This window comes from Aulonocara sp. 'chitande type north' Nkhata Bay, linkage group LG7, assembly GCF_057382095.1.
Source record: "Aulonocara sp. 'chitande type north' Nkhata Bay isolate Kocher_YH1m ecotype deep benthic linkage group LG7, A_spYH_male_GT1.1, whole genome shotgun sequence".
Classification (NCBI taxonomy): Eukaryota; Metazoa; Chordata; class Actinopteri; order Cichliformes; family Cichlidae; genus Aulonocara; species Aulonocara sp. 'chitande type north' Nkhata Bay.
The window spans coordinates 67,929,580-68,049,194 of NC_141350.1; the positions used below are offsets into that span (position 1 = coordinate 67,929,580).

At 44.8% G+C, this 119,615-nt stretch overlaps 8 protein-coding genes and 3 long non-coding RNA genes across 14 annotated transcripts; 5 read left to right on the forward strand and 6 right to left on the reverse strand.

Annotated features, from left to right (window-relative positions):
• Positions 1-13,318: 13,318 nt before the first annotated feature.
• On the forward strand, positions 13,319-22,220 carry LOC147326806 (uncharacterized). Its single transcript, XR_015130511.1, has 3 exons — positions 13,319-13,573; positions 21,435-21,539; positions 21,719-22,220. It is a non-coding gene; the product is annotated as an uncharacterized LOC147326806 (long non-coding RNA).
• Positions 16,856-19,633, reverse strand: LOC147326807 (uncharacterized). The gene is made up of 4 exons (XM_086302691.1): positions 18,852-19,633; positions 18,459-18,710; positions 17,478-17,564; positions 16,856-17,306 (listed from the first exon to the last, which is right to left on the reverse strand). Exons 1-4 carry the CDS (start codon positions 18,979-18,981, stop codon positions 17,218-17,220), a joined length of 558 nt encoding a protein of 185 aa, XP_086158817.1. The 5' UTR covers positions 18,982-19,633; the 3' UTR covers positions 16,856-17,217.
• An 80-nt stretch (positions 22,221-22,300) lies between the features above and the next one.
• On the forward strand, positions 22,301-24,926 carry LOC147326808 (uncharacterized). Its single transcript, XR_015130510.1, has 2 exons — positions 22,301-22,888; positions 24,482-24,926. It is a non-coding gene; the product is annotated as an uncharacterized LOC147326808 (long non-coding RNA).
• Positions 24,701-29,076, reverse strand: LOC147326809 (zinc finger protein 277-like). The gene is made up of 9 exons (XM_086302160.1): positions 29,035-29,076; positions 28,301-28,514; positions 27,938-28,026; positions 27,742-27,824; positions 27,415-27,506; positions 26,962-27,058; positions 25,858-25,900; positions 25,598-25,772; positions 24,701-25,403 (listed from the first exon to the last, which is right to left on the reverse strand). Exons 1-9 carry the CDS (start codon positions 29,060-29,062, stop codon positions 25,214-25,216), a joined length of 1,011 nt encoding a protein of 336 aa, XP_086158286.1. The 5' UTR covers positions 29,063-29,076; the 3' UTR covers positions 24,701-25,213.
• A 10,412-nt stretch (positions 29,077-39,488) lies between these two features.
• Positions 39,489-42,863, reverse strand: LOC147326810 (transmembrane emp24 domain-containing protein 6-like). The gene is made up of 4 exons (XM_086302161.1): positions 42,438-42,863; positions 42,087-42,213; positions 40,123-40,295; positions 39,489-39,886 (listed from the first exon to the last, which is right to left on the reverse strand). The coding sequence occupies exons 1-4, from the start codon at positions 42,861-42,863 to the stop codon at positions 39,653-39,655; spliced, it is 960 nt and encodes a 319-aa protein (XP_086158287.1). The 3' UTR covers positions 39,489-39,652.
• Positions 42,864-55,605: 12,742 nt separating this feature from the next.
• Positions 55,606-59,952, forward strand: LOC147326811 (uncharacterized). The gene is made up of 4 exons (XM_086297804.1): positions 55,606-55,841; positions 55,932-56,348; positions 56,484-57,594; positions 59,894-59,952. The coding sequence occupies exons 1-4, from the start codon at positions 55,629-55,631 to the stop codon at positions 59,950-59,952; spliced, it is 1,800 nt and encodes a 599-aa protein (XP_086153930.1). The 5' UTR covers positions 55,606-55,628.
• A 1,572-nt stretch (positions 59,953-61,524) lies between these two features.
• Positions 61,525-64,063, forward strand: LOC147326812 (uncharacterized). 2 transcript variants are annotated; one of them, XR_015130630.1, is made up of 4 exons: positions 61,525-61,840; positions 62,821-62,935; positions 63,018-63,281; positions 63,626-64,063. It is a non-coding gene; the product is annotated as an uncharacterized LOC147326812 (long non-coding RNA). The 2 variants fall into 2 exon arrangements; XR_015130629.1 differs by having other exon boundaries at positions 63,018-64,063.
• A 1,815-nt stretch (positions 64,064-65,878) lies between these two features.
• LOC147326813 (mixed lineage kinase domain-like protein) lies at positions 65,879-73,898 on the reverse strand. The gene is made up of 11 exons (XM_086302172.1): positions 73,857-73,898; positions 72,113-72,545; positions 71,865-71,942; positions 71,547-71,724; positions 71,281-71,381; positions 68,918-69,053; positions 67,975-68,059; positions 67,753-67,895; positions 67,448-67,497; positions 67,211-67,351; positions 65,879-67,127 (listed from the first exon to the last, which is right to left on the reverse strand). The coding sequence occupies exons 2-11, from the start codon at positions 72,537-72,539 to the stop codon at positions 67,072-67,074; spliced, it is 1,395 nt and encodes a 464-aa protein (XP_086158298.1). The 5' UTR covers positions 72,540-72,545; positions 73,857-73,898; the 3' UTR covers positions 65,879-67,071.
• Positions 73,223-90,591, forward strand: LOC147326814 (mixed lineage kinase domain-like protein). Of its 2 annotated transcripts, none has more exons than XM_086302171.1 (11): positions 73,223-73,358; positions 84,937-85,369; positions 85,540-85,617; positions 85,758-85,935; positions 86,101-86,201; positions 88,428-88,563; positions 89,422-89,506; positions 89,586-89,728; positions 89,984-90,033; positions 90,130-90,270; positions 90,354-90,591. In XM_086302171.1, the coding sequence occupies exons 2-11, from the start codon at positions 84,943-84,945 to the stop codon at positions 90,407-90,409; spliced, it is 1,395 nt and encodes a 464-aa protein (XP_086158297.1). In that variant the 5' UTR covers positions 73,223-73,358; positions 84,937-84,942; the 3' UTR covers positions 90,410-90,591. The 2 variants fall into 2 exon arrangements, with proteins under 2 accessions (XP_086158297.1, XP_086158296.1); XM_086302170.1 differs by lacking the exon at positions 73,223-73,358 and adding an exon at positions 78,534-78,641 and having other exon boundaries at positions 90,354-90,586.
• LOC147326815 (uncharacterized) lies at positions 83,655-84,335 on the reverse strand. The gene has a single exon (XM_086302162.1). The coding sequence runs from the start codon at positions 84,261-84,263 to the stop codon at positions 83,655-83,657; it is 609 nt and encodes a 202-aa protein (XP_086158288.1). The 5' UTR covers positions 84,264-84,335.
• A 713-nt stretch (positions 90,592-91,304) lies between the features above and the next one.
• Positions 91,305-118,593, reverse strand: ankrd27 (ankyrin repeat domain 27 (VPS9 domain)). Of its 2 annotated transcripts, none has more exons than XM_086302168.1 (28): positions 118,318-118,593; positions 113,602-113,724; positions 111,126-111,236; positions 110,677-110,985; positions 109,976-110,035; positions 108,616-108,669; positions 108,208-108,273; positions 107,796-107,872; positions 107,153-107,274; positions 105,663-105,741; positions 104,671-104,797; positions 104,482-104,574; positions 102,881-103,002; positions 102,051-102,133; positions 101,794-101,909; positions 101,206-101,298; positions 100,876-101,073; positions 100,320-100,430; positions 99,889-100,005; positions 97,232-97,276; positions 97,029-97,145; positions 96,764-96,958; positions 95,654-95,773; positions 95,401-95,574; positions 94,704-94,797; positions 94,505-94,583; positions 93,792-93,855; positions 91,305-93,696 (listed from the first exon to the last, which is right to left on the reverse strand). In XM_086302168.1, the coding sequence occupies exons 2-28, from the start codon at positions 113,701-113,703 to the stop codon at positions 93,166-93,168; spliced, it is 3,459 nt and encodes a 1,152-aa protein (XP_086158294.1). In that variant the 5' UTR covers positions 113,704-113,724; positions 118,318-118,593; the 3' UTR covers positions 91,305-93,165. The 2 variants fall into 2 exon arrangements, with proteins under 2 accessions (XP_086158294.1, XP_086158295.1); XM_086302169.1 differs by having other exon boundaries at positions 91,306-93,696; positions 100,371-100,430; positions 118,318-118,592.
• Positions 118,594-119,615: the final 1,022 nt, after the last annotated feature.

The window sequence follows — 119,615 nt, forward strand, 5'->3', positions numbered from 1 at the left end:
TTATGACCTGCAGTCTCTCTGGGTCAGATATGAACCAAGTTTAGGTGGAGTTTATTTTAGCTGTGCTGACTTTTTCGTACTGCGTGCTAGCTAGCATGACAGGGTTTCTATACAGCTGGGTGGTGCTATGTTACTGATGTTGAACCGTCCCGTAAAAAACAGAATCGTCTGGTATTCAGAGAAAATATTACGCGTTTCTTATTGAGGTGAAAAGGAACAGTTTGTCCCGTAATTCAGCTACAATGAAAAAGACAAAGCTGCAGTTATTCTGTGTCTTTGCTGCACAGCTGCCTCTTCTTCTTTCATTCTCCCCCCTCCCTCTCCTGTTTCTACTTCAATCATGAAACTGATCAATGATCAGCTGATCGGCTTTTCTCTGTTGTTTGTTTATCGCCCACTTTGTGCCAGAAAGAGGAAACCAGCGGATAAACAACAGCAGCACGTTCAAGCTTGATCAGCTGTTGTTAGAATTTATTTAATATTACTTTCTAGTATCAGCTGATGTTTGCTGGAGCCACAGCTGTAAAGCTGCTGGTCATGGTGTGGGTTTGGATATGTGGTGAGAGGGAAACATGAAGATGAAACCAGGAGATGTCCTTACTGAACCATCAGAGCTGAACAGGTGATGGAGAAACAGGTTTACCTTTTAGGTGACAGGAATGAGTTGAAGTTATGAACTGTTTCTGAGAGACAAATAACACCAGGATCCTTTTCTAAGTAGCTGACAGCTGGTAACTGTGCAGGGGCGGGTCTAGCAAAGTGTTGCCAGGGGGCCATGTAGGGCATTAACAGGGAGAGGGGGGCACAAAGAAATACTTTTCTTTCTTATTATCATTTAAAATGTCTCGCTTTTAAAAAAATAATTATCTGAGTCTTACAACAAACGATTGATAGATTGATGCATATATACCATCAGAACAGTGAACATCACTGTCACAACAGGGTTTATTTTCATTCAAAGGCTTTATGATTTTTCCTATAATGGTGGGCCGGTCTCTAGTCAAATTCCCCGGGCCGATTTTTTGTCCCAGTCCAGCCCTGTAAGCAGCTCATCTGCAGTCTGGTGTTACCTACATCTTCCTATTCAGAAGGCAGAATTTCCGAGTTCTGAGTACAATCGAAAGCACCACGACTGCAGTTTTTGTGTTGGATGTAAAAAGCAGGATAGGATAGAATCAGGCGTGGGATTTCTCTCGTGGAAATGTGCACATTATTTTTTTCCTTTCTATTGGTAGGTGGCACAGTGCACTGTGGGAAGTAAGCAAGCTAGAAGACTGACAGTCTGGCTGGGTATCCAGTTACGGAAGCAACACATTAACAAGAGAATTCTGAGTAAAACCAAAGTTACTTTCCCTAGTAACTAGTTACTCTGAAAGTAACGAGTAACTTGAAGTAACTGAGTTACTTTTGATAGAAGTAACTAGTAATGTAACTAAGTTACTAATTTAAAGTAACTTACCCAACACTGGAAGGTACAGCCAATAGAATGAGAGGTGATATTTTGTTTCTAAGAGATGCACTCAGGTCAGGTACATGGAGACCTTATTTGTCTGCAATGATGTTTTGATGAACAGGAATGTAGCACAAAGTAAAGGTGAAAGCAGCCAGCTGTTAGCTTTAATGTTAACAGTTTCATTTATATTTTTATTCTACAAGCTGCACTGAAGTTAGGAGAGAAGAACAATCAATTATAGTTTGCTGCAAATACCTGTATATGTCTCCATCACTAACTGACACAACAAAGGGGACTCTTACCTTGTAGCGTGAGTGTTGTTGGGAAGCACAGCAGTGACACCTTGTGGTGAATAAGTTAATCACCATCACATAGCTGGTTGCCCTCCATCTACAGCAGCACAGCAGCCAGTAGCTGGAGATTCTGAGGCTGACGGTGCACCGGAGCCCTAGCATCCATACGCTGTTCCAGGCAGTGAATGTTCTCATGTTACCTGATGAATCTGTCTGATTGGTTATTATGTGTTATTATTGTGTATCACGCGTGCATATAACAGGTATTACGGTAAATGATACCTGTTGTACCGTAAAGTAAAAGCTATGTTTTTAGGTGTGACGTTAACAATGACAAACATACATATATATACACATACATACACATATGTATATGTATACCATATATTAGAACATTAGACTGCTGATTTATTGTGAATGGATGATATTGTTTTATGATGCACTATACTGCTGAGTTAAGAAGAGAATATTGTGTGCAGAGAGTCAGGGCCTTGCTGTTCTGATAGCAGAGGAGACAGAGCACATTCCACAGGAGGTTCACCCCACCACCTTGTTGGGAGCAGGAAAAACAATGAGCCGAGGTCATAACTTGGGCGCCGTGTGAGAGAAAGAATGTGAATGTTTAGGCCTTTACGACTAGGTGTTGCCCATTAGAGGCTATAAGAGCTTGAGTAACCCTCCACCAGTTTGAGATTTGCTGTGTCACTCTGCATGCATGTCTCCCCATCCGGAGGGTTTGTGCTCTTAAAGTGTTGAATTGTATGGAATAAAGGATTGTTGATTGAGCATTTATACATCGATTATATACACACACAGATATATATATATATATATATATATATATATATATATATATATATATATATATATATATATATATATATATATATATATATATATATATATATATATATATATATATATATATATATGTGTATATATATATATGTATATGTATATATGTATATGTATATGTATATATATATATATATATATATATATATGTATATGTGTGTACATATATATATATATATGTGTATATATGTGTGTATATATATGTGTATATATATGTGTATATATATATATATGTGTATATATATATGTATATGTGTATATATGTGTATGTATATATATATATATATATATGTATATGTATATATGTATATGTGTGTATATATATATATATATATATATATATATATATATATGTCTGTGTGTGTATGTATGTATGTATGTATGTATTGTTAAATTCTCCCAATTCTTTTATTTATATATAAATAAAACACCCAGCACGCCCCTGCGGGCGGTTTATCCTTCAAGCTCGGGTCCTCTACCAGAGGCCTGGGAGCTTGAGGGTCCTGCGCAGTATCTTAGCTGTTCCCAGGACTGCGCTCTTCTGGACAGAGATCTCCGATGTTATTCCCGGGATCTGCTGGAGCCACTCGCCTAGCTTGGGAGTCACCGCACCTAGTGCTCCGATTACCATGGGGACCACCGTTACCTTCACCCTCCACATCCTCTCGAGCTCTTCTCTGAGCCCTTGGTATTTCTCCAGCTTCTCGTGTTCCTTCTTCCTGATATTGCTGTCATTCGGAACCGCTACATCGATCACTACGGCCGTCTGCTTCTGTTTGTCTACCACCACTATGTCCGGTTGGTTAGCCACCACCATTTTATCTGTATCTGGAAGTCCCACAGGATCTTAGCTCGGTCATTCTCCACCACCCTTGGGGGCATCTCCCATTTTGACCTCGGGACTTCCAGGTTATACTCGGCACAGATGTTCCTGTACACTATGCCGGCCACTTGGTTATGGCGTTCCATGTATGCCTTGCCTGCTAGCATCTTGCACCCTGCTGTTATGTGCTGGATTGTCTCTGGGGCATCTTTACACAGCCTGCACCTGGGGTCTTGCCTGGTGTGATAGACCCCAGCCTCAATGGATCTTGTGCTCAGAGCTTGTTCTTGTGCTGCCATGATTAGTGCCTCTGTGCTGTCTTTCAGTCCAGCTTTGTCGAGCCACTGGTAGGATTTCTGGATATCAGCCACCTCCTCTATCTGCCGGTGGTACATACCGTGCAGGGGCCTGTCCTTCCATGATGGTTCCTCGTCTCCCTCCTCTTTCTTGGGTTTCTGCTGCCTGAGGTATTCACTGAGCACTCGGTCAGTTGGGGCCATCTTCCCAATGTATTCTTGGATGTTCGTTGTCTCATCCTGGACTGTGGTGCTGACACTCACCAGTCCCCGGCCCCCTTCCTTCCGCTCAGCGTACAGCCTCAGGGTGCTGGACTTGGGGTGAAACCCTCCATGCATGGTCAGGAGCTTTCTTGTCTTTATGTCAGTGGCTTCTATCTCCTCCTTTGGCCAGCCTATTACCCCAGCAGGGTACCTGATCACGGGCATATATATATATGTGTGTGTGTGTGTGTGTGTGTGTGTGTGTGTGTGTGTGTGTGTGTGTGTGTGTGTGTGAAGATCAGCGTGCTGTGTCCAGAAGAGGCAGCAGCTCAGGAGCAGTCGGGACAGGTGACAGAGTGTCTGAAGATCAAACTGGAAGACTGTAAGATGGTAAATGAGCTCGCTGCTGCCTTCACTGACCTCTCAGGGTGTAGTGAAACCCAGCTTTATAATTTAAAATGTTTTAGAGAACTACCTGAGGCTGCTCGGCTGGCATGTACAGTGGCTTGCAAAAGTATTTGGCCCCCTTGAACTTTCCCACATTTTGTCACATTACAGCCACAAACATGAATCAATGTTATTGGAATTCCAGGTGAAAGACCAACACAAAGTGGTGCACACGTGAGAAGTGGAACGAAAATCATACATGATTCCAAACATTTTTTACAAATAAATAACTGCAAAGTGGGGTGTGCGTAATTATTCAGCCCCTGAGTCGATACTTTGTAGAACCAGCTTTTGCTGCAGTTACAGCTGCCAGTCTTTTAGGGTCTGTCTCTACCAGCTTTGCACATCTACAGACTGAAATCTTTGCCCATTCTTCTTTGAAACAGCTCCAGCTCAGTCAGATTAGATGGGCAGCGTTTGTGAACAGCAGTTTTCAGATCTTGCCACAGATTCTGGATTGGATTTAGATCTGGACTTTGACTGGGCCAGTCTAACACATGGATGTGTTTTGTTTTAAACCATCCCATTGTTTCCTGGCTTTATGTTCAGGGTCGTTGTCCTGCTGGAAGCTGAACCTCCGCCCCAGTCTCAAGTCTTTTGCAGACTCCAAGAGGTTTTCTTCCAAGATTGCCCTGTATTTGGCTCCATCCATCTTCCCATCAACTCTGACCAGCTTCCCTGTCCCTGCTGAAGAGAAGCCCCCCCAGAGCATGATGCTGCCACCACCATATCTGACAGTGGGGATGGTGTGTTCAGAGTGATGTGCAGTGTTAGTTTTCCACACACAGCGTTTTGCATTTTGGTCTCATCTGACCAGAGCAGCTTCTTCCACATGTTTGCTGTGTCCCCACATGGCTTGGGGCAAACTGCAAACGGGACTTCTTCTGGTTTTCTGTTAACAATGGCTTTCTTCTTGCCACTCTTCCATAAAGGCCAACTTTGTGCAGTGCACGACTAATAGTTGTCCTATGGACAGATTCCCCCACCTGAGCTGTAGATCTCTGCAGCTCGTCCAGAGTCACCATGGGCCTCTTGGCTGCATTTCTGATCAGCGCTCTCCTTGTTCGGCCTGTGAGTTTAGGTGGACGGCCTTGTCTTGGTAGGTTTACAGTTGTGCCATACTCCTTCCATTTCTGAATGATGGCTTGAACAGTGCTCCGTGGGATGTTCAAGGCTTGGGAAATCTTTTTGTAGCCTAAGCCTGCTTTAAATTTCTCAATAATTTTATCCTTGACCTGTCTGGGGTGTTCTTTGGACTTCATGGTGTTGTTGCTCCCAATATTCTCCTCTGAGGCCATCACAGAGCAGTTGTGGAGCTGTTTTGCAAAGAAGAATGCGCAAGGATTTCAGTCTGTAGATGTGCAAAGCTGGTAGAGACATACTGTAAGTGTCACAGAAATGGCTTATGTATAAAGAAGTTTAATAGATGGTTCCAGCAGTTAAAATGTTCTTGATTGTACATTTCTGTGGTCAATATTGTAAAGGTGTGTTTATCTTGTATAGGAGACATGTTTATCTTGTCACAAAGAACAAGTTGTTACACCGCTATTATTGCGAGGTTTGGGCGTGATAATATAGGGTCGAGCCACGATCGCCCCATATATAAATATATATATAGTCGACCTTAATCTTGCAGAGAATCTGATGATTTCATGGATAATTAAAGTCAGTCATATATCCACAAACACAACAAGCTGAAAGTCAGTGATGCTGCTCGGTTTGCAGTCCTGAATATCACGGCACAAGCAGGATCCACTGCACTGTTAATGTGAGCTGTGTTATATTGCTGCCTCTGTTCGGTGGTGTCGAGCCAAACGGACTTTAACGTGTGTTTGAACGAGCTGACGGTTCACTCGTTAAGCTGAAAGAAAGATGCTTTAATCACAGCAGTCACACATGTGTCCACTGCACCATCTGGAACTCTTCTTGTTTACACTCGTAATAACACAAACACTAAATCCTGCTTCTCTGTGCTGTTGTGTAGCAGTGTGTACACCTGAGACTGTCACCTGTCTGTCTGTCCTGCACTCTCTCTCTGTTTCTTTCTCTCTGATTGTGGAATAAAAGTATGAACGTGTGTTTATAAGTTACACTTGTGTTTGAATCCTGCAGCTTATCACACATTTGATGTCCATGTGTGACGACTGCAAGTGTCCAGAGTGAGGACAGACTGAGGGACACACTGCTGCACATCATCTGTGAGGCTTTGCACCCCTGATGATCCACCAGGACAAACTCGGCAGTGTGTGAGGAAGAGGAGGAGGAAGAGCCAGCAGCAGCTGACAGATGGAGAGAATAGACAGACTGTTCCCTGTTTGTGAAGGACTGCTAGGAAAGTTTAACAGAACTGTCTGTGCTGAATCAGTCTTATTAGGTAATGTTCACATAATGTTATCATCCCAGTGTTTCCAGTGTGGGAGAAAGTACTCAGGGCCTTCAAGTTACACACCATGAAAGGCAGCAACAAGTTTAATGTTCAGAAACCTAAAGTCTGTATCAGCAGCAGAATGGAGCTAAAATAAATGTTGGTTTCAGTTCTATGAAGCTTTGAGGATTTTGGATCAGTAGCTGCTGTGTTTGTTGCATCATATTGCTGTAACTGTTTATATGCTTTATATATTCTGAACTAAGTTGATCTATAGTGTTACATCATATTCTATAAGGATGTTATGTGTTTGTTTACTTCCTGCCCAGTTTGACCCATTTAGCAGACGTCAGCCTGTTTAAGGCTCTGATGTCTATTCTGTGTGACTTACAGCAGTTATGACATGGTCTGATTTTCTCACCCAATAAAGGAATATTTCATATATCAGTCTACTCTTCATTCTATCAGACACAGTTATCACAGCTCGTACATTTGCTTTATACACATATGTAAGCATTGAGCCAAATGTAATAATGCCAACGTATTAAACGAACAATATTTGTCTCTTATATATAACACATCTGTATACACACTGTCACAGATACTCGTCTTTGAGTGAAGATTTAAGGTGATAGGACATATAAACAACTGTTCAAGCTCACTGCTGTAATATATCATAATAATCTGACTATAACTTTAATATTGGCCATATTATATTTACATTACCACAGTGAGATGACTTTAGTCTCATGACCAACATCAGCTAATTGTTATTTACTAGCTAATCTTAAATGACTGTTCAGCACAGGAATGAAGCCCAACAATCATGTTTTACGGTCCTTTGGTCTCAAATGAACAAAACATGTTCTCCTTCGTTTCTGTCACACAAAGCTGTATGACACGTTTCTCGCGGTTAGTATCATGGTTGCTAGGCAACCTGAGCAGCGCGACGAAGGCAAGACCGTCCTATTTCACAAGCCTCTCACTTCCGCACTTCTCATACTTATAGTACGCACCGTGCGTAGTGCGCGTACTTCAAGCGTGCAGACCCTGAATTGGGACACAGCCTAGTGGTGCCGAGCTGGCGCACCGAGTAGTTCCTGTTACCTGCTGTTTGTCTGTTTTTACAGGTAAGCTGGGTTCCAAATAATACATATGTGATAGACAACAGTAGCAATCGAAACGCTAGAGAGCCAGTTCACGAGTTTAAGGGTTGATAGCGACGAACCACCACCAGCTGTTGCTAAAAGCACCTTTGTTAGCTAGCAAAGTATTTACAAATAATTCTCCCGTTCATTGATCTGAGCATGCGCAGAATGATCCACAGCGCTCCTTTGATCTTCTCGAACGATCATCGTGACGTCACGGCGACATCACAATGATCCTTTGAGAAGATCAAAGGATCATTGTTTTGTCATAGCGACATCGCATTCTCTGCCACGCCCACCGAGTCTATAAATAGGAGCTCGTTCAACAGTTTACATCAGAAAGAGCCAGTTGTTTGAGACACAGCTACCCTTTGAGCTTTAACCCTTTACAAAAATGTCACAGGGAGATCGGTCAAACCCACTGCAGCGTACAAGAGAGGAACTCCGGCATCAAAACGCACGACTCATTGAACAACACTCACGACTCATCGAAGAACACGCACGAGTGACTGAAATGTGCATAGAATTCAGTCACGATGTCACACGACACATTCAAGAAAACACACAACTCGGTCAAGAAAACACACAACTCGGTCAAGAAAACGCACAACTCGAGCTAGAAAACGCACAACTCGAGCTAGAAAACGCACAACTCAGTGAAAACTACATAAAACTCAGTAAAGAACACAGTCTGTCAGGGTCCTGAGTTGGAGTGACCCAGGGTCCCCGAGCAGTTATGAACTATATTGTGTTATGTATTTGTTATTCTATGCTTCTGTTTGGTGTTCCACTTATTGTGTGTGTAGACAGGGTGTCTGTATGTGTGCGTATATGTGTGTGGATGTCAAGCACCTGCAGGCCTGATGGGTGTGGTCCCACTAGAGGATTGGCCACGCCTGAAGCCCCACACACACCTGCTGCTGATCAGGCTCGTCGGGGAGCTATTTAAGAATCCGATTGAGCTCCCACCAACGCAGGATCATTGTGTGGGACTTCCTGTCAGTTCTCGAGCTGGTCTGTTTGTGAGTGTGAGCTTACCAGTGTAATTGAGGTTGCTAACGAGTTGGGAACACACGGGAATGTATTGTTGTGTATCAATTTCGTCACTGTAAATAAACGCACTGTTTGCACACAAAGCTCCGCACCTGGGTCCTCATTCCCCTTCATCCCCACGGTCTGTGCTAAATACCGTATTTCTGCTAAATCATACTATTTCTGCTTAATTATAGTCTTTTTGTTAAATTATTCTATTTCTGTTACTTTATAGGATTTGTGATGAATACAGTATTTCTACAAAATCATAGTATTTTTGCTACTTTTAAATTTTTGTGCTAAGTACCGTATTTCTGCTAAAACATACTATTTCTGCTTAATTATAGTTGTTTTTGTTAAATTATTCTATTTCTGTTACTTTATAGGATTTGTGCTAAATATAGGATTTCTACTAAATTAAAGTATTTCTACCAAATCATAGTATTTCTGCTACTTTTTAATGCCTGTGTAAAATACTGTATTTCTGCTGAATAATAGTATTCCTGCTAAATCATAGCATTTCTGCTACTTTAAAATTTTTGTGCTAAATACCGTATTTCTGCTGAAACATACTATTTCTGCTTAATTATAGTGTTTTTGTTAAATTATTCTTATTCTGTTTCCTTAATAGGATTTGTGCTAAATATAGTATTTCTGCTAAATTAAAGTATTTCTACAAAATCATAGTATTCCTGCTAAATCATAGCATTTCTGCTACTTTAAAATTTTTGTGCTAAATACCGTATTTCTGCTGAAACATACTATTTCTGCTTAATTATAGTGTTTTTATTAAATTATTCTATTTCTGTTACACTTTATAGGATTTGTGCTAAATATAGTATTTCTACTTAATACAGTATTTCTGCTAAATCATGGAATTTCTGCTACTTTAAAATTTTTGTGCTAAATACCGTATTTCTGCTAAATCATACTATTTCTGCTTAATTATAGTCTTTTTGTTAAATTATTCTATTTCTGTTACTTTATAGGATTTGTGATGAATACAGTATTTCTACAAAATCATAGTATTTTTGCTACTTTTAAATTTTTGTGCTAAGTACCGTATTTCTGCTAAAACATACTATTTCTGCTTAATTATAGTTGTTTTTGTTAAATTATTCTATTTCTGTTACTTTATAGGATTTGTGCTAAATATAGGATTTCTACTAAATTAAAGTATTTCTACCAAATCATAGTATTTCTACTACTTTTTAATGCCTGTGTATAATACTGTATTTCTGCTGAATAATAGTATTCCTGCTAAATCATAGCATTTCTGCTACTTTAAAATTTTTGTGCTAAATACCGTATTTCTGCTGGAACATACTATTTCTGCTTAATTATAGTGTTTTTGTTAAATTATTCTTATTCTGTTTCCTTAATAGGATTTGTGCTAAATATAGTATTTCTGCTAAATTAAAGTATTTCTACAAAATCATAGTATTCCTGCTAAATCATAGCATTTCTGCTACTTTAAAATTTTTGTGCTAAATACCGTATTTCTGCTGAAACATACTATTTCTGCTTAATTATAGTGTTTTTATTAAATTATTCTATTTCTGTTACTTTGTAGGATTTGTGCTAAATATAGTATTTCTGCTTAATTATAGTGTTTCTGCTAAATCATAGTATTTCTGCTACTTTAAAGGATTTGTGCTAAATACCGTATTTCTGCTAAATCATAGTATTTCAACCAAATCATAGTATTTCTGCCAAATAATAGTATTTCTGCTAAGTTATTACGTTTGTCTTAAGTCACAAAATTTTTCCTAACATTTTATGTTAACGCTCCATGTCATGACTTTGCAGACAGCCTGTGTCTCTTTCTGTGTGAGCACTGACTGAGCAAGGGATGCAGCTGCATTGACAGGAACAACTACACAGCCTGATGAAGCAGACAGAAGCAGCAGCTCTGATTGGTGGATTCAAATTGAGCAAATCCAGGCTGTTTGACTGCCATAGATACAGCTGAAAACATAAAGCTGAAAATAGCTGAAGAAGCTGAAGTCAGTATTTGAAAAAGTTTTTGAACTTCTAATAACTTTACAGAAGCACCTCTTTGTGTGTGTGTGTTTATAATTTTGTGTTTCTGCCGGGTGTTCTTTCTTGTTTTTCTAAAGTTTGTGCCACTTTGCCTTAGTAGCGCAACAAGTAATTTTGAGTGAATTTTACCTTTGGTTAGCTTTTCCAGCTGGGAATATTGATTTTCCAATATTCCTGCTAAGTTACTTCTTTCCTACTCTATGAGGACTGGCACATTCAAATCGACATCTCAGGGCCTGCACGACTTCCCAGGAGCCAATCGTTTGTGAGGGCAGTATTGTGGAAATGACACAGTCTTCACCAGTGGAGATAGTTACAAAGCTTTCTTCGTTATGAATTAGTGATACATGTTTTTATTGAACATTTGAAGATAAAAAATAAAAAAAAACTCTTGTAGAGGACATGAAGTCAGAGATAGAAACGACAAGGAGCAGGTGCATCTAGTACAGGTAGAGCTGCTGCAAAAACCCACTGAGCCCAGCAGCCAGCGTAACAAATTCTGGATTTTTGGCTTTTAGTTAGCAGTTAGCATTAGCAGCACATGCTGCGCACTGTGACTCACAGACATGGTCCCAGGTCAGCCCTGACTTTGTGTTACACTAATCCTAAAGTAGTAATGGTATTTCTAACCACTGATATACCACAACTTTATCCTTTCAACAGCTTCTGAAAGTTAGGGGACCTAGTGTTGCAGCCCCTGGCCAGTGTTGCCAACTCCTCGGTTAGGAAAATCGCTATTGGCTTTCCTAAAAGTCTCTAGAAGTTGCTAAAAGACACCATCGCCTAATTTTTCCACGTTGTAGGTGAGAAAAAAAAAGAAGAGACATAAAGTGAGTAAAAAATGCCCTAAATGCATTTAGAAGTGACTTAGAACTACAAATTAAAAAATTTTTTTAGTGATTATTGGTTTTTTATTTGGGTTTTTTTTTATGTCACAATTCCATCCCTACTCCTTCATCTGTGTTGGACCGGCAAAAGTGACCCGAAATAGGCACTCTGGTGGAGTTACTTTGTGTGTGTGTGTGTTTTTAAACCTTGTGATCCACAAAACAACATAAGAGTAAAGGAAGAATTGACTGTGTTACAGTCAGTGTGGGAGCAGCGGCTTCGCTCATGCGCGGTTCATTTGCAGTTTGGACGCACAGGTGGGAACTAGTGATGGGATTTCCGGCTCTTTTTAGAGAACCGGCTTTTTCGGCTCGGCTCACTAAAAAGAGCCGGCTCTTTTGGCTCCCAACCGGCTCTTCAGGTTGTTTTGTTGCTTTAAATAATTTATTATTAACAATAATATAAAATTATGCACAAAAGGAATTACTAATGGTAAACAAAAAAGTGGTTTTATTTATATATGTTTATATATAAATATATGTGGTGGCCCCTAGAGACAAAACACGTACAAACTCCAAAACACATTTTTAGCGTTAACTGAACTTCCAAAACAGAGCTACCTAGATCAGTTAAATTACACAATTGAAAGCATATGTGTATTGTTTGTGTATTTATACACAAGCACTCATTCAGATAATTTAAAACAAATGTTCATTTACCTGTTACTACCACACACCAAATCTGGTCGTTGGTACTTCCTGGCTTGTGTAGCCTCTAGGTAACAAAAGTTCAACACTGCGCACGAGCATCCTGGAGCACTTCTGTTGTCTTTTGTACGTGTTTTTAGTTTTTACGTGCTTCTGAGTTTTTCTGTGTTTTGGAGTTTGTACGTGCTATGGAGTTTTTACGTTTTTTCGAGTTTTTCCGTGTTTTGGAGTTTGTACATGCTTTGTCTCTAGGGGCCACCGTAAATATACTTTTATTTATTCACTCCACATAAAATGTAATAAATAAATCATATAATACAAAAACCAACATTTCAACTTTTAACTATTTAAATTTTCAGCTTTTTCCTTTTACAAATTTAAAGTGAAACAACACAATATAATTAAATATAAATTAAAATATGAAAACAAAAAGAACATTCACCTTCTCTGTCATATGGGCCCGCATGAATAAACTTTCTGAATCCTTTATCATCTGCAACTGAAAATAGTTGTGGATGATTAGTATTAGTGATGTGCGGATTGATCCTGAAATATCGATTCCTCCGATACCAGTCATTTATGTTGTAGAATCGATTCTCACATTAAAATATCGATATTTTTTAGTAATTTAGGGTTAATTTGTAGTTTATCATTAACAGCAACGTAGTGGAAAGAAACTATAACATTCGGATTGTCTACATTCAAAGGATCTACTTGCTCTTCCGCCTTTCATAGTCATGTGCGAAATACGGCTGTATAAATGTCTCGCAGCCCCTTGGCGCGCGCACTCACAACAATGGCTGAGCCTAATTGTGCGGACGTATTTTACCTCCACAAACAGCTGAGACGTGGTTTGGATACATGTGGCAAAAAAGTGCTCCACGAGTGAGGTGTTGTGGCTATACTTTCCCAACCTTGAGACCTCAGAATTAGGGAGACAATCAAAAGGGCACATTTTACAGTGTTTATTTATCGGATAAAATACGTTAAATGTCACCATCACCGAAACAGCGGGGGTGTCCAAATTCAGAGGCTGCTTCCACCTGAGGACCCGGCCTTCGCGGTCTAAAGAAAGCCAGGTAGTACGTCACGAGTTCCCTTGGTGGAGTGAAACTCTGCCGTCTGTTCCTTGCTATCTAAAATATAACCGGGCGCTGACGTAAACTCTCGACCGTCTCACACTTTCTTTAATTAGTTTTCTGTTTGATGTTTATTCAGCTGTGTGAAAACCCCGGAGGAACCCACCCGAGGGATTAATAAAGTTTAATTTAATCTAATCTAATAACTTTAATCTCAGCCAAACAGATTTACTCACGAACAAATAAAACACTGAAAAAGCCAAACAATAACATTTTTAAGTTATCAAAGTGACTTATATATCATGTTTAACCCGAGTAGTGAAAGACCGCGGGGGTTTGAAGACGATGTGTCGGCTCAGATATTTGAAGTTTACACAGCTACATTCTCACCTGAAAATATGTCAAAAGTTGTTTTTTTCTTTTTGCGACCCAGAAAGAGAAATAAGAGTAATATTAAAACTAAGTAGCTGCCGCCATTGTTGGAAACTGGAATTGGCTCGGCGGCGCTATGAATTCTGCAATATGGTTTTTCAATTTTGTTGTCCAGGTGGAAATTCGGGAGAATGGTGGCTCCGGGATTCTCCCGGAAAAATCGAGAGGGTTGGCATGTATGGTTGTGGCAACATCACTAACCTTGTCAAACACCTCAGAGTAAATCATATCACAGAATATGACGAGTGTATGTTGAGACGAACTGAAGAGGAGGACAGGACAGGTGCTGCTAGGGCGAGACAGACGTCTCTCATGGAGTCCTTTAGTGCTGCAGGCAGGCAAGGTGTTCAAATAGCGCACAACTTCAGTTTTTTTATTTCTATATGATGAGCTCTGCATTATTAAGTGATAAGAACAAGTAATCTGATGTCCTGTAATCATTATGACGCTATAATTTGAGATACAATAAATAAAATACGCTGTTTCCGGGCCGGCTAATAATAACGGTGACATTTAACCAGGGCTGTGCAGAGAGGTTTAAAGGGGCAGGTGCTCAAAGTTAAAAAGGGGCACATTGAACCAGGCTGAATAACAACAACACACATTCATCAAGAATCTAATATGGGCAACAAGGCAAAGCAAACGTAGCCGATGCTTTACCTGATGGGTACAATGTTGCTGTTGAGGGTGCTGTGGATAGTGCTGGAGGGCAGGGCTGTGTTGATCTGAGACTGTAAACATTAAAAAGTCCATAGGAGAGATGGTAGCTGTGTCATGAGATAATAACAAAATGCAAAGATTGGTGACAGCGCTTGGAACCATAAGGCAACAAAAAACTGTGAGAAATAATTTAGGCTCTTCCTGTGAATCACTCTTTGCTTCTCTTCTTCCTTCCTTCCATCATTTCATATATCACTCTCCACTTGCTGTCTATCTGAGAACAAGGCACAACTTGCTATTGCAATAAACTATAATCTAATTATCCACACCTAACAACTCCTGCACTTAATCTAAAATAAAATGATGACAGAAAAATGTTATAGCACTGCCTTTAGTAGCCTCACACAGCTCTACTGTTTCCTCCTCATGTCCTTACCAGGCATGTCTGGACAATGTTATATCATGAGTAATATTTTTTTTAAAAATCCATCTAAATAAAACACACACATGCACACACAGTGACATTTTAGACCTTCTTCAGAATACTGTATATACTATGGGCATCATGGTGCTGATCCAGAATCCTTACATTATTATTTATTACTAGAGCTACAATAATAAAGCAATGAGGAGGGGGAAGTAATAAATATGAAATAATGTATTTATGATGAGGGCAGCACGGTGGCACGGTGGTTAGCACTGTTGCCGCACAGCAAGAAGGTCCTGAGTTCAATTCCAACATCAGGCCGGGGTCTTTCTGTGTGGAGTTTGCATGTTCTCCCCGTGTTTGCGTGGGTTCTCTCCGGGTACTCCGGCTTCCTCCCACCGTCCAAAGACATGCAGCTTGAGGGGATAGGTTAATTGGATAATCCAAATTGCCACTAGGTGTGAATGTGCGAATGAATGTGAGTGCGAATGGTTGTTTGTCCCTGTGTGTCGGCCCTGCGACAGACTGGCGACCTGTCCAGGGTGTACAACGCCTCTCGCCCTATGACAGCTGGGATAGGCTCCAGCGCCCCCCGCGACCCTGAAAAGGATAAGCGGAAGCGAAAGGATGGATGGATGGTATTTATGATGATTCCATTTGTTTCACTATCCACTCTGTGCAGGGGCAAAGCTTATTACATTTTTAAACTGTAGAGATACAATCATTTTACTGCTGTAAAATCCAAATTTTGTCTTATTTAAAATATAAATCTAATATAATCTGCTTCTTAATGCATGTTCTTTAAAATACAGCGTGTGTTTTAATATATTGTAATAATGCATAATTATGTGGACATGCATATTAGATCGTTTTTTAGTGAAATATAATCCCTCCAGAAAGGCAGGAAATGCCCAGAAACTTACTTTAAAACTAAACATGTTCCCTAAAACGGTGACAGAGCTACAGACCCATGACAGCCTTACACAGGTAGCCAGCAGCTATGACCAGCACTACTTGTGCAGTTAATAAAAGGACAGGTAATGTTTGTCGCGCTGTTGCACGCACAGCACGCTCGTTTGTTTCAGTTCGTCAGTTGCAACAAGACAGCTTACCAACGTGTACGTAATAAGCTGATACTCCTGGGTGCTACACACTACAGTGTACGCTGTACACCTACTTACTGGTTGTGTCGCATCAGTCTGTGTCTCTGAGTTAACTTGTGTTTCTCCTACAGCTCCGGACCGCTAAAAATACGCGTGCTCTTTGTGAGTAAGTAACTTGTCTTCACTATGTTCCTATATACAGTGTGGTGCAAAAGTTTGGGCAACCTTATTAATAGTCATTATTTTCCTTTATGAATCGCTGTTACAGTAAAAAAATGTCACTTGCATATATCATATAGGAGACACACGCATTGATATACACTAAATATTTATTTCATGTCTCTTTTTTTGTGTTGCCAATTTATGCACCTGCTTGATTTAGTTTAAACAGTTATTGCACACTTTCTGTAAATCCAGTGAACTTCATTTCACTTCTCAAATATCACTGTGTGTGTCTCCTATATGATATATTTAACTGACAATTTTTATTGTGACAACCAATGATTTGTACAGGAAAATAATTACTTTTCACAATGTTGCCCAAACTTTTGCATCACACTGTATTAGTATGTTTTGTCATTAGTATAATATGAAATAAATTCTACTTGTGTCAAGTCAGGTGCCAATATTTGCTGTGTAGTAGAACTGAGACATTTGTCATTATAAATGTTTATTTGAAAAAATATATAAATTCAGTAACAAAAACATTCAACATAAATATATGAAATTTAACTATTTACAGAGAGACAGGAATAAAAAGGACCCAGCTTGGAGTGGAAGAGCCTCAGGGAGAAGGAGGAGAAAAATGAGAACATTGTTTCTGCCCTGGAGAGCTGCTGCCTCATCAGAAAACTACTGATCATTAGGGTCCAATGTTTCCAAATTTAACACACCTATGCTGTTTTCAAAAGCTAATTTATAAATTTGAAATTTCACGAATTCTCGTGTCTGAGGCGGCATGCTCTCCAGAGCAGGAACAAGGCTGAGGAGAAAATGCTCTGTTGGAGACGGGCGTGGCCTCTTTAGGGACTCAGGATGGCCAGCTCCACCGCCGATGGACCGTCCTGGGACCCGTCTCTCGCCCGCCTTCGAGCTGTCCTCCTCTGTGGGCCTGTAAAACACAGCACAAAACAACACAAAGAAATGAGGAGGCTGCTACTAGATTTTCATTTTCAAAATTGAAAAAAACCAGGATATAAACAGATTGGTTGTAGATATTTAGTAAAGGTGATCACAAGGAAATCCAAGCAAGTAAAAAGCTGTCAGTGCTTGATGTTCATACCTGCGGGTGCAGCAGCAGGAGTGGAGGGACCAGGGACTGGGGAGCCAGGAGAAGCAACAGGGGAGGACTCTGCATGATTACTTGACTCTATCAAGACAATATTAAATGTTAACAGGTTGAAGACAATAGTCATTGAGAATATTATATTATTATATACAGTGGTCTCCCATTTATTGCAGCACATGAACAGTAGTCACAGTTCTTACAAGTTGATTCTCAAAGTGCAAACCTTTGTCGATTTTTGCTCTGCCACCTGTAGCTCAGGTGGCAGAGCAGGTCAGCCACTAATCAGAAGGTCGGTGGTTCGATCCCAGGCTGCATCCTGGCTGCATGCCAAATATCCTTGGGCAAGATACTAACCCCATGTTTGCCTACTGGTGGTGGTCAGAGGGCCCGGTGGCGCCTGTGTCCGGCAGCCTCGCCTCTGTCAGTGCGCCCCAGGGCAGCTGTGGCTACAATGTAGCTTGCTATCGCCAGTGTGTGAATGTGTGTGTGAATGGGTGAATGACTGAATGTAGTGTGAAGCGCTTTGGGGTCCTATGGACTAGAAAAGCGCTATACAAATGCAGGCCATTTACCATTTAAAACGTAAAAGTATTATGCCGCGCTTTTTCTCCGTCTGCGGCGCCACTTTCGTGCGCCTTTTTCGCTCCCGGTGCAGGTGTCTATTTCCGAATGAGGGTCATAGTTATGGGTGTTTTTGTGCTGTTTTTTCTATTGGACGTGATGGTTATCAAAACCAAACATGATAAGTTTGACAAGCGCAGGAGACACGACACGGAGGAGATTTGTCATTTGGGCTGCAGAATGCAATGCGCATTGTTGAAAGCTGTACGGTGCAATAAAAAAAATCAGCGAAAAGGCGAGGCAGTGACGGATGAACAGCGGGACTACTTTATACTGTTTATTAATAAACAAAATATATTCCTGTATGACAACACGCATAAATTAACTGCCTACATTAATTCATTGTAAACATACCTTCTGACTGACACTCCCCTGCTGCCTCTTCGGGCTGTCCCTGGTCCTCGGGGGAGAAGTTCCCCACGGTCTGCACCATATTTCCGCTAGTCTCCCGCGGGGTGAGGAAGGAGTCCAGAAACCCCATGACCGCGAAGAACTTCCATCTCCTCTCCGATCCTGCTGCAGACCCACTCCTCTTCTCCTTCTCTGTCCTCTTCTCCTTATTATAGGTGTCCCTGAGGCTCTTCCACTTTCTCCTGCAGATGTCCTCTGAATAAACGCATTATCTTGTTAGCGGAAAGGTATTTGTACATCAGTGGGAAAATAGCGGGACAGTAGGCGGGCTTGCTAGCTTTTGCGCGGCTTCATCGGGTCAGTCTGAAAATTAAAAAGAAGAATTTATGAACTTACCAGGTTGTCCGATCTCCTCACTTATGTGTCTCCAAGCTAGGTCCTTTTTATTCCTGTCTCGGTAGCAGTAGCAGCTAGCATCATACAGCTCGGGGTGATTAGCCACAGCACTGATTAGCTTTTCCTCCATACTGAATGAAGAATGGAGGGCTTTGGCTGGATCTGCCCCTTTGACCAAGGTCAGAGCCACGTCACCAGGCTCCTGATTGGTTGTCGCGGCGCGATTTGACGCTGGAGTTCAGTTCTTTCAACTGAGCGGTAGACACGAAATGCGCATATGCACAAAATGCAACACAAAAACTCACGCGCCTGGCTTTTTTCGCAAGTCAAACACGCCACACGCGCTACACTGACGCGCATTTCAGGCGTTTTCGCGACGCTTCTGCTTCCGAATTTTTGCGGGACCGCAATCGTGTGTCATCGCGCTTTTCCATTGACTTTACATGTAAACCTGACGCTCGCGTCCATCGTGTTCGGTGTGAACACACCGTTAAGCACAAGACTCGCGTGCGGAGTGAAGCGGAAAAAAAGTGCGAGAGAGAGGGTGAGAGAAAGAAAAAAAAAAAACCACGGCTCGCGTCGTTCACGTCAAAGACCCGGCTCTAAGAGCCATTTCGTTCACAACCGACACATCACTAGTGGGAACATTTCCTGTCCTGATAGCAGTGAGCGCTTTGGTGTGGGCGAGGTGCCCACGGCAGCACTGCTGCTTGGTGAGAAGAGCGATACGCCCTTTCACATCAAAACGTTGTCATAAATAAGTCTCCAATAACACCAGAAAAAGTCACCAGATTTGTCGCTAGTTGCTTTTTAGAAAAAAAGTCACTAAAGGGCTCTGAAAACTCACTAAATAAGTAGGCAACACTGCCCCTGGTGTGTGCGCTCACAACAATCCCATATGGAAAAGAAATAGTAAAAACTTATATGATTTACTCATCAAAGTGGCCACTTTCTTATTACTTTCATATATTGTTTTAGTAAGTATCCAAAACATACAAGTTTCATTTATATAATTTTTCAAGGGATCTTATATCTGTTTTCACTCTTGTATGTAGACCGATACAAACTTTATAAGATTTATAAATATCTTTTCCATATGGGATGGCTGAGCCTAAACGGAGTCATGTGAGGATGCATTTTACCTCCACAAACAGCCAAGACGCGATTTGCATGTTTACATGTGGCAAGACAGTGAGGTGCTGTGGCAACATCACTACCCTCGTCAAACACCTCAGAGTAAATCATATCACAGAATATGACGAGCTTATGTTGAGGCGAACTGAAGCGGAGGAGAGGACAGGTGCTGCCAGGGTGAGACACACGTCTGTCGCAGAGTCCTTCAGTGCTGCAGGCAACGTGTTCAAATAGTGCACAACTTCAGGTTTTTTATTTCTATGTGATAATTCTGCATCATTAAGCTATAAGAACAAATAGTCTGATGTCCTGTAATCATTATGAAGCTATTATTATATTGTTTGTTTGCATCCATGTTTGTACACGTTGTTTTCTGGACATGTCTTATGTGTCACTGAGTTACTGAGTGTGTTTCCATATTTGTAAACATTGTTAGGCATGTCAGTTTTGCCTTACCCTTGTGTATTTGCTGGCTTTTCCTTCTGGCTTTTCTAATGTTTCTGCCAATTGTTCACAGTTGAAAAACTAGTAGTTTTGAGAAAACTTTTTTCTGCTGGCCATTTTGCTTTTCTAAAATGTCTGCTTAAGTTATTACTTTTCTGCTAAATCATAGTATTTCTGCTACTATATTACATTTCTACTAAGTTCTACTAAGAGTTTCTATTTCTAAATTATACTACTGTTCTACTGTTACACCATTTCTTCCAAGTTTTCATGTTTGTGCTAAATATGAACATTTCTGCTGAATTACAATACTTCTGCTATGTTGTTATGTTTCAAATTCAAATTTTATTTGTCACACACACACACAACACAGTATGACATGGGGGTGAAATGCTTGTAGCTGTACAATGCCCGACCATTAAATAACACAAAAACGTTTTACAGTATTTACAATTTACAGGTTACTACAAAATTTACAAATTAACTTAGAAATTTACAGTAAAAAAATGTGCAAATAGCAGAAAGAGATTATAAGGATTATAAATTATAGGAAATGTGTGGTGGTGCATGTGGTGATGTGATGTGTGGGAGAGTCCGGTCCTACACCTGGTTCAGGGTCCGAATAGCCTGGGGGAAGAAGCTCCTCCTCATTCTCTCTGTTTTGGCCTTAAGGGAGCGGAAGCGCTTCCCAGACCTCAGCAGTGAGAAGAGAGTTTCTGCTAAGTTATTACCTTTTTTCTAAGTTGTTATGCTTCTGTAAAATTATTAAAAGTTCAACTACTTTTCAAATAATGACTTCAGCTTCTTCAGCTGTTTTCAGCAGACAGCTTCAGCTTTAAAGCATCCACACAGCATTTTTGCAGGAAATGCAAATTTTTCTAGTTATAATTATGATATTTAATAAACACACACTGTATTTTAAAGAACATACATTAAGAAACCAATTGTATTAAATTTTTATTTCAAATATATTTCATTATATTTTCTGTCATCATTTTATTATAGATTAAGTGCAAGAGTTGTTAAGTGTGGATACGCAGCCCTGCCCTCCTGCACTATCAGCAGTGGGAGCAGCAGAAACCCCTCAACAGCAACATTTTACCCCATCAGGTAAAACATAAGCTATGTTTGCTTTGCCTTATTGCCACCTCACAACAGTGATATAGTATGATGCAATCCCATATTAGATTCTTGATGAATGTGTGTTGTTGTTATTCAGCCTGGTTCAATGTGCCCCTTTTTAACTTGAGCACCCGCCCCTTTAAACATCTCTGCATGGCCCTGACCAGGAGGGGAGAGAGACACACAAACAACGAGCGCTCCCGTCCATTATTCTTGCTAATGTGACAAGCTGCAAGCCTGCATCAACCACTTCCGTGAGTACAGAACTTTCTGGCTTTTATGGAATCGTGGTTAAACAACAGCGACGACAACAGCACGCTACACACTTTTCACCACGCCTTCATCGACAGAGACCGTGAATGCACTGGGAAGCAACATGGCGGCAGCTGGTGCCCTACAATCACCGTGAGGGCTGTTTCCCTGTGTCCCTACTACCTCCTCAGAGAATTCCCACAGCTTTTCATCATCTTGGCCCTGACAACATCAGCAATCGTTTGATCTATAGTGTTACGTGTTTGTAGACTTTCTGCCCAGTTTGACCCATTTAGCAGACGTCAGCCTGTTTAAGGCTCTGATGTCTATTCTGTGTGACTTACAGCAGTTATGACATGGTCTGATTTTCTCACCCAATAAAGGAATATTTCATATATCAGTCTACTCTTCATTCTATCAGACACAGTTATCACAGCTCGTACATTTGCTTTATACACATGTATGTAAGCATTGAGCCAAATGTAATAATGCCAACGTATTAAACGAACAATATTTGTCTCTTATATATAACACATCTGTATACACACTGTCACAGATACTCGTCTTTGAGTGAAGATTTAAGGTGATAGGACATATAAACAACTGTTCAAGCTCACTGCTGTAATATATCATAATAATCTGACTATAACTTTAATATTGGCCATATTATATTTACATTACCACAGTGAGATGACTTTAGTCTCATGACCAACATCAGCTAATTGTTATTTACTAGCTAATCTTAAATGACTGTTCAGCACAGGAATGAAGCCCAACAATCATGTTTTACGGTCCTTTGGTCTCAAATGAACAAAACATGTTCTCCTTCGTTTCTGTCACACAAAGCTGTATGACACGTTTCTCGCGGTTAGTATCATGGTTGCTAGGCAACCTGAGCAGCGCGACGAAGGCAAGACCGTCCTATTTCACAAGCCTCTCACTTCCGCACTTCTCATACTTATAGTACGCACCGTGCGTAGTGCGCGTACTTCAAGCGTGCAGACCCTGAATTGGGACACAGCCTAGTGGTGCCGAGCTGGCGCACCGAGTAGTTCCTGTTACCTGCTGTGTGTCTGTTTTTACAGGTAAGCTGGGTTCCAAATAATACATATGTGATAGACAGCAGTAGCAATCGAAAAGCTAGAGAGCCAGTTCACGAGTTTAAGGGTTGATAGCGACGAACCACCACCAGCTGTTGCTAAAAGCACCTTTGTTAGCTAGCAAAGTATTTACAAATAATTCTCCCGTTCATTGATCTGAGCATGCGCAGAATGACCCACAGCGCTCCTTTGATCTTCTCGAACGATCATCGTGACGTCACGGCGACGTCACAATGATCCTTTGAGAAGATCAAAGGATCATTGTTTTGTCACAGCGACATCGCATTCTCTGCCACGCCCACCGAGTCTATAAATAGGAGCTCGTTCAACAGTTTACAGCAGAAAGAGACAGTTGTTTGAGACACAGCTACCCTTTGACACCCTTGAGCTTTAACCCTTTACAAAAATGTCACAGGGAGATCGGTCAAACATACTGGAGCGTATGAGAGAGCACCTCCGGCATCAAAACGCACGACTCATTGAACAAAACACACGACTCATCGAAGAACACGCACGACTCACCGAAGAACTCGCACGAGTGACTGAAATGTGCACAGAATTCAGTCACGATGTCACACAACTCGGTCAAGAAAACGCACAACTCAAGCTAGAAAACGCACAACTCAGTCAAAACTACATAGAACTCAGTCAAGAATACACACAACAGAGGCAAGAGATGGCAGAACTCAGACAAACTGTGGAAAATCTTCAGCGCCCAGCGGTACGGGAACAAGAGACAACAGAAAGAGAATCGCCTGGTTCGTGGGGTGTAAACCTACTTAAAGTAGGTTTAACTGTTGCCGGATGTGTCATTGCGTTTCCTGCAGCTTTCTGGGTCGCCTCTAAGATTTTCAGCTGAAGCGAATGTCCCGCTCTGTGGGGTCTGCCTCGAGGCCGGCGTCCATCTGGGTCGATCCTTAATAGTCGTTTTTGCTGAGTTCTCATTGCTTCGAATCACGTGTCCATACCACCTCAGGCGGGATTCGAGCATCTTTTGAACTCGAGCCACAGTCCACCGACCTGTCATAAATACGCTGTGCTCTCCTTTATGTTTGATTTAATTTTGCCCCTCACCCCCCAACCAGTCATGGCAGAAGACCGCCCCTCCCTGAGCCTGGTTCTGCCAGAGGTTTCTTCCTGTTAAAAGGGAGTTTTTCCTCTCCACCGTTGCCAGAGTGCTTGCTCATAGGGGATCATTTGATTGTTGGGGCTGAATTTTTGGATTTCATTTAATTGGCTTAAACTGAAAAATCTAAAAATTCATGTGAGGGCTTCACATAGTGGAGAGCACTACATTTGCTAACTGCTCTTTGTTTATTTGTAGATTTTGTAGTTCTTCCTACTACAAAAACTACAAATGAAAACAAGGCAGTTAGCAGCAAATGAAAATAAATAAAACACTTAAAAAAATCTGCTACTGCTCTGTGTGTTTACTTCAGTGAACACTTGTATGTTTTTGTGTTAGAAGATTATAGATTGTCCAAAATGTCCTACAGCCTGCCAGAGTACGAAATGAGGATAAAACAGGAAGTTTGACAGCAGTGAGTTCCTGCAGCGACCTCTCGTTTCTCTCCTCAGTGCTGCATGTTCGTGAACGTGAGCCTGGACGCGAAGGACGCGGTGAAAACTCTGAGCGCTGCAGTTCGGCTCCACCATACGGCAGGTGTCGCTCAGCAAAGCGATGCAGAAAAACAACAGAAACACCAAATAGGACAGATGTTTCAGGCACGAGACGTCCCTGGGCTTTCTGAGGGGACAACAACAACAATAATAATAACAATGTGCAGTAAAACATACACTCATTCTTTTCATTTATTAAGTTCCTGTGTTGTGTTGTTTGTGTTGTGCGTAGTGCCGACGCGGGACAGTTTGCAATTGTGTAGTGCTGTTGTTCTAAGTGTGACTGTGCAATGACAATAAAGAGTCTCTCGTCTCATCTTGACGATGAGCTCGTCCACCACAGCACTGAATCCAGCTCAGTTACAAGTTACAAAAGAAAATCATTTTTACTCGAGTACTAAAATTCATATTCAAGAAAACGCATGTTTCAGCTTCATTGCACGAGGCAGAGCAATTACGTTTCAGCGGACATCATGGCGTCCGCGTGTCCAGCTGTGGAGAGGACTCTTCTTTTGCCTTTCTTATCTTTACTAAGTAGAGACGTACAGGAAATAGTTGAGAGGGAAAGGGCCGGACTCAAACCCGTGCCGCTGCGTTCCAGCCATGTGGGATGTGGTCACCATGAGCTGAGCTCAGCCGACGTCAGAGACGCCTTTGAGTCAAACGTATGACACGTGTCCGTCTGTGGTCCTAGCTGCTGCCTCCTCGCTCCTTCAGCAGCTGCTTGAGGACACTGGACTGTTTCAGCGCTCTCAGGTTAGAGATGTCCTCCGCGATGACCGGGATCTCCTCGCCGCGATGCTCCTCGTCACCGTCGCCTTCCTCGCTGTCAGAGAGCGTGCACAGGAGAGCGTCGTTCTCGTACGTGGGGAAGTAATACCTGCGGAGCGAGACGACGTTTAGTGCTCAGGCTCAAATTAGTCCCAAAAAGGACGCCATTTTCCTCAGCTGATAAAAATACTCCAAATGAAGTGTAAACATCTGTGGCGTTGACCACGTTCATCAGCAGCTGTACGCCAGCTTTAAAGCCCGCGCTCTCATTGGTTAATTCTGCAGGCGCTTCCTTAAACCTACTGCGGCTGGTCCCAGGCGGACATCTCTGGCAGTTTCATCACGTGACCTTCAGCCGCGATGTGACGCAGGGCGTCCGCCCGGCAGTCGAACATCCGTGTGCAGCCGTAGCAGCGGCTCTGATGGATCTGCCGCCGGATGAAGTTCACCAGTTTGACCTGCTGGTAGAACTTGAGGTCTGAGGGAGGACAGAACATTAGAAACACTCAGAAGGAAGAAATAGAAGCAAACTGCGCTCGAATTACCACGGCGATTTCACCCACTGAGCTCGGTCTTAAGGAGGTGGAGGTCGAAGCCGTGAGCCTCCTGCAAACACAAAACAGAAAGATGTCAGGGTCACGCACGCGACGCCCGTTACAGACTTCATAAATAACAAAACCAGAAAGCAGAGAGAAACTTTTCTGCCTCTCAGGTAAACTCGTCACTCGTGAGCACAAACTTAGAGTCACGTTTGGGAAACTGGTTCTGACTTTAAACCAGAACGTTTAATCAACGACAAAATCGGACTGCAGTCGACGTCCAATCCTAGATTTATTTATTGTTCACGAGTGTTAAGTCTAATTGTTGAATGTTGTCATCGTGTTTCTTAAATTTGTACGGTCTGAGTTCAACCTATAGGACCAAGACGTTCCTTTGTCTCTGACCTCTCCAGCCACTCTGTGCTGGGGGAGCTTTTATTGCAGATGCATCCTGACAGATCTGTTGTGAGCTTCCTGCTTTTATGACACACACACACACACACACACACACACACACACACACACACACACACCCCCTTGTCTTAGAACCATTGGGGGGTTTTACAGTGGGAGGTGCTTGTGTTGTATTGTGTATTGTAACTGCCATGTCAATAAATAGCTACGGGGGAAGCTGCTCTTTGAAGGACTTCGGGCCTGAGACAGGACAGGGGCGTGGGCTCCAAGAGCTGGTTCTTGACCAAAGACTTCCCTCGTTAGCGAGTGAAAAACCGGTTGAAGATGTTCTGTTATGTCTTGTTTCCTTCATGATGAATAAGTCTCTAAACTAGCGGGGCCTGTGGAAACACAGACCCAACAACGAGGAAACATTTTTATTTGCTCGTTAAAGGTTTGACAATCATGTATTTATTTGGAAACTTTTCAAAATAAAAGGCGCTTCATTTTAAAAGCTCTTCAGCTTCGGTCCGTCTGTGTGTGAGGGCACTTTCTGAGTAAAATCCATGTTTTGTGCGAACGATGGATTCATATGTTTGCAGAGACCTCAGGAAGCAGATCGTTTCCTGTTAGTGTGCACTGTCTCCGTTCTCCCAGAAGCCTTTGCAGAATCGTTTCAGGGATGAAAAGCAGAAAACGATATTTTCCTTCTCTGAAACTTCTACGTTCCCGTACCTTCATATGCGCGTAGATCTGCTCCAACGTCTCCGATTGGTGATCACAGAACAGACACACTGCAGAGACCGGATGAGCCTGCCAGTCCGACCAATCACTGCGGACGATACAGAGATGAAACGAGCAGACTGAAAGCATTCACACAGGATCAGAGGAGGACTAGGAAGTGGACTTGATTGAAACTTTTGCATCCAGGCTGACACAGTAAATAAGAATATTATCAGGACGGACAATCCAAGGTTCAGTATCTTGGTTCAGGCTCAGACATGTCACTGAATGATGTTTATGGAATTATGCGTAAAAAGCAGCTTTTTGGGGGTTGGATCATAAGAGATGACTACAGGAAGCAAAGAAGCTTTTAGTCACATGATTTCAGGAAGCTCTACCTTCTGTCTGCTTTCATCTAACACACCTGAGGTTTCCAGGACTGATGGGAATCCCGCGGCGCATTACCTGTTTCCCGTGAACTCTTCGCTGCAGAACATGCAGAGACGATGGAAGCTGCTGTCGTCTCGCTCCTTCTGCTGCTGCTCCAGGACCTCCTCCTGTGGGAGCACAGAAGAAGAGCTCAGAGGAATTCTTCAGAAAACTACCTCAGAGTGCTCAGATATTTAAAGTGCAGAGGTTACAACGACACAAAGCGTGTCAAATCACTCAAATCTGCAATTTTTCTGATTTTTCCTGATTTTCAGACTTTGCCTCAAAACAAAGTTTAAAAGAAACGAAACTTCCAGCAGCACAAGATTCACTCAGGATGCTCCGAGTGTCACGTCTCCTCACCAGTCGTTTCTGCTGCAGCTTCTCTCGGAGGACTCTGTCTTCTGGAAGGACGTCACACAGCAGGAAGTAGTCCTCCTGCTTCTCTGTCAGGTCAGCGAGGAAGAAGAGTTTTTAATGAGTCATTAATCAGAGCTGGAGGAAGTGTACGTGGTTCACTTTGAAAGGTCAGGTCCTCTGTGGGTTTGAGTGAACTCACCGACTGGGCCCGTGGAGTTGGTTTTGATGACGCTGCAGAAATCTGTGAGCGGCTGCTCGAGGAATCTGCCCTTCCAGTACAGCAAGTACCTGATGGAGGAAACTCGTCAGTAAAAACCGACTCACAGCCAGGTTTACCGGCGCACAGAAACACTTCGTCACGGTTCATAAAAGCAGCACACTAACAGGCGTGGACATGCTGGACTTGTTGTATATATTTATACTTGTAAGGTAAGGGTTTCCCCCCATCACCCCAAATAATTACAGGAAGTCTTTGGTGAAATGATCGAGTTCCAAATGCTAAAAACATCCAAACGTGTTCCCGAGAGTTAAACGAGTGAGCCGGAGCATGTGTGGCTCGTACTTTGGGACGTCTGCGATGAGTTTGACGTCGGCGATGACAAGCTTGTGCTCCATCAGCAGGTGTCTGAGGAGGACGTCTTTCCGCGGCGGTGGGACGGACTCAGAGCAGAACAGGCAGACCAGCGGCTCGGAGCCGGGACATTGAACACCGGGAGAGCTGGAGATGTCAGCCGGCTGATCGGGGAAACACAGCGGCTCCAGAATGCTGTCCTTACCTGAGAAAGCAGAAGAGAGACTACACCTTATATACCACACACACTCTACTCCAGACCAGGTGAGTCAAAACCAAGCGGAAGCGAGAATGTACAGCCTGGCATGAAGAAGCATTTCCCTCTGATCTACAAAAATCTGTCTGTATACAATTATTTTCATCACCCGTGGGGACAAAACTATGATCTAAAAGTAAAAAAATAAATTAATTAATGAATTAAATAACTCATTAATCGAACTCAGACTTTACACGCTGTTAAATCCTGAATAAACTTCACAGCTGTCAGACTCAGTACTGACTGAATATAGAGATTGCTGTATAATCACAGTTAGCAGCCCAGCTATTTCCTAGCCTGCTAGCTTAGCCGGGCGGGTTCCCGCCTGCTTTTCTGATTTTTTTTAGCCTTTTTTCTGCTGATTGTGGATTCCCACAGACTCGGAGAGTCACCGACACCCAAACCTTTGCACGCAGACCACCAGATATCAGCATTAAAGCCGCGGACACGTTTAAAAGGTCACACTTACCGTCTTTACTCGGCTCGCTGGCGGCCATGTCTGGTGTCACGTGGTGCAAATAACACAAATCGAACCAATCGGAGGCCGTAAAATGCCAACGAAGCGCCTTTGCGGACCCCCGGTAAAACACGTATTAGAAAAGGTGCATTCAAGTGGTTCAAGGAAATATAAAAACTTAAGTTTCGATAGCTGAAGGTTAATTAATGTGAATGAAGTTGACTAACATGTAACGTTGGACGTTGTTGCATATATATAGCAAAGAATATAAATCACATGAACACTCAGATCCTCAAGATATAGCTGAGCGTGTTCTCTGAACATGAAAGTTTAGTGTTCATAAATACCCATTTATTAACATTACATTAGCATATGTGTCCTCCCCTCTATTACAAATTTTTAAATGAAACGTTATTTGTGAATGTGTACCATGTGTACAGGTGTAAGGCTCCCTAAAATAAAAGTCTGAAAATAACATTTGAGTTTCTGTACAGGGGGGCACAAGAAGGCTGGATATGGTGCAAATTCTTAAATAAATGACCCAAGTTTTATACGTGAAGTCAGTTTTAAGGTGGAGTGGCTGCTGATGACACACAGCTTGGATTCGGGAATTCACTGGAAGCACGTTGTGGTCAAAGACCACTGGGGGGCACAAACAGCTCAGTGTTCATCCTGCAGTCTGACTCACTCTGTTATTCTCAACAACAAAAAAAAACTATAGATAAAAGCAATGACAGCAATACTGCAGAAATAATAAACCTTTCTCCCTTTAAGCACAGAATGAAAATATGAAAACACACTGTCAGCTGTTTTTTTTAAATATTGCAAATACATACATGATGTGATGTCATGCCATGGTGATAATCTCATATATGACACGTTATTATGACTCTGTAATCACCGAAAAGTGCTCACAGTCAGTCTTTGTGACTGCAGTTTGTTAGTCCAGCATAAAGAACAAAGTATTTCACAAACACTTTTAACCAGTATATAAAAAAATATTTTGAGTTTTAAAAGTTCATGTTCACTGGCGCACACACTACCAGACACTCCTTCTCCATGCTTCATGGTGGGAACCATGCATGTAGAGACCATCGTTCACCTTTGTGGAACCAAAGATCTCAAATTTGGACTCATCACACCAAAGCACAGATGGTCTAATGTCCATTCCCTGTGTTTCTTGGCCCAAACTAATCTCCTCTGCTTGCTATTTGACCATAAAGGCCTGATTCACACAGTCTCCTCTGAACAGCTGATGTAGAGTGTGTCTGTTACTGGAGCTCTATGTGGCATTTATCTGCGCTCTGATCTGAGTAGCTGTTAACTTGTGATTTCTGAGGCTGGTGGATGAATGTATCCTCAGCAGCAGAGGGGACTCTGGCTCTTGCTTTCCTGGGACGGTCCTCGTGTGAGCCAGTTTCTTTGTAGCGCTTTATGGTTTTTGTGAAGTTTTTGCAATTTCCTGGATTGACTGACCTTCAGTTCTTAAAGAAATGACAGACTGTTGTTTCCTTCGCTGATTGGTTCTTGCCATAATATGAATTCTAACAGTTGTCAAATAGAGCTGTCAGCTGTGTACTAGGCCTGCACAATAAATAAAAAATTTATTGTCATCGCAATATCAGCCTGTGCGATGGGCCCATTGCAAAAGACAGCGCAAACCGCGATAATTGGGTACCTTAAAATGTTTACGCACGTGCTTTAAAGAATTTGCCAATCAAAGAAACCCCTTTACACATTTGACCAGTCGAACAGAGCCCTTCACGGCATTAACCAATCAAATGGATTAGAGGCCCGCCTCCTATGTAGGTGGGGAGCGAACAACGCTGCAGCGACGAGTCGGAGTTGTAATGGCTGAGAGCGAGACGCATGACGAGAACGCTACTGACTATGAACTCGTGGCTAAAAAATAGTACCTCGCTTATTTGGAGGTACTTTGGATTTGGTAAAGACGACGTTCTCCAAACACAGGTGCTCTGCAAAACTTGCCGAACACTCGTGGCAACCACCAGAGGAAACACGACTCCACCATCATCTTCAACACGACCACAGAGAACTGTTTGAAGAGTTCCAGAAAGACAGGGCTAGCTAATGTTGCTAATGTTAAGACAAAGAGCCCCGCAGTCCAACGGCCGTCTCTGTATCCGAGTTTTTAAAGTGGAACTCCTTATGAGAAAACGTGGAAGCGCTACAAAGAAATAACAGAGGCCATTACACATTTTTTGACAAAGACATGATGCCTATAAACAGTGTTGGTCAAGTTACTTGAAAAAAGTAATCAGTAACTAATTACTGATTACTTCCCCCAAAAAGTAATCCCGTTACTTTACTGATTACTTATTTTCAAAAGTAATTAATTACTTAGTTACTTTTTAAAAACACGATTTACAACCTGAATAGGTGATAAAGCGATAGATCTTTCAGCCCAATTCTACTTTTTCTGCATAATCCATCATACAAAATGTGATCAAATGGAAAAGTCTCTTTTTAAAACTTTTATAGTTTTATTAATTTTAATCTTTTTAACTTTATGCATCAAGCAAAAATTTAATTATATGCAACATTCTCTGACTGGAAGAAATTTGTTTAATATTTAAACCTATTTTCTGCACATTCCAGCACATAAAATAAAATATTTTTTTTTTTTTGTGTTTACACTCAGTCTTTCAAATAGATGCAAGTAAAACACAGCAGAAAATAAATAAAATCAAAGACTAGCGGTCCTGTTGCTCTATTTTCACCTGTACAGCAGGAGTTGGGTAGGCGGAGGTTTACCCTGGTGCAGGTGTGCCGCAGCGGTCAGTGGAAGGATACGGCAGTTTCTCTGTGAATTTTCCATTACGTCATAGCGCACTCGGAGCTTGCTTGGAAGTTTAGGGGTTTTTTTCGCTGTAAAAAGAAGTTTTCTTCCCACGCACAATGCTAATGGACACTAATGTTTTTGTCACTTTTTATGGAATCAAACTCAAAGTAAGGTCAGTACTTCCACGCTTTAAACGCTGCACGCTCATACTCTCTCCTGCACTCGATATATGATCCATTGTTGATCTGCACACAGCTGTTGTCACAACCGTAGCACTCGCTTACGTCACTGTCATGAGACATTCTCGCAAAAAAATCACGGTTTTAGTAACGCAGCGTTCCTACGGGAAAGTAACGGTAATCTAATTACCGTTTTTGCAATAGTAATCCCTTACTTTACTAGTTACTTGAAAAAAGTAATCGGATTACAATAACGCGTTACAAGTAACGCGTTACTGCCCATCTCTGCCTATAAATACAGTTAGCAGAGGCGGCTTCACCAGTCTGATACATAAAGTGGACCGGAGATACCGCATCCCCTCAGGAAACTACTTTTCCCATGTCGCCATTCCACAAATGTACGAAACATGCCGCAAGACTAGGGTGGGTTTTAATAATCGATTCATCGATTAATATCGATTCTGGCTTGGATAACGTGATATCGATTCATTAAAATCCTGAATTGATTTTTTTAATATAAATGTATTTTGCCTGAAATTCCAGAATCTCAGGTGAAACTTCACAAAATTTTGACAACCACCAAACATTTAAAACAGTGAATGAGAGCAGGAACACAGATTCTGCACAGAGACGTAAACACAAAGCGCCGACGGATCAGGATCAGTGAGATGTGACTTTCTCACCCGACGGCACGGACACGCTCGGGGCTGAAAGCCGACAGCTCGCTGATTCTGATGTTTCGGCGGGTCCGCGCTTTGTGTTCACGCCGTTTTTGCACAGATTCTAAAGCTGTTAGTTTGATCTCTCTCCAAACAATATTGACCGAACCAGCAGCAAAAGAAGATCCAAACGCTTCACATAAACATCGTCATGGATTCACTCTGACTGTTGCTGTTTTGCTTCCACCAGGATAAAATCACACTTCATGCACAGCTCTCTCTCTCTCTCTGTACTTCAAGAACAGTTTCCCGTCTGTCCCCGAAATCTGTTTTCTGCATTATTCGCTTGGTTGTTACGCACAAGTCTACCGTTGTTTACAGGCTGTCGGCCGATGTTTTTTTTACTTACTTCCAAAGAGAAAACCTAATTTCTGCCGTTCAACAGGCTTCTGAACAAATGTAAACTTTTTAAAATTATGCAAAACGCTGTGTCTCTAATAAAACCGCTGTAACTTCAGAGGCAATGTTCATAAGCTGGTTAATGGTTTTCTTTCGTTTTTGATGTACTGCAGAATATTTTTATAAAATCCAGGCCAGGAAAACCACCTTCATGTGTTTCTGTGTTTTATCTTCAGCTACTTTGACACAAAGGCCTCTGCTGTGACGCTCACACCTGTGATAAAGTCTGGAAAGTGTCAGCTTCCTTTTTATAGATACAAAAATATGTAAATGTACTGATCTGAATTATAATCTGACTGAGGCAAAATTTCCCAGATTTAAATCGAATCGAATCAAATTGAATCGAATCGTGTATCGAATCGATTCAGGACCTTGTGAATCGGATTCAAATCCATTCTAGAAATCATGGACGATACCCAGCCCTACACAAGACCGTCACATTTGAACTGAGCCAAGCTGAAAACTACGCTACAGACCTATGATCAAGTCGTACAACGGAGCCATATATGAGTTTCACAGTGCTCTTCCTCACCGAAGACTTTGAACTGAAAACACAGTGTCTAGAGACTGTGTGTTTTCCAAACTCTCACACTAGTGAAAATATAGCCCGTGTATTACGTGAGGTGCTGGCCAGCTGGGACCTTAAAGAAGACCCAAAAATTTTTATGGGGGCAATGTTTCAATGTTAAAGTGCACTTTGTTGTTACACTGCTAATACAGCAGCTTTCTTTAAATAAAACTGTTGCAGTAAAACGTAAATTATGTATTCGGGGTTTTTTGTTTGTTTTGCTATTTATTTTATCGCAAGTCATATCGTTATCGCAATATTGATCGCAGTTATCGCACATCGCAGGGTTTCCTAATATCGTGCAGCCCTACTGCGTGCCACCCTGACTTCTAGTCCCAACCAGATTCAGAAGGCAAGAAATTCCAGGATTCCAGCTTTGGAGTTAACACACCTGTGAAGTGAAACCATGTCAGGTGACTACAGCATGAAGCTCGCTGAGAGAAGGCCGAGGGTTTAATTCCATGTGTTCATCCATAGTTTTGATGCCTCCAGTGAAAATCTGTAAATAGTCATTAAAATAAAGAAGAACCAAATATAAATATTATATATTTGTGATTGTTATTTATGTTTTTGCATATTTCAGTACTTATTTTTGAGAATTTCTTGTTCTATTAATTGTAGTTATTTGTAATGTTTTACTCGTTGTTTGGTAGCATGCTGCAATACTGAGACCTGAGAATGTCACGGTCTGTGTGGCAGACTGTGGGGGAGAAAGGACCTAAATGCTGGACTCTGTGCAGTAAACAGTGCGTTGATTTACAGTGAAGTAAATGTAACACACAACAAATCTCCAGTGCGCTCCCACGACTCCCGTGTCGCGCCTTCTCCCAAGTGTCTGTACTCTGCTCCCGAGTCTCCGCACTCTCCGTGCAAAAACAAAATCCTCTAGCAAACAGAGCCCCTAATCCCAACGGTTTCAAAGTCCGACCGCACGTCCAGCAGCGCTGTCAAAACAGTCCCCAAAAAACTGAAAAAATCAACCACAGTTCTGCCACAGTTTTGGCAGCTGGCCCGATGGACGGTGACGGCAGGAAAACAGCTCGAGCGGCCTGCCACAGGTCTGGCAGCTGTGGCATAGCAGTTCTGGTGGCCGGCCAGTGATCTGATGACAGCCTTGTAGTAGGTCCAGCCACGTAAGAGCTCCGATGGCCCATGGCGAAGCACTGCAGGTGGTTTGTGACACGCAGGCCGTGCTGGTGTGGCAGCTGCAGGCAGTGGAAATGATGGTGGTGTAGCAGCCACTGGGGGTAGATTGGACGGTGATGCAGCAGCAACAGGTAGGTAAAGTGATGGTGGCGTGGTTATGGCAGGCGGTTGAGCAGGTGAGGTCTCCAACATCATAGACACAGGAACAGCAGCACAATGCAGAAACAAACACATATCATATATAACAAGAGTCATAAATGCTCATGGACCCTGGGTCGCTCAGACCCAGGTCCTGGACAGAGAATCTGTTTTTCATTCATATCATGTCAAATGGCTGAATGACAGTGAAGCTGAGTCTGAGCTCTCTTCTGCTTTAGTCATTTGTGGCACAAATTTAAAAAGTTTCTGGAAACATCCCTCAGAGGTTTTGGTCCATGTTGACATGACATCATCACACAGCTGCTCCAGATCCATGATGTGAATTTCCTGTTCAACCAAATTACATTCAACTCAGTTCACTTTTATTTATACAGCAAAAACAACAACAGTTGCCTCCAGGTACTTTATATTGTAGAGTAAGAACCTTATGATAATAAAGAGACAAAAGAGAAACTCCAACAATGACATGTGAGCAGCACTTTGGCGACAGTGGGAAGGAAAAACTCCCTTTTAACAGGAAGAAACCTCCGGCAGAACCAGGCTCAGGGAGGGGCGGGGCCATCTGCTGTGATTGGTTGGGGTGAGAGAAGGAAGACAGGATAAAGACATGCTGTGGAAGAGAGACAGAGGTTAATAACAGATATGATTCAGTGTAGAGAGGTCTGTTAATACATAGTGAGTGAAGAAGAAAAACTCAATGCATCATGGGAATCCCCGGCAGCCTACGTCTATTGCAGCATAACTAAGGGAGGATTCAGGGTCACCTGGTCCAGCCCTAACTATATGCTTTAGCAAAAAGGAAAGTTTGAAGCCTAATCTTGAAATTAGAGATAATGTCTGTCTCCTGAATCCAAACTGGAAGCTGGTTCCACAGAAGAGGGGCCTGAAAACTGAAGGCTCTGCCTCCCATTCTACTGTTAAATACTCTAGGAACAACAAGTAGGCCTGCAGAGCGAGAGCGAAGTGCTCTAATAGGGTGATATGGTACTGTGGGGTCATACATACTAAGTATGATTTAGTCTGATGCTTGCAGTGTTAGTGCAAACAAAATGGAAGGAAACAATAATCAAAGCAATCTGGATTCTTCCAGCAGTGTCACTAACACAGATGTAGTGATGGACAGGTGTGACACAGATGTTTCTGATGCCCCTCGTGGTTCTGTCAGGACATCATTAGAGTGACATGAAAACCTTCAGATGTTATGATGTTACTCTTTCAAACCCTTTCACCACCCTCTCTCTCCCTCTGGAGGTGGTGCTCTCTCGGCCTCCCTGCGGCTCCTCGTTCTGCTCGAGCAGGCCGCTCAGGTGCGTTCAGGTGCTGCATTATTCACACCGAGCCCGGGGGCTCTAATTAAACCCTGGAGAGAATTGGAATCGTATGCCCTTTTGTTTAAGTGCGCTTTTCACTTCTCTATGTGCACGGCGCTGTTGTACTACCGTGGCAGTATAATCATGGTCAAAATCGATGGGTTTGTCTTTGACGAGGATCTTCTTCTGCCATGCGTTTCTGAGGACGGTTTCCTTTGTTTTGAACGGAAGAAAACAGACGACAATGGAACGGAGAGCGGCATCAGCACCTGGCTTAGGACCGAGGGATCGGTGAGCCCGTTGTATTTGTGGGTCAGTGCCATCAGGTATTAGTCTCTCTCTTCTGATCACATTTTCAACAAAGCTCATTACCGAACTGCCCTCTTCTCCTTCTCCTTCTCGATCTAGACTCAAGGTCTTCTAGCCTTTCGGTTAGTTTCCTTTGCTCCATTAGCGATTGTCTCAGCGCGTCATAGGCCACCGCTGACCAGCTTTCAAGCCCCGCCACTCGTGTTTCGGCTTCCTCGAGTTTCTCGCCGTGTTCTTGGAGCGCTAGCTTGTTAGCCGATAGCTGTTGGTTTGTGTCTTCTTTGAATTTCTTTAGGTCGTCTTTCAACTCACGCCTGAGGTCTTCTTTGAATGCGTCGAAGTCAGCTTTCATCTCCGTCCGGAGGTCAAAGATTTGTTGGCTGATATTTTTAATGCCCTCTTGCAAAGATTCGAGATTGGCCCCCTCGCCATTTTCTTCATCTGACACACAGACACAGTTACTCCTGAGCTCCTAATTGTCCCTCAAACCTGATTCAGGGATCCACTCCTCTACTTCACTGTCCTCACTTTCTGAGGACAGAAAGTGCACATTCCCTTGGTTTCCCTCCATAAAAGGTTTTTTACATCCATGTCCTGTAATTATGAGTAGATTGTAAAGTAATAAACATTGACTATGATCATATAAATGCACACAAACACATCTCTACACGCAAATGCAAATGCATTACTGTATATTGCCTGAAAAAAATTGGGCTAACTGCACAGTGTTGTCTTGAGGCAACAAATGAAAATTAACAGTTTTACTGTATAAATAAATTTTAGTGGCTACAGGAAGAGGGTGATAGACTGTCTGAAGCAGTTAGAACAAGACAAGGCTATTGACCGGACCTCATACCACAGGCTGTACCCAGGGGAATCTACACCAACCACTATGGTTTACCAAAAATACATAAACAGGGTGCACCTTTAAGACCAATTGTCTGCATGATCAACTCAGTCACCTATAACATCTCCAAGTTTCTGGCTTCAATCCTCAACCTGCTGGTGGGCAGCTCTGAACACCACACTCAGAACACCTGGAAGTCAAGGTCAAAACCTTTTTTTAATGTAAAAGTGTTTTCGGAAATATTATTTTGTTGTTGATGTTGTAAATGTGATTTGCACTTCCCAGCCACCGTAGGAATCATACTTGTTATTAATCTCTGTCTCTCTTCCACAGCATGTCTTTATCCTGTCTTCCTTCTCTCTCCCCAACAGGTCGCAGCAGATGGCCCCGCCCCTCCCTGAGCCTGGTTCTGCCGGAGGTTTCTTCCTGTTAAAAGGGAGTTTTTCTTCCCACTGTCGCCAAAGTGCTTGCTCACAGGGTCATATGATTTTACCTTACAATATCCTGGGGGCGATCGTGGCTCAAGAGTTGGGAATTCGCCTTGTAACCGGTTTGAGCCCCGGCTCGGACAGTCTCGGTCGTTGTGTCCTTGGGACACTTCACCCACCGGGCCCTCTGCCTACCGCTGGCGCCAGTGTTCGGCAGCCTCGCCTCTATCAGTGCGCCCCAGGCTACAACGTAGCTGCCATCACCAGTGTGTGAATGGGTGGATGACTGGATGTGTAAAGTGCTTTGGGGTCCTTAGGGACTAGTAAAGCGCTATATAAATACAGGCCATTTACCATTTACAATATAAAGCACCTTGAGGTGACTGTTGTTGTGATTTGGTGCTATATAAATAAGATTAAATTGAATTGAATACAGATGCCTGCAAAATACTATCGTCCTCATTTTAGGTTTGACAGCATTTCTAGTAGATAATGGCTTGAGATTGAATTGAGGCTGTGGTTTGGGGAAGGCCTCAGAGGGGACTGGAGGCAGGTCCCAGGCTGTGCAGATACTAATGAGAAGTGAAAGGCTTGAAAAGGAGAGATGGGTGGGGCATGGAAACAATAATGAACAGGTTATAGTGCCTGTTATAGGTTATAGGGCAGGCGACATATATAGACATAGGAGAGGAAGTGACGTGTATGGAGGTGTGGTCCCACTCCTGAAATTCAGATCAATTATAACTGCAGTGTTCAGTCTGGGTCATTATTATGTATAAAGTCTGAAGTCACACATAAATGCTGGATCTGGTAACATTTTAACAGGAAACCACAATTCCAGGTTCTACCAGCACACTTTATCAACAAAGTGACATTAACCACTGATTTCTGGACTTTACAGTTTTTCAAACCTCAACCTTGAAATTTTGTTTTGTTAACATTTAAAGACTAACCACCCCTGCATTTTTAAAACATGCGGTCAGTTTTATTATACTTGGCTTCTAGTCTACTTCCTTAAGCAACATCTGCCTCTAGATGAACTTGTTCTGCTCCTCTGTCTTTCCCATCATATATTTTGTGTTCTGGTGGTGGATGTTCATGTGAAACATGGTTTAACATCTTTTATTTTACATTTTTAATAATAATGCCAGTGCATGTAAGCTAAAAGCTCAGGCTGCTCGAAACACTCAAATTTGCAGTTTATTTGGTCCTTGGAGTTTAATGTCATACAGAGCAGATGTGAACACAGAAGCCCCATAACCTACTGGCAACACAGTCTACTCATATTGTGTCACAAAGGCCCAGAGACCTGTAGGAAACCATTGAACCACCAATCATTCCCAACCCGTTGTAAGTGCTTGGTGATTAGCTGCTATTGCCCTGTCATGCTGGCCTAGAGACCGGTCCTTAACCCCTCGCCAACCGCCCATTGCTATGCCAACGTGTAGATTCTGCAAACAGCTGATGAATGGTTTCTGGAGAGTACTGGTAGCTATCAGTATAATATGTTTACATATTTTTAAAATCACCATCACATATATGTTATTGTTTTTATTTGTTATCAAACTGTATCAATGCAGTATATTGTGAAAAAAAACGTGTTAAGATAACTGATCGAGTCTGTTTGGAAAAGCATCACAAAGTCTCAACATGATTATTTCTAATATTTATTCATTCAAAGAGAAAGAACCATCACTGCTTTTCAATTTGTTCGTGTCTGCCTTTCCTCCACAAAACATCCAGACATTTTTATTTTTAGTCTATCAGCATCGAGGCTTCTCGCCCTCTGTGCCGGTATTGTTGACAAAGAGGCTTTTGAGGAAGAGTAGCTGCAGGTACCCAGAGGTGACGATGAGGAGGCTGAGGGCCATCGACCACCAGGTGATGTACTTTGAGTTGGACTGCAGCAGGAAGTAGTCTACGCTCTTTCTCATCCGACTGAAGCCGTAGTGCCGGAACATGTGAAAGACGTAGGTCTCCACTTTGTGGGTCGTAGTCTGACACAGCAGAACAGACGCAGGTATAAAAATCTGTTTATTCACTTTTGATGTGTCAAACTCCAACAATCCCGCCTCTGCTACCAGTTACTGTTTTTAATTCATTTTGTGAAACACTTTGAACTTAAGTGTGAAGTTTAAATACATTTGACTTGTTTTGGCTCACCAACTGCTGTCAGTACTGCCACAGACACCACAACACTATAACAACTGTAACAGCAGGTAGCTATGTGTACCTCGATGACGCTCAGTGTGTTGTTCAGCTCTTTGCTGATCTCCTCCTTCTTCTTCTCCTCCTCCTCGCTCTTTGAGGGATCTTGGTAGGTGTCATAGTAAACACCAAAGCTGAGGGAAACCTGCATCGAGCCGAAACGGTTGTGGAAGTTGCTGAAGCACATCTGATAGAAACCTGGAAGTAGACAAGTCAAGATGTTTTTCTTTTTTTTTTTCCATATAGCACAGTTAAAAGTAACACAGCAAACACAAAATGTTTTCCAGTTAAAGCAAACCTATTACGTATCACAGAATCCTGTGAAAATTGAGTTTATCCTTAATGTTTCCATAGGAATTAAAATCAGTTGTATTTGATTGGTGTATCCAACGGCAGATGTGAGAACCTTTGCAAATGCAGACGTTTTTGCAGTTTGCTGGTCTGCAGCATTCAGTTGTGTGTTAACACAATACTACAATCATCTCAGGAGTGGATGTTCCAGCAAATTCAACCTAAGACCATCCAAACGCTCAGAAAAACTGCAAAACCCCAAGAATTCTCATTCTCAGACTCTACAGGCCTCATGTTAAATGTTAAAGTTCATGAGAGTACAAATAGAAACAGACGGAACAAGTGTGACTTGTTTGGAAGGGTTACCAGGAGGAAGCCTCTTCTCTTTAACTGAACATTGCAGCAACGCTCAGGTTCCTTTGGACAGACAAAACCAAAGTGGACATGTTTGTCCATAAAGGAGAAAACGAAACATGTCAGACCAGCTGTCAGCACTGTGGTGGAGGGATGATGATCTGGGCTCCGTGCAGTGACTCAGTAAACCATGAACTCCTCTGTATACAAATGTATTCTAGAGTCAGATGTGAGGCCATCAGCCACAGGACGATGATACCAAGAAGAGTGCCAAACCTCCAAAAGAAAAAGAATCAAAGTGGTGCAATGCTCCAGCCAGTCCAGACCGCAGCCTGACGGAGAAGCTGTGGTGGGACCTTCAGAAAACGGTGCCGAAACCGACTGAAGAGTTGAGTCTCAATGATGAGACTAATAACATCTACAGAAGCGGTCCCCAACCCCCGGGCCTCGGACCGGTACCGGTCCGTGAGTCGTGTGGTACCGGGCCGCGAGAGTTGAGGCTCAGGTGTGAAATGTCTGGTTTTCAGGGTTTTTATCGGTTTTCAGTGTTATTTTGTTATCGTTTTTATCGTTTACTCGGTTTTCCTGGGTCTTTCCACGTGTGTTATGAATAAATTTTCTTTTTTTCGGTACCGGTACTAGTTTTATTTTGTTGTATTTATCCATGACACCTTAAAGGCCGGTCCGTGAAAATATTGTCGAGCATAAACCGGTCCGTGGCGCAAAAAAGGTTGGGGACCGCTGATCTACAGGGTGCACGCACGAGGCATTGACGATGACGTGACAATGAGCAGAGACAAATAAATAATGACAGGATGAGAAACAGGTGAAAACATGGCTGGAAGAAACTAAAGAAACAGGAAGTACACTCCACATAACGAGCACAGGACAAAAGACTATCATAATAAAACAGGAAACAGACACAGGAAAACTAAACACTAACAAAATGTCCAAACTTAAAACACTGGCACCACCCAGGCACCATTACAGAAAAACATGATGAAAATTAGAAGATTTTATTGAACATTTCTGTAAAACTCCTGCAGGGTGAGATGCAGTGGGACGACCTGTATCATGAGAATAAAAGATGAAATCTCAATGGAAATCTCAAATGCTAATCTACCAGCTAACGCTAACAAGGTGTTTTTGTGTTTTAATAATTATTTGGCTGCTCACCTTTAAAACATGTATCTCTCTGACTTTACATCCTCTACGAGAGTTTGTGTTGTATCAACATTTAATGTTAAAGTGAATATCTAGACATAATTTCCTACAATCTGTTCATCGCATTCAGCTGAAGTGAAATAACAGCATGGAAGAGCTATCCATCAGACAGACAGCTACCTGATTCTGCAGCCTCAAAGTTGATCTGGCCCTTCGCATCATCAACAGTAGACAGCAACAGATCACTCGGAGTGTTGACGGTGACAGACAGGTGTCTGTCATGGCCGACTCCCATCACCCACTGGACCTACAAAACCAATACAGAGTTAAAAACCATACAGAGCGTCCACACACTGCAGGAACGAGCAGCAGCAGCTCTGTCAGTGTAAAATATCCTGTTTGATGTTACCACTGTGAGCTCTTTTCAACAGATGGTACCGATGCTGGTGTCCATGCTAATCTGACATTTGTGGGAAAACAGACTACATGTCAGGTGGCGTCACTTAGCTTGACACAGAGTTTTCTTCTTACCATGAAGTTCAAGTAAAATCTCTCTCCACGGTGAGCAAAGTGCCAGAAACACTCCAACCCAGCAGCAGGAAGCACTATAGCAAAGTCATACTGGTCAGAACCCCAGAACAGCTCCTGGTCTGTGACGTCGGGGCGGGCGTTTGTCTGGGGAACCCCATGAGCTGAGCCCCAAAATAAAAAGCCCAGAAAGAAGCAGGGAATCCAGCACAGCATGTCTAAAACATGGAAGGGTGAGAGTAGAGTCTGTGCTGCAGTTAGATCAAAAATGATTAACCAGCCCTGAAATGTTTCCTCCTCTGCTGGGAAAACTGGACAGGCTGCACAGATGGAAGCACTGCTGATAGAGAGGAAAACCCTGCAGGAGGGAAACTCTCCAGGTGATCCAAACAAATGAACCTTGAAACTTCCACAGACAGATCCCGACATCCTGTGGAGGTTTGGACCACCGGTTCAGTAATATTTGACCATGTGGTGGATGTACATTTAGATTATTCTCATGGCCGTCATTTCAACATTTACATGAATCCATTGATCCACTGGTGAACAGGAAACAGCAGACATATGCCAACAGGAGAGTGGGTGTAGTGCTGAGAAGATGGTCTGATTGATGTTTTACATGATAAAACTTGTTTCCATTCTAGACAAAGATCATAAAGAGAATACAAACAGTATTGTTTAAATGATGGTTTCATTTATAAAGCGAAAAACTTTCCCCAAACCTGCCCTGTGTGCAAAAGTAACTGCCCCCTAAACCTGATCACTGGTTGTTCCACCCTCTGCAGCAGGAAGTGCAGTCACGTGTTTGTGGTCCTGCAGTGAGTCTTTCACATCACTGTGGAGGAATCTTGGTCCACTCTTATTTGGAGGATTGTTGGAATTCAGACACATATTTAAGGTCACGCTGAAGCACCTCAGTCTGATTTCAGTCCAGACTTTGACTCGGGCACTCCAAACACTTCATCTGTTTTTGGACTCATTGAGAGGTGGACGTGCTGCTGATCGTGGTGCTGCTGCATAACTGGAGTGCTTTTGAACTTCAGGGCACAAACTGATGGTCAGACATTCAGGACTGTCAGGTAGAGAGTAGAATTCAAAAGGGTCGAGCCTCTCTTTAAGAAATGTCACTTGTCATCTGCAGCACTCAGTCTGCTTCAGGAAGCGTGCTGCTGCAGTCTGCTGGGGGGCATCATCAGGAACAAGGATGCAAGGAGAGGAGACAAACTAGTGAGGAATGCTGGCTCTATAATTGGAGCTGCCACACACACACAGACACACACACGCAGACACACAGACTCTGTGTGAAGCTCGTCTATATTATCTTTGCTGATCTATCAAACAGCTTAAACGTATTCCTGGTTATATCCTGATCAGTGCTGAGCAGTTAAACATAATTAACTATCAATGAAATCATGTATGAATTATGATTCTGTGATTAACATACACTTCATATCACTTCTCATTTTCAAAATCATGTCGTTTAGCTTTGAAATGTCTGCATTTGTGAATAAAACATTCTCTTAGTAACAACATTTATTTAGATCCAACCATGCAAAATATGATTTTTGCCATTTTTCAAGTGGTCTTAAAGCTTTAATCAGGACTGTATCTGATATCACTTCAGTTTAATGTGAAAAAGCTGCATCAGTGTTTTGCTGGGATGCATCTGCTCCTCTGGCTTTCCTGTTAGCAGTGAGTGCATCGATGTCACAGAGGTTTTAGTGCAGCATAAACTCCAGCACATATTTTTGTCACTCTGGAGCACATTTCAGGAAAATAACAAGAAGTAAATGAAGGAAAGCGACAGAAGCCGACAGGATAAGACGAGCGTCATATCTGAGACAATAACCAGGGCCGGACCGTTTCTGACAGCTGCATCATTTTTATTGTGCAACAACACGGCAGCAGAGGACGGTTTGATTTGGTCTTGGGAATAAATCACTACTGGAAATCACAGGACTCAGATCAACACACGTCTGCTGTCCAGAACCAGGACGACGTGCTGAGATCACGGTGGGCGACAAATGTTCATCAGCAGAACGATGAGACAGAAACACAGAAGAGCCATTTGGAAAGGCAGGAGGTACAGTGCTAACAGGCTGCAAGAAATATAAATACAGACTCACGTCTGTCTCTATCAGTACTTATCATGCAAAAGATACGACACACATGTGTGCAAAGAAGTGTCCAGGTTCATCCTGACCATCAACCTTTCTGACTGAAGGGCATTTCTGCCAGCAGAACTTCAGATATAAGCAGTGACGTGAGATATAAGACAATAACACTATCAGTCATGGTCTGGCAGTCCCAGAGCACAAAGCTCAGCAGGACATAAACAGCGTGGAGTCATCAACATCATCAACAGAAGGCAGAAGAGCTTTGAATGTCCTTCAAGATGTCTGGAGAAGTGTTCCTGCAGGTCCTCACAGAGACGCCAGAGAGCTGCTCAGAGAGTTCAGAGTGAGCTGAAGGATGAAGGTCAGACCATAACATTCCTCCAAAAGTGCCTTCATGGACCTGCAGCCGAAAATAGAAACCGATGCAAAGTGTTTATGCAGGTGAGAGAAGTTCACCTGAGGGCTCTTATTCAGCGTGCATGCCGAGCGCTGAGAGACGGAGGTTGTGCTGCAGGCAGACGTTTGGACGGCGACTCAGACTTCTCTTCTAGATGTCGTCAAATATTTGTCTACGAGATGACGACGAGACAGGTACCGTCCTCCTGAGTGCACAAAAACACACAAGTGAACACAGCAGCACACAAATCCACACGTCTGTGGACACGTCAGTGCCTGCAGACACTTTAGAAACGGCTGTGCTTCACTCCAACACTGAGGAAATGAACAAACTGACAGTTAACAATATGGAAAAATAAAAGGATCTCTCTGCTGCTGAAAAGTGTGAAATAGCTAAATGCCTTGGACACGTAGTGAAAACCTGAGATATTTCATGAAAACTTAATCGTGATCACCGCAACGTTAGGAGATCTGTGGCTGAGTCAGAGCACACACGGGTTCGTGCAGATAAAGGCACAACGAGGAAGGTTTCTGCAGGACAAATACATCCCATTAAGAGAGCAGCTGCTAAAAGGCCATTACAAAGCAGCAAACACATATTTGAAGCTGCTGGTGCCTCTGGAACCCCACCAACATCAAGGTGTAGGACATTTTGGACAATCGACAATCTTCTAACACAAAAACATACAAGTGTTCACTGAAGTAAACACACAGAGCAGTAGCAGATTTTTTTAAATGTGTTTTATTTATTTTCATTTGCTGCTAACTGCCTTGTTTTCATTTGTAGTTTTTGTAGTAGGAAGAACTACAAAATCTACAAATAAACAAAGAGCAGTTAGCAAATGTAGTGCTCTCCACTATGTGAAGCCCTCACCTGAATTTTTAGGTTTTTCAGTTCAAGCCAATTAAATGAAATCCAAAAATTCAGCCCCAACAATCAAATGATCCCCTATGAGCAAGCACTCTGGCAACGGTGGAGAGGAAAAACTCCCTTTTAACAGGAAGAAACCTCTGGCAGAACCAGGCTCAGGGAGGGGCGGTCTTCTGCCATGACTGGTTGGGGGGTGAGGGGCAAAATTAAATCAAACATAAAGGAGAGCACAGCATATTTATGACAGGTCGGTGGACTGTGGCTCGAGTTCAAAAGATGCTCGAATCCCGCCTGAGGTGGTATGGACACGTGATTCGAAGCAATGAGAACTCAGCAAAAACGACTATTAAGGATCGACCCAGACGGACGCCGGCCTCGAGGCAGACCGAAAAAACGGTGGATGGACAAAATCAGGGAAGACATTAAGACCATCAACGCGTCACCCGAGGACGCCTTGGACAGAACCAAACGGAGAAACCTTTGCTGAGGAGCGGACCCTGCACCAGCGGGAACAACGCCAGGATGAAGGTGGACTGTGGCTGGAAAAGATCATTACTGTTTTTAAAGGGTAACTGGTCCACATCCACAATGACAGTAGAGCTGTCATTGTGGATGTGGACCACAATCCACAATTGTCGATGGGACGTGTGCATGCAAGCACACGCAAGCCATCCACAGAGCGGGACATTCGCTTCAGCCGAAAAGCTTAGAGGCGACCCAGAAAGCTGCAGGAAACGCAATGACACATCCGGCAACAGTTAAACCTACTTTAAGTAGGTTTACACCCCACGAACCAGGCGATTCTCTTTCTGTTGTCTCTTGTTCCCGTACCGCTGGGCGCTGAAGATTTTCCACAGTTTGTCTGACTTCTGCCATCTCTTGCCTCAATTGTGTGTAGTTTTGACTGAGTTGTATGTAGTTTTGACTGAGTTCTGCGTTTTCTCGACCGAGTTGTGTGTTTTCTTGAATGTGTCGTGTGACATTGTGACTGAAGTCTATGCACATTTCACTGAGTCGTGCGTTTTCTTCACTGAGTCGTGCGTTTTCTTCCCGCTTAATAATGGACGGGAGCGCTCGTTGTTTGTGTGTCTCTCTCCCCTCCTGGTCAGGGCCATGCAGAGATGTTTAAAGGGGCGGGTGCTCAAGTTAAAAAGGGGCACATTGAACCAGGCTGAATAACAACAACACACATTCATCAAGTATCTAATATGGGATTGCATCATACTATATCACTGTTGTGAGGTGGCAATAAGGCAAAGCAAACATAGCCTATGTTTTACCTGATGGGGTAAAATGTTGCTGTTGAGGGGTTTCTGCTGCTCCCACTGCTGATAGTGCAGGAGGGCAGGGCTGCGTATCCACACTTAACAACTCTTGCACTTAATCTATAATAAAATGATGACAGAAAATATAATGAAATATATTTGAAATAAAAATTTAATACAATTGGTTTCTTAATGTATGTTCTTTAAAATACAGTGTGTGTTTATTAAATATCATAATTATAACTAGAAAAATTTGCATTTCCTGCAAAAATGCTGTGTGGATGCTTTAAAGCTGAAGCTGTCTGCTGAAAACAGCTGAAGAAGCTGAAGTCATTATTTGAAAAGTAGTAGTGATTATTGTCTTCAACCTGTTAACATTTAATATTGTCTTGATAGAGTCAAGTAATCATGCAGCAGAGTCCTCCCCTGTTGCTTCTCCTGGCTCCCCAGTCCCTGGTCCCTCCACTCCTGCTGCTGCACCCAAATCATTGGTTGTCACAATAAAAATTGTCAGTTAAATATATCATATAGGAGACACACACAGTGATATTTGAGAAGTGAAATGAAGTTCACTGGATTTACAGAAAGTGTGCAATAACTGTTTAAACTAAATCAAGCAGGTGCATAAATTGGCAACACAAAAAAAGAGACATGAAATAAATATTTAGTGTATATCAATGCGTGTGTCTCCTATATGATATATGCAAGTGACATTTTTTTACTGTAACAGCGATTCATAAAGGAAAATAATGACTATTAATAAGGTTGCCCAAACTTTTGCACCACACTGTATATAGGAACATAGTGAAGACAAGTTACTTAAGAGAGTAAAAAGAGGTTAGTTTATTTTGCAGTAGAGCTAAATTTATTAAGAAAAATTAAAAAAAAACAGGAACACTCTTTAGAGGTTTGTGGGTGGCTCTTAAAAGAGCCGTTGTGATGATAAATACATTAAACAGTGTTTATTTATCGGATAAAATACGTTAAATGCAGGCACGTGCAGAGGGGGGGGGGGAGGGGGGCTAGAGGGGCTTGAGCACCCGCCCCTTTCCTGATGGGTGCCCAAAGAGCCCTTTTGTTGAGGCAACTTTTTAAAAAAAATTATTATTATTATTTTTAATGTGTGTGTGCGTGCGGAGTCCTGTCTGTGCCCCTCAACAATAATATTTAACTATTAATCACAGTTTTGCTAAATAAAAGGATCTGGCTTGCATCAGTCACATGATCACATTTAACCAATGATCGCCCTTGACGGCAGAACGCGCTGGTTACGAGCCGGGAACGAGCTCACAAAGAGCACGCGCATTTTTAGTGGTCCGGAGCTGTAGGAGAAACACAAGTTAACTCAGAGACACAGACTGATGCGACAAAACCAGTAAGTAGGTGTACAGCGTACACTGTAGTGTGTAGCACCCAGGAGTATCAGCTTATTACGTACACGTTGGTAAGCTGTCTTGTTGCAACTGACGAACTGAAACAAATGATCGTGCTGTGCGTGCAACAGCGCGACAAACATTACCTGTCCTTTTATTAACTGCACAGGTAGTGCTGGTCACAGCTGCTGGCTACCTGTGTAAGGCTGTCATGGGTCTGTAGCTCTGTCACCGTTTTAGGGAACATGTTTAGTTTTAAAGTAAGTTTCCGGGCTTTTCCTGCCTTTCTGGAGGGATTATATTTCACTAAAAAACGATCTAATATGCATGTCCACATAATTATGCATTATTACAATATATTAAAACACACGCTGTATTTTAAAGAACATGCATTAAGAAGCAGATTATATTAGATTTATATTTTAAATAAGACAAAATTGGGATTTTACAGCAGTAAAATGATTGTATCTCTACAGTTTAAAAATGTAATAAGCTTTGCCCCTGCACAGAGTGGATAGTGAAACAAATGGAATCATCATAAATACCATCCATCCATCCTTTCGCTTCCGCTTATCCTTTTCAGGGTCGCGGGGGGCGCTGGAGCCTATCCCAGCTGTCATAGGGCGAGAGGCGGGGTACACCCTGGACAGGTCGCCAGTCTGTCGCAGGGCCGACACACAGGGACAAACAACCATTCACTCGCACATTCACACCTAGTGACAATTTGGATTATCCAATTAACCTATCCCCTCAAGCTGCATGTCTTTGGACGGTGGGAGGAAGCCGGAGTACCCGGAGAGAACCCACGCAAACACGGGGAGAACATGCAAACTCCACACAGAAAGACCCCGGCCTGATGTTGGAATTGAACTCAGGACCTTCTTGCTGTGCGGCAACAGTGCTAACCACCGTGCCACCGTGCTGCCCTCATCATAAATACATTATTTCATATTTATTACTTCCCCCTCCTCATTGCTTTATTATTGTAGCTCTAGTAATAAATAATAATGTAAGGATTCTGGATCAGCACCATGATGCCCATAGTATATACAGTATTCTGAAGAAGGTCTAAAATGTCATTGTGTGTGCGTGCATGTGTGTGTTTTATTTAGATGGACTTTTAAAAAAAATATTACTCATGATATAACATTGTCCAGACATGCCTGGTAAGGACATGAGGAGGAAACAGTAGAGCTGTGTGAGGCTACTAAAGGCAGTGCTATAACATTTTTCTGTCATCATTTTATTTTAGATTAAGTGCTGGAGTTGTTAGATTAGATTAGATTAGATTAGATTAGATAGAACTTTATTAATCCCTCGGGTGGGTTCCTCTGGGAAATTCGATTTCCAAAAAAGCACAGCACCGACAGAAGTTACAGAGTTATACACACACACACACACACACATATAAATACAGAGACAATATAAATAAAATATACGAAGGGGATAAATATAATAAATAGGAATAAAAATAAAAATACAAGTGAATTGCACATTTCAAGTATTGAGTCTATTGCACCGTTGACTATTTACAAAAGTATTGCACAAAAGGTATTGCACAGTGAGGTGAAGAGGCACTACAGCTTAGTTGTTCCCTCCTTTGTCCTCCTGTTTCCCCTCCCTCTCCCCTCCAGAGAGGAGTTAAACAGTCTGATGGCGTGTGGGACAAAGGAGTTTTTAAGTCTGTTAGTTCTTGTCTTTGGGAGAAGCAACCTGTCACTGAACAGACTCTTCTGGTTGTTAATGGCCGTGTACAGAGGATGCCCAGCATTGTCCATAATGTCCATCAGTTTCTTTAATGTCCTTTTCTCTGCCACTGTCACCAGAGTGTCCAGCTTCATGCCGACCACAGAGCTAGCCCTCCTGATCAGTTTCTCCAGCCTGGATGAGTCCTTCTTTGCTGTGCTGCTCCCCCAGCACACCACAGCATAGAAAAGTACTCCAGCAGCCACCGACTGGTAAAACATCCTCAGGAGCTTCCTGCAGATGTTAAAAGACCTCAGCCTCCTGAGGAAGTACAGTCGGCTTTGGGCTTTTTTATACAGGTGCTCTGTGTTGCATGACCAGTCCAGTTTATTGTCCACCCACAGCCCGAGGTACTTGTACTTGTTGACCACCTCCACCTCCTCCCCCTCTATCTGAACCGGCAGTGGACCTTCTCTGGACCTCCCGAAGTCCACAACCAGTTCCTTAGTCTTTGAGGTGTTGAGTTGCAGGTGGTTTGTGTGACTCCATGCGACAAAGTTCCTCACCAGACTTCTGTACTCCTCTTCCTGATCATCCCAGATACACCCCATGATGGCTGTGTCGTCTGCAAACTTCTGAATGTGGCATAATTCAGAGTTGTAGCAGAAGTCAGAGGTGTACAGGGTGAAGAGAAGAGGGGACAGCACAGGTCCCTGTGGTGCTCCTGTGCTGCTGACCACAGTGTCAGACGTGATGTCCTTCAGCCTGACGTACTGTGGTCTGTCGGTGAGGTAGTCGGAGATCCAGGCCACCAGGCAGGGGTCCACCTCCATCCTGTTCAGTTTTTCCTGAAGCATACAGGGCCGGATGGTATTAAAGGCACTGGAAAAGTCAAGAAACAGGATCCTGACCGTGCCTTTTCCCCCATCCAGGTGTGAGTGGGCTCTGTGTAGGAGGTACAGGATGGCATCCTCCACTCTGACACCCGCCTTGTATGCAAACTGTAGTGGGTCCTGGGCATGTTGTACCTGTGGTCGGAGGAGGTTGAGGAAGAGCCGCTCTAGAGTCTTCATAAGATGTGACGTCAGTGCCACCGGTCGGAAGTCATTCAGCTCATTGGGCCGGTTCCTTTTAGGGACCGGGACGATGCAGGATGTCTTCCATAGGGCGGGCACTCTCCCCAGTCGCAGACTGAGGTTGAAGACTCGTTGTAGCGGCTCCCCAAGTTCAGCAGCACACGCCTTTAGCATCCTAGGACACACCTTGTCTGGGCCTGCTGCCTTTCTGGGGCGAAGCTTCCTCAGTTGTCTCCTGACCTGATCCACTGTGACACTGGGAGATGTTTGGGCAGAGGGGAGGGGGGGAGATGTCTTGCTGCTGAGAGAGGGATTGGAGGAGGGGGGTGTCATGGTGTCAGGAAGGGGGGGAAGCGAGGGAGGCAGGAGAGTGGGGATTGGACTCTGTAGTGAAGGTGAGGGTGGGGGGGTTGTGGGCTGGTCAAACCTGTTGAAGTTGTTGAGTTCGTTTGCCTTCTCCACAGTCCCCCCCACTGTGCTTTTCTTGGTGTTGTGGCCTGTGATGGTTTTCACACCATTCCAGACCTCCCTCATATTGTTCCTCTCCAACTTCTGCTCCACCTTCCTCCTGTAGGTGTCCTTTGCTTCCCTCAGGCAGCGTTTCACCTCCCACTGTGCTGCCTTCATCTCCTCCTTCACTTTGCTCCTGAAAGCCTTCTTCTTCATGTTGAGGACAGCTTTGACTTCCTGTGTTACCCACGGTTTGTTATTAGGATAACACCGTACCGTCTTAGCAGGGGCGACCGTGTCCACACAAAAGTTGAGGTAGTCTGTAAGACAGTGTGTCGCCCCCTCTATGTCCTCACCATGTGGGCTCAGGAGCACATCCCAGTCTGTGGTGTCATAACAGTCCCTCAGAGCATCCTCCTTTTCTGGGGTCCATAGGTGTGGATAATTAGATTATAGTTTATTGCAATAGCAAGTTGTGCCTTGTTCTCAGATAGACAGCAAGTGGAGAGTGATATATGAAATGATGGAAGGAAGGAAGAAGAGAAGCAAAGAGTGATTCACAGGAAGAGCCTAAATTATTTCTCACAGTTTTTTGTTGCCTTATGGTTCCAAGCGCTGTCACCAATCTTTGCATTTTGTTATTATCTCATGACACAGCTACCATCTCTCCTATGGACTTTTTAATGTTTACAGTCTCAGATCAACACAGCCCTGCCCTCCAGCACTATCCACAGCACCCTCAACAGCAACATTGTACCCATCAGGTAAAGCATCGGCTACGTTTGCTTTGCCTTGTTGCCCATATTAGATTCTTGATGAATGTGTGTTGTTGTTATTCAGCCTGGTTCAATGTGCCCCTTTTTAACTTTGAGCACCGCCCCTTTAAACCTCTCTGCACGGCCCTGGTTAAATGTCACCGTTATTATTAGCCGGCCCGGAAACAGCGTATTTTATTTATTGTATCTCAAATTATAGCGTCATAATGATTACAGGACATCAGATTACTTGTTCTTATCACTTAATAATGCAGAGCTCATCATATAGAAATAAAAAAACTGAAGTTGTGCGCTATTTGAACACCTTGCCTGCCTGCAGCACTAAAGGACTCCATGAGAGACGTCTGTCTCGCCCTAGCAGCACCTGTCCTGTCCTCCTCTTCAGTTCGTATCAACATACACTCGTCATATTCTGTGATATGATTTACTCTGAGGTGTTTGACAAGGTTAGTGATATTGCCACAACCATACATGCCAACCCTCTCGATTTTTCCGGGAGAATCCCGGAGCCACCATTCTCCCGAATTTCCACCTGGACAACAAAATTGAAAAACCATATTGCAGAATTCATAGCGCCGCCGAGCCAATTCCAGTTTCCAACAATGGCGGCAGCTACTTAGTTTTAATATTACTCTTATTTCTCTTTCTGGGTCGCAAAAAGAAAAAAACAACTTTTGACATATTTTCAGGTGAGAATGTAGCTGTGTAAACTTCAAATATCTGAGCCGACACATCGTCTTCAAACCCCCGCGGTCTTTCACTACTCGGGTTAAACATGATATATAAGTCACTTTGATAACTTAAAAATGTTATTGTTTGGCTTTTTCAGTGTTTTATTTGTTCGTGAATAAATCGGTTTGGCTGAGATTAAAGTTATTAGATTAGATTAAATTAAACTTTATTAATCCCTCGGGTGGGTTCCTCCGGGGTTTTCACACAGCTGAATAAACATCAAACAGAAAACTAATTAAAGAAAGTGTGAGACGGTCGAGAGTTTACGTCAGCGCCCGGTTATATTTTAGATAGCAAGGAACAGACGGCAGAGTTTCACTCCACCGAGGGAACTCGTGACGTACTACCTGGCTTTCTTTAGACCGCGAAGGGCGGGTCCTCAGGTGGAAGCAGCCTCTGAATTTGGACACCCCCGCTGTTTCGGTGATGGTGACATTTAACGTATTTTATCCGATAAATAAACACTGTAAAATGTGCCCTTTTGATTGTCTCCCTAATTCTGAGGTTTCAAGGTTGGGAAAGTATAGCCACAACACCTCACTCGTGGAGCACTTTTTTGCCACATGTATCCAAACCACGTCTCAGCTGTTTGTGGAGGTAAAATACGTCCGCACAATTAGGCTCAGCCATTGTTGTGAGTGCGCGCGCCAAGGGGCTGCGAGACATTTATACAGCCGTATTTCGCACATGACTATGAAAGGCGGAAGAGCAAGTAGATCCTTTGAATGTAGACAATCCGAATGTTATAGTTTCTTTCCACTACGTTGCTGTTAATGATAAACTACAAATTAACCCTAAATTACTAAAATATCGATATTTTAATGTGAGAATCGATTCTACAACATAAATGACTGGTATCGGAGGAATCGATATTTCAGGATCAATCCGCACATCACTAATACTAATCATCCACAACTATTTTCAGTTGCAGATGATAAAGGATTCAGAAAGTTTATTCATGCGGGCCCATATGACAGAGAAGGTGAATGTTCTTTTTGTTTTCATATTTTAATTTATATTTAATTATATTGTGTTGTTTCACTTTAAATTTGTAAAAGGAAAAAGCTGAAAATTTAAATAGTTAAAAGTTGAAATGTTGGTTTTTGTATTATATGATTTATTTATTACATTTTATGTGGAGTGAATAAATAAAAGTATATTTACGGTGGCCCCTAGAGACAAAGCATGTACAAACTCCAAAACACGGAAAAACTCGAAAAAACGTAAAAACTCCATAGCACGTACAAACTCCAAAACACAGAAAAACTCAGAAGCACGTAAAAACTAAAAACACGTACAAAAGACAACAGAAGTGCTCCAGGATGCTCGTGCGCAGTGTTGAACTTTTGTTACCTAGAGGCTACACAAGCCAGGAAGTACCAACGACCAGATTTGGTGTGTGGTAGTAACAGGTAAATGAACATTTGTTTTAAATTATCTGAATGAGTGCTTGTGTATAAATACACAAACAATACACATATGCTTTCAATTGTGTAATTTAACTGATCTAGGTAGCTCTGTTTTGGAAGTTCAGTTAACGCTAAAAATGTGTTTTGGAGTTTGTACGTGTTTTGTCTCTAGGGGCCACCACATATATTTATATATTGTCATGGTCCTGCGACCATGACTCAGTGACTTTATGTTTATGTACTTATTGTTATTACTTTCATTATTATTCATGGCTGTTTTGGGATGGTTTGTGTTTGGGATTTTAGACACTGGGTTCTGGGTTTGTGCTCCCTCTGTTGGTCCCTGGTGTTAGTGTTCCCCTGTCTCGTCAGGTTAATCAGGTCCAGCTGTTTCCCCCATCTGTGTGTGATTTCCCAGTGTCTCTTTGTGTATTTATAGCGTGTGATTTCCTCTGCTCCTCGTCGCGTCGTCTGTGTTCCTACCTGGTGTAATCCTCTGCGTGTTCTCCCTGCTGTTCTCCCTTCATGTTCAGGTTTGCCACTCCTCTGTGTAGTTTATCCCAGTTTAGTTTCGTCCTTAGTTCTGTTTTGCCATCTCCACTTTGTGTTTGTTATTAACAATAAATCACCCTCACATCTGAATAAGTGCTGCATTTTGGGTCCTCCTTCCACTTTCCACACGGCCGCTGCCCCGGACCGTGACAGTACGACACGACCACAACATGGACCCAGCAGCGCTTAATCCATCCAGGGACCTACGGGAAAATCTCATCGATGCCACACAGGAGCTGATCGACCTGTGGCTGGAAAGCCCGGGTGGCACGTCCCAGCGCGCTCTAGAGAGGCGGCTACAGCGTCTGGTGACCGGTCTCCCATGGCTTCTGGGCTCGCTTTGTTCGTGGGAGCGGGAGTTCCTCCTTTTGGACCTCGGACTTCACCCCCCGTCTGCTTTTACTTTCGAGCAGCCCGAGGCGGTGAGCGAGCGACATGTTCTGGCTTCCCCAGTTTCCGGGACTTTGTTTTCTGGGGCTATTCAGAGCGGGATGGGAGACTGTATGGATCGCTTACCCACCTTTGTGGTGACTGATCCTTCCCAAGTGGGCGTGTACAGACCCTCTGCAAGACTAACAGACTGTGTCTCTGCCACCCCTTCTGAGCCAGGACTTTATCGCCATTCTCCGGCTCAGTTCAGTGCTCGGCCACAAGCTCCCCAGTCAGTAGCTCAGCCGTTAGCCTCCCTGGGGGCGCAATTGCCTGTTCTGCCGCCGCTCCAGTTAGCCACTCAGCCACCACCATCACCGCTAGCATCGCTACAACCCACGGTTCCGGTAATAGCTGAATCACAGTTTTCACACTGTTTTTCCACCGCTGTTTCTAGGCAGGGAGATGAACTGTTACATTACGGACCTGTTCCTCAACAGCTGGCAACATTAGTGACTGTTACTGGGGCTTCCCCAGAGGCGGGGTTACTACCCTCAGCTTACTCTGGACCCCTGGTGGCCAAGATGCCAGCTGTGAACTGCACCGGGCTGTCACTGCCTGAGCAGGGTCAGTGCTCTGCGCAGCTGCAGCCCTCCTTATGTGTGCCAGAGGCCCACGTGCCTACTGGTTTTGTTTCACATGTGCCAGAGGCCCGCGTGCCTACTGGTTTTGTTTCATGTGTGCCGGAGGCCCGCGTGCCTACTGGTCTTGTTTCGTGTGTGCCGGGGGCTGCGGTGCCCACTGGTTCTGCGGCTGTTTTCGCTGGGGGGCCCGAGGAGCCCGTCCAGCATCCTGCTTCGCCTGCTGGGGGGCCCGAGGAGCCCGTCCAGCCTCATGCCACACTGACTGCCACGTCGGCTGGGGGGCCCGAGGAGCCCGTCCGGCCTCCTGCTTCTTCAGCTGGGGGGCCCGAGGAGCTCGTCCAGCCTCATGCCACACCTGCTGCCACGTCGGCTGGGGGGCCCGAGGATCCCGTCCGGCCACCTGTGGCTGCTTCTCCACCTGCGGCTGCTTCTCCACCTGTGGCTGCAGCGCCGCCTCCTGCAGTACCATCACCTGCAGCGCTACCACCTGCTACTGCCACGCCTCAGCCTGACGCTTCAGCCTCGCCTGATTCTGGTCCAGCTTCATCCTCACCTGGCCCAGCTTCAGCTACAGCTTCATCATCGCCTGGCCTGGCTTCATCCACGCCTGGTCCAGCTTCATCCACGCCTGGTCCAGTTTCATCCACGCCTGGTCCGGCTTCATCCTTGGCTTCAGCCTCGCCTGATTCTGGTCCAGCTTCATCCTCACCTGGCCCAGCTTCAGCTACAGCTTCATCATCGCCTGGTCCGGCTTCATCCACGCCTGATTCTGGTCCAGCTTCATCCTCGCCTGGCCCGGTTTCATCCACGCCTGGCCCGGTTTCATCCACGCCTGGCCCGGTTTCATCCTCGCCTGATTCTGGTCCAGCTTCATCCTCACCTGGCCCAGCTTCAGCTGCAGCTTCATCTTCGTCTGGTCCGGCTTCATCTTCGTCTGGTCCGGCTTCATCTTCGTCTGGTCCAGCCTCATCTTCGTCTTCGTCTGGTCCAGCCTCCATGTCTGCATCCTCGCCTGGTCCAGCCTCCGTGTCTGCATCCTCGCCTGGTCCAGCCTTCGTGTCTGCATCCTCGTCTGGTCCAGCCTTTGTGTCTGCATCATCATCTCCGCCTGCTGCGGTCCCGGCTTCCGTGCCCTCAGCCTCGCCTGGCCCAGCCTCGTTTGGGTCTGGAGCTAAACGGCCGTTTTCTGGACCGCTGGCTAGGCTACTGGCCGAGCGCCGTCGCCTGACTGGCCGCCGTTGCCTTCCGCACGGCCGGCCCCCGGACTGCCATCGCCTGAGTGGCCGCCGTTGCCTTCCGCACGGCCGGCCCCCGGACCGCCATCGCCTGTGTGGCCGCCGCTGCCTTCCGCACGGCCGGCCTCCTGAACTCTTTACGCGCCGCCGTTGCCTTCCGCACGGCCGGCCTCCTGAACTCTTTACGCGCCGCCGTTGCCTTCCGCACGGCCGGCCTCCTGAACTCTTTACACGCCGCCGCTGCCTTCTTCGTGGACGGCCTCCTGAACTGTGCTTTGGACTCTGCTCCCCTGTGGGTTTTGTGTTCATCTTTGTTTTGGGACTCTGGGGCCTCCGTCCGTGGTCGTGGTCCGGTCCCTCCGTCCTGGGCCCCCTGCCGCCCGCCCGGATCTGGTGGTGTGTTTCTGTGGCTGTCGGGGGCCAGCCCTTGAGGGGGGGGTACTGTCATGGTCCTGCGACCATGACTCAGTGACTTTATGTTTATGTACTTATTGTTATTACTTTCATTATTATTCATGGCTGTTTTGGGATGGTTTGTGTTTGGGATTTTAGACACTGGGTTCTGGGTTTGTGCTCCCTCTGTTGGTCCCTGGTGTTAGTGTTCCCCTGTCTCGTCAGGTTAATCAGGTCCAGCTGTTTCCCCCATCTGTGTGTGATTTCCCAGTGTCTCTTTGTGTATTTATAGCGTGTGATTTCCTCTGCTCCTCGTCGCGTCGTCTGTGTTCCTACCTGGTGTAATCCTCTGCGTGTTCTCCCTGCTGTTCTCCCTTCATGTTCAGGTTTGCCACTCCTCTGTGTAGTTTATCCCAGTTTAGTTTCGTCCTTAGTTCTGTTTTGCCATCTCCACTTTGTGTTTGTTATTAACAATAAATCACCCTCACATCTGAATAAGTGCTGCATTTTGGGTCCTCCTTCCACTTTCCACACGGCCGCTGCCCCGGACCGTGACATATATAAACATATATAAATAAAACCACTTTTTTGTTTACCATTAGTAATTCCTTTTGTGCATAATTTTATATTATTGTTAATAATAAATTATTTAAAGCAACAAAACAACCTGAAGAGCCGGTTGGGAGCCAAAAGAGCCGGCTCTTTTTAGTGAGCCGAGCCGAAAAAGCCGGTTCTCTAAAAAGAGCCGGAAATCCCATCACTAGTTCCCACCTGTGCGTCCAAACTGCAAATGAACCGCGCATGAGCGAAGCCGCTGCTCCCACACTGACTGTAACACAGTCAATTCTTCCTTTACTCTTATGTTGTTTTGTGGATCACAAGGTTTAAAAACACACACACACACAAAGTAACTCCACCAGAGTGCCTATTTCGGGTCACTTTTGCCGGTCCAACACAGATGAAGGAGTAGGGATGGAATTGTGACATAAAAAAAAACCCAAATAAAAACCAATAATCACTAAAAAAAATTTAATTTGTAGTTCTAAGTCACTTCTAAATGCATTTAGGGCATTTTTTACTCACTTTATGTCTCTTCTTTTTTTTTCTCACCTACAACGTGGAAAAATTAGGCGATGGTGTCTTTTAGCAACTTCTAGAGACTTTTAGGAAAGCCAATAGCGATTTTCCTAACCGAGGAGTTGGCAACACTGGCCAGGGGCTGCAACACTAGGTCCCCTAACTTTCAGAAGCTGTTGAAAGGATAAAGTTGTGGTATATCAGTGGTTAGAAATACCATTACTACTTTAGGATTAGTGTAACACAAAGTCAGGGCTGACCTGGGACCATGTCTGTGAGTCACAGTGCGCAGCATGTGCTGCTAATGCTAACTGCTAACTAAAAGCCAAAAATCCAGAATTTGTTACGCTGGCTGCTGGGCTCAGTGGGTTTTTGCAGCAGCTCTACCTGTACTAGATGCACCTGCTCCTTGTCGTTTCTATCTCTGACTTCATGTCCTCTACAAGAGTTTTTTTTTATTTTTTATCTTCAAATGTTCAATAAAAACATGTATCACTAATTCATAACGAAGAAAGCTTTGTAACTATCCCCACTGGTGAAGACTGTGTCATTTCCACAATACTGCCCTCACAAACGATTGGCTCCTGGGAAGTCGTGCAGGCCCTGAGATGTCGATTTGAATGTGCCAGTCCTCATAGAGTAGGAAAGAAGTAACTTAGCAGGAATATTGGAAAATCAATATTCCCAGCTGGAAAAGCTAACCAAAGGTAAAATTCACTCAAAATTACTTGTTGCGCTACTAAGGCAAAGTGGCACAAACTTTAGAAAAACAAGAAAGAACACCCGGCAGAAACACAAAATTATAAACACACACACACAAAGAGGTGCTTCTGTAAAGTTATTAGAAGTTCAAAAACTTTTTCAAATACTGACTTCAGCTTCTTCAGCTATTTTCAGCTTTATGTTTTCAGCTGTATCTATGGCAGTCAAACAGCCTGGATTTGCTCAATTTGAATCCACCAATCAGAGCTGCTGCTTCTGTCTGCTTCATCAGGCTGTGTAGTTGTTCCTGTCAATGCAGCTGCATCCCTTGCTCAGTCAGTGCTCACACAGAAAGAGACACAGGCTGTCTGCAAAGTCATGACATGGAGCGTTAACATAAAATGTTAGGAAAAATTTTGTGACTTAAGACAAACGTAATAACTTAGCAGAAATACTATTATTTGGCAGAAATACTATGATTTGGTTGAAATACTATGATTTAGCAGAAATACGGTATTTAGCACAAATCCTTTAAAGTAGCAGAAATACTATGATTTAGCAGAAACACTATAATTAAGCAGAAATACTATATTTAGCACAAATCCTACAAAGTAACAGAAATAGTATAATTTAGCAGAAATACGGTATTTAGCACAAAAATTAAAAAATAGCAGAAATTCTATGATTTAGCAGAAATGCTATATTTAGCAAAAATCCTATAAAGTAGCTGAAATGCTATGATTTGGCAGAAACTATAATTACGCAGAAGTAGTATGATTTAGCAGAAATACGGTATTAAGCACAAAAATATAAAAGTAGCAGAAATGCTATGATTTGGTCGAAATACTTTAATTTAGCAGAAATACTATATTTAGCACAAATCCTATAAAGTAACAGAAATAGTATAATTTAACAGAAACACTATAATTAAGCAGAAATAGTATGATTTAGCAGAAATACGGTATTTAGCACAAAAATTTTAAAGTAGCAGAAATTCCATGATTTAGCAGAAATACTGTATTAAGTAGAAATACTATATTTAGCACAAATCCTATAAAGTGTAACAGAAATAGAATAATTTAATAAAAACACTATAATTAAGCAGAAATAGTATGTTTCAGCAGAAATACGGTATTTAGCACAAAAATTTTAAAGTAGCAGAAATGCTATGATTTAGCAGGAATACTATGATTTTGTAGAAATACTTTAATTTAGCAGAAATACTATATTTAGCACAAATCCTATTAACAGAGGCAGACACGAGGTTTAAATACACAGAAGGATAACGAGGGAATGAGACACAAAAGGAGGGCACAGCTGGGAGTAATCTGACCTGACGAGACAGGGGAAAAGTAAACTGAACATACTGAGATCAGACACGGATCTTCAAAGTAAAACAGGAAGCACATACATGTAATGACATAACCCACAACCTTAACACAGACTGGGGGACACAGAACATAGGAACATGAACCATGAAACAGAAGAGTACAAACACCCCAGGTAACCAAAACCACAGAAGATTCACCTGAAGATTTCTTTAAAAATGCTTTTGTGTGTATGAAAATGTTGTGTTGGTGCCTAATCACAGTCTTCTTCGCCCTATTGTTATTATATTGTATTATATTACAGAACCATGTAAAGGATCATTGACTCAATCCGTACCGTATTTCATGCTTATTGCCATTTTGAGGCTGTGACTGACACAGATCACATGTAGACCTGCATAAACTGTGGATTTCACCCCCCTGTGGTAGTCATGGACTTACACAGAAAAGGGGTGTTCAGCTTGGTAGGTAAGTGTTATGCACATTTGTGTTTATAGTTCATGGAGTATGTTACGTGCATGTTCCTAATGAGTCCATTTATTGTAGTGAGTGACCTCAAAGCCCCCCCCCTGAAGACTTTGATGCTGAGCATGACAGTGAAGGTTTGTGGAACTCTGTTCACCTGGAAATGATAAGCCGTGGGGTTTTTCCAAGTGAGTGATTGCAAAAACTTATTTACAGTTATTCAGTGTTTTAAAGTAATTTAGACTGTAAGTCAAAGCATACCGTTTTCTGTAGGTAGTGTGAAGAATCCATTTTCAGTTCTTAGCAGCTTAGCAGTGTCACAGAAGACCGTCTGTTTGACGAACTCACCAAGCTAAAGGTAACATTGCTTTGTAGTTTCCAGAATACGTGACATAAAGCTCTGGGGTCGTTCCATGTACAGTTTGCCCTAATTACTTCAGCTTGGAGTGATGAGAAACCTGTGCAAAGCCTGCAACATTTCCAGCGGCGTGTAAGTCTTAGTTTTTTGACACATACAAACTGTTAGAAATTTGCTGTGTCTGAGATGTAGTCAAACTTTTGTGACACGTGTTCAAAAGTCTGTTTATGATCACTCGCAATGACAAAGTTTGAAGTCATGAGTAACTGTCTTTTAGGTACTGAAGCCACGTAAAAGAGAAATCCTCTTTCTTGACCCAATAAACACAAAGGCATGAGTGGCCATGAGGTCACATGTTTATAAGCACTTTTGGTTTGTTCCAGTTTTCAGGAACCTGTTCAGCGTTCCAGGTTAAGTGCATCATGTTCTGTTGATCTCGAGTGTTCACACATAGAGTGCATTCACATGCTTATAAACTATATCAGCCTGATGCATCACCATTTGATTCTTTGTCTCATCTTCACACTCTGATCAAGTCAGTGATGCTGTCTTTAGCTGTTTCAGACATAAGTAGGCTCTTCACAATGTTCTAGTTTAACATAAAACACTAACATTAAATGTTAGTTTATAAATTATGCCAACCTGAAAATAAAGCTGAAACTGCTGTGTGTAACACACTGACCAACTGTGAGCACGTGACTGTACTTTTTCATTTTGCGTCGAGGTCGTGTCCTCAGGCTTAAAGTTGGTGCTATTAGCAATTAACATTTGACCCCCGTCATGATGCTGTTAACTTCTCTCCCGGGCAGTGGTCAGTGAAAATAGCTTTGACTTGCAGGTAGTTTGAGTGTATGGTGACATTAATTATGCCAGTCTTTTTTGAAGGGATTTTATTAATGAGTCTTTATTTTCAATGTAATACAGGATTTTCCAGACCAAGACTTTGGAACTGACTGTGGGAGCTTCATGCTAATTGTTATTTTTCTCTTCTGTTTCTTGAGATTCATACAAACTTAATTTAAGCTTCAAAACAATGAAATTTGTGTTTTTTGTGGGGGTTCAACTGGTCGCTGATCAGCTGTCTCCCCCTCTCTCTCTCTCTCTCTCACCAGGGCTGAACTCATTATGGGTTCACGCCCTCGGAGGAAGAAACACCTGTGCCTCATCAGTGTGGTATTTAAGACGGGAAGCAACGGCTGTTCTTCGCTGGATCGTTGTGAGAATTGCGTCAGTGAAAGTCGAGCGCCCCAGCAAGTATTTTCCCATGCAGTGTGTGTTCAGCATTTAACAAGCGTCTCTTTGTGTACAGATTCCCTGGACTGTTTTCCTGGTGTGCGAGTGGATTCGTGTCTGGATTGTGTGGAGAGAGACGAGCGTGTTCCCCTGGATCTTCCCCGGAGCCCTGCCCCCCTCACCTTTTGTACATAGCACTGCCCCGTATCTGTGTTTATACACTCATTGGACATTGTTCTGTAATAAATTCTCTTGTGTACATCATCCCCGGAGTCCTGCGCATGAGTCCACCTTGTACGTCGTGACAGTGGCACTGGATGCACCATTTGATTATACCGTAGTAAGTATTCTGTTTCATTTTAGAGCAATGGAGTCTTGAATCTTTTGAAAGTTGTTAAATATGTTTCATATTGAATTTATATTTTGACTTCTGCACTATGTTGTGTCAAGGTTTAGACACATTAACAATATCAACATTTTCTGTTAAGCTTCTTGCACAGAGAGGAAGCACAACATGTGCCCATTTTCAGACTAATAAAAGCACAAGTTCCAGGAAGTCAGTCAGGCCAGTGTTCACTTTAAACACTAGTGTAATTACATGGTTAGTGAGACTTGACTCACTGTTAAAATAACTGTCCTGCATCAGAGAATAGCTAAGTTTATATCCCCGTTTGCCCGACACAGGAGCCAGCAGTTGTGGAAGATCTGCCTCCTGCTGTGCAGCAGGTTGTTCAAAATAAGGCACTTTTCTGTGGACACGTAACAATGCCAAAATATCTGTCCTTAAATAAAGAGGACCAGCAGAGGGTTAAGAGACATGTCGGAGGAAGGAGACACTGGAACAAGGGACTTCTTCCTCTTTGTTTTTCAGTTTGCAGAGGACATGGAGCTCTTTTTAAAAGCATGTGCTGACTACGGGTCAATGCGATGTTTGACATGTAACGGACAGATGAAGGCACTGGCTGTTTGGTTTCTTTATGTCTTGTTATTTTTTTTTTCAGTGTACAAAATCCAATTAAAATTATTTCAAAATGTTGTTCACTTGTTTCCATGTCCATACTTCAAAATAAAAAGCTTGTTGCTATTAACAGTAATGTATTACTGTCGTGGTCCTGAGTCTGAGGACTCGGTGTTGTGTGTTTCTTTATATTCTTGTTTATTCTGCCTTGTCTTTTGTTTAGGTTTGCTATGTGTTAGTGTGTTTGTTTCATGCCTGCCTGTGTTCCCTCTGTCTGTCCATTGTGTCTGCTCGTGAGTCTGCCTGCCAAGTTCAGTGTCCTGTCTGGTTCTCTGTGTCTGTTAGTTTCCTGTTTTATTCTGAAAGTTCATGTCTCATGTCAATGTGTTCAGTTTTACCTTTCTCCTGTCTCATTAGCCTATTTTCTCCCAGCTGTGTCTCCCTCCTGTTGCCCATTTCCTAATTACTCCCCTGTGTATGTAAGCCCTGTGTTTTCCTGTGCTCCCTGTTGCGTCGTACCCTCAGATCCTGCCTGTGTGTTCCAGTTAGTGGTTTCATGTTTGGTTCCTGTTTTATTGGTGCCAGCAATAAAGCTGTGGTTTTGAGTTTCAAGTTAGTATTTGAGTTCTGCACTTGGATCCACATTCTCCACCTGCCCGCACACAGAGCCCTGACAATTACCTTGTAATCAATAATATTTTTATACATTTTACACATTAACCCTCTGGGCTCTATGCTGGCCATTTGTAGCCACCTCACTTTTCTATTTTTGACCATTTTTGCTGTGTTAATGCAAATGGAATTAAACTTCCCAACGGTCTAGATTTTGTTTTTAGCGTTTATAGTGTTCAACTTCAGCTTCTTAAATACATAAAAAATATATACACTAAGCATCATATTATCTATCATGGCAACTTTTGGCCAATTGACCCATTATAACAATTTTAAATTCCCTGTTATTGACACTTTAGGTAAAATTACTTTCATTGTAAACTCAGCACATGAAAATTGTAGGTTTTTTTGTTGTTGTTGTTGTTGTTGTTGTTTTAAACCAAATTACAAGAAGAATCAAAGCTGCAACACAAACAGCAACAAACACTGTTCGTAAATGTGTCCTGGAGTTCATGCAGGTGCAGAAAGGGCCGCTGCTGTAAGTAAGCCTAACAGCTTCCAGATCACTTATTTTCTGGCAAGAAGGGCATCACTGCTCTTTTCTACAATCTCCTGGATGATGTGGAAAACAATGCCTTTGTCCCATAAAACCACTTCACAGTAGTAGGAGTCCTCTAAAACCTACAACTGAAGAGTGATCCTCAAAGAAATGGGGCGCACACTGGTGACCTTAACAATTAACAGCCTTGTCCCCGATGCTGAGATGAAAAGAAGTTAGTTTCATCAATGATATGGTGAAAGAATTTGAACTTTATTACCTTTTTTATCTGAAAAGTTACTGGTAATATATAATCTAACAGGCATTTAAAGGGTAAAAAATGGATTTGGATAAAGTTTTGATGGCAAGGACTGGTGCTAATGTAAAGAGTCAACTCGGTCAAAGTAGAAAAATGTTTTAATAAATATTAATCTTGTAGCATTTTGTGAACGTAAACAAAAGGTGGCCATTTGTGGTCATGAACAAGCTGAGAGGGAGTTTTGTCTTTTTTGCTCTCATAATAATCAATGTTGATGGTAATCAATTACATGTCCCAGACTCTACTATTAATAACACAAGTAACACTGCTAATATATGAAATGGTGAGTTTTGAGGTTTTCTTCCAACAAGCATATTGTACCAAAAAAATGTTGTTTTAAGGGTTAAAAATGTAAAACGTAATGACTATTTTATATTTGTGAAAAAAGAACTTTATGCAGAAAAAGTATCAAAAAACCCATAAAACTAATAAAAAATAGACCTAATCTGACACTTTTGTCCACGAACAAGCTGAAGGGATTTTTGAACAAACCCAGAGGGTCAACAAACATTTAATTGGAACCATGTTTATTTCTCAGCAGCATCAATAGTAACAAAAACACAATTTAGATTTTGCTGGCAAAGTCGATTGTTCTTATTTATTTTAAGTACATCCTATAAACCTTTTATTCCAAAATATTGCGATACAGGATACAATTTTTTTAAAACAAGAACTTTGTTAAACAAACAATGAGTTTACAACACACACACAGATGAAGTATACAAGAGAATAGAACATGAATACAAATAACCAGGGGTAAAAAAACGATTCACAAAAAATTCACATATATGTTGTGTTTTGAGAGACTTTTTGCTGGTGGAGTCTGATATTGATTTTATGTACAATTCAACATCCTTAAAATAACATTGGAGGCGGGGTGAGTGAGGGGCGGGGATTTGGCCTGGACGCTCTGTTTAGAGCAGAGATGGGCAACGCGTTACTGTAATCTGATTACTTTTTTCAAGTAATGAGTAAAGTAAGGGATTACTATTACAAAATCGGTAATTACATTACCGTTACTTTTCCGTAGGAACGCTGCGTTACTAAAACCGTCGTTTTTTTGCGAGAGTGTCTCATGACAGTGACGTAAGCGAGTGCGACGTTCGTGACAACAGCTGTGTGCAGATCAACAATGGATCATATGTCGAGTGCGGCAGAGAGTATGAGCGTGCAGAGAATGTTGCATATAATTAAATTTTTGCTTGATGCATAAAGTTAAAAGATTAAAACTAATAAAACAAGTTTTAAAAAGAGACTTTTCCATTTGATTACATTTTGTATGATGGATTATGCAGAAAAAGTAGAATTGGGCTGAAAGATCTATCGCTTCATTACCTATTCAGGTTGTAAATCGTGTTTTTAAAAAGTAACTAAGTAATTAATTACTTTTGAAAATAAGTAATCAGTAAAGTAATGGGATTACCTTTTTGAGGAAGTAATCAGTAATTGGTTACTGATTACTTTTTTCAAGTAACTTGACCAACACTGGTTTAGAGCTAATAAAACATTGGAGACATGAAGGCTTCTTGCCTTCATTTGTGGAATGAAGGCAAGAGTGCTTTCTGGCACTCCAGATAAAGAACAGAATATGTAGAAAATACAATAATGAGAAAAACTAAAATATTAACGTCAACGCCCACGGATCCTGACAGTTATCTTCCTGTTTTATTCCGAGTTGTGTTTCCTCTTCAGGATGATTCTAATCAGTCTTGTTGTTCCTCCAGTTGTGTCACCACACTGCGCAGTTTATCCAGCAGCACTGCACAGGAGAAAATATCAAGACTGTAATAATGAACAGAAACAGTAATCACATGTACTCAGTCACAGAGTAACTGAACTCACCTCCAGCTGATGGCCTCTGGAAGCCGTCGTAGGCCCGGCACTCGTTGATCAGCTGTCCCAGTTCTGCAGGACAGTCATCAGGAAGCGGCTCTTGATACTTCTCTTCATACACCTTCTGATAAATTTTTTCATCTGAAAAACCTACGAGACATTTGAAGACACGTCAGGAGGAGAAGTCGATGGAGAGGACTCCAAATCTTAGTTTAAATCTGCAGTGAGTGTAGTTTAGACACAAACCTTCAAAAGGATTCTTACAGGTTACAATTTCCCACAGGATGATTCCAAAACTGAAACAAGTTCAAAAGGAAATTTGATCATTTGACAAACCACAGCAGGTCTGAAATCAGTAAAGTGTTCTGAGGTCAGCCAGGAGCTGTTTTCACACAAACCCCCAACCAGAGGAGTCTCGCTCCGATGGCACATGTAAGTCACTTCTACATCAGCTTCACTTTCAGACCCACAAGCTAAGTCCATCTTTTAGAAAGTTTATGAATGAGGGCCTTTGAGCACACCTCTGTGGACCCACAGCCGTGGGGTCTCACCTGTACATCTCCCACTCTTTGCAGTAGCTGAAGCTGGCGTCGTGGAACTTCTCGGGACAGTGGTAGCACAGCGACCTCACGGCTCTGTCCTCCGTCTGCCTTTTCAGAGACGTCTCTGTTTTCGACAGCCTGAAACCTCCCAGCTGGAAACGACAACCAAACCGTCACATGAAGCAAATATGTTCAGCTGCAAGGAATCCCAGCATGCATTGCCTTCAGTACCTTGACGGTGTAGTCTTTAGTCACCAGGAACTTGCTGCTGTTGATGGACCCGTGAACCCTCCATTTTTCCTCTGTGTTGTGCAGTCTAAGATACGACAGGTAAAGTCATCATCACCAACATGACTCTATGAACGACACGGTCACCGTGAAGCTGCCCAACTCTAAAGAAGATGCAATGATTTGCAGACCTCAAACTTTACTCACAGAACTCAGAAAACATATCGAAGGTTTCAGCTGAGAAACTTTACAATGCAAAGAAAAAGTATTGGCTCCTTTTGAACTTGAGGGCAGGAACATATCTCCTAAAAGTCGGGCCGTGTTTCCCGCTGTGTAGAGTTCCTCTTCTTTTAACAACAGCCTGTAACTTTGTGTGAACTGAGGCTGCCGTACTTCTGGGAGAGGAACACTCCCGGGTCTCCTTCGTTCTGTTTGGTTTCACGATGCTCCAGATGTTCTCAGCTGGTAGGCCGCGTCGCCACCTGCACTCTTCTACTGAGAAGCCGTGCTGTTGGAACGGATGCAGTCTGTGGTTCAGCATCATCCTGCAGAAACATAAAGGCCTTCCCTGGACGGAGCATATGTTGCTCTAAAGCCTGTATATACCTTTCAGCATTGATGGAGCCTCTCCAGATGTGCCAGCTGCCAGTTTCGTTGATACGATCCCCAACCCATCAGAGACTTTGAACGAAGCACTGATAACGAGCGGGATGGTCCCTCGCCTCTTCATTAACCCGATTAGGTGCAAAATGTTCCTCCATCTTTTCCTCGTAGCACCACTTACTGTTCCAGCCTCCAACTTTTTCTGTGTGCTGTTGTAGATAAAATAACTCTGACCCTGATGAGATCTGCAGATCGTTGCCTTCTGTCTTCATTTACATTTTACACAGGGTCCCAACTTGTTTGGAGTTTAGGTTAGAATCTGTAATAAAGCAGACACACTGACCGATAGAGTCCTCGTGCTGCATCCAAACACATGTGAGCTTTCCTGATCCAGGTCAGAGTGAGGTCAGAGTCCAGAACCTGGCGAAGACTTCCTTTCTCACAGTACTCCATGATGATGAAGAACTGAGGCTTGGGTCCTACAGGCAGGCACAAGGACAAGTTATTACAGGTTTGTCACTGAGTGTATTTATCTGTGATGTTTTCACGTATTTATATGTGGGGATAGCGTGTAACAGACACTCTGGTCCACCGTGAGGATCCCCCCCTGACGTGGACACGCATGCTTCAGTTGATACTGATAGCAACACCGCAGGAGAAATGCCAGCACAGGCATCCAGTATCTGTAGTTTCAGGTGCTGCACATCTCGTATCTTCACACCATAGACAATTGCCTTCAGATGACCCTAAAGATAAAAGTCTAAGGGGGTGAGATCGGGAGACCTTGGGGGCCATTCAACTGGCCCACGACGACCAATCCACTTTCCAGGAAACTGTTCATCTAGGAATGCTCGGACCTAGCACCCATAATGTGGTGGTGCACCATCTTGCTGGAAGAACTCAGGGAACGTGCCAGCTTCAGTGCATGAAGAGGGAAACACATCATCATGTAGCAATTTCAAATATCCAGTGGCCTTGAGGTTTCCAATAAGTTGGATGTGTCACATGGCTACAGGGGGATCACACTCCTCAGCCTCCCTGGGAAAGTCTATGCCAGGGTGCTGGAAAGGAGAGTTTGTCCGTTAGTCGAACCTCGGATACAGGAGGAACAATGCGATTTTCGTCCTGGTCGCGGAACACTGGACCAGCTCTTTATCCTCTCGAGGATACTTGAGGGTGCATGGGAGTTTGCCCAACCAGTCTACATGTGTTTTATGGATTTGGAGAAGGCATTCGACCGTGTCCCTCGGGGTGTCCTGTGGGAGGTGTTGCGGGAATATGGGGTGTCTGGCCCATTGCTACGGGCCATTCGTTCCCTATACAACCTTTGCAAGAGCTTGGCGCAGCCAAGTGGCGGAGGGCTTTCGCTTTGGTGGCCTCAGAATCTCATCTCTGATTTTTGCAGGTGATGTGGTTCTGTTGGCTTCATCGGGTGAAGGCCTCCAGCTCGCACTGGAACGGTTCGCAGTCGAGTGTGAAGCAGCGGGAATGAGGATCAGCACCTCCAAATCTGAGGCCATGGTTCTCAGCCAGAAAAGGGTGGAGTGCCCACTCCGGGTCGGGGATGAGTTCCTGCCCCAAGTGGAGGAGTTCAAGTATCTCGGGGTCTTGTTCGCGAGTGATGGGAGAAGGGAGCCGGAGATCGACAGACGGATTGGTGCAGTGATGCAGACGCTGCACCGGTCCGTCGTGGTGAAGAGGGAGCTGAGTGTAAAAGCGAAGCTCTCAATTTACCGGTCGATCTACGTCCCTACCCTCACCTATGGCCACGAGCTGTGGGTAGTGACCGAAAGAACGAGATCGCGGATACGAGCGGCAGAAATGAGCTTCCTCCGAAGGGTGGCTGGCCTCTCCCTTAGAGATAGGGTGAGAAGTTCGGCCATCCGGGAGGGGCTCAGAGTAGAGCAGCTGCTGCTCCACATCGAAAGGAGCCAGCTGAGGTGGTTCGGGCATCTGACAAGGATGTCCCCTGGGCGCCTCCTGGGTGAGGTGTTCCAGGCATGTCCCACCGGGAGGAGGCCCCGGGGCAGACCCAGGACACGCTGGAGAGATTATATCTCTCGGCTGGCCTGGGAACGCCTTGGTATTCCCCCGGATAAGCTGGAGGAGGTGGCTGGGGAGAGGGAGGTCTGGGCCTCTTTGCTTAGGCTGCTGCCCCCGCGACCCGGCCTCGGATAAAGCGGATGAAGATGGATGGATGGATGGGTGTCACATGGCCCTCTTCCTATTGAAAAAACAAAAGTTGTATCCAAGATGGCCGACTTCTAAATGGCCACCATGGTCACCACCCATCTTGAGGAGTTTGCCCCCTCACATATACTAATGTGCCACAAACAGGACTTTAATATCACCAACCATTCCCATGTTATTACCGTGTATCCATATAAATGGCCCACCCTGTGGTTCAAGCCAAGAAATCACTGGTGACCAAGCAAGCTATGAAGTCCGTTCCTTCTGTGCCAGGTACGACTAAGCTGATGAAATGTGTTAGTATTGTCTGTCCGTTCCTGTTTTCACTTTAGGGTTAGCCCCTGCTGTGGATTTCTGTTTTCATCTGTCCTTCTTTCTTTTTTTGAACCCTTCTTATCTACGTGTAAAGTCTTGGCTGACGCTCTCGTTTTCATGCGCTGCAGTTAATTTTTCAGGTTTGGCTCAAATACAAGTGCTCGTTCCAAAAAATATGCACCTCTGTGTTCACACGCTCACCGTTCTCATCCTGGATGCAGATTCCAAACATTCGCAGGATGTTGGGCGACTCAAACTGCTTCATGGTGTCGACTTCCTTGTTGAAAATAGACTTCACGTCTCTGGATGTGGAGAAAATGTTTGATGGCAGTGAATGCAGCAGGACACAGAGAGCACTGGGAGCCCGAGCTGGAACAGCATATAAGTGAATGTGTGTGTTATTTTCTAATGGGAAGGACTATTTTCCTGTGTTTCTTCCCAGTATGGGGCTGAACTGTGGCACTGACCGTGCACTGGTGTTCATGGGGTCGAGGTATCTCTTGATGGCCACTGGGAATCCCTGATATTCTCCTTTGTAGAGCTCGCAGCTCGCTGTTGTCTTGAAGGGCTTTTTGGGATGTTGATACTTCAGTTCATCTGGTTTAATCTGTCGCACAGCCACGCTGCTGAAACTGGGCTTATTCACTGTGAACAAAAAAGATAAAGACTCCAATGATAAATCCCACTTTCTCAACATAAGATGTGTGTTTTGTCAGTAAGTCACCATTCACAGACTTGTTTATGACACAACTCTGCGCAGGGCCGCTCAGCGATGTCGTACTCACACATCTGCACCACTTTGTCCAGCTGTCTCAGTATGGTGTTGGTTTTCTCCTGCTGCTCTTTCATGTAGTCCATCAGCACTGAAGAACAGAGAGAAACACAAACTCTGAGTCTGGTCCAAACGCTCTAACAGGATTTATTCTAAGTGTGGAAACACTGAGAGGAACAGAATCCGCTTTGGTGAACCAGGATCAAAACACTAAAGAGCTCTGCTTGAACGTCTCTAAAGACAAATTCAGTTTCTCCTCACATTTGGTCATCTCCGTGTCGTCCTCCTTCCCGTCCATTTCGTCTTCTGTCTCTCTCTGTCTAAACACCTCGTACAGCATCTTGCTCTGTTCTGATTGCAGAGCTAGACACAGGGCCTGGTAAGCATCGTTGAGCCGCTCGCTCACCGTATCAAACTCTTCTCCGTGGCTGCCCGATTTCAGGATGCGCTCCACCAAGTTGGCTGCCGTGTATTTTTCAATTAGCCTCTGTGTTGACTCCAGAGTTAGGATCAGCTCCTCGACGGCTTTCTTTACCTCTGGAGAGAACTCTGTGATGGACTTCACCACATCCTCGAGGGCTTTGACTCGGACCGAAATCCGCTGGCAGCGCTTTTTGTTGGCCTTCACCTTTTCAGCCAGGGTGTAAATCCCTGAGAAGGTGGACCAGATGGGCTCTAAAGTGTCCATGATGAGCTGAAGAGACAGAGAGGACAGTTTATAACAGGAAATGCAACACATCGCTCCCTCACCTAGGAAGTGATCGCTTGAATGTTTGGTGAAGTTAAATTGTAAAAAGCAACGGCAGAATTCAGGGTAATGTTCATCAAGGAAAGAGAGTTTTTTTGTCCTGTTTCTCCCCCAACCGGTCGCAGCAGATGGCCCCGCCCCTCCCTCAGCCTGGTTCTGCTGGAGGTTTCTTCCTGTTAAAAGAGAGTTTTTCCTTCCTGCTGTTGCTAAATGGTCAAACAGCTGTGCAGATGTAAGAAAACCCCTCATCATTGAGACTAAAGATGAAAAATCTGTCTTCTGTTTAACTCTGTGTATGCATAGAAAATAAAAACCTTTTTAAACCTTTTTTTGTTCAGCACTAACAGCTTTTAATCAGTCAGTGTTTAACTGGTGATTCTCCACATTTAGTTTTAACTCTTGATGAACACTCGTGGCTCTCTTCTCATTCCCTGCGACACGGCTTCAGCTTCAGAGCCAGAGTTTCTCAACAGGAAGACAGTCTGCAAGCTAAACTACGAAACAGGATGTGAATGAAACACAATTACCAACACGCACAATACAAGGAAACACAAAGGGAGGAGGACATCAGCCTCAAAAAGACCCACCGAGAAATGATTTTTCTAATCAAAGTCCAAGTAGCTCAAAACCAGGGACCATGACAAGGTTCACATGATGTAGAAAGCAGTAGTTTATACCTTCATGCTCTGTTTATCGGTTCTTTCTTTATGTTTGCCCGGCCTCCCCGCGCACTGACAACGCTCCATCGGTTTTATTTTGGTAAGTGTTCAGTTTTACTTTCCCCGGTCTTGTTCCCTGATGTTCCCTTTCTCCCTAGTTTGCTTGTTTGTGTTAATAGCACGTTTCTCTGTAGCTACCCTGTTACCAGCGTTATCCCAGCCTTTGTTATGTGTCTGCCTCAGCTTCAGTGATTACCTCGCCTAGAATAAAAAGCCATTTTCAGTTGATGCCTGCTCGCCCATCAGTCTGCATTTGGGGTCCTCATCCACCATCTAACCTGACACCTTTCCTCTCAAAGGAAAAGTCTGAAATTAAAGTCTCAGCATCATAACCGCTCATGGGTGTATCCTCTGCAGCTACCTCTCAAACACAAAACCTCAGAAAACCTCCACAGGTGATCCACACACAAAAAAATCACCAAGCTCAGGAAATCAGGAAACTTTTTAGGTGAATTTTCAAACGAGTGTCTTAACTGAGTCATCAAATGAAAAAGACCAGCTGTGAGCAAAGAGGAGAAGCAGGAGAAAGACGGTTTACCTGTCAGGTAAAGTCTGCTCTTCTTCACACGGCAGTCTGCTGCTCTGCCTCTTTGCTTTCTGTTCCTGTCTGTCAGTTAAAGGCCACGCCCCCAACAGTCAGTTTTATCCAGGAAGCAGAAACTGTGCATAGCTGCACACACACTTCCTCAGTTTTCCATCATGGAAGTGTGTGCATGACACAGGAGGGACATTTTTGACTCGTTTATCAGACCTTCAGTGTGGCTGAATCCAAACAGCTCTGCCAAAACAGAAACCAGACAAAAGCTTCTTCCCCATCTGTCAGTGTGAACGAGTAGATTCACTCTCACTGAAACATTTCTGAACCAAATCTGAATCTGCAACGATGCAGGGGTGCTCTACACTTCCACGTGCATTCATACATACACGTGTAGAGTATCTATGTGTAGTATTTTGCAAGGAAACAGTATTTTACTTCTAAAAAAACTCCACTGCAAGTATAGACTGTATATAAAAGAAGTGAGGCAGATGCAGAAAGGCCTTAACCCTCAAAATGTCCTCCTGATTTCCATACACCTGTGGTCCTCAGGGGACAAAAATGTCCCCATCTGGTTTGATTGATACTTAATTAATATGAAGTGGATTTCCCCCCACTTTTAATTAAAACTTAATTCAAACATTTTTAAACATTTTTTTTATTCCATTTCAAATTTAAATCTGATAAAAACCTCATAAAAATGAATTTTTTCTTTGTTTTCGGGTAAACAATAAATGAAATCATCAGTTATCATGAGGATCGTTTCACAACCAGAGTTGGCTGCTTTAACAGATGGTCACAGACGGCTTTATGTCAAAGTTAATTTAGAAAGCTGTTTTTAAACTACTTCAAGTTTTTTACTGGCAGCACATAATCACACCTGTGGTCCTCAGGGCTCAAAAATGACCCCGTTTGCTTTGAAGCAACAAGTATAAAATATCATCCATCTCTGTGTTTCAAGGTTTTATTCAACTTTATTCCAACTCATTGCCTGACAGTTTTCTATATTTTGGCATGGTAGGAGGGCATGAGTCTGAGTGAAGGCAAACTTTCATGAGGACAAAGGCGTGTCCATATTTGACCCAAGTGCAGGAGGAAGCTCAGGTTTATTCCTCTGCACTGGTCCCATCATGGACGGCATTCTTTCTGCAGTTGCAGGCCAAGGGGCATATACAGTAAACAAGCTGTTACAGGTGATTGTTTTCTTTTGGAAACCTGCAATGTTAGGGACAACTCGTGTCCTGACTGCAGGACAGACGGTTTGCCATCGCACACGAGCATGTTCCATGTACAGCTGGACCTGCATCACATGCTGCCCATGTTTTTGTCTCAAAGTTCCCTGGTTTACTTGGATGTTCTGTTGGAGGGGACAGAGTCCTCTGAAGGGGACTTGGTGCTCATACAGTCACATCAGTACCAGGATCTTACATCACAGCAGGAGGAACACCCACTTGTGTTTCAAGTCAAGTCAACACCAACACACATCATACACCTCAAATGGGAGCACGTTTGTGTCATGAACGACGATCATCTATTGTGTCTTTATCAAGAAATTATGTCCTTTTTGTGCTTCTATGATTAATCTTGTGTCAGCATGAAAACTTCTCTACCAGACTCAGGATGTCATAAACTGGCCGTAGCGACTCTACTGGATGCACGGCAGTAAGAATCAACACACCCACATATGCCTACAGCTGCATTCGGTCCATTTTTCTTCCTCTCTTGTTGTCCCTCCTTGTTCATCATTGAGTTGGCTGTAGAGCAGGTCATCTGCTAATTGGATGGTTGTTGGTTCAATCTCTGTGTGCTCTAGTCTGGAGTTCTTACCAAGGTGTCCTTGGGCAAGTTACTGAACCCCAACTTGGTCTCTGATGCATCCATTGGCACGTGAACATTAAAAAGCAGAATACAAGCAGAATACACTGTGTATAATGCTTTCAGTACTCGAGTAGAAAAGCCACTGAAGGAGTATGGGACCTGGCACATGTGCTTGGACTGTGGTAGATCATCTTTCTCTGAGGCACATGAGAGAGTCAGGCATCGTCTGTCACTGGGAAGGTTAGAAGACCAGATCAGTGTTTCTGTCACGGGGGTGGAACGGACTCAGGCGCAGACTGAGGTAGCACAGTTCAACGACACTTTTTTAATCACACTGGTGCGCTATATACACGTGAAGGGAGGGGGGAAACACCAGGGTCCCGGGGATCAATAGGCTGGGGAGACACACTTCTTCGCACTCGCTCTGCTCCTCGTCCAAACAGTCTCCACACAAGCAGCTCAGCTCACTCTCCTACTCACGGGGTCCAGGAGTCACAAAAGGGCTGATCCAGGTAAACGAGAGTTACTCAATATTCCAGCGACGAATAGCTCAGAGCCCCAGCCTTAAGAGCCAGAGAACTGCAATTCGCTCGAGATCAGCTGCAGGTGCGTGAGCCAAGGGCAGGAGCCCAATCAGAGCTCCGCCCAGGCAGACAGGTAGGAGAGAGAGAGCGAGAGAAAAACAACAAACACTTGTGGCCACACTGGGCTGGCCGGGGACCATGACAGTTTTCCTCACATTACTGCAAATATTCCTCTGTCTCAGCTGACTCCTCTTTCTTGCTTGATTCTTTGTCTTCATCATAATTGAAATGGATGATGTGTAGTCCTCTGACACATCTTCTATTTCAGTTTCACATTCTGAAAATTCAAGAAACTTCAAGAAGCCCAATCATGTTCTTTGATTTCTCCAGTGCCTTCAACACCATTCTTCCCTCGGTTCTGAAGGACAAGCTGGAGAACTCTGGAGTGGACCATCACCTCACTACCTGGATCCTGGACTACCTCACCGACCGACCACAGTATGTGAGGACTCAGGGCTGTGTGTCGGACAGGGTCGTCTGCAGTACGGGGGCCCCACAGGGAACGGTTCTGGCTCCGTTCCTCTTCACCATCTACACTGCAGACTTCTCCCACAATTCCACCCAGTGCTTCCTGCAGAAGTTCTCTGATGACTCTGCAATAGTTGGCCTCATCACTGATGGGGACGACAAGGAGTACAGAGGTCTGACCCAAGACTTTGTGGACTGGTGCCAGCTGAACTACCTCCAGATCAACGCCAGTAAAACCAAGGAGCTGGTGGTAGACTTCCGCAGGCACAAGCATTCTCCACTGCAACCACTGAACATCCAAGGTATGGACATTGAGGCTGTGGACAGCTACAGGTACCTTGGTGTTCATCTGAACAATAGACTGGACTGGACTCATAACTCAGACGCCCTCTACAGGAAAGGGCAGAGCAGGCTGTACCTGCTGCGGAGACTCAGGTCGTTTGGGGTGGAGGGCCCACTCCTGAAGACCTTCTATGACTCTGTGGTGGCTTCTGCTATCTTTTATGGTGTGGTCTGCTGGGGCGGCAGCATCTCTGCTGGGGACAGGAAGAGACTGAACAGGGTGATCCGAAGGGCCAGCTCTGTTCTAGGATGCCCTCTGGACCCAGTGGAGGTGGTGAGTGACAGGAGAACGGCGGCTAAGCTGTCATCCCTGATGGACAACATCTCCCACCCCATGCAGCAGACTGTGACAGCACTGAGCAGCTCCTTCAGTGGGAGACTGCGGCACCCACGGTGTGGGACGGAGAGATTTCGCAGGTCTTTCCTCCCCACTGCTGTCAGACTCCACAACAAAGACTTTAACTGAACAAGCACACACATCCATACATGTGCAATAATACTAAGTGCAATAATCCTTTCTGTCATCGTTGTATTTTTACTCAGTTGTATATAGTATTTGTATTTGTATTCTATTTTTATCTTATTGTATATTTATTTTATTTTATTCTACTGTATATAGTATTTTATTCTATTCTGTACAGCTGTGTACTGTATTTATTCTTATTGTATTCTAATTTTTGCGTCATAACTTTTGCACTGTCCACTTCCTGCTGTGACAAAACAAATTTCCCACGTGTGGGACTAATAAAGGTTATCTTATCTTATCTTATCTTATCTTATCTTATCACTTTCTCTCCAAGCTCCTCAGACTACCATGTCCTGGATGCCTGAGAACCTACTTGAACATAGTTCAGATTCTTCATCACTTTTCTTCACTTCATAGCCTTCTTCCACTTCTGCAGGTGGCTGATGTGCTTTTTCAGAGAAAGGGTAGCATGTGCTCTAAATATTGACAATATTTTCTATATCTTCTAACCCTGGATCTTCCTGAACATTGATTCTCCCTCCTCATTATACTAGAGGACAATATGTGCTTTGTCCTACTGGTCATTGCTTTGCACAACATGGTAAAAAAAAGTATGCTCATCAAAGTATGCAAATCTCCAGTGCAATGGAGGCTTGTGAGCTACTTTCTGTGTATGTATTATTGTAGAGTCGACCTTACAGTACGAAGCACCTTGATGCGACTGTTATTGTGTTATATTATTCAACCTTTCAGGTTTGTCCTGGCAGGCTCAGGAAAGCCAGCAGGCTGCCCTGAGTATCCTCTACTTAACTCAAGTGACTCCTGGAGGCAGGCGAGGTTTGCATGAAATAAAAAGCTTTTTGTCTGTTGAGGTGATTTTGTTTAATAGTAACAACAGAAATCCCTCTGGTGTCTTTTCATGAAGACGTTTAAGTGCCGGGCTCGGGTGTGGCTGTGCAGTGTGCTGCTTCTGGGACATAGTGACTCATGCAGGCGTGTTAACCACGGTCGCTTAGCTGGGAGACATAAACAGGAAGCAGGAGCTACTTTCGTTTTCTTGTGGTGCTCTGACAGCAAACTCCTGTGAAGAAGAGCAACTTTATCTCAGAGGTAAACGGTTTTTCTGCATTTTTCTGCTCTTTGCTCACAGCTGGTCTGTTTTTGGACAGTACTCCCCGGATTATGGCGTTTTGCTGTTTGTTTGTTTCAGCCTCTCTCAGTGAAACAGAGGAAAGCACGAAGCCAGAAAGCTCGTGTTTGGTGAAAAAGCGTTTGTCCGTATTTAAACCGCAGAAAGTGGCTTGTTGGCCTTTAATATGCGATGTATTCCGAGCTGAACTGGGACAAAAAAATCCGCGCTGGTGTTTTTGCTCCACGTGGCACAGGGTGACGTAACAAACCAGCAGCTGGATGCTGACGTCTTAACGCTGCTCGCCTGTGGAGCTGAAGGTTGAGGGTTCGACTCCTGACTGTGTTTTACACACTTCATTCTGTTTGCTCACCACGTTACTTTCACCTCCCTCGCCTCTTCCTCACTTCTCCACAGCTGGAGCAGCTACAGCCTGCTGTGACTGGGAGGCCCGGTTACTGGTTGTTGCCAGCTGTTACTGGTTGTTTCTTTTCCTGCTGATCGCGGTGCAGCAGCTAACGGCCGCTAACCTGTCATTCATTCCACACATTCTCAGCATCTATTTTTAGTTTCTATTGTTTTCTCTCAGATTATCAGCTCCATCTTTTCGCCACTTCTTTTGCGAGTGAGTGCACAGCGAAGTTAGGGGCGGGGTCTGTCACATAAAAGAGATTTCATAGGACAATCCAGTGTCAGTAATGAAAATGAACCAACGGGATGCTGTTAGGTGCCCGGTATGCCACATTACCAGTTGAGCTCTGAATGTTTCCCTCATGAATGATATCAGTTCATCTGAGCTCCAAACATTATTCCTGTGAGCAGACGCTGCAATCAGTGTTTGGCAAAGTCACTTTTAAATGTGTTTATTTATCCAGTTAAAGTCTGTAAAGTCTCACTGACATTAAAATGTCTTTCTTAAGAGAGACGTGGCCAAGAGGGCTGCAGAAACTGCAGCAAGTCTAACAACAGTTCTGTAAAGATATTTTAATCCGCCAAAAAGAACCAGGGTGGTTATAATGTAGGTGAAATAACACAGTCATTGTAAAAAAACTAAGGTCATTTCTTTATAACCCCTTTGTAAATCCTGTTCACTAAACTCTACTTACCAAGTAAACACATTACAGATAAAACCTCTGGGACCCCGCGACAGGTGAAAATCCATCAAGTAGAAACCATATGTTAATTTTATTATTTGTAAGCCATAAAAACGCTCTCCACACTCTAAAAAACCCTAATATGTCCCTGTTATTAGTTTTTTAGACTATAAAATGCTTATTTTATCACAAAAATAATTACATTTTAAAAAGGTAAAAGTACCCAGGCCTCCGGGCCACAGAAACCTGGGATATAAGGACATTTCTGCTGCAGCCTATAAATTTACAAGTTCAAGTTCAAAGTTTATTCACCACATGCAGTGGCAGGTTGCCCTGCAGTGGAATGAACCCGCCCCCCCGACCTTACACACACAACACAGACATCACATGGCGATACAAGTCAGAGAATGGTTGCATTACAGAAAACCACTGAAATGTACACTACAATGCAGTGCTGGACTGGGACAAAAAATCAGCCCGGGCATTTTGACTAGAGACCGGCCCACCAAAAATGTGACGTCATTCAGGGGTAAAACCGCAAAGGATTCTGAGAACTTGTGGCAAGAGGTACTAGCACACACAGGCTTTCAATTGAACTCAGTTACACAGCGATAAAAAGAAACACAAAAAATGGCAAGAAGCTGTTGTATTATTAACTGCAATAGTGATTGCTCGTATTTAAATTGCTATGAGTAACTTGTTGGGCTATAATATGTGAAACATATGTCAAATGCATCCCTCATGGATGACATAAAGTCATCTCTCCATCTCTCCATAGACTTCTCCACTTTTGATAAATCAGCCTGGTGCAACATGTAAGGATTGGCACAATTTGTTAAGATTTTGAAGAGTTTGAGAAACTAACCTTAAGCATAAAATAAAATTTACTATCAGTAACTTCATAGCACCCGCCCAGCAGTATATAAACTCCGTCATGCTAGCTAGTAGCAGTACCAGTTATTCTAAGCGACTGTAAAAAGTCAGCACAACGAAAACAAACTACAACTAAACTTGGTTTATATCTGACACAGATAGACAGCAGGGCCCTATTTCAGGAAGCCGGTTTAGAAAACTCAGAGTGAAAAACGATACTCAGGGTTGAGTAACCCCGAACTGTCCAACTCGGAATATTCGGTTTCAGAAAGGCTGATAACAATTAGTTCAGTCAACGCGGAGTTGCTTTAACCCCAAGTGAAGCGCGCGCACGAGGATACATAAAGCCCTGATTAGTGGAGCACAGAGTAAGCGAGTCACCATGGAGACGGAGGGAAAGAAGGCGCGGTCAATGTATCTTACAGCGCTTGAGGCCAAAATTCTGATGGCAGCATATGCCGATAACATGCAAATTTTGCGGAAAAAAAGTAACACAGGCTCAGCTGCAAAAGAAAGGGAGCATGCATGGCAAAACATAGCCGACAGAGTCAATGCGTGAGTGTTAATTTAAACATTGATCTAGGGATTTCCACCCATTTAACACCTTATTTTATTATATTTTATTTTTTATTTCATACATTTTATTTTGTGATGTGATGTGAGCGCAGGTGCAACCCAACAGGCCCCAAACGTTCCTGGCAGCAAGTAAAAATGAAATATAAAAATATAGTCCAAACAGGTAAGGTGTAATTGTATTATGAGCCATAGTGCTTGGTCTGTTTGTCCCATGTAAATCAATTGCAGTTAGAGGCTACATTAATTTCCCCTCTGTAAGCACTTATTGAAATTATCTGAGCACATTACAAGTACATATTTGCTTACTCTGTATGCTCAAATGTGACCCGTTATAGCCAACAGAAAAAAAGCGGAGGCCTGAAAAACAGGTGGGGGTCCTCCACCACCACCACTCACAGAGGCTGAGCAGTTGGCTTCCACATTTGTGATAATGTTGGCAGCATCACATATGATCTTCACAGTGCAGAGAACACAAATTAGCATCCATTACTATAATGAAATAATTTGTCAGTTTGAAATGCTACAGGGAACTATGTACCTGTACATTAATGCTGTGGAAAGACTTCCTGTTCACATAGTCTCCTTCATTTACTGAAGGAGCAATGATTGGAATGTGAGTGCCATCTATACAGCCAATCACGCCTGGGAACCGTGAGAATAAATGTAAAATTTAAGTAGTAGTCCAAGTATCACCACATCATGAATTAAGTTTTGTTCATCCTGATACCTGCAATTTTGTGGCATCCCTCTTTGATAAATCTTGTGGGTCTATGATCGGGGAACACCACAGACGAGTACAGGAGACGTTTCAGTGCAACTGTAACATTCCTGACTGCCCGACAGACGGTAGCCTTGGAAACGTGCTCAGCGTCACCAATATTATACAGAAAGCTCCCGTTTGCAAAAAACCGAAGTGCGATACAAATAATATGTACAGAACTGAGAGCATGTCCGCGATGTGTCACATGAGCAATATTAGGCCTGAGGATGTTATTCAAATAACTTATAGATTGTGCTGAGAAACGGTAACGTTCACACAGAAAATCATCAGGAAATGATAAAATGTCCGAACACGCTCTAATCACTCTCTCCCGGCGGAGAGCTCTGCGGAGAATTTGGGCTTCAACATCTACTGGCTCTTCAAGGAAGGAGCACGCCATGTCTGACACTTCCTACTGTCAGGTTTCTGACAAAGAGGCGGAGAAGGTCAGGGTTAGTTGAAGTAAACCTGCTAGGGGGCAGGTTAGCTTCACGGAGTGTGTCGTCATAGTAACTCACTCAGAATTAATCTAAACTCGCTTTGTGAAACCGAAAACCCAGAGTTTTCGTTAACTCAGGGTATACTTACTCAGAGTTTGCACTAAACCGGCTTCCTGAAACAGGGCCCAGGTCATAACTTCTTACCTGAAGTTCAGTTCCTCTGCCACTATGACCGGCGGCCGCCTCGGTCTCTCCTCCTCTTGCCTCCCCTTTCCCTTATCCACCTGCTGGCCTCCACCACTTGCTGATGTTGCTAAATCTGTGGAAGCTATGCCATAGCTACCGCCAAACAATTCAGTTATTTTTACACATTTGGCAGCGTCTGCCTGAAGGGCTTGTTTCTTTTTGGCCCTAATTTTTTCTGCACCTCCTTTCCTTTTTTTGTTCTCCATTTTCTTTAGTTCGTCTATAAGATTGCTAAACAAGGGGGAGGGTGCATCCGACCTCCTCGGCTGTAATTGGTCCAGCCCAGAGTCGATCATGACCAATTGGCCAATCCAACACCTTTCATTATTTATACCCTTCCAAAAAAAAATCGATCGGCCCATAAAAACAAAAAATCGCCAGCGGCCCACCGGGCAGATGCCAGAAACCTCGGGCATACCCGATGGCCAGTCCAGCTGCGCTACAATGGGAAAGTACAAGAGGAAAAAAAGAGACCTCTGCTCATGCTGGGCTATAGGAGGACAGCATGAGAACAGGAAACAAAATAACTCCTCTGCACAGAAAAGCACATAAATATCCACAGTACAACATTATGGAGCACGTGACCAGCAACAGGGTTGGGTAGGGGGTAAGGAGTTCACCCAGGCAACACAGCAGCCATCCTGCCACTGCGCCGACTCTCCAGCGCGGGCTCAGACCCGCCTCGTGTTCCCAGGAGGCAACAAGCATCGAAGGCATTGGAAGGGGAGGGGGGATGTGTGAGTGCTTATCAGTGTAAGTGTATGTGTGTGTGTGTCCATAGTTCAGCTGAGACAGTGTCCTTCGCCCTATCAGGCTAATTAAACAGTCTGCTAGCCAACCCAGGTGGCCTTGCATGGGATGGGAAGAATAGTCATCACACAGACGTTATCAGGGAGTTGTTGTTCGGCTCCAGCCTTGGGCCTGAGCAGCTGGCGCCGTGGTGTCCGCATGTTGATGTTGTTGATTTTTCTTTTATGTGAGCAGCTGAGAATTTCAAGCTACTCTTTAACACTCTGACACTGGTCTCTCAATCTCCCGTTGTAGAGCCGCGAGCCTCCCCATGATGGTATCAAACTTCTGTTCCGTGGTGTTGTCATTCTTGTGATTCTGAGACCTCACAACTGCAGTGAGCCGTTCTGCGATGTGATCCAACTTTCGCTCAAGGGTCTCATTTTGAGCAGGCCTCTCTTTGATGTATCCCATCAAACGCTCAATGGTGTTATTTTGAGTCTTAACGGCAGCTGTAAGCGTCTCCAAGGTGTTACCCATGCTGGGTTCGTTGTGAGAGGTCGCGCCTCGTCCCATCGCTTCAATCCCAGCGGGCAGCCTTGGGGGGGTTTGAACAGCCGGTTCCGCTCTCTTATTTCTCCGATAGGTCAGGGCCAAGCCAGCTCCGATCAACAAGAACCCTGTTATCATGGTTCCGAATAGGTAGATATCTTCAGCGTCCTCGATCGACAGTCCCGCCAGGCACAAGATCCTCCAGGTCTGCCACCCATCCATCGTGTATCCGGCAGGGAAAGTCCCTCCAGGGCACTCAGGCTCTCCCGAGCCCAGACTTCTCGTTGAGAAAAGGGTGTCAATAGCATTCAGAGACCAGTTGATCAAATCCATAATTCTTTTAGGTTTTAGAGAACGACAGTGACAGACTGTTCCAGGGAAACTAATGCACACGAGACAAGACAAGGACACAAGAGGCTAAGCAGGGAAGATAAGGGGAAGGAGGAGAGGAGAAAAAGTGCGACCGCCTTCGCTGAGAGCCAAACGAGCCAAACAGATAAATTCATGATGTAGCGAGTCCACAAAAGCCAAATCTGTGTGGTCTTTGTGTGTGGATCAACACTGGAGAGTAATCCAAGGTCTTGATTTGTCTTTGAGAGGTAGCTGCAAAGACATGAAGGCGTGATGCCAAAGATGAAGGAGCAACAAACTAAGACTTACTGAGACGTGAGAGGAAGGACTAAAAACCTACTTGGTTACACACCATGTAATATTGTCATAGTTGCTGGCTTTGGTCCCAGGCTTTCAGCTACGAGTTTGACTCAAAAGTATCTTTCCTTTTCACAAGTGAGGAGAGAGTGGAGCTGGAGACAGATGGGTTGGTGAGGGGTCTGCAGGACTAAGTGGGTGAGGAGCTCTGAGCAGCTCAGAGCAGAGACACGACTCTTACACATTAACAGAAGCCAGTTGAGTTCAGTAGGACGCCTCCTGAGCATTGAAGCATTGATGGATGTGCTTTGATTTGTTGCATTTTTCCTGTTATAAACTGTCCTCTCTGTCTCTTCAGCTCATCATGGAAACAGTAAAGCCCTTCTTTTCTGCTGCCACAAACATCTACAAGCTGGCTAAAAAGGTGAAGGCCAACAAAAAGCGCTGCCAGCGGATTTCGGTCCGAGTCAAAGCCCTCGAGGATGTGGTGAAGTCCATCACAGAGTTCTCTCCAGAGGTAAAGAAAGCCGTCGAGGAGCTGATCCTAACTCTGGAGTCAACACAGAGGCTAATTGAAAAATACACGGCAGCCAACTTGGTGGAGCGCATCCTGAAATCGGGCAGCCACGGAGAAGAGTTTGATACGGTGAGCGAGCGGCTCAACGATGCTTACCAGGCCCTGTGTCTAGCTCTGCAATCAGAACAGAGCAAGATGCTGTACGAGGTGTTTAGACAGAGAGAGACAGAAGACGAAATGGACGGGAAGGAGGACGACACGGAGATGACCAAATGTGAGGAGAAACTGAATTTGTCTTTAGAGACGTTCAAGCAGAGCTCTTTAGTGTTTTGATCCTGGTTCACCAAAGCGGATTCTGTTCCTCTCAGTGTTTCCACACTTAGAATAAATCCTGTTAGAGCGTTTGGACCAGACTCAGAGTTTGTGTTTCTCTCTGTTCTTCAGTGCTGATGGACTACATGAAAGAGCAGCAGGAGAAAACCAACACCATACTGAGACAGCTGGACAAAGTGGTGCAGATGTGTGAGTACGACATCGCTGAGCGGCCCTGCGCAGAGTTGTGTCATAAACAAGTCTGTGAATGGTGACTTACTGACAAAACACACATCTTATGTTGAGAAAGTGGGATTTATCATTGGAGTCTTTATCTTTTTTGTTCACAGTGAATAAGCCCAGTTTCAGCAGCGTGGCTGTGCGACAGATTAAACCAGATGAACTGAAGTATCAACATCCCAAAAAGCCCTTCAAGACAACAGCGAGCTGCGAGCTCTACAAAGGAGAATATCAGGGATTCCCAGTGGCCATCAAGAGATACCTCGACCCCATGAACACCAGTGCACGGTCAGTGCCACAGTTCAGCCCCATACTGGGAAGAAACACAGGAAAATAGTCCTTCCCATTAGAAAATAACACACACATTCACTTATATGCTGTTCCAGCTCAGGCTCCCAGTGCTCTCTGTGTCCTGCTGTATTCACTGCCATCAAACATTTTCTCCACATCCAGAGACGTGAAGTCTATTTTCAACAAGGAAGTCGACACCATGAAGCAGTTTGAGTCGCCCAACATCCTGCGAATGTTTGGAATCTGCATCCAGGATGAGAACGGTGAGCGTGTGAACACAGAGGTGCATATTTTTTGGAACGAGCACTTGTATTTGAGCCAAACCTGAAAAATTAACTGCAGTGCATGAAAACGAGAGCGTCAGCCAAGACTTTACACGTAGATAAGAAGGGTTCAAAAAAAGAAAGAAGGACAGATGAAAACAGAAATCCACAGCAGGGGCTAACCCTAAAGTGAAAACAGGAACGGACAGACAATACTAACACATTTCATCAGCTTAGTCGTACCTGGCACAGAAGGAACGGACTTCATAGCTTGCTTGGTCACCAGTGATTTCTTGGCTTGAACCACAGGGTGGGCCATTTATATGGATACACGGTAATAACATGGGAATGGTTGGTGATATTAAAGTCCTGTTTGTGGCACATTAGTATATGTGAGGGGGCAAACTCCTCAAGATGGGTGGTGACCATGGTGGCCATTTAGAAGTCGGCCATCTTGGATACAACTTTTGTTTTTTCAATAGGAAGAGGGCCATGTGACACCCATCCATCCATCCATCTTCATCCGCTTTATCCGAGGCCGGGTCGCGGGGGCAGCAGCCTAAGCAAAGAGGCCCAGACCTCCCTCTCCCCAGCCACCTCCTCCAGCTTATCCGGGGGAATACCAAGGCGTTCCCAGGCCAGCCGAGAGATATAATCTCTCCAGCGTGTCCTGGGTCTGCCCCGGGGCCTCCTCCCGGTGGGACATGCCTGGAACACCTCACCCAGGAGGCGCCCAGGGGACATCCTTGTCAGATGCCCGAACCACCTCAGCTGGCTCCTTTCGATGTGGAGCAGCAGCTGCTCTACTCTGAGCCCCTCCCGGATGGCCGAACTTCTCACCCTATCTCTAAGGGAGAGGCCAGCCACCCTTCGGAGGAAGCTCATTTCTGCCGCTCGTATCCGCGATCTCGTTCTTTCGGTCACTACCCACAGCTCGTGGCCATAGGTGAGGGTAGGGACGTAGATCGACCGGTAAATTGAGAGCTTCGCTTTTACACTCAGCTCCCTCTTCACCACGACGGACCGGTGCAGCGTCTGCATCACTGCACCAATCCGTCTGTCGATCTCCGGCTCCCTTCTCCCATCACTCGCGAACAAGACCCCGAGATACTTGAACTCCTCCACTTGGGGCAGGAACTCATCCCCGACCCGGAGTGGGCACTCCACCCTTTTCTGGCTGAGAACCATGGCCTCAGATTTGGAGGTGCTGATCCTCATTCCCGCTGCTTCACACTCGACTGCGAACCGTTCCAGTGCGAGCTGGAGGCCTTCACCCGATGAAGCCAACAGAACCACATCACCTGCAAAAATCAGAGATGAGATTCTGAGGCCACCAAAGCGAAAGCCCTCCGCCACTTGGCTGCGCCAAGCTCTTGCAACGGTTGTATAGGGAACGAATGGCCCGTAGCAATGGGCCAGACACCCCATATTCCCGCAACACCTCCCACAGGACACCCCGAGGGACACGGTCGAATGCCTTCTCCAAATCCATAAAACACATGTAGACTGGTTGGGCAAACTCCCATGCACCCTCAAGTATCCTCGAGAGGATAAAGAGCTGGTCCAGTGTTCCGCGACCAGGACGAAAATCGCATTGTTCCTCCTGTATCCGAGGTTCGACTAACGGACAAACTCTCCTTTCCAGCACCCTGGCATAGACTTTCCCAGGGAGGCTGAGGAGTGTGATCCCCCTGTAGCCATGTGACACATCCAACTTATTGGAAACCTCAAGGCCACTGGATATTTGAAATTGCTACATGATGATGTGTTTCCCTCTTCATGCACTGAAGCTGGCACGTTCCCTGAGTTCTTCCAGCAAGATGGTGCACCACCACATTATGGGTGCAGGTCCGAGCATTCCTAGATGAACAGTTTCCTGGAAAGTGGATTGGTCGTCGTGGGCCAGTTGAATGGCCCCCAAGGTCTCCCGATCTCACCCCCTTAGACTTTTATCTTTAGGGTCATCTGAAGGCAATTGTCTATGGTGTGAAGATACGAGATGTGCAGCACCTGAAACTACAGATACTGGATGCCTGTGCTGGCATTTCTCCTGCGGTGTTGCTATCAGTATCAACTGAAGCATGCGTGTCCACGTCAGGGGGGGATCCTCACGGTGGACCAGAGTGTCTGTTACACGCTATCCCCACATATAAATACGTGAAAACATCACAGATAAATACACTCAGTGACAAACCTGTAATAACTTGTCCTTGTGCCTGCCTGTAGGACCCAAGCCTCAGTTCTTCATCATCATGGAGTACTGTGAGAAAGGAAGTCTTCGCCAGGTTCTGGACTCTGACCTCACTCTGACCTGGATCAGGAAAGCTCACATGTGTTTGGATGCAGTACGAGGACTCTATCGGTCAGTGTGTCTGCTTTATTACAGATTCTAACCTAAACTCCAAACAAGTTGGGACCCTGTGTAAAATGTAAATGAAGACAGAAGGCAACGATCTGCAGATCTCATCAGGGTCAGAGTTATTTTATCTACAACAGCACACAGAAAAAGTTGGAGGCTGGAACAGTAAGTGGTGCTACGAGGAAAAGATGGAGGAACATTTTGCACCTAATCGGGTTAATGAAGAGGCGAGGGACCATCCCGCTCGTTATCAGTGCTTCGGTCAAAGTCTCTGATGGGTTGGGGATTGTATCAACGAAACTGGCAGCTGGCACATCTGGAGAGGCTCCATCAATGCTGAAAGGTATATACAGGCTTTAGAGCAACATATGCTCCGTCCAGGGAAGGCCTTTATGTTTCTGCAGGATGATGCTGAACCACAGACTGCATCCGTTCCAACAGCACGGCTTCTCAGTAGAAGAGTGCAGGTGGCGACGCGGCCTACCAGCTGAGAACATCTGGAGCATCGTGAAACCAAACAGAACGAAGGAGACCCGGGAGTGTTCCTCTCCCAGAAGTACGGCAGCCTCAGTTCACACAAAGTTACAGGCTGTTGTTAAAAGAAGAGGAACTCTACACAGCGGGAAACACGGCCCGACTTTTAGGAGATATGTTCCTGCCCTCAAGTTCAAAAGGAGCCAATACTTTTTCTTTGCATTGTAAAGTTTCTCAGCTGAAACCTTCGATATGTTTTCTGAGTTCTGTGAGTAAAGTTTGAGGTCTGCAAATCATTGCATCTTCTTTAGAGTTGGGCAGCTTCACAGTGACCGTGTCGTTCATAGAGTCATGTTGGTGATGATGACTTTACCTGTCGTATCTTAGACTGCACAACACAGAGGAAAAATGGAGGGTTCACGGGTCCATCAACAGCAGCAAGTTCCTGGTGACTAAAGACTACACCGTCAAGGTACTGAAGGCAATGCATGCTGGGATTCCTTGCAGCTGAACATATTTGCTTCATGTGACGGTTTGGTTGTCGTTTCCAGCTGGGAGGTTTCAGGCTGTCGAAAACAGAGACGTCTCTGAAAAGGCAGACGGAGGACAGAGCCGTGAGGTCGCTGTGCTACCACTGTCCCGAGAAGTTCCACGACGCCAGCTTCAGCTACTGCAAAGAGTGGGAGATGTACAGGTGAGACCCCACGGCTGTGGGTCCACAGAGGTGTGCTCAAAGGCCCTCATTCATAAACTTTCTAAAAGATGGACTTAGCTTGTGGGTCTGAAAGTGAAGCTGATGTAGAAGTGACTTACATGTGCCATCGGAGCGAGACTCCTCTGGTTGGGGGTTTGTGTGAAAACAGCTCCTGGCTGACCTCAGAACACTTTACTGATTTCAGACCTGCTGTGGTTTGTCAAATGATCAAATTTCCTTTTGAACTTGTTTCAGTTTTGGAATCATCCTGTGGGAAATTGTAACCTGTAAGAATCCTTTTGAAGGTTTGTGTCTAAACTACACTCACTGCAGATTTAAACTAAGATTTGGAGTCCTCTCCATCGACTTCTCCTCCTGACGTGTCTTCAAATGTCTCGTAGGTTTTTCAGATGAAAAAATTTATCAGAAGGTGTATGAAGAGAAGTATCAAGAGCCGCTTCCTGATGACTGTCCTGCAGAACTGGGACAGCTGATCAACGAGTGCCGGGCCTACGACTGCTTCCAGAGGCCATCAGCTGGAGGTGAGTTCAGTTACTCTGTGACTGAGTACATGTGATTACTGTTTCTGTTCATTATTACAGTCTTGATATTTTCTCCTGTGCAGTGCTGCTGGATAAACTGCGCAGTGTGGTGACACAACTGGAGGAACAACAAGACTGATTAGAATCATCCTGAAGAGGAAACACAACGTGTTGATTTTAACTTTTGTTAAACAAACATTAATCAATACCAAATTCAGGGAGTTGAATGAAAGAGTGCTGCCTCGAAGGCTCATCCTTCGCTCTGTGCTGTGTGTGATCAACCCAAACAGCTGGAAGATTTAGCTTTGTTTGTTCTGCACGTCTCTGAATTTCAACTGTTTCAAAGATAAATGAGTGGAAGTCTGGACGCTTTGCAGTCTTGGAAACATTTTGTTCTTTGTGTTAAAACACTCAAACCACCTTTTTCTGGCAGAACCTCACAAACACCTCAAAGATCCTTCAAACATCTGCGTCACAGCGTATGAAACAAGTCGCTCCAACCTCCTGTGGCGGTGTCAAGTCAGACTTAAACGTCGCCAGCTCTTCTCACGGCTGTCCTGAACACTGCAGCTCAGATTTCACGTGAAACCAAAGAACGACCTCCCTGCTCAAAGCCGTTCCCTTCATCGCTGTAACGACACCTGTTGAAACAACTTGCAGGAAAATGATTTGGTGCAAAGTGCCAAAAGCTGAACTTGGTTCCATTTGCTAAATGAAAAACACTGGTGCAGCTGCCATCTTTCATTTAAAACATCTCTGCTTTTTAAAATTCATCAACCAAACAATTCCTCAGTCTCACATTAGTCATCTCCAACTCTTTTTCTGCAGATTAAATCGATTCTGCTCATTTCCACCTTAAACATTTGAGGCCAACCATCCAAACCTGCTCGAGCAGCTCTGAATGATTCTAAATAATTACACTGGACCCCGGGGCTGGCCCTCAGACCAGGAAGTCCCGTCTGGTTTGATTATCGGCTAATTTTAATGAGAACATGACAGAAAAGCAGCAGAGACCGGCTTCAACGACACTGAGAAACAAAAACAACACCAAATGTCATTTGTCTGAATCGCAGGTTTATTCTTGTTTATTTGGGTTTAAATTAAATAAGGCACATTCACATCATCATTAAGACTCGGCTTTGACATCCGCTCAGACGAAGTTCAAACATAAAGGTGGTTCCTGTGAGAGGGAGACAGGAAATAGTGACACTGATGGGAGACACGTTTGCAGCACTCTGCTCGTAACCATCAAATCGACTCTCGAGTAAAACCGTCAAAACCACAAATATGAAACATTAAACAGCAGGACAGTCGGCTGTGATGGAATACCACAGTTTGTCTTTTTCCTCTGAAGACGCGCTCGTTTCATCAGGTAGCTACAACCGTTTCATGAAGCACAGAGACCGAAACTTAGAAATTAACCTGACAGAGGGACAAAAATCAGACTGATTTGTTGCAGTTTTCAGTCATTCATCAGGCTGAACAGTCTGAGTCGGGTTTTTGGGGTTTGGACTCACAGTTTGTGTTCGATGATGTCATGATTTCATGAGGCATCAAGAGGAAGCTCAGACAGTTTGATTCGGTTCTCGACGTCCTTACTGAAGGTTAATAAACCACCTGAGCTGATGGAGCTCTGACTTCGGACCAAAGACCGTTTAGAAACGCTCGCACTCCACGTTTGTGGCCGCTGTCACGTTTTCTTTGTGCACGGATTTGGTCGAGAGGCTGAAATGCTAAATTATCACCACGGACGTCATAGCATAAAAAACATGGCCGTAGGAAAGTCAACGCTGAAGCGCGTTAAGGTGCATTCGTTCTAACGACCAGCAGGGGGCGACGCAAAAAGACTTCCTGTACAGGAAACCGTGAGTCAGTAACACTTCCTGATGAGTTTATGGCCTCAGCCATGAGGTTCAAGTGTTACATGAGAGTTTGTGAGGAGCACAAACAGTCCACAGGTCCAGTTCAGTGACTGTGACTGAAGCCCATCCTTCTCTGCAAAAGAAGCCACGCCCATCGGTTAAGCGTTACAGTATTCAGATGGATGTCATACGAATTCACTCCATACAGTTTTTCTATCAAACTATAAACGTGGCTCACTCTCCACTCGAGGGGTCAGCGGTGTTAATGTTGGTGCTCAAAAATCATCAGCGCCGGTAAAAAGACGGAAATCCTTCAAACAGCTTGATTTGGAAAATAGCCGGCGGTGGTGTTGGATTAAAATCTGCTGGATAAAAGCTCGCAGCGAGGTTCAGCAGCGGACAGGGAGACACACGGAGCTCCACCCTCCTAAATAAAATAAGATCATCCTGATTAAACCAAAGTAAAAAAGTCAGCGGCACAGAGCAGCAGCACAAACTACAGCGAGGACGTTCAAACAGCAAGAAATGAAATCAGCTTGCATCCCTTTTTCTCCGTGAAGGCTGGAAGTGGAAAGCGCTTTAAACTCAGCTGAGACGTTCGTGTTGAAGCTCAATGTAAAGAGTTCCCCGTGCGAGGATGGTTTGGATCTCGCTCGCCTCCGCACAAAAGCGCCGAGCAGTTTTCAAACATCTGAAAAACAAAGTTCGGAAACCTGTCAGTGGAAAAAATGCAGCTTCTAGTTTATGTTAACGAGTGAGAAGGGAGCGCGAGCGGCGCCGAGCCTGTGCGGGTTAAACCTGATCCAGGTTTCTGAGTCAGGGCCGTCTCTGACGTCCCCACTGACGCAAAACATGGATGGTGCCCGACGCCCTTTCAGTTTGCCTGAGGAGGCGGAAACCTCCGAGCGGGACAAATACAACCCGACGCGCTGCAGTGAGAGGACGTTTGGTTCGTGAGGATCCGGAGTCTCGTGTGCTTTTCTTTCGGCGGTCTTCTTGCTACTCGTGCCGTCTGCGCTTCGCGCTCCCTGCATCACTGTGCGCTGGGTTCTGGCTGCTGATTGGCGTTGCTCTCTTCGACTCTTTCGCTCTGGGTCGGGGAGGGCAGGTTAAGGGGATAAGGGGTGGAGTCTTCATCCCTGTGCTCTGACGGTAAGCCTTCAGCTTCCTCGCCAGGCCGAGGGCGGCCGTCAGAAGAGTCTGCGTGTAAATCTCGGTCGGTCTGGCTTTCGGGGTCAGACTGAGCAGACAGGATGTTTGCGAGCGGGACGTCGGCCGAGCTGTCGACCTGCGATGATGTAGTTGACGGTGTGGACGGCGAGGTCTCGCTGCCCGTGCTGCAGCTGGAGGCGTCGGTGGAGAGCGATTCGGCGCCGTCGGGTAGTTCAGGAGCGCACGCGACGTCTGTCGGGTCAGCCACGGTCAGCGCGTGCGTTCGCTCCGGCGTGTGCACTCCGGTGTCGAGGGTGTGAGAGCGAGCCAGGCGCCGCTCTTTGAGGCTTCCTGTGGGGCTGCTGACCGCCACCGTCTCTCCTCGCCTCAGCCTCCACCTGTCCGGATTCACCTGCAACGAAACGGCAGCAGAACTAAAGTCAGTCCTGCTCCAGACCGGAAACACCGATAAATACCAAAATACATAAGAGAATAAGACGCGTGTACCTGGCTGAGGTTTGGAGAACACCTGGGTGGAGAACCTGAAGAACCCTTCCTCATCTGCTGCATCCTGAAGGTGCAGGTGGGAAAAAGGAAAGAAAAATGGGGCTGAGGGTCGATGGTGGAAGGTTAAAGTCATACATTCATGAGAAATAAACTCTGATATTCTCTCAGACTAAAAGCTGCAAATGTCTGTGAAATACACTCAGAAATAAAGCGGAATAAATCACATTTAGGAGGAATCAACTTTCTCTTAATCTAATCCTGCAGCTGCTTCCTCTAGGGGGCGCCACAGCGCATCATCTGCCTCCATCTCACCCTGTCATCCAGCCCTCTACATCCATGAACCTCCTCTGAGCTCCATCTCCACCCTCCCTCCTCTGCACACGCTCAAACCATCTCAGCCTCTCCGACTCTGATCCATCCTCCTCCCTCCCAACGAAGACCTGAGCATCTTCAGCTCAGCCTCCTCAGTTTGTTCTTCTGTTCTAATCTCAGAATATTCCTGAGAAATAAGACTGAATATCCTCTGAGAATATTCACGAGGAAAAAACAAACACTCAAATACTTTCTAAGAATTTTGCATCACAAATATGAAAAGATTCAGAAATGTTACTGCGATTGCGCAGAGCAGTCACTGCACGTGTGGTTTGCTTTCCCTTGATGAGTGGGATGGTTTCTTGTGACTGGTGTGGATTCGTGGCTTGTTTGCGGCCTACCTGCTGATGGACTGAGCCAGCTTCTGCTTCCTGCTGTTGGAGTTATCCTGCAGCCTCAGACGCTGCACGAAGGAATGAGCTGAAAGAGCAAAAGCACAGAAACGATCCTGATTACACGGCTGTGGATCACAGTCCCCATTCTAATGAATGAAATTTAAGTAAAGCCTGCTTTGTAGGATTTATTGCTGGTGTTAGTTACCCAGAGCTCCTTTGGGGACGGAGAGGAGTTTGATCGGTTCATCATCAGGGGAGAGTCCAGATGCTTTCTGCAGAGCTCGCAGGATTTCAGTGTTCTGCACGAGATAACAGGAAGATAAGTCTTCAGACCTGCACGACGGTGCAGCGATGAAGAGCTAACAGCTCCAGGAGAACCCCCCAGGAACGACTCCAAAGTAAAAGAAGACGAAGTTTATACTTCTCATATTCAGCAGATCATGGTCCCATTCTTAATAAATACAATTGTGCACCGGCCACTGCAAGGTCAGCGAGCCGTTTAAGCTCTCTGTGTTGGCGCTGAGCTACAGTTACACACATTTGGATTATTTTGAGCTGTGAATCATACAAAGCTACCCTAGCACAGTCCAAAGACATACATTTGGAGTTGAGCGGGTTTACTTTCATGCTTTCTATGAACTCTGAAGCTTTTTGGGAGCTACAGCTAGCTGAACATACTGGAAGGTGCAGTTTCATGCTCATCACATTTTATGATTTTAAAATCATGTATCAGACATCAGCATCGGCTTCAAATTCATTCTGCTGGACTACAAAGGCGGGACCTGCAAAGAGCCCTGATGTCAGCACCGTGGAGTCGGCCTGGTCACTGAGACGGAGCGACGCCATGACGCTGACATCAGGACCCTGTGGGTCCTCAGATTCAGCGTGAGGCACTCCACGACCTTTCCGCCCAGCTCGTAGGCGCAGTCCAGCGGCGTCCTCTGCCTCTTGTTCCTGATGCCAGGAGAGGTTCCGCCCCTCAGCAACAGCTCCACTAGCGCCAGATGCCCGCCCCGCACTGCCTCATGGAGCGCCGTGTTCCCCTGAAGGTTCGCCACGTTCACCAACGCATTACTCTGTGAACACACACACTTTCAGAGTTAATGTGTGTGTGTGTGCGCGCGCGCGCGCGTGCGTGCGTGTGCGTGTGTTCACCTGTAACAGGATGGTGGCTGTGTCCAGATTTCCACGCAGGCAGGCGTGGATCAGCGGCGTGTTGCCATAGTGATCCTTTTTATTCAGCTTGGCGTTGCACTCCAGCAGAAACCTCACCACCTAAACATCACCATGACACTCAGAATGACATCATCCTTCACAACGATGACAATAAAATCACTTTTTGCCAACAGACACACACACACACCACTGTAGTGGTCACCAGCAATTAGCCGGGTCCCAGTCAGAGTCACAGACAGACTGTGTTTCCACCGCTCAGCTCTACACGGGCGTCTAAGAAAGTACAACCCCTGCAGAAACAGGCTGCAAGGTGAAATTAGAGAAAGTGACCGTGCAGAATAAACAGCTCACATTTCCCCTCAGTGAGGAGAAAACCTCTGAGCGGCACCTGAAACTGACGCTTGGGGTTGGACTCCTCTTTCTGAGCAGTTTCTCTGCTCAGCGACACGAGCGAAGGAGCGAGCGGACTCGTGCAACAAATGAACTTTAAGTCAGCTTTGTGCTCTGCAGTCCGGCTTTCTGATTGTTCACGTTTGAGTCCGTCTTTGTGCCCATTGCATAACTTCTATTTCCTCTGGGTGATATCCAGAACATCCAACAATGAGGATGCTGTGAACTAAAGCTCTGCTGGTGGACACGTGTCCTGCAGTTTACTGAATCTGAGGCAACATCTGCCAGCTGTTGGTGTCCTGAAGTCTCTGACGTCACTGCCTCAGAGATGATGTTGCCTGTCTTCCTTTAATATTGGCTATAAAATAGTTACAGGATGGGCACCAGTTTGTTTCTGGAAAACAGTGAAGATCTGCAGCCAAGAAGAATCTAGTGAGATTATTTTGATAATACTTGTGCACATCAGGCTAATCTAAGCATGTTTTTACCAAACAGCAGCGTAACCTGGAAATCTGCTGCTGTAGAGCCTGACTTTCTGCTCCTTATGTGACGTGTTCATCAAAATTTGAGTAACTCTTTTAAACCTAACTAACATCAGCCAAAACTTCCGACACGTCTTCCTGACAATGTGGCCAAGTTTTCCATGTTTACATCCTGTGCACGGAAAGCTCACACATTCACTTCTCCCTTATCGCTTACCGGGATGTGGCTGTTCTGGCAAGCCAGGTGAAGTGGCGTGGCGCTCTGGTTGGTGCGGGCGTTCACGTTGGCCCCGTGGCGGATCAGCAGGGTGGCCAGCGGCAAGTGTCCGTGGAGGGCGGCGACGTGGAGAGGCGTGAAACCGTCGACGTTGCAGCTGTTTACGCCGAGAGTTCCCGCCTGCTGCACCGATAGCTGCGGGAAGATCAGAGAGTTTAATGGAAATGGCGTCGCATCCACGCTGCTGCACGGGCTGCCGGCGTACCTTCTGAGTGGGGGCGCAGTTTGGGCACTGACACAGAGGGTGGCAAAGCGGAGCCTCCGACCGTACTTCTCCCTGATCCTCCTCTTCCTCATCCATCCACTCCAACAGGTAACGCACCTGAGAAACAGGATGAGCAGACGTCGTCACGTTTCCCATCGAGGGAACGCGACCCTGAGCGTTCAGCACAAATGCAGAAGACTCACCATCTCCACGTCAGCGTCTGCCACGGCTCGCAGCAGCTTCTCCACCTGTCAGTCAAACACAGAGGCGTCAGACACCAACGTTTTCTTCTTCTTTGGTACTCGGAGCTGCACAGACCTCCATGAACGCTTTCTCAGAAATAACGTTTGACCGATTGATTATTAAGTGACCAAACCGGTTCGTAAGCGGATACAAGTGTGGCCAGAGGGGTCTTCAGAGGCTCTACAGGACTGCTTTAATACTACAGACTGGAACATGTTTAAGCAGGCTGCCACCTACAACAACACCACTGACCTCCAGGAGTACGCAGAGACTGTTACTGCCTACATCAACAAGTGTATTGAGGATGTAACAGTCACGAAAACCATAACTGTCCGGGCCAATCAAAAACCATGGATGACAGGAGAGGTCTACAGGCTGCTGAAAGCTCGGAATGTTGCCTTCAGAGATGGAGACGAGGCAAGCCTGAGGACAGCTAGGGCCAACCTTTCCCGTGGCATCAGAGAGGCTAAGAGACACTACTCCAGGAAAATATCGCATCACTTCAAAGACAGCAGAGACTCACGGAGCCTGTGGCGGGGCATTCAGACCATCACAGATTACAAGCCCCCACCACAGACCTGTGATAGCACTATCCCCCTGCTGAACGAGCTGAACACTTTCTTTGCTCGCTTTGAAGTCCAAAACAGCACCACTGCACAGAAGACCCCACCCCCTCCTGGTGACCAGGTGATGACTCTGTCCCCGGACAGCGTGAGGAGATCCCTCAGCAGGATCAATGCACGTAAAGCTCCGGGTCCTGACAACATTCCTGGTCGTGTACTGAGAGACTGTGCAGTGGAACTCACTGATGTCTTCACAGACATCTTCAACATATCACTCATCCAGGCTGTCGTCCCCACATGTTTTAAAGCCACCACAATCATTCCGGTTCCAAAAAAGTCATCTCCCTCCTGCTTTAATGACTACCGTCCTGTTGCACTTACTCCCATCCTGATGAAGTGCTTCAAACGACTAGTCATGCAACACATCAAGACTGTCCTGACCCCCTCCCTGGATCCCTTCCAGTTTGCGTATCGGCCCAACCGCTCAACCGATGATGCCATCTCCACTGCACTCCACTCGGCACTCACACACCTGGACAAAAAAGACTCATATGTTCGAATGCTGTTCATAGATTTCAGTTCAGCATTCAACACTATAATCCCCCAACAGCTCACTCAAAAACTGGTCCAGCTGGGGCTCAACACCTCACTGTGCAACTGGCTGTTGGATTTCCTCACCGGAAGACCTCAAACAGTACGGGTCGGCAGTAACACATCCAGCACCATCATTTTAAACACGGGGGCCCCGCAGGGATGCGTGCTGAGCCCCCTCCTCTTCACTCTGCTGACCCATGACTGCACTCCATCATACAGCTCCAACCTCTTCATCAAGTTTGCGGACGACACAACGGTGGTGGGTCTCATTAGCAACAGGGATGAGACCGACTACAGAAGTGAGGTGAGACGCCTGGCCACGTGGTGTGCTGACAACAATCTCTCTCTGAATGTGGAGAAGACGAAGGAGATTGTTGTGGACTTCAGGAGAATGCACACCCAACATGCTCCTCTGACCATTGACGGAGCGTCTGTGGAGAGAGTGAGCAGCACCAAGTTCTTGGGTGTGCACATCACAGAGGATCTCTCCTGGACGTACAACACCACAGCACTGGCCAAGAAATCACAGCAGCGTCTCTTCTTTCTCCGCAAACTAAGAAGAGCAGGAGCACCAGCCCCCATCATGTACACTTTCTACAGAGGCACCATCGAGAGCATCCTGTCGAGCTGCATCACTGTGTGGTTTGGAGCCTGCAATGCGTCCTGTCATAGAACCCTCCAACGCATAGTGAGAGCTGCAGAGAGGATCATTGGCGTCTCTCTCCCCTCCCTCCAGGACATTTACAGCACCCGTCTCACTAAAAAAGCCCTTTGCATAGCGGCTGATCCCACGCACCCAATGCAAAGCTTCTTCAAGCTGCTGCCGTCGGGGAGGAGACTGCGGAGTCTCCAGGCCAGGACCAGCAGACTGAAGGACAGCTTCATCCATCAGGCTGTCAGGAAGCTTAACTCCCTCCCGATTCTGCCCCCTCTCCCCTCTCTCCTCCACGGTCTCACTGAACTCTGTCACACACACTCACACACACACACACACACACACACACACACACACACTCTCTGACTCACTCACTGGCCTGCACCAGTTACCAGTCACTTTGTGGAGCATTGGACTGCCATTACCTCATAAGACTTTGTGTTACACTTTCTCTTACCGTACATTACCAAATCTCCATTTGCACTATTTGCCTATTTGCACTACTCTGCCTGGTTTACACTCAATGTCACTTACCCTTATATTGTATATTGTATAGCTTTCTTGTTATATGTAAAATTGTATTTATTTAAATTTTTACTTTTTAATTATTTTACTTGCATTTTTAATCACTTTTATATTTAAATATATTTAAATGTTCATTTGCTATTTATCTAGGGATTGAGAGTAACGCAATTTCTATTCTCTGTATGTCCTGTACATGTGGCAGAATCGACAAATAAAGTTGACTTTGACTTTGACTTGATTGGTGCTAGCAATGTTGTTGTGTTTCCTGGTCAGCGCTCACCTCTCTGTGCCGGACCCGTTCTCCCTCTGGTTTGACCTCCGAGCCCAGGGAGGAGGTGCTGGAGACGGAGGAGCGGCGGCTGCTGCAGTCTGAGGCCAGAGGCGAGCGGCTGGGAGACTGAGAGACAGAAAAGAGATGCTGAAAACACAACCAGCCTCCAAATACTCCCAATGCTAACATAGTTTAGCTTTAGTGTGTGAATGCAGGTCAAATGTGACCACCAGGGTGAACGTTTCAAACATACGTGGTGAAACCAGAGAGGACGCAGAGTCAACTGCGAACATTCGCTCACCAGTTGAAAAGTAGTTCCAGGTTTCACTGGAACTACTTTTCACTGAGTGCCCCTGTTAAACATGCAGCCGCTCTGTCTCGTGAGGAAACCTTTTTGTATTCAATTACACTTTTGTCACATGGATTTTGACAATATTCACTGTGATGTTGGAGATCTGTCCGATGCAAGCGTGAGTGCAGATGAGACTCACGTCGACGCCGCTGCCGCAGCGCTTCCGGCCGTTCTGAGTGGACTGCAGCTGCATGAGGATCTGCAGGAAGACATGAACACATTCATTTTACAGTATGTGCGCCATGAAACCAATATGTTTCTTTTTCAGGGAGCACCTGAAGCATCTGTTTACATCATTTGAAAAACCTTTATCGTGCAAGAAAGGCTGAGTGAACATGACTCAGAGACTCTGCAGGGCTAAAGTCCAGAGCCTGGGGCCTGATGCAGACCTGTGTCTGCATCAGGCCCCAGGCTCTGGTACTGCCTGGAGCAGAGATGAAACAAACATCTGATTTTAAAGTGTATCTGAAGCTGGTTTAGTGGACAGACTGGAGAAAGGGGATCAGTCGACCTGCCGTCAGCAGCTGATCAGATTAGCTGCTATCCTCATTATGCTACCACAGCTGTGGGGTGAGGGACTCAAACCAGCACCCACACAGTGGAAGCGTCCTCTGCATGTTCTGGCACAATCGAGTGTCGCTGACCTTGGAGTTCAGGGCGCACTGCAGCGGCGACTCCTTGTTCTTGTTGAGGATGTGGGTGCTCGCTCCGTTCTCCAGGAGCACCTGGATGATGCCCTCGTAGCCCCAGCGCGACGCCATGTGCAGCGCCGTGTCGCCTTTGTCGTTCACCAGGTCCAGACGGCACGTTTGGACATCGTAGTACACCAAGGCCTTCACACACTGACACACAGCATTTATTATTTATGAACATGCTGAGTTATTTACTGGAACAGACTAACCCGGTGGGTTCAAACCAACTGGAGCATTTAAAGGATGAAATGTGAGGACATAACAGAGAGAGCGGCGACGTACGTCCTCGTGTCCGTACATGCAGGCGAGGTGCAGCGGCGTGTTGCCGTTGTTGTCCTGAGCCTCCGTGTTGGCCTTGTAGTGCAGCAGCAGCAGCTGGACAACAGAAACAAAGGAAGGACATCGTTTGTTGTAATGTTCTCCTCCTCTGGAGCGTTCATTCGTCTTTATTTAACGACAAGTTTGTTTGGCTGAGGTCAGACAGCTGCGGCTGATCCAGAACACACATTTCAGTCCTCACTTTGGAAACTGGTTTAATGACTTTGTTTGCTTATAACTCATCTGTTTGGATTATGTTAAAGCTTAAAGGTAGAGGTGATGTTTGAACCTGCCAGTTAAAAATAACCAGACTTTGACTGACAGGTGGGTGGAGACACAGGCGGCTGTAGCTGCAGCTTCACCTCAGCTACCTGGAGTCTCTGAGCTGGACCTCTGCACCGTGTTTGTGCTGCTGGAGCCTTATGGAGCATTTTAATGACATTTTTTTCTGATCAATAATATGGCTGCTGTGAGGTCACTGCACTAACAGACCGTCTAAGTTCAGTTTTTTTAATTTAAATCCCAGGATTTTAGTTTTCTGCGCGTGCTCACCGTTACTCCCTGGTATCCACGCTGACACGCCAGGTGCAGCGGTGTGAGGGCGTGGTAGTCTGTGGCGTTCACCTGAGCTCCTTTATGCACCAGTATGTCGATCAGCTGGGACTGACCTGCCACACACACACACACACACACACACACACACACACACACACACACACACAGGTTAGTTAATACTTTTTATATATAAATTGTGCCTCGCAGTATTAAACAAACTCATGTTGTGTCACTGCGCGTTAGCAGCCACTCACCGCAGTGAGCAGCGACATGCAGAGGAGTGTAACCCCGGTCATCTCTGGAGAACGGCGTGACGATGGACGGGTCGTTGAGCCGCCTGAAACACGGCGCCAACACTCAGAGTCAGTCTACGGTCAATAATGGCTGAACGCGTCAAACAAGGAGCTTATTGGTCAAAGGTTAGAGGGAGCTTTCAGGAAGTAACCAGTGAGGCTCAATCAGACTCTGCGGTCTGATTCTTACTTCAGAGCTTCAGCTGCGACAGGTGGGCGTGGCCGACAGGTGGCGCTTTCTGCTAGGCCTCACTTTAGCTAACAGGACTGCACAGCGTTTGTGGTGCAGCTACATTTTTGAGTATTTTCGTTTTTAATGGGCCATTGCATAACGGTCTGAAATACACACACACACACACTAAAAGTGTGTGTGTGTGTGTGTGTGTGTGTGTGTGTGTGTGTGTGTGTGTGTGTGTGTGTGTGTGTGTGTGTGTGTGTGTGTGGGGGTTTCAGTGGGAAGTGAAAATACAAATGGTTTTTATTCCTGATTCGAAGCTCTGATGCACAAAAATAATGGAGAAAAGGGGAAGTGATGATCAGTTGAACAATGAAAATACAAGTCGAAGGCATCACATCAGCTTTTCTCTGCATATGTGCAAAGGCAAAGTCAGCCTTAGAGTGAATTTCCAGCTTCACAGTCAGTAATCAGTGTGTCATAAACTCCAGGCAGGTCATATCAAATCTGTACCGTGGAGCCTTTACTCTTCTTTATTCTTCGTTATTTTCATGTGAATGCTTTGACGTACTCTCTGTACCTCTGCGTGTTTGTCTGTGTGAGTTTGGACACTGACCCGGACAGCTGGAGGTCACAGAGGTCACAGGAGCAGAGAGGATGACACATCTTCACATCTTCATCGGCCTCTCCATCACTCAGCAGGCGTTCAACCTCCTCTTCATTTCCATTTGCTATGTGCTACAAAACACACAGGAGCAAACTGAGCATTAGCAAAATCTCGCCACTAGATGTCAGAAGACTGTAGATTGCCGTCAAATGAGTGTTCTTCGGTATAGTGGAGGGTATAGGATAAACATGTTAGCCAAGAGAGATCAAAAACATTAAATTCAGACTTTCAGAGTGCACCCCATAACAGCCGTAGCCAGCGAGCGTGTTGCTATCACTGTTTGGGGAGCGGATCCATCCAGATGCAACCCAGGGGTTTTCCACATCTGTCTGCTGTTTACCTCAGCTGTCAATGCTGGGTGAGAAGTATCCACCTTTATTTACTCTGGAGGAGTCAGGAGTCACTTTTGACTGCTGACAGTGTTACTGAGGTAAACCTTTCTGTTGGTAAGCTGCTGTTAGCCTCTGTTAGCTGCTGTGTTTTTGCTGCTGTTAGCCTCCGTTAGCTGCTATGTTAGCCTGTTTTTCTGCTGCTGTTAGCTATTGTGTTTTTGCTGCTGTTAGCCCCTGTTAGCTGCTGTGTTTTTGCTGCTGTTAGCTATTGTGTCTTTGCTGCTGTTAGCCTCTGTTAGCTGCTGTGTTTTTGCTGCTGTTAGCTATTGTGTCTTTGCTGCTGTTAGCCTCTGTTAGCTGCTGTGTTTTTGCTGCTGTTAGCCTCTGTTAGCTGCTGTGTTTTTGCTGCTGTTAGCAATTGTGTTTTTGCTGCTGTTAGCCTCCGTTAGCTGCTACGTTTTTCTGCTGTTAGCCTCCGTTAGCAGCTGTTAGCCTGTTTTTTTGCTGCTGTTAGCTATTGTGTTTTTGCTGCTGTTAGCTATTGTGTTTTTGCTGCTGTCAGCAAAAGTTTCTATAAAGTGGATATAACTGACACTTAGTGAATAAACTTTCATATCATGTGAGAATGTAATCATACTGTTTATCTGAGGGAAAGTGGGTTTTTCTTAGGACCCTCAAGCTAACAATCTGATACGTTAGCTTGTATTCAGGTGTTAGAAGGGGGAGGGGTGTCCTTCCTGGCCACTGTACTCAAATATGGTGAGGGGATATGACGGCTTCCACAAACCCACTCCTATGTATTTTTAACAGATTAATTATAAGTTTATCTGAATGTATCAGCTTCTTGGAAGACGTAATTACTCTGATCTATGTACAATATAAAAATAACCCCCAAAAATAGTTACTACACATTTAAATCACTTTCATGGCCTGGAAAACACCAGGAAACATAATGAACATAAACAGAAGAAATGCCAACAGAGGGAACAGAGCTGAAGATTTTAAGTGCTAAATAACAGTTTTTATTTCACTCTCTTAAATTCCTTCTCCTTCAAACTGAATTGGACCTCGAAGGATCTGTAAAAACATTCACAGCATCAGGAGAAGCTTTTACATCCCACTGTACAAAAAAAACAAATACACATCATGTAGGAGCAGTTTTAGACATCATGCTGATCTTTTATGGGACATCCGCTAACGTCTCGGGCTGCAGCTCACCTCAAACAGACAATTAATGGGCGTGGCTACACCCTGAGTCAGCAGACTCATCCTCTCCTTGAACAGCGCCTTGTCGCTGAGCTCACCAGAGCCCTGAGGAAGGAGGCAAAAACAGGAGAAAACACATGGATGATCTCCAGCACAGTGAAGCAGCTGCTGAGATACGACAGCAGTGTGTTTGTGTCTCACAGAGTTCTGCAGCTTCCCCAGGTTGATGTACTCCACCGCCGCCTCGAAGGTGCTCAGACAGTAGCTGAGCTCATCTTTACTCGAGTGGCTGAAGCAGAAGTTCCTGATGTAGCTCAGGTTGGCCATCCTGAAGATAAGACAAATTAGATCACCCAGCTACATCTTATTAACCCAAATGATGTTTCATAACTATAGATCATCCTCAGCAGCCTCCAGTTAGGCTGCCTTTCACTGGAAGATTAATTGTGCTTATTTATAGAGGAAAAATCACGCGCTGTGGACAGTTTACTGTCAACAAACATTATGAATTCAATAAAGTAATCAAATATTGCAATAAAAAATGATGCATTTGATCATAAAACATTAACATTGATTGTTAAAGTCACTATTGGAGGCCACCGGTCTGTGTCCTCAGCTGCACAGTGCAGTAAACGCAAAAACTTCACCTCCTGCCTCATAGGGGGCGCTGCAGAGTTCAGACTGAGCAGGTTCTGCTGCAGAACAAACACAGGAACCGCTCGAGATGTTTTTAATATTAAAATGTCTCCAGGTTGTGAAGTTTGCGGCACATTAGAAAATATGAATTCCAATTATAGCAACTTTCTGTACCGTGGCATCGTGGACACGCCCGTTATCGAAAGCTCAAAAGGATCTGATTTAACCTCCAAGAGGAAAGTGTGACCCACAAAACCTAAAAATATAAATGAAACGGACACAGACGCTGCCAAAATGAGATGTTAAGTTTAAAAAACTTAATTTTTGGTCCGACTGTTCCAAATTTCACAAATGTGGGTGAAGCCAGTGTTATAGTTTATCCACGCCCACATGCGAGACCTGCAGAATCGAGCAGGGCTGCGATACCATCCCTTTGACCCAAAACTGTAAAACTGTGAGTCGTCTTTTTGTTTTCACTGCCTCATTTTTTCCTCATTTCTCTGCATTTTATTCACGACAGAAGGTCAAAGGTCGCAGCCAGTTCCCCTTTCGCTCACCAGTTGGGGATTTCCGTCTTCACCAGCAGATAGAGGACGACAGACAGCAGGTCGTCGGCGCTCACGGCTTCTATGCTCACTGTGGAGGGAGACACACAGTCAGTGAGTGGAAACTGAAGAGTCATTCTTCCCATTCATCTCTCCCTCAGCTCAGCACTAATGAGTAAACTGGCTTCTCGTCAGCTCGGCGCTGCAGGCTGACAGCGGGGTTGTTGCCGTGATCCAATAAGCTTGGATTACCAAAGCAAACTGCACAAATGGAAGCTCACAGAGTCGGTACTGTCCTTTTCTTTAGGGAAACACAAGAGTCGCACAGCCGCTCTCTGATGAGTCCCGCATTTCCCTGCATTACACGTTTAATAAGGTGGTTTCTCTTATGTCACCGCGAGAAAATAAAGGAATGGTCTCATTTGTCAGACTCCTGGATCTAATGTGATTTTCTCAGAGTGATCCAATTGAAAACTATTAGATATTTATAGTTTTTTTTTGTCCTGTTTGGGACTTTTTCTACAAACGTGTCCAAATGACATAAACTGAAGTTTAATTTGACGTTAAATTCGATTAGATCTGCACCGCATTTAAATCAGCTGGCTAACACTGGGTCGCCCCTGGTGTCACCGAAACAGCTGAAAACAGCGCAGGCCTCCCAAGCTCTCAGACTTTGTGTTTTTGCAGCACAGCCCAAGGATGGAAACTACGACATGATCGCAAATATTACGTTAATATTATCAATAATATGGATTAATGGCAACACGGTGGTTAGCACTGTTGCCGCACAGCAAGAAGGTCCTGAGTTCAATTCCACCATCAGGCCGGGGTCTTTCTGTGTGGAGTTTGCATGTTCTCCCCGTGTTTGCGTGGGTTCTCTCCGGGTACTCCGGCTTCCTCCCACCGTCCAAAGACATGCAGCTTGTGGGGATAGGTTAATTGGATAATCCAAATTGTCACTAGGTGTGAATGTGAGTGATAATGGTTGTCTGTCCCTGTGTGTCGGCCCTGCGACAGACTGGCGACCTGTCCAGGGTGTACCCCGCCTCTCGCCCTATGACAGCTGGGATAGGCTCCAGCGCTGCGACCCTGAAAAGGATAAGCGGAAGCGAATGAATAAATGGATGGATTAATGCCAATGGACTTGCAACCTCTGTGTCTGTGACAAATTACTTTCTACTGCAAGCCTCATCCACACCTGTGCACGACCCAACATCCATGAATCCACCTGAGGAAACTCGGGGTTCAGCGTCTTGCTCGAGGGTGCTTTGGCATGCAGTATGTGGTGCACCACAGACCAGCTGCAGACTGACTAGAACTGGTTCCAATGTGTTGCAAATCTGAGGCTGCAAGGGACCCGCTCACGGCGAGCTGTGACATACTTCCATTAAAGCGAGCGCTGAAGCTCCACACACACATTTAAACTGCTTCTCCTACAAAGGAGGTCGATGAGCTCACACACTCGTTTTAGCTCCGCACACACAAACCAACAGAGTAAGTACCGGTGCGTCTCGGGGTCTGGGTGGCGGTCAGCGCGACTCTACGCAGGCAGAGCAGTTTGAGGAGGGGGGACGTCTGCTGGTTGAGCTGGCTCAGCTCTCTTTTAGCCCGAGACAAGTTTATGCTGCAGAGACAGAAGAACGGGGGACAGACGATGGGTCAGAGACATCGAACGGACACATTCACAAAGCTTCAGTGGCTCGGGCTAAAGGAAGGAGGCACACAGCTAAACAACAGATTCAATTTACAAAACAGAGACAGAACCAATCACACGGTGCAATGAAACATGACGCAAGTCTTCATGATCGCTCTATTTCACCAGTAACCCTTGGATGGTCTCCACTGTTGGGACCCTGAGCTGTCCCTCGGGTCAGACTGACCAGGACGTATTTAAAAACAAGTCTGAAATAAAATTTGACTTCATAAACCATGAACACGTATCGTGTTTGTCTATGCGAGCTGCTGGAACGCTGCCACGATCAGGTCACCTTAACTGGGTCCGTGTAAACGTTGAAGGCATTTTGCACATTTAAACATTGTCTGTAACGTGTTCAGAACAGCAAGCGCTGGTTAAACCTGTCAGCAGAACCAGATTTGACGCTGCAGAGGTCTGGGTCTCAAAGTCCGCTCCGGTGTGGAACTGACCTGAACTCGGGTTTGACTCCCAGCTCTTTCTGCTGCAGCTCCTGCAGACTCCTGGTGGTTTTGTTGAAGGCAGCGTCCTGTCGACCGGCAGCACAAGAGACGGGAGAGGAACTTTTGAAACTGTCAAAGCCTCTTTTTGGGGTCATCACAGTAATAAAGAGCAAGAAGGAGAAATATTAAGGCTTCCATCACTGAAACAACGATCCCTCTGCAAAGACAAGTGATCCCTGCAAGCTGCGTGTTTGACGTTATATCTGCAGCAGCGCGCAGCAAAAACACCACAGGGATGTGTGTGTATGCAGGAGGCACGTGAGCAGATCACTCAGGATCTGGTGGTGGAAGAAAGCGGACGAACAGACGGTCTATTCGCTCCCTCGTTACGTCTAATGAGGAAATCTGAGCTCAGACCTACCTGGCTGGCCTCAAGCGTTCCCACAAAGTTAAAGATTAATTCATGGATACCATGATGAACGTACATCTGGGAAAAGAAGAGGAAAACCAATATTTTAATACGTGTCAGGAACAGCTCATCAAAGTTTCTCACCTCGCACCAAAATAGCTGCATGTTTGGATTATTAAGCTGCTTCTGTCACATGTAGCTTTGCCCACATTGAGCTCCGTCTTATTTTTTGTAAATATCTTATTGAGTTTATTCGGCTTATTAATCGATTCCTTTACAGTTTCACTGGCATGAAGCAGGAAGTTACGTGTGACAGCTGTGGGAGCTTCTGCATGTGTTTGATGAAATCTGACTTTCTTGCAAACTTAAACTTGCGTCTACGTGTCAACCTTTCTCCTTCACTGAACCCAGAGACGTTACCTCCACAGCCTGTTTGAGGAGCGTCATCTGAAGCTCCTGCTTTGCCAGAAGTTTCTGCAGAAAACACAAAGCATGCAGGGGAAGAGGAAGGCGTTAGAGGATGTGATCAGGCCCAAAACTGCTGAGTCGCAGACGCCGCGGCCACATATCATCGAATCATCCAGTCCAGAGGAACTCGCAGCATCCTGCGTGTGTGCGTCGGGTCAGAGGTCACGCTGATTAAAGGAAGCTGATTTGAAGCATTAGTTACGGCGGTCACATGACACTGTTTGGGGTTCGATCCTTTCCGAACCGGAGGAAACGATTCCTCCCCACATGACAGCAGCAAAACGCTCACGTGTACAAAGCCAACAGATGAACGTAACGTGGCCGCATTAACACAACATTTTACAACGAGGTTGATCTAACGAAGCATTAACGACCAACGATGATGTTTCACCAGAATGCTTCCTCTGGTTTATGTGCTGTTTCGTTTCATTTCCCACAAAGAGGGAAGCGACTGCACCGAGGTCACAGATGCCTGAATCAACGAAAGCAGGACTTTTCTGAACTACAGCTGCCGACTCAGTACAGCCCCCGCTTACATGCAACGCTCACATGAGCTTCTTCTGCAGTAAAAAGCATGTTGGACTGTCATGATTGTTCACAGCACACTGCTGAGCATCTGTGTTTCCTGCCTTAACACAGGACGTTGTGAGGGAATCACCAAGTTTGCACACAGCAGAAACAATGAGTGACAGAAATCTGCATTTTCTCCCAATTTTTATGTTATTTTAGAGATTTGAATAAGAATCCTTTTAATACAGGTGATTTTGCTAAAACCTCTGTAGTTGGTGCCACAGATTCAACATCCTGACCGACTGGACTGCTCGTCCTTTGTATGGTGCAAATCTCTTATCCAGCTCAGGCTCACAGCGGACTGGATCGCTGTTAAACTAAAACAGCAGCCTCTCAGTGAGTAATCAGCACTTTCCATCAGCTGCTCTTCCCTCCGGCAGAATCGGCTCTCAAACACAAGCTCACAGTTTTATTAAAAAGAAACGAAGCGGAGACACGGAGAGCTTTAACAGTCACATGCTCAAAAAGCACGGCCGTGTTACTCGACCACGTTTCTCACGCCTTTGATGTCATCGTGCAGCCGAGGGACAAACGAAACAAAGTCAGATAATCACACGAATAACCGTGAACGCACCGAGCCACCATGCAAACCAGAGAAGCACGCGAATAATAAAGACATAGAAGAGTGAATATTGGTCCCAGGTGAAGAAGCCAGAAATAAATATTCTCCAAATCAAGGAGAGAAAGGCGGATTTTCATTCAGCCAGTTTTAACGTGACAAATAAAGATTGTTTCTACTCACCAGGTGAGAGTCTCTCAGCAGACACTGAAGACACTTAGTGTAAAGACCGTTCACCGAGTCCTGACAGGAAACAGAACAGCTGTTAGCTCAGCAGGAAAGAAAAAAATCGAACGCAAAAATCCCCTAAAGACTCGAAAACATTCAAACACATTAACGCTAAAAAGATGCACGCTCTCCTGGAGGTGTTGTTTGCATTGTTGTCATGTATTAAATCAAAGTGAAGCTAGCTGGAGGAGCCTTAAACCTGCACTCTTTTTGATGGCCACTGGGGGGCGATAGCTGCAGCTGTACAATGACAAGTTCTGTAGACATGTGACATCAACTTGTCTGCCAATAACAGGCCTCGAGACGAGTCTGCAACCATCTGCAACCACAGGGAGGATTTCCAACCAGCTGTGAGTGACGCTGGAGACCGATGGTAGCTGCTGGGAAACCATCGCTCAAATCAGTCGGTGGCCCTGCTAACCACCAGACACTGACACGGATTACCCAACCAGCTGGAAAAACCTTGTGATTGCATCAGTATTTCTGCCTTATCTGAGTCATGGGAGCGCAAACCTATCTGTGGTAAAAGAATGACGAAACCTGTGAGGCGTGCTATTTTAGGTCAGACACGCGCAGAGCTCCGTTTCCTTCAGACCCCCGTTTGTCACTCTAGTCCGTTTATCACCAGGGTTGTGTTTTGTGTCTGTCATCCCTACTATGTGGTGCCGGAGTCCCTTCCTCTCCTGCTCCCTGAAGGCCTGACAGAAGCTCTGGATGTGCTTGTCCATCTTCTGGGCGTGGCGGCCCAGGAACTCCCTGACGTCCTCCAGGCTCCTCAGGCTGTAAGAAGACGGCGTGCTGACCTCGGACAGGCTCGGGTCCACCTCCATGGGCCTGGAGACGCACAGGATGCTGTAGCTTTGCTCCCGGTCGTTGTAGAAGGTCTCCTCGAACAGGATGGGGATCGACACTGGAGCCGGGAACCCGGATCCCAGCAGGACCTGCCTGTCCTGGATCCGGACCTCCTGTAACACACACAGAGGTAAAAAGCTGTTAAACAGCCTCTTTTTGTATTTTTAGGACTGTAAAAGTAGGACAGCAGTGCGTTTAAACTCAGCCTCTGGCAACAACGAGCAGCACAGACTGGCTTGTGTTGAAGACAGACCTTCCCGTCCGCAGTCTTATAACCGTCCTCCACGGGCTGCAGCACATAGCTGTCGAAGTGAGAGTCCGAGTAGCTGCTGAGGGTCAAACTTCCACAGCACGGCACCAGAACCTGCAGGTTCAAGGCGACACGCAGGGTATTCCATTTATTAAGCACTCAGCACAGATTTAGAGTGACCTTTCCACACCAACGACAATCAGATAAGGTCTGATCTGTGTTAGGAAGCAGAAAATAGGATCAAATGGTACAAAGAGTGGAATCTTCACTGTATTAACTGCGGTTAGATGATGAACAGCACTGAGATGGCTCCTGGCCTCTAACTCACTCACGCTTTTAAAGTAGTAGATGTTTATCGTGAAGTATACGGCACTTCGGTGTGTGGTGGGAGTATTAAAATACAGAGCCGAGGCTCCACAGTGTTTCTCTGCACATTCGAGTATCCGATGGTCTGAAAATAGCGCAGAAACACTGACATTAAACAGGCGTCATTTGTTTTTAAGATGTTCACATGAAGTCAATAAATGCACATGACCTGATCGGCAGCATTTGATTAAGGATCTGAAGACGCAGTCACGAGCCAGAGCAGCTGCTGAAGCCCTGACGTATGCACAGCATGTGCACGCTGTGCCATGTAGAACTGATTTTTCCGCCTCTGCTGCGAACCGCAGCTTTAATGCACTTACACGCATTTTTTTTCCCCACTGATGTTTTGACGGCGTGCAGATGACCCGACTGGCCGGCGTTCAGACATCTGATTCTCATCTGCTGCTCCAGGCGTCCGATCGTCATCTTTAACAAGCTCAAACGAGGTTTAGAGCGCCGCTTTGCAGCTTGTCAGCTCATCTGATATCTCTGCGCTTCACTGACAGCCAAATGAAATGTATCAACCCCGCTTTAACAGTCCGACCAAAACAATGCTCCTCTAACTCACTGAGAGTGAAGGGATGGCAGCAGAGCGCGTTGAAACCACCAGAAACCCCACGCTGACCCACCGTGAGGCAGGAAGTGGTGTAAAGGTGTCGCTGTGTTTGAAACCCCGGCTGAGCGTGCTTCTTTTACCTCAAACATTGTAACAGAGATAACGTCCCCGACTCTGATCTTTAACCTGCTTTAAGGGGCTGGTGTGATTCTCAGCTGTTTGTAGGCGCAGCCTTCAACCACTGAGGAGGAAGCGAGAAGCTGTTCTGTGATAGAAACTGGCAGAGCTCTGCAGCCGGCTCACACCTGGACTTATTCAGGTTCTGCTGCAGTTATTTTGAGCTCTGTGCCGTTTCCTCATTTTCACCTCCCCCCTGTTGTTTATTAGTGCAAACCTTCCTGAGCAGAGACAGACGCTCAGACCCCCAGCCACCTGCAGACGAAGCAACACGAGGGTCTCCAGCTGCACACTGATGTGTTCCTAACACAGACGAGCAGCGCCGTCTCTCTGGCGTGTGCTGGATCTGCCTCGCGGTCTCATGCCTGACATCACTTCCTCCGTGAGGCAGCCGGGTCAGATGGACCTGAGCTCCTCACCCTGTCACCGAAGCTCAATTCTTCTGCTTGTTCCCTCCATTCACAATTCCTACTATCAGGGCTGTGCGATATGACCACAATCTCATATCCCGATATAAGACATCTGTCGTCCCGGTAACGATATAAATCAAAAATGTAACATTTTCTGTAAAGTCTGTGAATCTCGGGCAGCTCGACCTGCGTGAAGTGTTTCCAGCTGGGCGTCGTGTAGCTGGAGTCGAGCGTTTAACCGATGCATGAAACGATACATTTTTAGACACAAGTTGTAACGGCGCCGTTTCTTTGTGAGTATTTATTACACGGCGTGCTGCGGGGAGAAGCCTGCTCTAACGTTTGAGTCTAAGCTTTATTTTTTAGCACCTGGCGTCTTTTTTACTTCTCATCTGTAAACACTCTGCTCTTTCACGTGATTCAGTTTATTTTGAAAAGTCTCAACAGGATCCTGAGGTTTATTGTGAAAGGTTTATGTGGAACATAAACAAGCGGACACGCGATGGCGTTACCGTCGTTGTTGCTAACAACAACGCATAAAAACAGGCGCTTGTCCGTCCGTAGTGTGGTTTTATTAAATATAAGAGAAAGAGAGAACTTTAAGAAATGAATACAGCCACTGCAGTGATCAAAGCATGAACAAATATTGCTGTAACAGTTTATTTTGCGACACCACGAAACAAACGACAGACGTTTTTATATCGTCATCCGATATATATCGTTATATCGAACAGCCCTACCTACTGTTACATTTAATCACATCTGCTCAGTCTGAAGCATTTTCCACCCATTTTTAAAAAACATTGATCATCTAAGTGAATATAGACGCCGCAGACTCACAGCTATGTGACACCCAGACAGAGCGCTCTCTGATTAATCGCCGTCTGATATCGTGATCCGGTAGCTGATCCTCACATACATGCAGGTGGGCTTGTCTGGTGACATAAATGAGATGACGGGTCAAACTCACGATGCCGTGGAGCTCTGCCACTTGGCTGCAAAGGTCGGGTCTCTGCTTCTCCAAGGCCAGGTAGAAAGGATTCTTCAGGATGTTCTCATCATATACAGCCATAAGGAGCTGGAGGTCTGGATCCTGCAGACGGGACAGGAGGATGATGGGAGGAAAGACCTTAATTATCAACCAAGTACGTGTCAAGGACTTTTATAAGTATGTGACCAGTTAAACCCTTCGTGGGGAGAGGACTGTGGGGTGCAGCCCTGTCAGGACTCATCTTCTGGGGATTATAAATAATTGTAGAGAATAAATCTTCCACATCAGCCTCTCTGAGAGCAGCTGCTGGTTTCCTGTCGATAGCATGTGGCAATACTGCTCATTGATGTTTGAGAAAAGCCAAGCAACAACAACAACAACAACGACAAAAGATCTCATGATTCCTTAATGCCTCCAAATTTGAATCTTAGGACAAGACCTGAAAACAAGCTCATTTATGGTCTTTGAGGCCACCGGACAAGAAGTCCCTTTCAATCTCGTTTCCAGCCTAATGTGGGTGGGGGTGGGGCTTATGTTCCCATCTCGTTCTGTCAATCTGCAGTGTTCAGGCCCCCCAGAAGTCGCTCACGGTCACGTATGAAGCTGTGCTGCCTGGATCTGAAGAAACCAGGGCTGCTTCTCTCTCAGCTGATCCAATTCTTATTGAACTGGTTTATTTCCGTACGATTGATCTAATAATCCTCCATCCAGACAAAGCTTCACCGGCTCCAACCTGGCCAGGCTGGATGTGAGGCCTCGGAAAAATCTCCCCGAGTCTGTAGTTACTAATGCTGCAAATAAGAGCGTTAATGTCTAATTACAATTCACCGAGCCTAAAGAGGTGAGCAGTTAGGTGGTTTGAACTTTTGACTCCATCTACCTGCAGCTGTAAACCGCGAGTCCTCTGAAGGTGTTACAGGACTGTAGATGCCTTCAACAGAAGACACATCGTTTTGAACCTGGGTGTGACAGCGCTTTTATTTTGAAAAAACCCATGCTATCAAAGCTAACTTCTTTTAAGCTTCTGTAAAGCTGGAGCGGTCTTCCAGCTTCAAAGAGTTTAAAAGTTATCTGCTTCTGACCCAGTCTCTGAGGCCTCTTCCTTAGAGACTGGGCGAGAAGTTCAGTTATCCAGGAGGAGCTCGGAGCAGAGCCACTACTCCTCCACCTTGAAAGGAGTCCGCTGAGCTGGTTTGGGGACCTGGCTAGGATGAATCCCTCCCGAGTGAAGTATTTCAGGCATGTCCTACTGGGAGGAGGCCGCGGGGTAAACCCAGGACTCACTGGAGAGATAATGTCTCTTGGCTCTCCCGGGAACGCCTGACTACATTCACCCATTCACACACACAAGCCCTAGATGAGCGTGGAGGAGGTGGCTGGGGGGGCTGATCTTCTCTGCTCGGGCTGCTGCCCTGCAATAAGAGGCTCTAATTTCTGATCTTTAACCCTGCACACTTCCACTGATCACCAAACTGTTTTCAAAATTGTACTAAATGCAGAAGTATTGCATATCAGCATCACTCACACCGATGACCAAAAGACTGGTGTCAACTAAAATTGTTCCCATTCTTCAAAAGAACCAGTCAGAGGTGTACACTGGTCAAGCTTGTCTGATTAGAACTGCTGTTACAGCATCTGGATTTACTGAAAGAAGTGGAACATTTTCTAAACCTTTCAAAGGTAAAACACTGAATGCACCAACTGTAACAGAGCCGATTATTTTTTCGTTGTTTCGACTGATTGAAACGTAATCAGCAGCTAGTTCAATAAACAGGCATTTTAGTCCAGTTCTGAAGTAAAAGCCGTTCCCTGTTTGTAGCGTCTGCAGTGTGAGGATCTGAATGATGTGTTTGGGACTAAACTGATTATCTCAGTTCATGCATTCAATAATAAACAACTTTCCCCCACACATCAGTGAGCTGCAACTGGAGTTTTGTGGAAACAATGCACAAAAAAGCAGGTCATCTCCTTGCCTGCATTTAGCTGGTATATCATTGTCGTTGTGTTGATAAGGAAAGTAAAAACCACCACGCTCCATTTTCTGTCTCACATTTCTGCAAGTGAAAAGTTAAAAATTCCCACAGGTTATAAAAGTGTGATTTCCTTCACTGAGGCGGCAGATGTGTAATCAGCCAGATGTGTTCGGCCTGAGGCAAAGCTCTTACACCTCACCCAGAGAACACAGATCACCAGAGAAAAGCAAAAGGATCTCAGACTCATGCACAGCTCTCTGAGCTCTGCAGCAGCTCCGTTCTTCTCTTCTTCGGTCGTTCTGTTGCAGACCTGCTGCTGTGCTGGGATCTTTGTCCTGTTGATGACCCGGTTTGGTCCGAGCTTCAGCTGTGGGACACACGGCCTCACACTGACTCTACAGAGGAGCTCATGGTCCACTCAGATCATCGTCCCTCCTCCACCGTGCTGACGGCTGTATGAGGTGTTTGTTTCCTCCAGACGTGCTGCTGTGCGTGATGGACGAACATCTCCACTGTGGTCTTGTCTGTTCCAGGAGTGTGGAGCTACGCTGTGCTGCTGTTTGTATTTTAGAGAGAAGAGGCTTCCTCCTGCAGACCTTCCAAACAGCCGTACTTGCTCACTCTGTTTGTATTTGCACTGCCGTAAACTTTAACATTAAAAATGATAACGATACAGTCAGAGATGAAGTCTTAAGACGTAACCGAGTCTTTAGCAGTGATTGTAAAGAAGACACACATTTCCTCAGGCAGGTTGTTCCACAATCCAGAAGCCCTAACAGCTCGAACCCTTCTCGCTAACATCAGAAGTCGCACACCAGTTGGAACAAGAACAGCAGGTCGAGTACCTTTACAGGGGCCGTGCAGGGCTTCAAAATATAACAATAAGACTGTAAAAATCAATCCAAACAGCAGAACCGTTAGAAGGGCTGTAATGTGCTCACTTTTCTTGGTTCTTTTAAGAAGTTTGGCTGCTGAGTCCGAGGGTTTTTCTATTAAAACACCATTTACCTTTTAAAAAGTCAGCACAGCTAATAAAACAAAGGCGTGGGATCCACGTAATCTGTTCTTCTTCCCATTTCTAGCCTGAACATCAAAAGGAGAAACAATGCCAACAAAGAAAACTCAATGAAAACAGAAAGTGGTCTGAGAGGTCTGATAAAAACATGACTGAAATGATACTCTGCAGCACATCCATGAGATTACAAACGTTACTGTACGAGCGCCAAATTTAATTTAAAAACACTTCATTCATCTGCGCGCCAAAACCACAACAAACCAGATCAATTCTACAGAAAACACGATCAGTTCTGCCCATTAAAGAGTCAGATTTTTATTTAATGACAGAAAAATACGTTTTTAAACATTTTCTGATCTCTTAAAAATCTCTAAACTGACCGCTCACACCTTGCAGGTGATCCACTCACCTCAGAGGTCAGCTTCATCCTCCCTGAGCTCCCACACACGCACTGGAAACCAGTTCAGCACAACACACACAGTAAATCCCCACCCGAGCAGCTCCATGCTGGGAAAAAAACATCACGTGACCCTCGTGACCTCCCAGGCTGGAAGCAAAACAGCAGACAGAGGAATGTCCATCCACTCGGGCTTGAGCCACATTCACAGCTGATGTCTTAGCCTCAGGTTGAAGGGAACAACAGCATCACCAACAAAACACCGAGATCACCGTCCAAACTCAGGATAATAAACCCCAGTCACACCAAAGTCCTGTGATCTGAAGACACAATGACTCACAGACTCACTTTCCTGAGTGGATGCTTAGTTGTTTCGTCTAAGATGAGCGGTATTAGCTCCGCCCCCTCTAAGTCAACCACCTTCTGGTTGGCTGCCCCTCACAAGCTGTAGGATGTTTATGCACACACTGGTCTTAGTAAAACTTTGGTCATGTTTAGTATGAATATTCACCACTAGAATAGGAGACATGAAGGAATATAAGGAAAAGTAGGATCATTTCAACACAAAACAAGGAGACAAATCGGGAGTGTTTTATCTTTTTAACTGATTCGCATCACTAAGGACTTGGATTTTATATTCCAGGTTTCTCCGAAATGCAGCTTTAAACTGGCACACTTGCACTTCACACTTAGCAGAGGTGGCCTGAGGGTTTTCTTCCACTCTTTTAAGTCTTATTATCTCATATGTTCACTCATACTCTCCCTTTCTATTATGATTTTTTTTACTGTGTTATATTGGGTTATCAACCCATCTGTTTCGAGTAAACACCTAGATGTTCTTCTTCGATTTGCTATTATATATAAACAAATACAATTTAATGTGTATTTTCCTGTTTTGTGGTATAGATATCCATAAAACAAGAAGGTAACTTAAAATGAAACTAAAGTCGTAACTCTTAAATTTGACATTTTGTGAATGGAGTCTGGCGTGGCGCTGGAAGCAGCTAATAAACTGTGTCACGGTACCGTTCACATGACAGGTGCAAGGAGGAGTTTTATGCTGCTCGCTGATAAATTAATATTTGAAGTTATCCATAGTTATCTAACAATTGTTTGTTCGGTTTTGTGCGTCTGTCAGTAAACGGGGACTTTAAGTTTTTAAATTAGCCTCCTAGCTAAAACCAAAAATACAGCCTGTAGCATTAGCGTTTCTGGGGATTTACTGTTGCCTTAGCGTAGTGACACGTTAGCGTTTCCAAACACGGAATTGAGCCAACAGATGTGATGATTTGGAAGAAGACTGATTTTACCTGCTATTAACGAGTCCCTTCGGTCATCCAGGGTTTAGCATGTCAAAGCCAAACAGCCTCAGCAGCAGCCTGCCAGGAGCCCTACGAGCTTATCAACCTTGCGAGACGAATTGCGATAAATAAGCTGCTAAAACGAGCCGATTCGCCGATTATAGCGTCCTGAGTCTGATTCTGTCCAAGTAAAACTTTTACAGAAGAAGAAACGCGTTCATGTACACGAACGTTTCATTTATGGGATCTGATGTGGACAAATTAAAGGGGAGAAGCGCACCGGGTCACACCGACCCCTACAGGCCAGCGCGGTGTACTGCACCTCCATCTTCTGTAGCTCTCCGTCACCACCATTACACCCACACTTCCAGGTCTCTGATAGGATCGGAGCTCAAGACCACACATTTCATCAAGCATTATTTTTTATGTCACTACTTTATTTTATCCATTTTGTGCTTGTTCTCAATTTTATTTACTTCCCCAGCGCTGTCTCCATATTTAATTATTTCCGTAATTTCCATGCACTAACCTGCATGTAAGATGCTATACCAAGTTTGCAGGATGTATATACATTTTAAATAGCAGTGACAGAAGCAGTTTATGTGAACAAATCATTTTTTTAACTCAAAGTGATGAGAATCAAATCTTTACACAACATTTAAAGAAACAGTGAGCCGAGTTACAGCTTCAAACTTTGCAAAATGAATTTTATTTATGGGGAACAAACGCCAGCCTGAGAAACTTCACCTATGCTTGATTACATGAGATTCTTTGACTTTGCTGTTTTTAGTGCAGGTGGAGGTACAGGAGACTGAAGAACAAGTTTCACGCAGCACTTTGTAAAACCAAGAGAGAGAACTGGAAACAAATGACCTGCTGCAAACACCTTTCACCAGCAGGAGGCAGATTTACCCAGGAAGTTTAATGTAGTAGCTGAAACTTGAAATGAGAACAGTTTGAGAGCAAGTTCAGCATCATCATCCATTCATTGACTCTCTTATTGGACAAAGGATGATGATGATGAAGCTGCCAGGCAGCAGGAAAAGAGGAAGACCTCAGAGAAGATTCATGGATGTAGTGAAGGAGGACATGCAGAGGGCGACGCTGGGATAGGAGGAGATGGAGGCCGATGAGTCGCTGTGGTGGGCAAAAGAAGGTGGTGGCGATTCATTCCTCTGCATTTTCTCTTCCCCCTCGTCTATTTTGATCATTTCATTCTGGGAATTGGTGCCGAGTGAGAGGAGTCGCTTTCCAGGTGCTTCAGCTACTGTTTGGTGCCTCATACACGAGAACACCCATCCTTCCTA

Excerpts from the sequence above, each read along its gene's own strand:
- LOC147326807 (XM_086302691.1), bottom strand. The coding sequence starts at position 18,981 with ATGGAGGAAAAGCTAATCAGTGCTGTGGCTAATCACCCCGAGCTGTAT. Across the intron at positions 18,711-18,851 it reads TGAGGAGATCGGACAACCTG|AGGACATCTGCAGGAGAAAG; the intron begins GTAAGTTCATAA and ends GCGTTTATTCAG. Across the intron at positions 17,307-17,477 it reads TCCTGCTGCTGCACCCGCAG|GCCCACAGAGGAGGACAGCT; the intron begins GTATGAACATCA and ends TGTGTTTTACAG.
- LOC147326809 (XM_086302160.1), bottom strand. The coding sequence starts at position 29,062 with ATGGCCGCCAGCGAGCCGAGTAAAGACG. Across the intron at positions 27,825-27,937 it reads CAACTCCACGGGCCCAGTCG|AGAAGCAGGAGGACTACTTC; the intron begins GTGAGTTCACTC and ends CTGACCTGACAG. Across the intron at positions 27,507-27,741 it reads AGCTGCAGCAGAAACGACTG|GAGGAGGTCCTGGAGCAGCA; the intron begins GTGAGGAGACGT and ends GTGCTCCCACAG.
- LOC147326810 (XM_086302161.1), bottom strand. The coding sequence starts at position 42,863 with ATGTCGGGATCTGTCTGTGGAAGTTTCAAGGTTCATTTGTTTGGATCA. Across the intron at positions 40,296-42,086 it reads CTTTGAGGCTGCAGAATCAG|GTTTCTATCAGATGTGCTTC; the intron begins GTAGCTGTCTGT and ends GTCTACTTCCAG. Across the intron at positions 39,887-40,122 it reads ACACACTGAGCGTCATCGAG|ACTACGACCCACAAAGTGGA; the intron begins GTACACATAGCT and ends CTGCTGTGTCAG.
- LOC147326811 (XM_086297804.1), top strand. The coding sequence starts at position 55,629 with ATGGGAGACTGTATGGATCGCTTACCCACCTTTGTGGTGACTGATCCT. Across the intron at positions 56,349-56,483 it reads CTGGGGGGCCCGAGGAGCCC|CTCGTCCAGCCTCATGCCAC; the intron begins GTCCAGCATCCT and ends GGGCCCGAGGAG. Across the intron at positions 57,595-59,893 it reads CCGCCGTTGCCTTCCGCACG|TCAGTGCTCACACAGAAAGA; the intron begins GCCGGCCTCCTG and ends TCCCTTGCTCAG.
- LOC147326813 (XM_086302172.1), bottom strand. The coding sequence starts at position 72,539 with ATGGACACTTTAGAGCCCATCTGGTCCACCTTCTCAGGGATTTACACC. Across the intron at positions 71,943-72,112 it reads CGACACGGAGATGACCAAAT|TGCTGATGGACTACATGAAA; the intron begins GTGAGGAGAAAC and ends TCTGTTCTTCAG. Across the intron at positions 67,498-67,752 it reads AAAGAGTGGGAGATGTACAG|TTTTGGAATCATCCTGTGGG; the intron begins GTGAGACCCCAC and ends AACTTGTTTCAG.
- LOC147326815 (XM_086302162.1), bottom strand. The coding sequence starts at position 84,263 with ATGGATTTGATCAACTGGTCTCTGAATGCTATTGACACCCTTTTCTCA.
- LOC147326814 (XM_086302171.1), top strand. The coding sequence starts at position 84,943 with ATGGAAACAGTAAAGCCCTTCTTTTCTGCTGCCACAAACATCTACAAG. Across the intron at positions 88,564-89,421 it reads GCAGTACGAGGACTCTATCG|ACTGCACAACACAGAGGAAA; the intron begins GTCAGTGTGTCT and ends GTCGTATCTTAG. Across the intron at positions 89,729-89,983 it reads AAAGAGTGGGAGATGTACAG|TTTTGGAATCATCCTGTGGG; the intron begins GTGAGACCCCAC and ends AACTTGTTTCAG.
- ankrd27 (XM_086302168.1), bottom strand. The coding sequence starts at position 113,703 with ATGGCTGTATATGATGAGAACATCCTGAAGAATCCTTTCTACCTGGCC. Across the intron at positions 95,575-95,653 it reads CAGCCACCATCCTGTTACAG|AGTAATGCGTTGGTGAACGT; the intron begins GTGAACACACGC and ends GTGTGTTCACAG. Across the intron at positions 93,697-93,791 it reads GTTCTCCAAACCTCAGCCAG|GTGAATCCGGACAGGTGGAG; the intron begins GTACACGCGTCT and ends GTTTCGTTGCAG.